The 144,179-nt window shown below is 39.6% G+C and overlaps 2 protein-coding genes across 3 annotated transcripts in view; both read right to left on the bottom strand.

Annotated features, from left to right (window-relative positions):
- Window positions 1-60,214: 60,214 nt before the first annotated feature.
- Window positions 60,215-115,716, bottom strand: ICOS (inducible T cell costimulator). Its single transcript, XM_044241393.1, has 6 exons — window positions 115,641-115,716; window positions 81,959-82,094; window positions 66,328-66,666; window positions 65,315-65,421; window positions 64,182-64,266; window positions 60,215-62,258 (listed from the first exon to the last, which is right to left on the bottom strand). The coding sequence occupies exons 2-6, from the start codon at window positions 82,014-82,016 to the stop codon at window positions 62,218-62,220; spliced, it is 630 nt and encodes a 209-aa protein (XP_044097328.1). The 5' UTR covers window positions 82,017-82,094; window positions 115,641-115,716; the 3' UTR covers window positions 60,215-62,217.
- Window positions 115,717-139,296: 23,580 nt separating this feature from the next.
- Window positions 139,297-144,179, bottom strand: part of CTLA4 (cytotoxic T-lymphocyte associated protein 4) — a 6,228-nt gene continuing 1,345 nt past the window's right edge. Inside the window, exons 2-4 of one of the 2 annotated variants that reach the window (XM_044240822.1) lie at window positions 142,343-142,690; window positions 141,764-141,873; window positions 139,297-140,485 (exon numbers count right to left, since the gene is read on the bottom strand). In XM_044240822.1, the coding sequence (XP_044096757.1) occupies window positions 140,381-140,485; window positions 141,764-141,873; window positions 142,343-142,690 (563 nt within the window). In that variant the 3' untranslated portion in view covers window positions 139,297-140,380. The remainder of the gene's footprint in view (window positions 140,486-141,763; window positions 141,874-142,342; window positions 142,691-144,179) is intronic. The other variant, XM_044240823.1, reaches the window with a different exon arrangement.

Here is a 144,179-nt window from a genome sequence, read left to right as displayed (position 1 = left end):
TTATTTACAGTGCATTTTCCAAAGTAACACCATTTGGATAAGGCCATGCCTCTCTTGCTTTTCTGTAGCTCACAGTCAAAAATGCTTTTTAATTATTAAACCCACACTGTCACTTTGACCAAACAGCTGCCATCCGATCCCTTCTAGCTCTGCTTGAGGGTCACGAATCTCAACATGCTAGCTAGTATCCCTCCTTCTCCATTGTAGAGTCTGGCCTAATGAATCTATGCCCCTTCGGTCCTCCTTCCCTTTCCTTGTTCTTCAGTTCTGCCAAGCTCCTCATCATTTTTCTCGAAATTCTTTGAACTCAGCCCAACTTTCTGCCTAATTCTGCTTCCAGCAATGTGCGCTTTAGGAATCTTTTTATATACAGGACAAGTTAATATGTTTAGCTAGCATCTCTCTACCCATAACCCCTCTAATATAAAATCCTTTTAAGAGTTGCCTTGAAAGAAAATGGACTCACGAAATCTCAGAAAATGGAACTGACTTTCAGAGCATTTTACCTGATCCATTCCAATAAAGTAGACACAACTCATTCTCCGCATTTCTGGTCTAATGTTTGCAGGATGAAGTTTGCCTCCACCTGGACCCTTAGGACAAATGCAGACTGAGAGCCACTGGTCTGTACTTCTCATCCTGCATTTATTACCTCGGGACTGGTCAAGATAAAGATGAGTTGGCTTCCAAGGGCCCATATACTATGGTAGATCAGAGAACTAGTTTTAAAAACTATGCTAAGGGTTCTAACTCCTTCCTCTGCCATTGTCTATGTAAATCTCAGTCAAGTTACTTAAGCGTTCTGGACCTCTTCCTCTCATCTGTACAACAGTGTGGTACAAATGTCTTCTTGTGCTAGGAGAACCTGGATCAGTCTTGTGGACAACAGGCCACGGCTACTTTTTGGCTATTTGCTATGTGACCATTATTCCTACATCCTTGAAAATATTGAATTTTTCGAAACTGTCTTAAGAAAAACTATATTGAGCTTAAACCACTCCATTTTCACAAAATAATACATTAAGTAAAATAGAGGGTACTTGACTGACTTATTGGAAGAGCAGGCAACTTTTGATCTCAAAGTTGTGAGTTCAAGACCCAAGTTGAATGTAGAGATTACTTAAAATCCTTTGGCGAGGAAGGGGAATATACTATTTTTATTGAGGAAAAAACAAAATCTTTTAAAAAGTAAAATAGCATAGGATGACCCAGGATGTCCTTCAGCTTTGTTTCGAATTGTCACAAGACAGCTTTGGCATCCTGGCTCCCAAGTAACTGCCTCTCCCTTGGTGCCTGGAGTTAGACGCTGCAGCTTCCTCCATCAGTGTGTCGTCTTCCGTGTCAGAGGGAAGCAGGTCAACTCCAGGAAGAGAAACAGACTGTTAAAGCCTGGGTGCTTCTTCACAGACAAACATTTTTTCCTGATGTATGTGAAAGAGAATGCGTGTTTGATCTGATGGGGAGGAGGCAGGGACAGACTTATACCCCATTCAGAGCTTTGTAATTCATCAATTACAGGGTGAGATCTCAGCCTAAGAAAGCCGAAAAACCAGGTCCTGTAGTATCTGATTATTATGCAATATGATCATAATTCAAAAGTAGAGGGAGTTTACTTGGGGGGAGAAAAAGTTTCTGACCCTGTTATCTGTCTCAAAATTCTGAACCTCCTGTTCCCTGTCATATGAAAAGAACTTCCTTATCAGCTTGGGACAGGAAAGGCATGTGTCCCTTTTTCTGACCCCAAATTCCCTCTGAAACATCCCTCACAGAGTGGTTCTGGGGATTAAACAAGATAGTAGTTGTGAAGGGCTCAGCCGTGGGCATGGGATTGAGATAGAGCTCAATCACTATTCCTGGTGATCATTTGGTCTTTTGCTCCTTTGCAAAAGTCTCAGTGAGGGAAACAAAGGACTGAGCTTAGCCTGAGCAGACTTCCTGGGCCCCATGCTCATGCATGGGGAGAAGTCTGTCCCAGGAAGGGCCCTGCAGATGCAGCAGGGACAGGATGTTTGTCCCTTTAAGCCTGGACAAGGTTAGATGAGGACAAAAATATTTCCCCCCACCCTTCTCATCATGCCAAATCCACCTCTGTCCTGGTAGGACCTGTCTCATCACAGGAATTCTTTGAGGACTCCGCCATTTCCCACAGCCATGCTCTCTATGCCTGTCCATATTCTATGTCACACTGAACCCTTCTTCCCAATGCCAAAAGGAACAACTTTTTAAAGGTATCAGGATGTCCTTTCCCAGCATTCTGCAAATACCTGGAGAACCATGCCTGGTAGTTATGTACAAATTGATTGTTTTGTTAATGCAATTCAGAATTCTTAGAGAAGAGAGTTTCTGTGAATAAGATTTTTTTATTCCCTTTTGAATAAATAAAAAAAAAATTCCAAAAGTCAACATGGATCTGCCTTAAGTTTTACAGAGTTTGAGAATAGTTGGGCTTGAATACCACATAAAATTTATTTCTCTCATGTTGTGTTTTGTGAATCTATCTTTGTCCATTTGGCTTATCGCTTGAAACATTAGAAAAAACGAAATTAGCTGATAACAAGAAACATCCAATTTTACTCTGTCTGACCCTTCCCATCTCGGTATGTACTAGCCTAGTGCAGGTCTGACTCATCTTGTGGGTGAATACAATAACAATATTTCAAAACAGTAGAGACCATGAAAAGACTACTTGCGGAGAGTTTTGCTCTGTACCAGTGATACTGGAGGCATGTAGCCAGAAGGAGCAGGACAACCACCTTCCTGAATAATCCCCAGCGTCAACTGTTCCATGTGTTTCTCAAAAAGCCCACAAAAGCAATAGGGTCTTCTTTTGCTTCAAGGGGCTCATCACCTTACATGGGCATCCTTGAGATTTAAAATACAATCAAATGTAATTGAAAATTTAACTTATGCAATATGTTTGTGAATAAGGATGTCACAAGGGTGAGGCATGGTTTGGTTTGGTTCCGTTTTGTCTAGAGGACCTGGTATTTTTCTTTAATTGTCTCTCTGCTTCTAATTTGTTAAAGCCAAAGATCCAATGTCTCCATTCACCCTGGAGAGTTGTCCACACTGACGCGGTTACTTTATAGTTCCTGTAATGTAGTCTCTTCATCATTTAAAAAATGAGCAATTACATGTGTCCCATTCTGTGGAATTGTTTTTCAAGATAAGCCTTGTGTTTCTTAATGCTGGATAGCCAGAAAATAGAATTGGCTAACTAGAATCCTTTAGATACCACTAACAACAGAGATTAACCGAAGCTAGAGAATCCTATTTTAATAGTTTTTAAACTGAGTTCCAAATAGACTGTTCAGCCTGCAGCCCCAGACTCCAAAATATGAGCTGAATATGAAAACATTTTAACTTTCATGTTTTAATGATAAAATGTTGTTGGCATTAATATTTGAACATTTCAGCATACCTAGTTCTGAAGCTATGTCATGGCAGGCTCAGAATCCACTGGCAGACTATAAATAAAATCTTTCTATAAATACACTTTATGCCAAACTACCAGCAGAATACATTTTTCATCTTCTAAACAGATGGTATAAGAGAAAAATCATGCATGTATATGATTAATCAAATGTGCTTTTGCTGATAGAATTTTCATTACCATTACCAGCATGGGTTTTGGGAATTTCTGCATGTTATATTTTCTTTTGAGAATTAGTTTATTTAAGGAAATGATTAAAATAAATGAAGACACAAAGATGACAAGACTTTATGTGTTTGGTTTCTCTGAGGTCCAGCGGGCCCGAGATTTAAAGAGGGTTTTGGGGGCAAAGACTAAGGCAGCTCTTTGGACCTATGGTTGATCCACATGCTTACGTTCTCACTTTCTTGTTATCCCAGCTCCTACCCCAACTGCCCACTGGTCATCTGTCAAAACTTCTATTCTGCTGAGAAGTTGGCATTTATCAAAGGCCTTACCCTCCCCTTGCTCATGACCAGTCTGTGAGACACTGAAAACAAGGGAGAGATTTTACTGGGGAAAATCCCATGGCAAAGGCCTCTGGCTATATTATAAAATAGCACCTACAGGGTCTGTGTTATAGTCATTAAAGATGGGGGCTCCTCTAGACTTTGGCTGGGTTTGAACCCAGAAGGTCTATCACTAGAGCAAAGGATGGTGGCTGCCCACCCCTATTACTCATGCTTCTATTTTCCCTTGAGCAGGATACCACAGACTTTTATCTGGCCATATTACCATCTAGAATCAAAGGCCAATTCCTAAAGCCACCCTGGGGGCTAGGTGAGACCATGGGACTAGACCGTGGCCTGGGACTAAAGCTGAGCCAAGATATACATGGGGTGGATGGCTTAGTTTTTGCTTTTCTGCATTTTTGTCTGGCCTCTGGATTGTAGTATGTGTGTGTGATGTCTGGAACTCCAGAAAGTATTCGAGACCATAAGATGGCCAAGAGGCTAGAAGTGGTATAGTCAGATGGTGCATAGAAATTTAGAGCTGGTGTCCCCCAAATCACCGAGGAACTATCATGTCAGCTCTGGCCTGCCTCTTGCTAGACTTATTTTATGTTGTGGCGGGGAGGCGGGAATGAAGAACCATATTGCTGAACATACTGTCAACGGACCTTTAGCAAACTGCTTAACCTCTCAACACCTTAGTTTTCACACTTATAAGATGAGGATAATACTAGCACCTACTCATCAGGTTTCTGTGGGTGTTAAATTAGATACCTGCAAAGCACTGAGCCCAGGGACTTGTGCATAACAAACCCTCCACAAATACAGACTATTGATCTTATTAAGGATGCCTGACATGTGAGTACCTAACAGGCAGTTTTAACCATTGAAAAGGGACCTGGGAAGTTCCTTGGCATGTTGTTATTTTTTTGATGTTCTGAAGCATGAATGTGAATCGTGCCCTCTGAGAAGCAATGAGTCATTTAGCGAGTCAGAGACTAGCGTCTCCTCCGAGTACATCTTGGCTGTCCTCTGCTCACGTAGTAACCCACTCTTGGTGTGACTAGAACATTGTTTCCTCATGAAAACAACCAAACGCCCATGCTAGTCACAGTAAGAAAGAAAATATTGAGATGCCTAGTAAGGTAATAAAATGAAGTTTTATTGACATTTTGGCAATGGCTCTGAATTACGACATGAGTATACCCACCATATGTTGCATGCAGAGGAAGCTATAGATAAGAGAAGGCATTTTAAATATGAGCATTTTCAAATGTCTCTCAATGTCTTTCACAAATGTGTGGACCTCCTGTTGCATATGATTCACAAGCACAATCCACAGGTAATAGAAGAACGGAAGTTGAAGAATTAAGGGAGATATAGAATCATGACCGTGGGTAGATCCTTTGTCTCAGAAGAGCTCCAAGAGTGAAGAAACTATTTTAATTTTATTCATACCCACCCACTCCCCTCAAAGGACCTCTGACTTTTTTTTTTTTTTTTATAATAAAAGACACAGGATTAGCAAAATCCTACAACCACTGAGACAAGAATGAAAGGGAAGTCACTGAAAGGGAAGAATTATTACAGGCAAACCATCTGGTTCCTGGTCTAGGGATGCCACTTTCTGAGGTTTCTCCTGGATCAGAGGTCACGCTTGGAGAAAGTCCACTTAGAATAGAGGAAGGAGTGGATGCTGTGGTAGGTCTCCCTACCACATTTGCCCCCGCCTCCCAGTGCCCTCACCACCCCCTCCACTCTGCCCCATGCCCACAGAGGCTGACCTGGGGTCCTTGTCTACCAGCTCCCTGCCTTCTGGCTCTGGTTAAGCCAGCAATGACCCCTGGCAGAAGACCAGAGGAAGGGGAGAGATTGAAATCACAGTCTTTATCCTCCAGTTTCCTCCCTGTGAGGTTGCTTTGAATTGTCTGCCTCTCGACCCAAGCTTACTACTCCTCTCAGAAGAGCCTGTTCTGTATGCCTCCTTTCAGGTTCTTTAAACTTCTACCTTCCTTTAGAGTCTAAGGATGCCAAATTTTATCAAAGACAAATGTAGGAAAGGCAGACAAATCTGAATTTCAAAAAATCAACTTTTTAATAACTCTTGCCGTATTTTGGTGTCCATCTTCTACCAAGATTATTTTATCATTTATCTAAAATTCAAATTTAACAGGGCATCCTGTGCTTTATCTGGCAACCCTACCCTAAGGGTAGTTTCAGCTGCTAACCCTGGGTTCCTGCTGGCTTCCCTATACCCTACCCACGCCTTTGGAATGAGTCCCTTTGTCTATAAGCCATCCTTGAATTATTCTGATGTGACTGTGCCATCTGTTTTCCCTCAGGATCTTGATACAGTCCTCATACCCTTTAGTTTTTCCCTGTCAAGTTTATTTCTTCTCAGCTATCTCTCATATGTTAATTTCTTTGAGAAGATTTTTCACAAAGCTTCTACGACTGACCCAATGATATAGAAAGGAGATCCTTACTCTCCAGAAAATAGATGATGCAGAGGTGGGAATGATGTCCCGTTAAGGAACTCAATTTAGATCCTTGCATCATGCATCTCAGCTTGCTTTCCCCGAAAGTAGAACCTGAGACAAAGGCTTGCTTGTAGGTAGCGTATTTCTGAAATGTGGCCTCAGGAGCAGGAGTGCAAGGCAGGGTAAGCAAAATAGGGAAGAAGGGGTAGCCAATGTGAGGAAGATTAGTATTTGATCCCCCCAAAACCTTACAAAGATCTCATGAATGTGACTCAGACCATCTATCCAGGGACTCAAAGAAGGAAACATTTATCAGTGGAACCTGTTCCCTGTCAGGGAGCAAGAATTTCTTATTCCCTTCAAGGTCCTTCTAGCCAGATTAAGAATCAGGTTGACATGAGAGAGACTAACAGAGAAACTCAAATTTAATTTCGTGCATATGGGGAATCCACACAGACGTGGAAATTCCAAAGACAGATAAAATGAAGTATATACGTCATTCTGGACTAAGAAGAAGGGGTCTGGGACTTCAAAGGGAGGGAAGACAATTCATGGGTAGATGAAAAAATAAATAAGTGTTTGGTAAGCAAATGTGTTCTGGGCCACTCAAACAATGGGACATAAAGGGTTTTAATCAAACAGGCCTTGCTAGGTTCCTCCCTGTCTACCATACCTACTTCATATTATAATGTAGTTCTCTGTGGTTTTAATAACTGTTTTCTTGGGCAGTCTGTCTTCTTGGAGCAGATCTTCTATCTAAATTCTTTTAGGCAGTTTTTAGGGAAGGGTAAAGGGCTTTTCCTGGATCTGCTGTGTTTTTATTGATTTTAATCCATCATAATCTTCATGCCAGAGTGGTCCATCTTGAGGTAGACTTCCATGGTCCCCATCATACACGCCCTGCATTTCTAGGTTAAACATTAGGGAATGCAGAGCCAGTTCTTGAGATTTCCATGCTGCAACAATAGAGAAGACTCAAGGCAAACAATGGGAAGTGCTTTGCACAAACCTGAAGTACAGTGCTGTCTAGTACTGTCTAGTTGCAATTCCCTGAGAGGATCAAAACCTCTACAACATAGATGGAGGCAAAAGGATTTCGAGGGGGACCAACATGACTCTCACACCCAATGAAGACGAGTCTACTTCTTACAGGAAGGTGAGCAATAAGTTTACCCAGAGAAATGCCAAGACATTAATGGAGATATTCAGAAGCTAATACTATTGGGGAAGCATATCCTTCCTAAGATGAGATTGCTGGAGGAGTTGTCACAGTTGACAGCAACCAGAAGTCAGACACTCAGGCACACAATATGCTTGGGTAGAGCTTAATTCATGGAGAGGAGCCAAGCCAAATTCCTCTTTGAGACCACTACATGTCTATAGCAAATGGTTACAACCGGCCATGGGGGTGTCCACAGAAAGTCTCCAAGTAGGCATATGTGGGAAATTCGTGGCTTCTCCAGTGCAACTGCAGTTCAGGGACAATTACTTCAATTTGGGCACAATCAGAATTTCATGACTTAGAGTCTCTATTAGTCCTGAATAGCAACAGTATGGATTCATATGGAAACTTAAGTGGTTCTGCATGGAAATATGGCAGAGTTTATGCTTCTATGTCCTGGTATACATCTCACTCTACCCACACACCCAAGACAATCAGTATCAACTATGTTTCCATTAGAGACTTTGGTGGAATAGAGACACACAGCAAATCACCTCCATCCTTCCCTTGTTTGTGTAAGAACACTTCTGAGAAAGAAGCTTTGATTTCATCTAAGTCATCACTCTTGTTCATCCTTGAATCCAAACCACTCTCCATGGTCTAGTCAAATAGAAAGACAAAGCACAAAGTAGGTAGGCAAAAGAGTCCATGCTTAGGTGTGGGTATAATTAGCATTACGAAAATAATATAACTTCTTCATAAATAACATTATAACTCACAGGCCTGTCTGAAGGAGTGACAGTAGATGACCCTCTAATTCTAGTACAGAATATAATTCCTCCCCACATGCTAACCCAGAATTAGGCTTCTAATCATACATCAGGTAAGCTATATGTTAGTTCAGATTATTATCATCATGGGTATAATTCAACTTTTCACTTTGCGGCAAATAAAGAAACCTAAGCAGTATTTTCAGTATTTTTCTTCTCCGTGTGAAATGTAGTAGTGTGAAATACAACCATAATAATTTAAAACTGCTCCTCTGCTCCCAGTAGTGCAGCATTTTAAACTTCATTCTTACTTTTGTGTCTATAAAAAAAAAAAAATCCTTGAAAAATGATTAAAATGCACTTCTATTTAAAAAGAGAGGAGCATAGAGAACTGGGGCTTTAAAATATTTTATTTTTCAAACTCTTCCACCATTCAGAGAAGATAGAAAATGTGTTAGCCATCAACTCACATGACCTTAAAGATTTGAAAAAAACTAAGTCCTTGTTTTATCTTTGACCCTGCTCCAGAGCACATTGCCTTTTGGCCTGTAAGTAGGATTATGCTCAAATACAGTTTCACTTCAACTATTGTAGTTAAGTAACAAGACTACAACAATTAAGACTGCATTTCATCTGCAAAAAGAATTCAATTTGGTCTCCCCTTTCCTTTTCATCAATATGTCAACAATAAATTGCTCCTCCAAAAACTGCATATCCTGTAACGTATTTGAATGAATCATGAGTTGGGGGCACCTGCATATTCTAAGGGCTAAATATACCCTAGAGTGTGATTGGCAATGTATTTCATTATTTCAAGGCATCAAAGACCTCATACTTCCTCCAAATTCTCTCAGATCATAAAGACTTTGCTGAGCAATCATGTAAGTGAAATATTCAGATATTCTGGCCCCTCTATCATCTGTGCTGCTTATAAAGTCTTATTCTTTTATAAGCCTAGAGTTGTGTGTTATAAAAATGGCAGAGAGGTGCCTGGTTGGCTTAGTCGGTTAAGCGTCTGGCTCTTGATTTCAGCTCCAGTCAGGAACTCAGGATCGTGAGATCTAGCCCCACTTGTGCTCTGAACACAGAGCCTGCTTAAGGTTCTCTCTCCTTCTCCCTCTGTCCCTTCTCTCACCCTTTAAAAAAAGGAGGGGCAGGGAAATTTGCAAAACTAAAAACTGGTAAAAGGGGAGAAATAGGAGTGACTTGTGAGTCAATCACTATCGGACAGAATTGGCGCTTATAGTAAAAGGTGTTTTGACTCTTTAGTAAAAAGTGATGCAGCTTGATAGTTGCTGAAGGGTATTTAAGAGATTGATGATGACTTGGTTTATGCCCAGTGAGGACAGAATTTTGAGGTGAGAAGCAACACTTGACATCTTCCACAAAACTGTCTGACACCAGGGACCCAGTGAGTCATTAGCATAGGGTGTGAAAGCTGTGGCCATGTGCCTTAACTTTCTGCTGCCTAGTAATCAAGAAAGGGGCTTCGGGTTGGGAGACCAAGAAGACAGTCACAAACAGGAATTCACTTGTGACTTTCAGCCTCTGCTACAACATGTACAGACTTAGGAAGTCATCATTAACTGTTCTTATGACATGAAAATGCTGTAAATATTGAAAATTGACTTTTCTTAGACTTACCAGGGAACTTAGTTTACAAGGCAAACTGCCACTCTGAAATCTAGAAAAATGGGGGAATTCAGAGAGACATACCCAAGATTGGCTGAAATCAGCCAAGAACAGAAGTTGCTGGAGCCATAAACTGGTAGGTACACTTAAATGGTAATTTGGGTGGATTGCTAGATTCTGAGTGTGGAGTAATGTGAGATGGAGAAACTCCAGGGGGTCATAGTCTTAGATGGGGCTCCCACACGTTGATGGGCTTTCCTTCCAAGAACCCTACCAGACTCTCATGAAGTTCTGAGAAAGATGCTCTTTAGACTTTGGTGAGGAGAATATTCATCATTGTGAATACATCAGAACCTTCTCTGTAACAACTTTCTAAGGGGAAAAAAAAATTTGCCAGAGCCTTATCCTGGCTGGGGGAAGGGCATTCCTTTCATTCCAGCCCTCTCCAGCCTTTCTCTCTCATTTAAAGGAGGGAAAATACAAAGCCAACAGGGGTCAGAGCTTCAAGATCAAAACAGATTGGAAAGGAGTAAGATGCAAGGAAATAAGGACTATACTTCTGAGGAAACATTTGTGGAGGTCAACAACAAGGCCCACTAAAAGTTGGGATTTAATTAGATTTTTTAAAAACTTTTTTTAAAGTTCTTTTTAAAATTCCAGTTAACATACAGTTATGTATGTTAGAATTTAGACATAGAATTTAGTGACTGATCACTTAGAACATCTTGTGCTCATCACAAGTACCCTCCTTAATCCTCATCATCTATTACACCCACCTCCCTTCCAACAACCATCAGTTTGCTTTCTACAGTTGTCTTTCTGCCTTGCCTCTCTTTTTATTTCTCCCCTATGTTCGTATGCTTTGTTTCTTAAATTTCACATATGAGTGAAATCATCTGATATTTGTCTTTCTATGAATTATTTCCCTTAGCATAATACTCTGTCTCCACCCACACCATTGCAAATGTCAAGATATCATTGTTTTACGGCTGAGTAATAGTCCATTGTATATATATATATATATGGACATATATATGTGTGGTTAATCATCAGTTGGTTAACCACATTGACTGAATGGATAAAGAAGTTGTGTGTATGTGGGCGCCTGGGTGGCTCAGTGGGTTAAGCTGCTGCCTTCGGCTCAGGTCATGATCTCAGGGTCCTGGGATCGAGGCCCGCATCGGGCTCTCTGCTCAGCGGGGAGCCTGCTTCCTCCTCTCTCTCTGCCTGCCTCTCTGCCTGCTTGTGATCTCTCTCTGTCAAATAAATAAATAAAATCTTTAAAAAAAAAAAAAGAAGTTGTGTGTATGTATATATTCACACACATGTATATACATATATATACAGAACTTCTTTATCCATTCATCCATCGATAGACATTTCAGTTCTTTCCATGATTGGGCTATTGTTGATAATGCTGCTATAAACATCGGGGTGGATGCATCCCTTCAAATTGGTATTTTTGTATCCTTTGGGTAAATACCCAGTAGTATGATTGCTGGATCATAGAGTAGTTCTATTTTTAACTTTCTGAGGAAACCTCGTGCTGTTTTCCAGGTAGCTGCACCAGTTTGCATTCCCAGCAATAGTGTAAGAGGGTTCCCCTTTCTCTGCATCCTTGCCTACACTTCTTGTGTCCTGTGTTAATTTTAGCCATTTTGACTGGTGTGAGGTAATGTCTTAACGTAGTTTTGATTTGTATTTCTCTGATGATGAGTGATGTTGAGCATATTTTCATGTCTGTTAGCCACCTGTATGTCTTCTTCAGAAAAATATCTATTCATGTCTTCTCATTTTTTAAACTGGATTATTTGTTCTTGGGGTGTTAAGTTTTATAAGTTCTTTATACATTTTGGATACTAACCCTTTTTTGCTATGCCATTTGCCTTCCATTTGTCTTCTACTTTTGCCTTTTACTTTTGTTGATTGTTTCCTTTGCTGTGCAGAAGCTTTTTATTTGATGAAGTCCCAATAACTTATTTTTGCTTTTTCTCTTGCCTCAGGAGACATATCTAGTAAGAAGTTTGCCATTGTCAAAGAGGTACTGCTTGTATTCTCTAGGATTTTGATATTTTCCTGTCTCACACTTAGGTCTTTAGTCCATTTTTAAATTTCTTTTTGTGTATGGTAGAGAAAGTGGCCCAGTTTCATTCTTTTAGATGTTGCTGTCCAGTTTTTCCAACACCATTTGTCGGAGAGAGTGTCTCTTTTTCCACTGTATAGTCTTTCCTGCTTTGTCAAAGATTAATTGACCATATAGTGGTGGATTCATTTCTGGGTTTTCTATTCATTTCTACTGATCTGTCTGTTTTTGTGCCAGTACCATACCATCTTAAACACTACAGCTTTGTAATTAGAAGATTTTGGAACACTCTCCTTCTCCCACATCTTGACCCCACATGAGTATTTTAGCATGGATAACAGCTGAAGGAGTTGTAAGGCACAGATTCTTCCTGAGGAGGAATACTTATGGAATCTCAAAGTATTTACTTCTAGAGAAGCCTTATAGTCCCATAGAGCTTGATTTCTATTACAGAAGCAAATGCTATGTCATCTACCTTCATGTGGTTCTGTAGGAGGGCTTGACACCCAGAATACACCATTGCAGTAAGTCACAATAGAAAGGAAAAGCACAACCATGCCTGAAAATCTTGCCCATGTCTAGTCTCCTATAAGTAAGCCTGGGCTTCCCTGGTACAGAGTTTTAGGCACAAAGTTGCTGGCTGTTGTATATCATTGATAGAACTTTCCATGATGTTAGTGGGCTTACTAGATGAGTCATCAAAGAACCTTCTTCCCCTACTTGCCATAGCTCACCATTAGTCTCAGGAGATGTCTGTGAGGGTAACCAATCTTCTGTATATATGTGATTCAATTGATTTAGATTGCAGACCTCAGCAGTCCAAACTGATTCACAATGGAGGTTCTAAAGACCTCTTTCTAGATTTGCACAAGCAAGATGCTATAGATTTAGCACAAAATGCTGAATTTGCCAATGCTATCAATTTGCAACTATACAATACTTAGGTAGAGCAGCTGTCTGACTTGATGTACAAGTACAGCAATAAATGGTAACCTTGGTGTTCTCAGCATGAAGAAAATACTAAGATCCTTCATACAGTCTTCAGAAGGTGTATTTAGGCTACGTATGCACAATAGCCAACTCTACTAGTCAAGCTCCTCTCAATTTCAAGCGATAGAAACTGAACTCAAAATAGCCTAAAGGCAAAGGGGAATTTATTATTGGCTTATGTAGCTGACAAGTTAGGGATAAAAATTGTTTCCAGAATTACTAGGACTTAAATGCAGTCATCAAGTCTAGGCCTATTTATCTCTTATTTCTCTTTCTTCTTCTTTCTTGCTATTGCTTCTCTTTCTAAGTAACTCTTAATTCTCTTTTTGTAGATATTCTCCCTTAATTTGGTGATAAAAGTAGCCATTGTAACCCAATCCTAGAATGTTCTGGTATGAAAATCCCAACAGAAAGAGTAAGTTAATTTTTCCCAGAGTCCAAATGATCTCAGAAAAAGACTCTGACTGACTTGCTTCATCATGTGTCCACACCTTCTACTATTATTATAAGAAGTACTACTTCTAGAAGGAGTATAATGACTACCCATCTCTGTGGCCAGAGAGTACTATGAACAATAACTTCATTAGCACCCCCTGAGGAATGGGAAGGGCTACTTTCCCAAGAAAAGGAGGGAATATAGAAACTCTATTCTACCTCTTGATTTCCCTACATACACATTTAATCTTGATCTAATACACATAATTCCAAAGGTGTATCCACCTGAGAGTTTGATCACCTTCTCCCTAAAGTCAGGCAATCCAAACCACTCCCTAGTCTAGCATCTTAGAAGCATGTACATTACCCTAAGTTCAGATATAACTCCTCACAATAATGGAGCCTAGGGCTAAATGATAAAGTCAACCACCCTCAGCATACCCAGTATAAAATAGTAGAGACAGAATAACAATGGAAATTCCCACCAGGCTCACCCAACCCCCACCCCCACTCCCCTTCAAAACCCTCAGTTTGTTTCTCAAAGGGTATTTTGGAGGGCACATATTGCATGGAGCAGTGGGTGTGGTGCATAAAAAATGAATTTTGGAACACTGAAAATAAAATAAAATGGGGGGAAAATGGAAATTCCCATTTGATACATAGAGAAAAGGAAAGAAGAGAATGCTATGTACCATATCTTGCTGGATAGAAATCCTCAGAATGATCTCCCTAAGGCTGGAGGGCTTCTGTGGGAAGACAATCCCATCCTTAGTCTTGCTTACAATGAGGCTTTCCCCATAACATTGAATTCCAAGGATCACCGAGAGAGGGAAGTAGAGGAGTATGCTGGGGTCTCATTAGCAGATCAATTCCCAAAGCACAGTTATGGGGGGCCTGGAAATCATCTTAGGAATAGAGCCTCACGGTCCCATTTCAGATCTGGAATTTCTCAGAACACAACTCGTTTAAACTCTAGTAAGCTATTAATGGAATCAATTCTGGAGAGCTCCATTAGCTCAGAACCAATGCCAGAAATCTTGGCTAGTAACAGTTTGTAAATTGTAATCCTGACTTTCAGTTTCTGTCTCTTAGCAACAAGACTTGTCATCTGCCTATGCTCCCAGCTCTTTTTGTTATGTGTCCATCTTAGTCTCTGTCATAGGACTATATGAGACGATAAATTGGGGTGGTGAGGAAGAGCTAATATATCCTTAGTTACCAGGCCATATATCCCATTGAATGAAGCCTCAGTACAGGAGTAATTACCTTTATTTAACAGGAGTGACATAGAGCCACTAGTATTTAGGATAGGTTCCCATATTCTCTGGCCTTTCTCTGGTTTCAGTATAATCTCCTGTCTTTCCTTACACTAAACTGAGAATAAGACAGATATTTTAGAACTTTTAATTTCACAAAGACATGATTATGTAACCCTTAGTGGTCTTGGCATTCTGACTATCAAGAGATACACACTGTGTTCTCTCTACTTATAACCTATCCCCTTCTTTCAGGGCAATAGTGAAGACAACAGAAGTAACCAAAACCTTCCATCATTCTGATATTTCTCTAGCAAATCCCCTGAGGCTCCAGGCCTGATAAGTTCATAGTCTGAGTCCTAAAATCCAGAAGATGATAATGAGCCAGTAGTACATAACAAAGATTTGATCTTCCCATTGGGGGATGGGAGACTCACCATAGTCCCCCATTTCACTTCAATTCAGAGGGAAATATAAACCCTCCTAATGGCTGGTAGTAGGGTGAATGGATAGGAGTTTGTGACTGGAAGCCCCGTACCACTACATGGAGTGGGGTAGAACAGTCCTCCAAGGGAGAAAGTCCTCCAACAGTCCTGTCACTGGAGTAAGTAGGGAGAGGATACAAGGAAGACAAAAATGACACTGATTCGACTACACTGACTTACCTGCCTCCCGGGGCTGAGATTCCTAAATCTATTCATACACTGCCTTGATGGAGAACCTAAAGGATCCACAAAGTATACCAGTTAATTTAAAAATAAATAAATAAATAAAAAGAAAAAGAAAAAAACATCAAAATAAAAACTGTTATTTACAAAGATATCTAATGTAGATATTTACTCTTAAAGGCTGCAGGGAGAATGACACCTCAAGCCACCACAACAGGACGGAGGAGTGTCTGGACATACTTCTACCATGCCTCTTGTACTTTTCAGAGGTGGTCTTGACTCTTTATGCCATGTTGGCTAAACATGCCATGTTGAGCTTTACACCTCTAGCTTACTTCTGGAACTATGATGTCCAAGGCCTGATGTTCTGCTTACATTTGAGCGGCCAGAATTAAGGAGTGTTTACCAGGTTAATTTTTGTGGGAAGGACTGGAGTGGACAGAATATCACACTAGAAGCAATGTAGCCAGAGGGCTAGATTTTATTACAGCAAAGGGCACTCAGAAGTTGTAGTGGGCCCATGGCCCTGACTGCCAGATCCAGAAAGGAGCTGGAAGGTGACAAGAGGTAGATCAGAACAAGTGGTTCAGGACTAAGGACATAAATGACACTTCGTTCTAGATATGTGCTTTCATGAGGTTCTTGAAAACTCTGGGGAGGTCAGGCCTGAAGTTGAGAAGAACCTGAGGTAAAAGTAGGACAATGGATTACACATTGAAGTCATTTTCTAAGTGCCCAGTTGTTTTACACTGTAAGGGTTTTTTATGCATATTTTATAGATTGTGATTTTCAGATGAAGAAAATGTATCTTGTATAATGGTCTAGGATATTTTTGCCTCAAGGCTATTATATTGCTTTTTTTTATATAATTGACTTTCTAAATTCCATAGCGGTTATTGTTTTTAGAATATAGGGAGCTTTATAGAACATTTAATTCAGTAGTTTTCATACTAGTCTTTTTTTTTTTTAAATCACAAACACTTTTTGTCCACAAATAAAATCTCACAAGAAATTCTAATCTGTAACATGGTGTCATTCATTCTACAAATGTGTATGTTCCTGACACTGGGCTAAGTGTTGAAAAAAGGCAGGAATCAAACTCTGTCCCCCAATAGAGCCTGGAGAGTCTTGGGAGACCCTTTTAATTTCTCTTCTGAGGCCATACCCTTCTGTCATAGCATAGGGTTCCAGAGAGTCTGACCACAGTTCACAGACCCTTAATCAAGTCTCACTCCTTCAGAATGAGGACACTGAGGTCAACAGCACAAACCATTCATTTAACAGTTTACAACTTAACTATTTTACATCTTAAATACTAGCATTTAACAGTATCAGAAAGGTTAATTTCATCTTACTTTTTTCTTACTTTAGTTCAAAAAGAACATTACCAGTTGCCAACCTTCCTCTTTAAAAAAAAAAAAGAAGAAAGAAAAAAAGAAAGAAAAAAAAAAACTATTCCTCCTACATCTGCCTTCATAATTCTTTTGCTGTGAGTGGAGGAACACACAAACTTTTTTTTTTCTTTTTTTGGTACTCTCTTTACACTGTCATTTTTTGCTTCTTGAAGGAAATTTTATGTGGGAGGATGAGAGTAAAGTTGGCAGAATTAAAGCAAATAATTGTCCCTGTAGTGAAGCAGAAGCCTTGGTGTGGAAGAATAGCAGGTACAGAAATGTGATTATGATAAAATTATCAGGAAAGAAAGTCTAAAAGTTGAAGGTCAAAAGGAGAAAAAGTCACTCACTGACAATTCTACATGGATAACCGCAGTTTCAGGGATGGAAGAACACTGTAAATGAGGATAAGTTGCAGAGGCCATGGGATGGGATGATTGAAATTATGTAATAAAGACATTTCCATGGGAGCACATTTTCTTCATGGACAGTCTCTTGTCTTGCTGTCTTTGTGGTCAAAAAACCACAGTTACCAGTCAAACTTGAGATGAATCCAGGACATTGAAATGGAATATGATGTAATTCAAAATATATTAACTGAACACATATTGTGTGACAGGTACTATGACACACATGAGAGACTAAAGGGCTAAGAGTTACATCCCAGGAGTTCTCTGGTCTCCTAGGAGTGCTCTATCCAGAGAGGGAGAAAGATCCATAAGCAAACAAATATAACATTGCTTATTCATTGATCAGTATGTACTCAGTGCTTACTCTGAGCCAGGTACCAGGCTGGGCAATGGTCAACAACAACCAAAACATTTCTTCAACTCTGGGCATATGTGGTATACAGGGTAGGGAGCCAATCAAATAATCTCAGAAACAATTATAGAATTGTCTCTATCACAGGGCTATGAAGGTGAGGCCCATGGAGCTATGAGACCTGGAAAATAGCACATTTGATCTAGTATGAGAACTCAGGGAAGTCTCCTCCATTTGAGATCTACAAGAAGATTAGGATTGACTAGCAAAGAGAAGAGTCTTCTGGGCAGAAGAAATAGCTCCGTCAAGGTCAGGAAGCAATGGGAGGGAGCTGGGTGCAAAATTGGTGAGGTAGGTTGGGACCTATTTAGGAACTTGTAAGCTCAACAGAGGGGTCTTATCTTTATCCTAAGACTAAGAGGGAGCCATAAATCCTTTATAAAAGTTCTCTGTAAGAAGTGTTGTGGGTACAAAGGGGAAGTAACTCCGCCTGAGAGAAGAGGATATCTGAAGAAGAAAACATCTTTGCGTTGGGCCTTGACAGATGAGTAGATATTTTCCTAGGTGGTAAACTGCCTAAAGCTATCCTAGATGATGCCAATGGTATGAGAAAAGGAAAAGGGGGAGTGGCAAATTAGCTATGTTTGGGAAACATGGGGCAGGACGTGTGATCTTCTGGTTGAGTTGGAAAGTGGCTGGGGAAGCTTGGGGATTGTTGAAGGAAGAGTTATAAATGATGTCAATAAACCAAACTTGGGCAGTTAAGGCATATATCAAAAATGTAGAGAAGAGGAGAAACAGGTATGAAAGGAAAGACAAAGCCAGCTGGCCCATAGAGGCATTGAACTGGAGCCCTAATTTTTTTTATTCCTGCTAATAATTGTCTTCTCTCCCCTCTCTAGAAGCCAGGGAGGCACAATTCCCTGTCCTATCAGAATTAGGTGCTTGCACTCAGAATCCAGCCTGGGCCAAGGAGTCCTCAGGATACCAAGTTCCCAGCAAGTTACACTCTCATTTCTGTACCATACAGCCATTTTCTCAGACCCTTTGCCTTGATCCCAGTATTTGGCTGCCAGATCCTTTATCTAGGGTTTTCTTGATCACATGTTATATGAACTCTGCCTTTCTACTTTCATTTTTAATTTCCCTGTTCTATTTTTTTGTTTGTTTGTTTTTTTTTGTTTTGCTTTGTTTTGTTTTACTTCCTCCAGCTTGACTTGCCAAACCCCTTGCCTTTCATTTTCTCGCTTGCCAAATCTGGCCTCTTTAGACCCTTGGGGCCTGTCAGCACCCATGGATCCTTTCAATGCCCTCTCTACAACTGTCTCTGCCAATTTCCCAATTTGGTTCTTCCTAGTCAATTTTCCCTTTGCCACAAGGACCCTGACCTATGGTGCCATGGTAGAACCCACGTAAAATAAGAGCCACTTTTGATTCTTATGACTTTCTAGAAACTCCACTGCTCCCCCATTCGGTCCTATATTAACCCATCCAACTCTGCTCTTTAGACAATCCAAGGGAACGTAGCACCTGAAACATTTCAAACATGAAATGTCACCAGCACCCAGTCAATGACTAAATCAGAGAGCTGACACTGGCATATATTTCTCTGCACCAGCTTCATGATTCTGGGAAACTGAGTTAGTTGAATACTTTCTTTTTGAAAATAAAATGGGGCCCTGTTAGGATTTAATGAGATTAAGTAAAATGCTTAGCTCAATGATTAACACACAGCTAGTGCTCACTGAGGGATTGCTACTATTAAATATTTTGGCAGTAAAAATATATATTCACATAACTCTTATTTCATATTTTCCTGTAATTAGATTTCATGGCAACTGGCTAATAAGCCAAACAAGAAGTAGAAGATGGAGACAAGAAGTCAGCAAACTAAGAGGGTATCTTAGGCTGTGCAGGCAACATGCTTTCTGTCACAACTACTCAACACAGCTTTTGTAAAGTAAAATCAGCCATAGTAAAGAGTAAACAGTTGGGTGTGGCTGTGCGCTAATAAACTGTTATTTATGAAAGCAGATGACAGGCTAGTGGACCACAGTTTGCTGATTGCTGATGTACATGGTTGTCTGTGATACAATATTGACTATGGAATTAATGAATTTGTCAATGACTATTTATAATTAACAATCTACTATGCTGGGTTCTGGGCATACAATGGTAAGACAAAGAAATACAGTTTCTGCTCCACAGAGATAACAACTAAGTGGAAGAGATGGACATTTAATCAAATAAGCACATGTACAAATAAAAGAAATGTGATTAGAGCTATGAAGTAAAGATATGGCATTATTAGACTATTTCATAAAGAAAACTTTGTTGTTTGCTCATATGTTTGGTGATGATTGTTTAGAAAACTTTTTTTAAGGGAATGTTGCTTGAGCTGAGATCTGAAAAATAAAAATAACTTAAGCCCTTCCAAACTTCCTCAATCTAATTACTAGGCAGAGAATGCAATGTGTGCAAAGCCCTGTGATGGGAATAAACATGAAATATCCAAAGGATTGAGATAAGACTGGTCTGGCCAAAGCACATATAACAGAGGGATACATGACATAAGATGTGACTGGGGAGACTCCATGAGAATTGCAGGTTTTAGTCTGAAAGCCAGAGCAAGCCAATGACCAGCTCTAAACTGTGATTGAATTTCATGCTGAGAAGAAATAACCCCTTCAGCTAAGGTGTCAAGAATGGAGTCAGTGGGGGGTTGGGGGACATAGAAAATTGTAACACGAGAAATTTCCAGTTATGGCTAGATTACTTTCTTGAAAGAGGGAGCATGGGTGGTTTGATGATTTGCAAGTAAGATTTGCTTTTCTGCATCATGGAAAAGTCATTTGAACTCCTTCTGGTCTATGGAAAATGAAGAAGAAAAAAATGAGTATTTGTATTTGACCAAATTCTTTTTATCTTAATGTCTCTTTTAGCAGCAAAATGCAGACGGATTTGCATAAAAGTTTACTCACACACAGTTCTGGTGACCTACTGACTCAACCTGTTTTTCAGCTTGACTTATTTTCCACACATGAAACATTTTAGCTCAGATAACAGGTTGTAATAAAGCACCTTGTTGTTTGAACTACAAGATCATTAATCAAAATGATTTGGAAGTAAATTAAGTACTTTCAAAGACTAAAAACTGATAATAGATTTGTTGGTTTGGTTATACATAAAATGAAGTTAAAAATAATAACTAAAAATGGTAATTGCTTAGTTTCCTTAAATTATTCATCTTCCTTCTAAAGGCACCAAAAACATACAAGGTTTAAAACAGTAGTTCTCGGGGCGCCTGGGTGGCTCAGTGGTTTAAGCCTCTGCCTTCGGCTCCGGTCATGATCTCAGGGTCCTGGGATCGAACCCCATGTCGGGCTCTCTGCTCAGTGGGGAGTCTGTTTTCCCTTCTCCTTCTCTCTGCCTGCCGCTCAGCTTACTTGTGATCTCTCTCTCTGTGTCAAATAAATAAAACTGAATAACAAAAACAAAACAAAAAACCAAAAAAACAAAAACCAGTAGTTCTCAACCAGGAAGGTTTTACTCATTTGACAATGTCTGGAGGCATTTTTGGTTGCCAGAGATAGGAAGCAGGAGGTTGCTACTGGCATCTAGTGTGGACGGGCCAGGGATGCTGTTAAATATCCCACAATGTACACGCAACAGACTTCTGCCCAGCAAAGAGCTATCCAAACCAAAATGTTAAGAGTTAATGGGATAAAGAAATCCTTGTCTGGAATAATATTAATCCACAAAGTTCCTTCAACTCTGCTTTTTCTGGGGAATGCTATGTAGTCCTTCTTTATTTCTTTTCTTTCTCTTTGTTGTTGTTGTTGTTTCTTTCTTCCTTCTTACTTTATTTCTCCTCCCCTTCCTTCCTTTCCTCCTCCTCCTTTGTCTTTGCTGACTCACCCAGTTTCCATAATCTGAATTGAGATTCTTCAGTTTTTGCAAAAGCCATGAAATATCTCATGGACACAGACTGGTATATCTTGAAATCTACGTGACTGACTGATACAGTGACTTGTGCCCTTAGTATGTCCATCAACTCTCCCGAGCACTCCCTCATCTTCCGGCATCCTCTCCCTTCTCCTCTACTAACTAGCCTCTTAAAAACATGCAATTTAGGGGCTTTGGGGTGGCTTAGTGGGTTAAGTGTCTGACTCTTAATTTCAGCTCAGGTCATGATCTCAGGATCATGAGATCAGGCACATGGGCTGAGTGTGGAGCCTGCTTAAAGATTCTTTGTCCCTCTCCCTCTGCCCCTTTTCCCCACCCTCCCCCACTCTTGCATGCTCACATTCTCTCTCTCTCTCTCAAAAAAAAAAAAAAAAGGCAATTTAATCTTGTTAATCTTGTGTGCGTGTGTGTATGACTTCAATGACTTTCCAAGAAAAAGTTAAAAAGCTTTATTGGCCAGAGAGACCATGAAAAATTTCTCTCTGTTCTACCACCTCCCACCTTTTCAACTTCAGCCTGTGCCTCTCTTACTCTCCATTCTGGCCATGCCAGATTCTTAGTTTTGAGTATACACTGTTCTTGTCTGTCTCACAGGCTCTTCCCTCTGGAGTACTGTTCTCTTTATTTAGTTACCTACCACCTACTTGTTTTTCAAGTCCCAACTTAATCATAGTTTCTCAAGGAAACATTCCCTGACTCCAAGACAAGGTACACAACATCAGAACACTTGAGAATATTTGATAATTTATGCTTTCTCTTTTGCTTAATGTTATTTAATGTTACTGTTGGCCTCCACCAGAATATAAAGCAAATCATGAGTGGGTGTTCAAAAAGAACCTTATATTTCAGCCTGTTCCAAAGACTTTTGATCTCTCATTTGTAACCACTTATCATGGACGTAATGCTCTCTAAGAAAATAGTGGACTTGGGCAAAATTTGCAAATAATGCTGGCATCTTAACTGTAGCATCTCATAATCACATTTATACATTCCAATACAGAGTCCTTCTGCCTCTAATATTAGCCTGGCTAACTGTACTAGACAAATTTTATATCCCATCTTGTGTTCTTCTGGACTACTTATTCGAGCCATTGTGGCAACAGCCAGTTGGTATAACCTCACCTTAACTACTCTTATGACTCTAGCTTTTAGCCCTGGGACTTTTGTATCCTGGGACACCTAGGGACACCTGCCTGGACTTGTGCATGTGCAGCTTTGAGATACAAGGGGTTTAGCATTCTGTAGGGCAACTCCTGGTTCATGGTCGATGGAACTAGTGTTCTTCTACTGGTCCCACTGTCTTGGGCAGACTTCTGGAAATACATTCTAAGTTGTCTTCAGAAGGACCTGGCTGGATCAGGCCTTAGCTGCCTACAGTGATATCAAGCCAGTAATGCACCCCTGAATGAGTTTTACCTTTTACCCTCTTTCCTCAATCCAACACTAATGCTCTCTGGGATCACTTCCAAAATAAACTACCTGCATACAACCCCTTGTCTTGTGTTTTCATTTCATGGAGAACTCCATCTAGGATAATGACATTGTATTTTGTGGGAGTCATGTGGGGGAAGCTATTTAATCACACAGCAAATGAATTCCACTTTGCTCCAGAAATTCTGGATCCATCTGTGATCAGCTAAATAATGATTCCTCAAATTTATCCATGTTCTAATCTCCAGAACCTGTGAATATGTTACTTTAATATGACCAAAGGGACTTACAGAGGCAACTAAAATAAGGATCTTGAAGTAAGGAAGTTATCTTGGATTATCCCCATGATCACTAAATGTAATCACAAGTCCTTATAAAAAGAGACAGGTGAGCCAGTGTTGGAGAGAAGGTCATGGGATGTTGGAAACAGAGATTGGAGTAAGGCACTTTAAAGATGGAGAAATATACCACAAACCAAGGAATGTAAGCAGACTTCAAAAGCTGGAAAAGATAAGGGAATGGATTCTCCCCTAAAGCCTACAGAAAGATTGATTTTAGCCCAGTAAAACTGGCTTTAGACTTCTGACCCTCATAACTCAGAATTAACTTATATAATATGTCTTAAACCACTAAGTTTGTGACAGTTTCCTCTTGTTACTATAAGAGTTTACCTTTTTGACCATAATACAATTGAGTACCTCTGTTAATAAAAATAATAGTTGCTGCTAATATTTATTAAGCCAAGTGCTTACTGTGAGTCAGATTCTGTGATAACCACTTACTTTCTTTTCTTAACTCTCACAACAACCTTGTAGGGTTGATACCTTTACTATCTCTCTATTATTGTGGATACCATCCTATGATAATCCAGATTCATCTCTTTCCTTCTCTGCCCTGGAAGGTGAATCCGTATTGACTGCCTCAACAGGCTCCCTTGATCTCTTGCATCTAGGCAAGTTTGTCCAATTTGAGGCAGAAGCATGAGATATGGAGAGTGGGTTGGCGGGGAGGTTTCTGGCTCTCTTTGTCCCAGGTTATTACAGGTGGACTGCATCCCTCTCTAAAGATCACAAGATCATGTCAGGTAACTTCTACCTGCAGCTTACTTGCAAGGTCTTTGTTCCTGCAACCTCTGATAATATCCCATCACTTGTTGCTTTTCCTGAATTCTGCCCACACTTCTGTAAATAAACTTTGATTAAACATTCCTTAAATCACCCAGTTCATAGGTCTTGATTTCTGCCAGGACTCTGCCCAGTATTCTCCAATTTACAACTAGAGAAACTAAGGCTCAGAGTAGTAAAGTAGCTTATACATTTCATCCAAATATAAAATAACTAAGGAATACGATGATTAGCAGAGGTTCCATCTGCTTTTGCTGTGGTAGGAAGCATTGCTGACGTCCTCCCAAACTTAAAAATAAAACAAAATCATTGTTAGTGTTGGGTCTATTGATCACATGCACGTTTAATCTTGCCTGCATTTTTATCAGGCTATCTCCCTTAACTATTGTGGTCTCATTTTGTAGGTGTACCATTGGGTATTTTTTAATAATATATGCAAATTTTGTGAAAATGATTTTCTATCTTGTTTTGATCATCTTGACACCACATTTTCCTGTTACACAAACATTTTAGAGTGTGGTTTGTCCTCAAAGGCCATGCCAATTGAGAGGAAATGTGTCTGTGAGCTGTCTGTGAGTTATATGTGGCCATTTTTTTGATGAAGTCTGCAATTTTGACAGCTGTGTCCTAAATTAAGAAGATGGGCATTTCTCCAGAGATGAACTAATTCATCAAGAACCCATCTTGCACATAATATAAAATTTTAATAATTCAGCCTTACTGAGGGGCTGGCCAGGCTGAAACATGTTGTCTAAAGAAATACAGTTTGTTGACTTTGAAATACAAACAAGAACTTGAACTAGGTAAATAGAGTGTGGTCAAGCACAGTTATGAGGGAATCTCCTTGAATGAATAGTTCAGAAAGATCTATAATTGGTGCATCAATTATTTCTATGGGAGTGAATGTTTTTATGATACTTGAGGATACTTAAAAAGTTTGTTCTCATAAGTAATTTAAACATTCTTCTTGAAATACTGTTTGCACTATTAATTTATTTAGCAAATTAATCACAGAATCATAACATTTTAGAACTGGAAGAGGCCTCAGAGAAAATCCAGTGCAACTTCCTTTTTCAAGCAGTTTCTTGGATCATTCTTTGTTCACTCACAGTACAAGGGCCAGACCTCTACACCCCACCCCAATCTAGTTTTGACTCCTGTAGCACTGGCCCAAAGCTGAGGGTCTTGCATAACTGACTGCTTCTTACCTGCAAAAAGAGATAAAAACATGTCATAGTGAGGCTGTACAAATAGACTTTGTTCTGCTCTACTTTTTGCTATAGTTTTTGTCAATCACTTACCTTCCCAGTCACTTCAACTATGGAAGACTTAGAGGAGGACCAACTTCTTTTTCTTGCTTTGCTAATTTTCCTCCTTCTCTACCCCTCTGGAATCTCATCCTCCAAATGGCATTTGCCAAGCCCATTAATAACAGAGCTCAAGGCTCCCATGACTTGACCATTCCTTGGTAGCATTTGGAATGGCCGATGCCTCCTTTCTAGAAACTCTTTCTCCCTTAGCTTCGATTAGAGTGGCTCCCTCCTGATTCACCCACACCCCTCTGACCAGCCCTTCTCAGTCCTTCTTGTTGGAGTTTGTTGTCATCTTTTCTTCTCATTCTTCATAAGAAATCCCACCACTTTCTTGACTACCTGCAGGCTATTTACTCTCATATTGAAGTCTCTGGCCCAGATTTTTTTTTTTAACATTTTATTTTTTGAGAGAGAGACAGTGAGAGAGAGGGTGAACCAGGGGAAGGTCAGCGGGAGAAGCAGACTCCCCGTGGAGCAGGGAGCCTGATGTGGGACTCCATCCCACGACTCCAGGATCATGACCTGAGCTGAAGGCAGTTGCTTAACCAACTGAGCCACCTAGGTGCCCTCTGGCCCAGATTTTTGACCCAAGCTCCTAATTGTCTATTGGACACCTTCTGAAGTTCCACAAGTTATCCAAACTCTACACATCTAAAACAGAACTATTTTTCCTCCCAAATGTGTCCCATACTTATGTTTTCTTCTCTTTGAATAACAATATCATGCCCACAGGTGCGCAAGCTAGAAATATGGAAATTACTAGGTAAGTCCATCAATGTCCGAGATAAAAATCCTAACTTAGTGTAAAATATAAGAAGGTCTGTGAGATCTGGTCTTACTGCTTGCTACAACAAGCTTCATCTTTTATATATGACATATTTATATATGTCAGTCCCCACATCTGCTCCAGATAGACTGTCCTTCCCATAACCCTCCAATAAACACTGACTCATTGTCCAAGACTCCGTTCAAGCATTATTTCTTCTATAAAAGTTTTTCTCACCTATTTCCCCCTCTCTGGAAGACTCAGTCATTCCCTTCGTGCTTCATCTATGACACTTAGCTATGCATTGTCCTAAAAAAAGGTGCTGAACAAGGTTGTCATTAGGAATAGGAAGAAAGTTCGAAGCACAGAAAAGAAGCAATTGTGTTGAGGAGATTAAAGTTGTCTCCGTTAGGAAGAACTAAGTAACAGTTTTAAAAATAAGAGATAAAATCTTTAAAAAAAATAAAAAATAAAAATAAGAGATATTTCAGAACTTTGCCTTCCCTAATACTTCTTTGTGAAAGATGCGTTCCTGAAAGTGAAATAGTTCTTTGACTCTGTTTACGTCACTTCTGTGGGTTTTTTTTTTTTCCTTTTTGCTGGTGAATTCTGGAGATCAATATCATTGAGTACTGCTAATTACAACCCTATTAGTGGGGGTTGTGTAGGGGGAGGAATGTAGGTAGGGAAACCTGCCCTGAGTGTTTATTTTTCCACTGTCTGATGTCTTTAATCTTTTAAGACTAGACACAGAGGGTAAAACAAGCTAAATGACAGATGAGCCAAGACATTGCTGGTAAAAAAAAATCTGGGGGATTTCACAGAACCCAGTGAAGGATGAAGGCTGGTGTGGTAAGATGGGGAAAAGGATTTCTCTGTTCATTTTATCTACTTAGAGCTAGGATGGAGTTGTTTGTGACTCTTGTGCCCATGCTGTCCAGGCAAACACCCACAAATAAATAATATCTCCAAAGATTCTGCAAGTTACACCAGACTTTGCTTTCTTTCTCTCAAATTCCCTCTAAGACCTCACACAACCAGGGCTACTGAAATCAGATTTCTGGCAACAAGAACAAATAAACGTTCAGTCAGTCCCCACACCCTGCCATGTGTATGTTTATACTCTTTACTTGAGTGTTGAAATATGTCATGTATTTTTATCTAAATAGTCTGAACTCCCATGTAAAAATTTGTGAAAGCAAGTCTTTTTCATCTAAAGGTACTTAATACATGGTTTCTGAGTTGGAATATAAATGTAAGAAAACCCTGAAATCTAAACTTAAGAAACCTTAACTACTTAAAAAGTCTTAACTACCATCTTTCCCAATGAAGTCTTTCATAGCTTTCATCCACTAATGTCAGAATGAATTATCTATAATAATATCAACAAAAATTGGCTTTTTTCTGGGATTTTACTGAGGAAAAAAGAAACACTCTTGCACATAATTATCTTTGTCTGACTAAGTTGAAAGTTTCTGAATGATTAAAAAACTAGAACTTGACTAAGTCAGAAACCATGTGGTCTATAACAGAACACCTTCTAAAGAAAAACAACATAAATTTCCAGATGAAGCAAACAGATGATTTCTGTAACTTCATAACCAGGACAAACACTCCATTTGCCTTCAGTTCCAGGTAAAGTCCCTGAATTGAGGCAACACCAGGACAATGGGGTAAAATGTATTTTCAGTAACTTCTTGGAAAGAGAAAAAGTCTCTATTGAAATTGAGCCCTCTGATTTATTTGAATATTGTCTCCATTTCACATAGGAAAATGGAAGTGAGGGGAGTGAGTTTTGAATTGCCTGCTTTACGAGTATAAATGTTTTTTACGTACAATATTTTTCTAATGAAAAAAAAAAGCATAATTCTCACTAGTGGAAACCATGCTAATATTCTGTTGAGTCTACCATGGACTAGACACTGAGAGAGGTTCTTTTATATACATGTTCACTTTTAGAGATAGTAACAATGATAGAATTCTATTGGCTCAGCCACCTTGAGAACATCTGTGTGTCTGTGAATGCTAAGTATTTTACACAGATCACCTCACTTTCAGGTTTTCAAGATTCACCCATGGTGTAGCATATGTCACTATATTATTCCTTTTTGTGTTATCTTAAGATAAAACTAAATCAAACTTGTCAAAGATAACTTTAGTGTCCATTGACTCTCCTCTCTTATCGTAGTCTTATTAGCTCCTCTATAGATACCAATCTCCACACAATCTCAGCAGTCCCCATGAAGTGAAGGCAACCACTATTGTATTTTTTAAGAGGCACACAGCATTGTATGCATCCTTCATTACCTTCTTTTGGAGATCTCAGGCCAGTTGGCTTGGGAATATCCTGCTCATTTATAAATCAAAGGCAAAAGGACACAAAGATGCCAGACCTACGCAGCATAGGATGATTAGGAGAAACTAGATTTTTTTAAAGTCTGCTAGTTCTTGTGTGTTTATCACCAAGATAGTTATCTGTTTTACTGCTCCAGGATTTGGGCTTCCCATGAACTCCCTCTTTTGATTCTTTTCTGCCCGTTAACTGATCTCACTGGTACAAAAATGTAGATGGAGTGACCAGAGTGGGATTGGACACACTATTTCTACCTAGCATTTGAATTTTTTCCCATTCCTTCATTAGATGATATGAGAGAATCACAGTATTAGAAACAACCTTGGTTAACATCTTTGTAAGGGGTCTGACTCTAAGGTGACACAGTCAGTTAGTAGCAGAGCTAGGGTTAGAGGCCAAGGAGAAGTTTTTCATCTTGGTGAATAAAAGATAACACGATGGACTTCAAAAGATCTAGCTGAGAATCTTTATGCTTTCTCCTCTTAGCTGGGGATCTTGCAGAAGTTACCCAACATCCCAAACCATTTCATCACAGAGGTATGAACACTAAATTAGATAACAGGTAAAGTGCCAAACATTTTATGTAGTCTAAATTATGGATGAATGTCAATTGCTATCTTTTCCAGGTCAGGGCTCCTTGATTTTGGACTTTGAGAGGTCTCTAAACAAAACCCATAGTTTTCAATTGTTTCCTCCACTTCCAGGGCAAAGAGACTGGTCACCTGGCCACCTAGAGATGTGTCCTTTTGGTGAGTTGTAAACTGGGTATCAGTGAACACAATGCTAGAACAGAGTAGGGGACTATGCATTTGACAGGCACAGGGCTTCCTTCAAGTCCAGAAGAGCCTTCATTCTAGTCCTAAAGCCATTACTCACCTCAATCTCTCTTATGGTGATCCCATCCTAAGAGTATCTGGTAGATTCCTAGGAAGTGTTTTGGATGGAAAGTAACAGTTTAGTTTTCCCACTTTATAGTTCCTATGGGTGAGAATGAACCCAGAATGTATTCTGAGCTCCCTCTTAGGTCCTAAAAACATTATACTATCAAATACAAACCACTACTTATAATTGAATTTTATTACTTAGTCGTAGTCTTCCCAATACAAAATATTGTCTTAATTTTAAGTAGCATGCTTACTCCTCAAAATCTGAGAACTTCCCATGCTATCCAAATGTCCTATCTAAACAAACAGAAGCTCTGTCTTGCAGTAATGCTTGTCCCAAACTTCCTCCTTTTTCATAGATTACTGACCCAGAGTATTTTTACATTTTGTTACTTACCCAGATATGGATCTACCTGATTCTGAGACACATTTTCCTCAACTTTAAATTTTCAACATTTCACCGGCAAGCCTACTATTCTACTCCTAAATCTTTTTAAGGCTTTTCCCGAGCCCAACCCAAAGCAATCCACCTTCTCAATATTTTTGCTCCAGCCACTTGGAGAGAAAAATAAAGGACATATTCCCTGACAATTAGTCAAATTTAAGGGAGCCTACTATATGCAAAAACTGAACAGAATTCTGTCACTTTATAAATGACCTAATGCAAACTACTTAACGTTTCTTTTTTTTTTTTTTTAAGATTTTATTTGAAAGGGAGAGAGGGAGACAGCACATGCTGGGGGAGGGGGAGAAGGAGAAAGAGAAGTAGACTCCCCACTGAGCAGGGAGTCCAACATGGGCCTCTATCCCAGGACCCTGGGATCATGACCCACGCTGAAAGCAGATGCTTAACCAACTGAACAACCCAGGTTCCCTGCTACTTAACATTTCTAAGCTTCAGTCTCCCCATATGAAGAAGGGAGATAGTTATAGAACCCATTACATAAGGTAGTTTTGAGTAATAAGAGATAGTGAATATAAAGTACTTAGTATAATATCTGGCACATATAAGTAACTAAAGTTTGCTAGTGTTGTTGCTATCATTAGAAAACAGAGAGCACAAAGATACAGAAAACGTATTCCTCACCCTCAGGGAGCTTACAAGTTACTTGGGATAACAAGACAAAAATGTGTGATAAGACAACAGAACTGTGTGACAAGCCAACAGCATTAGAGATATCCTAATAAACTATGCGACGATCCAAATAAGGTTTCCCAGTGCAAAGTTCATGGGCGCAGACTTCACACCTGTGATTCAAGTACACGTCTTTCAGGGCACCTAGCTGGCTGGCTCGGTCCAGAGGATCCCCGAGGAAGGCGACTCTTGATCTGTGGGGGTCCTGAGTTCCAGGGCCACACTGGGTGGGTGTACAGAGCTGACAGGCCAAAGACATTTGAACCGCTATGTCGATTTCAAACACAACAAAGGAAACCAAAACAAAAATCAGAAATAAAGTCACCCCTGGTCGAAAAAAAAAAAAAAAAAAAAACTATGTGATGCTATTATTTGTCAGATGAGTGAAGAGCAGAATACTTTGGGCAGAATATAACCTGGAAAGACTTTAGGTTGATGAAGGAATCATGATCTTGACCTTGATGGATGAAATGGCCTTAGGTGGGTAGTGAAAAGAAAGAACATTGTTAGGAGAAACCCGAACAAGCAACAGGCAGAGATAGGAGCGTGTAAATGTTTAGAAAACCGTAAGTGACAAGTTCAGAGGAGGATCATGCCAGTGTAAGTTACAGCCAAATTAAATTGACTAAAACATTAAGTATAACTGTACATTGTGGGCATTTAAGGTTTGAAGACCCAAAGCTATGGAAGCCTAGTGGGGCGGTGGCACACAGGGTGAGTTTGGGAAGAAGGGACAACAGACGGTGAACACATTGTCAAAATCACCTCAACTTCCCGTGAAGTACAGAGATACAGGTGACCATCTAGAGGTGTAAAGGAAAGCTAGGTCTGAAAGACACTGAGCGGGAAGAACTGTGTTCTGACATAGTACCCAAGGGCAGAGTGAAGTGGGTGGTGTCAGGAGGAAGGAGACACAGAGCACTCTAAGGTTTTAATTCCAGGAGTCAGATTTAATCCCAGATGAAGGTCATTTATTAAAGTCATTTGTTCAACAATATGAATTTCCCACAGTCTACATCTGACTCTGTGCCAGGCCTTTGGGATCCCGAGATGAACACAGCAGTCCCTGCCTTCCAGGAAGTAACTGATTTGTCAGAAAGGGAAACTAGCCTGGGGAAGAAAGATGAATATTTATTCATAAGTTATAGATCTGAAAAAACTTAAATGTCATCTAGAGTACTCCTCACTTTGCCCCACCTGAAACAAAAAGGAAAGAAAACTGAAGTCCAAAGAGAGTATAATTCACACCTCCAGTTACTGTCAGAACTAACCCAGAATTCTTTTTTTTTTTTTTTTTTTTCTTTTTGAAGGGGAAGTTGTTGGTGAAAGGAGGTGGGAAGGTGGACTGGTAACCCAACAGGTTACCTTCATGCTCATGTGATTCTGAAGGAGAGCTAGGCTTCGATTTGGACTTGTCATCGACCTGTGGAAGGGCCAGACTTTGAATGAGGGAGTCTCACTGGAATATTTGGGGGTAGAAGGGGTGGCACATGGGATCCTTTTTGCCAGGTCCACTCTCCCAGAAACTTCCTCTGAACGATTTAGGCTCTGGAAAAGGTGGATGTGTGCAGGCATGTTGTGAGGCTTCCCTAGGGACATTCTCTTTGGCATTCTCACCCCAGACAGCTGTGGTTGCTGGGGGAGGGTTACAAGCCCTCTGAGGAATAAAGAGCCATTTTAGATGCACCACTTTTGCAAAGAAGAGTTTGTCTGGAAAAAAAATGCAAATAGATGGTTGAGCCCAGAGGAATGAGAGACTTTAGTAGATTATCTGCCCCTACAACTAGGAAGAACCAGGATTAGGAGTCTTTAGCCCTAAACCCAGAGTTAGAAACTTCCTAGGCAGCCAGCACTGAGGCTGCTGGAGTTTGGCCGCGGCCTTGTCACTCACCAGTGAGTGTGTGGGCACCACCAGCTTCATTAGCTAGACCTCAGCTTACCTTCTGTAAAATGGCAACTTCAGTGTTGGCCCCTTCTAGTAATTCCTTAAGAGAACTTCGAACCAGAGGGAGGTCTACAAGTGCTTTGATTTGATCCCTACAGTTAGTGTTCTAGGATGTAGGCCTACAGAAGCAGGAAGGAGAGGTAGGATTTCTTTCCTTTTTATGGATGGGTAATACGCCACTGTATGGATGTATCTGTCTATGTCCTTCATTAATGGACACTTAGGATGTTTCCATGTCCTGGCTATCGTAAAGAATGATGCAACTTTCTTTACAACACAGGGGTGCAGAAATTTTTTCAAGAAGATAATATTTCCTTCAGATAAATACCCAAAATGGAATTCCTGGATCATAAGTAGTTATGATAATAGGTAGTTATGCTAATAGTTAATTTAATTTTTGAGGAACTTTTGTACTGTTTTCCATAGTAGCTGTACCAATTTATATTTCTACCAGTGGTACCCAAGGGTTCCCTTTTCCCTACATCCTTGCCAACACTTGTTATTTCTTGTCTTTTTGAAAATAGCTATTTTAACAAGTATTTCCTTTTTCTTTTCTTTCTTTTTTCCCTTTTCTTCTTTCCTTTTTTTTTTCTTCATCCCTTTTTCTTCCCATCCTTCCTTTTGTCCTTCCACTATTGAATTGTGAGTCCTTTACTTATTTCAGGTATTAACCTCTTATTAACTATATGATTTGCAAATATTTTCTCCCATTCTGTAGGCTGTCTTTTCATTCTGTTGATGGTTTTCTTTGTTGTATAATGGGTTTTTAGTTTGAAGTGATCCCACTTGTTTACTTTTGCTTTTCATTGGCTTTTCTTTGGTGTTAATACAAAAACTCGTAGTTAAGACCAATGTGAAGGGCCTTATCCCTTATGTTGCCTTCAAGGAATTTTATGATTTCCAGTCTTAAATTTGAGTATTTTACTCTTTTTAAAAAGATTTTATTTATCTATATGACAGAGAGAGACACAGCGACAAAGGGAATACAAGCAGGGAGAGTGGGAGAGGAAGTAGCAGGCTCCCCATTGACCAGGGAGTCTGATGTGCAGCTTAATCCCAGGACCCTGGGATCATGACGTGAACAGAAGGCAGAGGCTTAACGACTGAGCCACCCAGGTGCCCGTTGAATCTTTAAGTCCTTTTGAGATGATTTTTGTATATGGTGTAAGATAGTGGTCCATTCTTTTTTATGTGACTGTCCAGTTTTTCCAGCATCAGTGATTGAAAAGAATTTTCCTCATTGTTTATTCCTGGCTACTTTATTATAAAATGACCATATACTGTGAGTTTATTTCTGGGCTATCTGTACTGTTAGAGTGCTCTATGTGGCTGTTTTTATGCCAATACCATACTGTTTTGATTATTAGAGCTTTATAATCTAGTTTGAAGAATGATCTTCTTGCTTTGTTGTTCTTTCTCAATATGGCTTTAGTTATGCAAGGTCTCTAGTGGTTTCACATAAATTTTAGGATTCTTTGTTCTGTTTATTCTTAAGTTTTTATTTAAATTCCTGTTAGTTGACCTATGTGTGATATTAGTTTCAGGTATACAGTTTCTTTTTTTTTTTTTTTTCCAATTTATTTATTTTCAGAAAAACAGTATTCATTATTTTTTCACCACACCCAGTGCTCCATGCAAGCCGTGCCCTCTATAATACCCACCACCTGGTACCCCAACCTCCCACCCCCCCGCCACTTCAAACCCCTCAGATTGTTTTTCAGAGTCCATAGTCTCTCATGGTTCATCTCCCCTTCCAATTTACCCAAAAGCACATACCCTCCCCAATGTCCATAACCCTACCCCCCTTCTCCTAACCCCCCTCCCCCCAGCAACCCACAGTTTGTTTCGTGAGATTAAGAGTCACTTATGGTTTGTCTCCCTCCCTATCCCATCTTGTTTCATGGATTCTTCTCCTACCCACTTAAGCCCCCATGTTGCAGCGTAATCATGCTTAGCGAAATAAGTCAAGCGGAGAAAGACAACTATCATATGATCTCCCTGATATGAGGGAGTGGTGATGCAACATGAGGTATACAGTTTCTGATTCAACACTTCCATTCTACACCCAGTGCTCATTACAACAAGTATACTTCTTAGTCCCCATCACCTATTTAACCCATCCCCTCTGGTAACCATCAATTTCTTCTCTACAGTTAAGAGTCTGTTTCTTAGATTTTCTCTCCCCTCCCATGATTGATTTTTTTTTCTCAAATTACACATATAAGTGAAATCATATGGTATTTATCTTTGATTTATTGTTCTATTTCTATGAAAAATGTCAAGGGAATTTTTAGAGACATTACATTGTAGATTGCTTTGAGTAGTGTGAACATTTTAACAGCATCAGTTCTTCCAGTCCATGAGCATAGAATATTTTTCTATCTATTGTGTCTTCTTCAATTTCTTTCATGAATGTCTTATAGTTTTTGGTGCACAAGTCTTTCATCTCCTTGGTTATATATATTCCTCAGCATTTTATTATTTTTGATATGATTATAAATAGGATTGTTTTCTAAATTGTTTTGATCATTTATATATTGAGGGGTTTGAAGTGGCGGGGGGGTGGGAGGTTGGGGTACCAGGTGGTGGGTATTATAGAGGGCACGGCTTGCATGGAGCACTGGGTGTGGTGAAAAAATAATGAATAATGTTTTTCTGAAAATAAATAAATTGAAAAAAAAAAAAAAAGAAATGCATCACACTTCCACATGCTGATTTTGGATCCTCCAACTTCACTGAATTCATTTATTCTAAGAGACTTTTGGTGGAGTCCTCAGGATTTTTTGTATATAATAGGTCATCTGCAAATAAAGATATTTTTTTTCCTTTCCATTTTGGATGCCTTTTATTTCTTGCTTAATTGCTCTAGCTAGGACTTCCAGTACTGTGTTGAAGAAAAGTGGTGAGAGTAGGCATCTTTATCATGGTCCTGATTTACAGGAAAGTTTTCAGCTTTTAACAATTGATAATTTCTGTGAGCTTGTCACATAGCCTTATTATGTAGAGATATGTTCCCTCTACACTCACTTTGTTAAGAGTTTTATCATGAATGGATGTTGAATCTTGTCAAATGCCTTTTCTGCATCTATTGAGATCATATGATTTCTATTTTTCATTAGTTAATGTAGTATATCACCTTGATTTATCAGTGGATATTGAATCATCCTTGTATCCCTGGAATAAATCCAGCTTGATCATGGTGTATGATGTTTTTAATGTGTTGTTAAATTTGGTTTGCTAATATTTTGTTGAGGATTTTTAAATATATATTCATCAGGGATATTGGCCTATAATTTTCTCATAGTGTCCTTATCTGGTTTTGGTATCAGAGTAACGCTGACCTCATAAAATGAGTTTGGAAGAGCTCTCTCCTCTTCTATTTTCTGGAAGAGTTTGAGACAGATTAGTATGAATTCTTTAATGTTTAATAGAATTACCAGTGAAGACATATGGTCCTAGGCTTTGTTGTTGTTGTGAGGTTTTTTATTACTGATTTAATCTGTTGTAATCAGTGTGTTCAGATTTTGTATTTCTTCATGAGTCACTCTTGGAAGATTGTATGTTTCTACAAATTTGTTCATTTCTTCTAGGTTGCCTAATTTTTGGTGTATATTTCTTTATCATAGTCCATAATCCTCTGTATTTCTGTGGAATTGGTTCTAACATGTCCTCTTTCATTTCTGATTTTCCTTATTGGATTGAGTCCTTTTTTTTTTTTTTCTTGGTGAATCTAGCTAAATTTTGTCTATTTTGTTTACTTTTTCACAATTTAGCTCTTAGTCTCATTGATCTTTCCTATTGTCTTTTTAGTTTCTATTTCATTAATTTCATGCTGATCTTTGTTATTTCGTTCCTTTCACTAACTTTAGGCTTAGTTTGTTGTTGTTGTTGTTGTTTTTTCCTAGTTTTTAGAGGTGCAAAGTTAGGTTGTTTGAGATCTTTCTTGTTTTGTTATGTCAGCGTCTATCACTATGAAGCTCCCTCTTAAACTGCTTTTGCTATATCCCATAAGTTTTGGCATGTTGTATTTCTGTTTTCATTTGCCTCAATATATTTAGTTCTCTTTTGATTTCTTCTTTGACCCATTGGTTATTCAATAGCATGTTGCTTAATCATATATTTGTGAATTTTCCCCAGTTTTCTTCTTATAATTGAATTTTAGTTTCATGCCATTGTGGGCAAGAAAGGTGCTTGATATTTCAATCTTGCTAAGATTATTAAGACTTGTTATGTAGTCTAACATATGATCCTACTTGAAGAATGTTTCATGTGCATGTGAGAAGAATGTGTACTCTCCTGCTTTTGGATGGAATGTTCTGTAAATGTCTAAGTCCATCTGGTCTAACATGTCCTTTAAGTCCAGTGTTTCCTTATTGATTTTCTATCTGGATATCTATCCACTGATGTAAGTGAAGTATTGAAGCTCCCTACTATTACCATATCCTATTGCTGTCTATTTCTACCTGTAGGCCTGCTAATATTTGCTTTATGCATTTTAGTACTCCTATGTTGGGTACATAAATATTTACAAATGTCATGTCCCCTTATTGGATAGCTCAGTATTCTTTGTCATATCGTGCTACCATCTCCCCACACATAGCCCTCACTGTTGAAACCATTTGTTTGACACTCAGTCATGCATTGACTTGAGATATCATTCACAGGTTATCAAACAAGGGAATGGAAGGCCATCACAAACTGCAAACTGGAAGGAAGGCAAACTATTGCTAACTCACTTTTCATGTACTGATGCCTTCTAATCTCAAAAAGATTCTAAGTTATTTTCAAGGACCCTGTAGTGAATATCTGTGAGAATAAGGACCTCATCCACCATCCTAGTGAAAGCCTGCCTCCCCTCTCCCCTACTGGCTATACCTGACCATTCCTGACATCCTACCACTCCGTTCCTTCAGTGTTGCTCAGCTTGGTCTTTTATTTATACCACCATTGCTATTGTTTTAGTCCAGGCCCAGTGCAGTTATCTCTTCATTTTTTCCCTCCCTCATTACAACCCACATTTTTCACTCTGCTATCACTGAAGAGAACATGTCCCTCCTCTCCTTAAAATCACTTGTATTTCCTCATCTTCTAGAGGATAAGAGCCAATCTCCTCAATATAACTAGTTCTTTTTCTCCCAGAAATTCCTTTCTATTTATTTCTAGGTATTCCATGATCCCACAAAAACCACCCACCATTGGGTTATCTGAACACCCCAAGATTTTCATCTCCCCATACTATAAATTCTGTTTCTTTCGCTCCTTCCTGCCACCTGAACTCCACCTTTCAATGCCCACCTCAAAAATCAATTTCCTTCAATATAGACCTCTACTAATTTTATTTATTTATAGCATACATTAAGACATAAAATAAAATGATGTTTCATTCAGAGAAACACATTATATAGCAATGTGAAATATATTCTAAAACTTGGCAAATGATACGAAATTAAGATGAAGACAGGAGTAATATTAGGCCATGAAGTGCTTCTCACATAATTCTACACATTTCCTAGCCCTTCATAGTATTCATATAAGTCTCTGGGGCCCCTCAGTTTTTGTGTTTTACTCCTAGACTATTAGTAGCTAAGAACAAGAAATTCATCTTCATCAATTCTGTGCCTCCAGTGTCTCAAATAATATCTAGTATTTGCTAAGCACTCAATAAATTATTGGATAAATGAGCAAATGAACATTTCAATGGATAGTATACTCACCTTTATACCCCTCTCCCAGTACTGAATAATTTACATGCAATGTATGAAGTGATATAAATTCAGAGAGAAATATCCAAATACTTGGAAATGTGATCATCTTCTTTGAGGAAAATAGATTAATCTTTGGAGATACGTTAAATATCAGAAAAGAAAACTTAGAAATTAAAAAAAATGGACAAAGAAACCAGTAAAAGAGAATAAAGAAAGTGTTAAATGGAAATGAATAATAAGGAGTTAGGGAAGACAGGGAGAATAATGGGTGAATACTGTGAATATTTAAGAGACACTAGTTGTTCTAGAGTCTGATGTGTATCTATTCCCTGTGTCCTTCATATAGTAGGTGCTGAATAAACAGTCGTGTCAGAAGTTGAGCAGAAAAGCTTAAAAGCTCCAAATAAGGAGCATAGCAGGATGAATAACTTTCTTGTCTTCAGATTTAGTTTGGGCCTCCTTGTGAACACATCTTCATAGTATTTTATATATTTGTATTTCTGTCAACTTTAATGCATTTCTGGCCACCTGTTCCTCCCAACACTGGAGCTCCCAGAAACAATTTTTAATCTGCATTTTTTATCTGCATTAACAACCCTGGTTGTTAACTCATAGGAGAATAGGCATTCCTCCAGATCCCATTTGACTTGTGCATCTGCCTAGGCATTCCTGACTTAACACCCTAGGATGTAACTAGTGAGTCTACCTGTGCAGCCTTGGGTAGACTCACCTCACTCTTCTAATGTTCATTTGCTCCCTGTACAGTTATACCACTCAGAAACTTTCTTCTCTTTCCCCATTCCCAGCCTTGACCTCTTTGGCCCTCACAGAGTCAGAGATTAAAATGTTTTTTGTCTCTTACACCAAGTTTTAAAATCTATTCAAAAGGAAAACTATGCTGCTTTGTTTTTTATTCCAATGAAGCTTAAAATCACTATAAATTCTCAAAAGACTGACAGTTGGTGACAAAAGACAGTGATTACATTGAAATATTCTTTATAAATCTCTACTATGTTTTGTGTGAAATCTCATCCAAATGTTTCTGATTTTGAAATTGCTCACTTGTAATTGCTATTTAAGTCCAGGAAGCATTTTGACTATCATCTGTAGCATTTTAAAAAGAGTTTTTCCTTTTGAAATCACTTTTTCAGGCTTGTATCACATATATTCTTATTCTATAAACCTATGAATTAGTTTGGTTGCTAATTCAAACATATTCCCACTGTAAGATTGCCACAAGTAAAACTGGTTATTTAATTTGCAAAGTCATTCCCTTCTATGCATTCTCATTGGAATAGCCCCCTTCTCGCCATCTAACTTTCAAGGGGGAAAAGCCCATATAACTCACAATATAAAAATACAAAAAATGGGAAAATGGGAACTTCCAAAATGAAGTTAAATCTAAACAGACTACCTTAAGCAGGTCAACAAAGGGTAGAAAATGGAAATCAACAAAGATGGTAGAAGATAGAAAATATCTTACAATCTGGGTGATTTTTCTCAGGGACTTTTAGGAGACTTAGGACTTTCCCAGAAATTAAATAATAATAATAATAAATTGTAAAAAGCATTACTGTGCAACTTTAAGAAATATGAAGTCTTATAAAAAATGTTTTTTAATGGGAATTCATCTTGCCAATGTAATTTAGGTAATTTTGCTTACAAAGATCACCTTGGGAGTACAAATACAAGTTTGTAGCCCTGAACTAAATCAACACAGACTCTGATACTCCCCAAAATTATCACCAGGATAGATTTTAAGAAATGTTGAAATTCAAGTGCTGAGGTTGTAGGTAAAGATTTCTAAATCCTCAAATAGTTATACAGATAGCAGAGACTTCAGAAACATTTTGTAAATGAGGAAAACGAACCCTCGAGTGTATTAAACGGGGAGAGAAATGGCTTAGTGTGTGAAGATAAGGGCACAGACAAAAGGCAACATGCTTTAGATAATAGGAAAAATTATGTGCCAAAGTTAGTCCTAAAAGGGATTGGGTGTAATCCCATTTCTATGGATTGCAATCATCCTCAAAGACGCCAAGCTTCAGTCTAGGCTTACCCATGGCACACTCTTGACTTCTCCCTAAGTACAGAGAAGTGGGTGACAATGAAGGTGATGATACAAAGAAACTTGAGGGGGGGACAAGATGGCGGGGTACTAGGAAGAGGCGTCTTTTCAGCTGGTACCCCAAAGTGAGCTGATTACCTACCAAAGAACTCTGATCGCCCATGAAATCAGCCTGAGAGCAGAATTATACACGTCTGGATCTCTACAGGGGCAGAAGACGCCAGTGAGCAGGTAAAGCGGAATGGGAACAGCGGACTGAGATCGGAAGATAAACAAAAGGGGGAGGGAGCCACCAGAGGCGACTGGTGGGAAAGTAATACCCCGATACGAGCGAGAGTGCCCTGCGTCTGGGGACCAGCATTAACTCGGAGACTGGTTGAAAGCACTCCAAAAGAGCAAAGGATCGCGGGGGCAAACTGTGGGAATCGGGGCGGCTAGGGACAGGGGCTTGAGTCCCCGGTCCCAGACGGCCTCCCCGGCGCGGAAGCAGAGAGAGTGCGGCGGAGAAACCGGCTCCTGGTCCCTAAGCCGCCAGCGTGCCCCAGAGCGCGGGGTTCCGGCTCCTGTGAGGGGATGGGAGCCGGTCTGCAGAACGCGCGCTAGCCCTACCACAAAGCTTGAGATGCGCGTGCACGTCGCTCCAGCTCTCCTGGGTTTCTAAGGCCCTGGGGCGCTTCTAGACCCGGGCCATTGTTTCAAAGTCTAAGCCTCGCGCCCGCGAAACTCTTCCCCGGACAGAGGCGCGCAAAAGCCCAGCCTGCGGCTTACGGACCAGCGCCCCGTTCTCAGTGCCCCAGACGCGCGCCCGACCCACAGCCGCCTCTGAAAAGAGGTGCGCGCAAGCCGGGCACTCCCAGCCCCGGCCAGCGGCAAAATCTCAGTGTGCGATCGCTGCTTGGAACCTCTCTGGCGGTCAGGAGCTCCCAGACAGCCGCCACTGCCTTGGCTTTGGGGACGAGCAAAAGATCCTGCGCCCCCAGGGTCTTTAACTTGGAACCTGCACTGCCAGCATCCAAGGGGGAATTTATTCAGCTTCTGCACCCAGACTGAGGCTTCTGAGACGGAGATCAGGAAGTGTTCCAGGGTGCACCTTGACTGCACCAGAGTTGATACATCCAGCTACATCTGTTCAGTCTTCTCCCACCAAAATGACTAGGAGGAGGAATGCCCAACAGAAGAAAAATACAGAGGATGGACCTTCCACAACAGAGCTAACGGCTATCAACATAGACAATATGTCGGAAAGAGAATTCAGGCTAACAATTATCCAGGCAATAGCTAGGTTGGAGAAAGCCATGGATGACCAAACAGAATTGATTAGAGCCGAACTGAAAGCGACCAGACAGGATGTTCACAATGTTAGGGCGGAGCTTAAAGCTACCAGGGAGGAGGTCCACAATGCTCTCAATGAGTTCCAATCCAATCTAAACTCTCTCAAAGCTAGGGTAACTGAGACAGAAGATAGAATTAGTGATCTGGAAGACAAACAGATAGAGAGAAAGGATCAGGAGGAAGCCTGGAACAAACAGCTTAGATCCCACGAAAGCAGAATTAGGGAAATAAGTGATGCCATGAAGCGTTCCAACGTCAGAATTATTGGAATTCCTGAAGGGGAGGAGAAAGAAAGAAGTCTAGAAGATGTCGTGGAACAAGTCCTTCATGAAAACTTTCCGAATCTCGCGAATGAAACCAGCGTTCATGTACTAGAGGCTGAACGGTCTCCACCCAAGATTATACACTCCAAAAAAACATCACGACACCTGATAGTCAAATTGAGAAATTATAATTGTAGGTATAATCTCTTGAAAGCTGCCAGGGCAAAGAGGCTCCTTACTTACAGAGGGAAGCCCATCAGAATAACGTCAGACCTGTCCACAGAGACCTGGCAAGCCAGAAGAGGCTGGCAAGATATATTCAGGGCACTAAATGAGAAGAACATGCAGCCAAGAATACTTTATCCAGCAAGACTGACATTCAAAATGGATGGAGAGATAAAGAGTTTCCAAGACCGGCAAGACTTAAAAGACTATGCAACCACCAAGCCGATACTGCAGGAAATATTAAGGGGGGTTCTATAAAAGAGGAAAAATCCCAAGAATAGCATTGAACAGAAATATAGAGACAGTCTACAGAAAGAAAGACTTCAAAGGTAACTCGATGTCAATAAAAACGTATCTATCAATAGTCACTCTCAATGTGAATGGCCTCAATGCACCCATAAAACGGCACAGGGTTGCAGATTGGATAAAACGACAGGACCCATCCATATGCTGTCTACAAGAGACCCATTTTGAACCTAAAGATACACGCAGACTGAAAGTGAAGGGGTGGAGAAGCATCTTTCATGCCAATGGGACTCAAAAGAAGGCTGGGGTAGCGATTCTCATATCAGATAAATTAGACTTCAAACTAAAGACTGTAGTCAGAGATACAGAAGGACACTACATAATCCTTAAAGGGACTATCCACCAAGATGATCTAACAATTGTAAATATCTATGCTCCCAATATGGGAGCAGCCAATTACTTAAGAAAACTGTTAATCAAGATAAAGAGTCATATTGATATGAATACACTAATCGTAGGTGATCTTAACACGCCTCTTTCAGAATTAGACAGATCATCGAAGCAGAAAATCAATAAAGAAACAAGAGCATTGAACGACACATTGGACCAGATGGACCTCATAGATATATACAGAACATTCCACCCTAAAACAGCAGAATACTCATTCTTCTCAAGTGCACACGGAACCTTCTCCAGAATAGACCACATACTGGGTCACAAATCAGGACTCAGCCGATACCAAAAGACTGAGATTATTCCCTGCATATTCTCAGATCACAATGCTTTGAAACTGGAGCTCAATCACAAGGAAAAGTTCCGAAGGAACTCAAACACCTGGAAGCTAAAGACCACCTTGCTTAAGAATGCTTGGATCAACCAGGAGATCAAAGAAGAACTGAAACAATTCATGGAAACCAATGAGAATGAAGACACTTCGGTCCAAAACCTATGGGATACAGCAAAGGCGGTCCTAAGGGGAAAATATATAGCCATCCAAGCCTTGCTCAAAAAAATTGAAAAATCCAGAACACACCAGCTGTCTCTACACCTTAAAGAACTGGAGGATCAACAACAAATCAAACCAACTCCACACATAAGAAGGGAAATCATCAAGATTAGAGCTGAGATCAATGAGGGAGAAACCAGAGATACAGTAGAACGTATCAATGAAACTAGAAGCTGGTTTTTTGAAAGAATCAATAAGATCGATAAGCCACTGGCTACACTAATCCAAAAGAAAAGAGAGAAATCCCAAATTCATAAAATTATGAATGAAAGGGGAGAGATCACAACTAACACCAAGGAAGTAGAAACAATCATCAGAAGTTACTACGAACAGTTATATGCCAATAAGCTTAGCAACCTTGATGAAATGGATGCATTCCTGGAAAAATATAAACTACCAAAATTGAACCAGGAAGAAATCAACAACCTGAATAGACCGATATCTAATAACGAGATTGAAGCAGTGATCAAAAATCTCCCAAAAAACAAGAGCCCAGGACCTGACGGATTCCCTGGGGAATTCTACCAAACCTTCCAAGAAGAAATAACACCTATTCTCCTGAAGCTGTTTCAAAAAATTGAAGCAGAAGGAAAACTTCCAGACTCTTTCTATGAAGCCAGCATTACCCTGATCCCCAAACCAGGCAAGGACCATACCAAAAAGGAGAATTTCAGACCAATATCACTGATGAATATGGATGCTAAGATTCTCAACAAGATCCTAGCCAACAGGATCCAACAACACATTAAAAAGATTATCCACCATGATCAGGTGGGATTCATCCCTGGGCTACAAGGATGGTTCAACATTCGTAAATCAATCAATGTGATACAACAAATTAATAGGAGAAGAGAGAAGAACCACATGGTCCTCTCAATTGATGCAGAAAAAGCATTTGACAAAATCCAACATCCGTTCCTGATTAAAACGCTTCAAAGTATAGGGATAGAGGGAACATTCCTGAACCTCATCAAATCTATCTATGAAAGACCCACAGCAAATATCATCCTCAATGGGAAAAAGCTTGCAGCCTTCCCGTTGAGATCAGGAACAAGACAAGGATGCCCACTTTCACCACTCTTGTTCAACATAGTATTAGAAGTCCTAGCAACAGCAATCAGACAACAGAGAGAAATAAAAGGTATCCAAATTGGTAATGAAGAAGTCAAACTCTCTCTCTTCGCAGATGACATGATTCTTTATATGGAAAACCCAAAAGACTCCACCCCCAAACTACTAGAACTCATACAGCAATTCAGCAGCGTGGCAGGATACAAAGTCAATGTGCAGAAATCAGTGGCTTTCTTATACACTAACAAGGAAAATACAGAAAGGGAAATTAGAGAATCGATTCCATTTACTATAGCACCAAGAACCATAAGATACCTGGGAATAAACCTAACTAAAGAGGTAAAGGATCTATACTTGAGGAACTATAGAACACTCATGAAAGAAATTGAAGAAGACACAAAAAGATGGAAGACCATTCCATGCTCTTGGATCGGAAGAATAAACATCGTTAAAATGTCTATACTGCCTAGAGCAATCTATACTTTTAATGCCATTCCGATCAAAATTCCACAGGCATTCTTCAAAGAGCTGGAGCAAATAATCCAAAAATTTGTATGGAATCAGAAGAGACCCCGAATCGCTAAGGAAACGTTGAAAAACAAAAATAAAGCTGGCGGCATCACCTTACCTGATTTCAAGCTTTATTACAAAGCTGTGATCACCAAGACAGCATGGTACTGGCATAAAAACAGACACATAGACCAGTGGAACAGAGTAGAGAGCCCTGATATGGACCCTCAACTCTATGGTCAATTAATCTTCGACAAAACAGGAAAAAATATACAGTGGAAAAAAGACAGTCTCTTCAATAAATGGTGCTGGGAAAACTGGACAGCTATATGTAGAAGAATGAAACTCGACCATTCTCTTACACCGTACACAAAGATCAACTCAAAATGGATAAAAGACCTCAACGTGAGACAGGAATCTATCAGAATCTTAGAGGAGAACATAGGCAGTAATCTCTTCGATATCAGCCACAGCAACTTCTTTCAAGATACGTCTCCAAAGGCAAAGGAAACAAAAGCGAAAATAGACTTCTGGGACTTCATCAAAATCAAAAGCTTCTGCACAGCAAAGGAAACAGTCAAAAAAACAAAGAGGCAACCCACAGAATGGGAGAAGATATTTGCAAATGACAGTACAGACAAAAGGTTGATATCCAGGATCTATAATGAACTCCTCAAACTCAACCCACACGAAACAGACAAACACATCAAAAAATGGGCAGAAGATATGAACAGACACTTCTCCAATCAAGAAATACAAATGGCTATCAGACACATGAAAAAATGCTCATCATCATTAGCCCTCAGGGAGATTCAAATTAAAACCACATTGAGATATCACCTTACACCAGTTAGAATGGCCAAAATTAACAAAACAGGAAACAACATGTGTTGGAGAGGATGTGGAGAAAGGGGAACCCTCTTCCACTGTTGGTGGGAATGCAAGTTGGTGCAGCCTCTTTGGAGAACAGTGTGGAGATTCCTCAAGAAATTAAAAATAGAGCTTCCCTACGACCCTGCAATTGCACTCCTGGGTATTTACCCCAAAGATACAGATGTCGTGAAAAGAAGGGCCATCTGTACCCCAATGTTTATAGCAGCAATGGCCACAGTCGCCAAACTATGGAAAGAACCAAGATGCCCTTCAACGGATGAATGGATAAGGAAGATGTGGTCCATATACACTATGGAGTATTATGCCTCCATCAGAAAGGACGAATATCCAACTTTTGTAGCAACATGGACGGGACTGGAAGAGATTATGCTGAGTGAAATCAGTCAAGCAGAGAGAGTCAATTATCATATGGTTTCACTCATTTGTGGAGCATAACCAATAGCATGGAGGACAAGGGGCGTTAGAGAGTAGTAGGGAATTTGGGTAAATTGGAAGGGGAGGTGAACCATGAGAGACTATGGACTCTGAAAAACAGTCTGAGGGGTTTGAAGTGGCGGGGGGGGTGGGAGGTTGGGGTACCAGGTGGTGGGTATTATAGAGGGCACAGCTTGCATGGAGCACTGGGTGTGGTGAAAAAATAATGAATACTGTTTTTCTGAAAATAAATAAATTGGGAAAAAAAAAAAAAAAAAAAAAAAAAACAAAGAAACTTGAAATTTGAAAGCCAGTGATAACTTGGAGAAAATGAAGAGATGTAAGGTATGAAAGCCAAAAAGCTCATGATAATTATGAGAACAGAAAATTGACTAATTTTAGACAAATTATTAGTGAAAATTGTATAAGTACATTATGAACTTTCTTTCAAGCATGTAATTAAAAATGTGTCTTAATCTATTTTTTAAGTGTCATTTTGAATTCAGGTTTGTCATTTTTAAAGATTCATACATTAATTTGATCTACAGCAACACTAGGTACTACTTCTTTAGAAAAGCAAATTATACTATGGAAAAGAATGCTTAACAAAAACTTCTGTTTTGTTCTTTGTGGGGGTGGCAGAGTTTCTAGATTATAGGCACCAGAACCTAGTCTCATTATGTCTCTGAATACTGTGTCCTAACTTTGCTACACCCCTGTGTAAAAATGGCTCCCAAGGTGGCCTCAGAGCCAGCTGGGGGTCCAGGTACTTTTCACAAACATAATAGGCTTGAGTTTGAGTTAGGTGGGGTGCTTAAAATGATAATATATAGTGCCTCTAGGCACCAGAGTTAGCTGTTGATAAAGAAGATAATAAAAGGAGGGGAAAACCCAAATGACTTCAAATAAGCCTAAACTTCAGAAGTTTCAAAACTCAGAGGCTGGTAATTTGAGTTAAGGATCTTTTGTGGGCTGAACTCGACTTAATTAATGCCCCACCCCTGCCTTTACCGTAATGCATTCAAAAAAGAGAAATAGAAACCATCTTTTGGAAATCAGGTAAAGGAAAAACTAGGTCCATTTGGCCAAAAGAGAATTGGAAAAGAGGTTAACAAACCATTCTCAAGGATATAACATGATATCATGAGAGAGTTGGTAGACTTCTAACAGTAATGTGAGCTATCATCACTAATGGCAAGAAGAAATTGGTTTAAATTTCAAAAACTAAGCACAGCCTAGTAGATAATTACTGAAAAATTCCTATATATGAAGATATTTTAAGAACAGAACAGAAGGCAAGAGAATAGATTGTACTTTCCTATATCATATCTTATTTGAACATATCAAAAGTAATATGATCACTCTTGTAATATCTCTGGGATTATTTGGAAGGAAAATTATTGTATTGTCTCTGTGTTCCCAAATTCCTAATATATTTTAAAGAAGGAATAGAGAAAACCTTGTGCTAGCTACAAGTGTCTCTTGCCAAGCCTACGAGCAGCAGAGGACCATGGAGGTGGGATAAGAAGATGAGGAGAATAGAGGAAAGGAAAAGTGAAAATCCTCAGAATCAGTGCCATCCCAACCCAAAGGAAAAAATATGACTATTGAGTCTAAGCTGATACCAAGGACTCCTCTTCCACCCGAACCCAAGCTGTTCCATTAGAGGCATAAGAACTTCTGGGAACACCAATTGTAAATGAAGGCAGTAACTATCGACTCTGACTGTCCTGTAACATGTTATCTGAGCCCAAGTTCATAGAACTCCCACCATCTCTCCAGCCCAGGAGATCATTCTTCTCTGCAAAATCCCAAATTGAGACAGAAAATTTAGTTGATTCCTTATATATTTGGCAAAACGTATTTTCCAAGCTTTTCCTCTTCCCTTGAAGCTACCAGGCTTTCTAAAATAGGAATAATAAGGACATCTGATGAAAATTCTCAGGTATCAATTCTCCAAAAGACCCCTCACCCCAGAAAAACCTGTTAATCAAGCAAAGCTTAGTTTGTTAAACTCACTGAAGTAAGGGAGGACACTTGGATAGTCTCAAAACAGAAAATTGAAACAAGTTATCTATAGAGTTTTAGGGCCCAGGCTGGATGATTCTAAGGCAGGGTTTCTAAGGCAGGAAAATGGTTGAGATTGGGCTGAATTTATGATGAAATAACTTGATTTGGTAAATACAATGGGTCATGGATGTTAAAGCAAGTCCTGAAGTAAACTGTTGAGCTGATATTATAGGTTGCATTTTTTGTGAAGCAGGCTTTGGGGTATAGTTTAATATTCAGGATAGTCACTAGGGAATACACTTGAGATCAACACCTGTGCAACAGAGGGAGAGGAAACCAGATTGGTCAGGGGGAGAAGTCAAGCTTGTGATCTCTAGTCTCTGCCAATCTCCATAGAGAGCTCTGTGTGTATAAAATGAGGCCTCAGAAATGTCCCACACTGGACATGGGCTACCTCTGGAAGGAAGCAATGGGCAAGGCAGCTTTCTGCAGCTGAAGCAATCTTTGAAGGGAATGGCAGATAAAGGCTTTCTGCCAACAGCATTTGCCAGCAGCTAGGGCAGAAGGAGCGAGACCGTGTGGTCCAGAGTCTCATCATCCAAGAACATGTATTCCTTAAACAAACAGCCTTGGTTATTGCTTGGTCTTAGCACTGTTTAGCATAAGAATAGGAAAATATGTCTGGTTCCATTAACTACCACACGAATACAGAATTAGGACAGTTCAGTTTTCAAAACAAGTTCAGCTTCTTTCCTCCTGATAAGCCATTTACCTGAATCTCAGAGAAAGAGACGCCCTTCCTTTACGTCAGTTTTGTTCTTAATCCTATCTATCCTTACCCACATTTTTCCATTTATGTATTCCATGTATTAGTCCCTTATTCTACGCATATTCCATTATCCCTCGCCACCCATAACTTCTCTACATAAAAACTTGAAGCTTTCCTGGTTTCAGTAATTCATTTGATTTATTTAGGCTTATAGATCTCTGTATAATCTCCATCTTCCTTTCATCAGCATCATCAAAAAAAAAAAAAAAGAAAGATTTTAGTGGCCTCATTTTTCCTACCAATTCTTCCTATTATAACTTTACTGTTCTATTGAAACTACCCTTGGGAAGTCACAGTAATCTCCCTTGATATATATAGGATTATCCCCTATTGGCAACCTTTCTCTTAAAACAGTCTTCTTGCCTTCTTGTATTCTGCAGGTTTTTCTTCTGCCTCTAAGGCAATTACTTATTTGTCCTGCTCATTGTCTTTCCTACCTTCATCATTTCTCTCAAAAACGAAGATGTTTCCCATTTATAGCTTTTCTGCTCTAGCTATACTTTCCTAGTTATTGATGTCCGCTCATAGAAATAACACCTTTATATGAATAATACATCCATGGCTTTTTTCAATATCCAATTCCCAGCTAGAAGTTTAGAAGTGATTTATTTGGCAGTACTTCAAACTCATCATTTCTAAAAGTAGACTCAACATCTCCTCCTTCAAGACTACATTTCTCATATTTGCTATCTACATCCCTATGTAAATTCCTATTCTACACAAAATGTTCCTTATTAGTCAGGATGCTGTCAAAGACACCATACCAGTTATTCCAATAGAATTCAATACGAGAAATAAGTTAAACAAGCATTGGTGAATTGCAAGAAGAAAGCAAAAGGGAATTCTGGAGTAACACAAAGACAGTAACTGCAGGAAGCTGTTACCACTGGTAGTGCGGGTAGGGCAGAGGGAAGAGGTTAGGGTTGTTAGGACCTAGACTCCCAGATCTGGGGAGAGAGCTCTGGGACTGATGCCTTAGGATCTCAGAGGAGATGCCTCGTGATGCCAGACTCCAACTCCTGTGTAGGGGCTGCCAGGCAGCTGCTGCTAGTATCTCTGAGGAAGGGAACAAACTGGAAATCCAAACCAACTGCAGTTGCCAAGGTAAAGAACCACTGTGGAGATGACCTGAAAGGAAATAGTGAGCAAAACAGGGAGGAGTATATCCCTTTTCCCCACTCCAGATCTCATAGGGAGCAGCTGGGAAAACAGAAACATGCTTAGGTCTACTTGGGTAATGAATGGGAGATAGTATAGTAGGAAGTGTCAGTACACCATTTTTATTGTGTAAATGACCACATACGCCACTCCAGCTTTCATAATAGTTAAGTCTAATATTTTGATCTCCATTTTCCTGAGTAACCAAGAGTCTATCCCCCAGCATCCTGGGGCAGGGAACATGGTGAGTTTGGAGCTCAAAGGGGATAGCTTAATAACCAGCAATGATGCTATAGCCTTGTAAAGCAGGGATTGATAAACCATGGCCTGTGGGCTGGATGTTTTAGAAATAAAGTTGTATTGGCATACAGCCTTGCTCATTCATTTACATATTAGCTATGCTTTCATGCTACAGTGGCAGAGTTGAATAGTTGCCATGAGACTGTATGGTTCGCAAAGCCTAGAATATGTATCTGGCCCTTTACGGAAAAAGTTTTGTAACCCCCCCTCCAAACTTTCAAAGTTTGTATTTTGACAACTGCACTCCCTTCACCCTCAATGGAGAATTATCTACCAAGTTGTACCTCTATAGCATTATCATCCCTTCTTCCTGTTCCTCAGCCATTACATTTCCCCTTGGTCATCTCCTTTCATCTGTCTTCAGTCTGTTTACCTGTTACCAAATTGCTTTTTAGAAAATCCATCTCTCTGGCAATGTTTCTGTTCTGCTCAAATACCTTCGATGCTTCTCACATTTGCTAAAAAAATTAAACAATTACCCATGTTTGGAGCCAGACACCTTTCCTAACTCATTCTCACTATTTTCATACAAACTCCAATCACGGACTTGTCTCTAACAAACCCAATTCTTTACTATCTTTGTGATTTTGTACTGATGCTTCTAGTTCAAGAGAATCCCCCCAAAATAAATAAATAAATAGTAAAAATAAAAATAAAATAATAGCACCTCTACTCCTCAACTGAGTTAAAAACCAATTGTGAAATAGACTCTCGGTTGTAGTCAGGAAAATGGAGATCCAAATATTAGACTTACTATTATGAAAGCTGGGGTGGGGTATGTGGTCATTTACACAATAAAAATGGTGTACGGACACTTCCTACTATGCAATCTCCCATTCATTACCCAGGTAGACCTTAGGAAAGCCCACTTGAGGGAAAAACTCAAGATCTGCAAAATAAAACACTATCTAGGATCTCAGCCTCCTACTGAGCCAGGATGGAGAGGATATAATAAAAATTAGCACCCCAGTTCTTGGGACATAGTAATAAATCAACTCTGTCAAATGAAGCAACATGGGCTAATAGAGGTCTCTTATTATCAGAAGGGGTGGAGTAAGAGATAAGATGGGTAAAAGACATGGGTGTTAGCTAAAGACCCTCTGATTAAAAAAGAAAAGATTGTGGAAGTTGAAGGGGGGCGGGTTCCTGCATCATTTCCTATATATATTTTTTTCATCTTATTCTTTGGGATTCACCATGAATTATAACAACCAAGGGAGTGACAATCTTCTGAAAGAGAGGAGATCAGCTGCTCAAGGCAATCTTGTTTCTACCTTCATGGGCGGCTTCCTCAATACCACCTACTGCTCCTTTGTTACCCTCCTGTGACTACTAGTAGGAAGAATAAAAATGCTCCCAATAGTACATTCATTATATTAACTCCAAATCCACACTATATCTAAGGCTGAGAATTTGCTCCCTCTGTTTCCCATCCCAAATTATGCCCAATAGAGCTCACCAGAGGTTAGGCAATATGATTAAATGGCAACACTAACATATTCCACTAATAAGTTTGCCGCAACATAAAGGTGCCTGAAATTTGCATATAAACTCTCTCCCATTCTGAAATTCCCAGAAGAAATTGAAGTCGAAAGATTAAATTCAATTGCAACTTAGAATTCAAGTAATTTAATGGGTGAAAGAATTAACATCCTTAATTCTTTCTCCCAAGTTCTTATTCTACTTAGGCTCAGAGAAAGAACTTAGGCTCAGATATCTGGTAGAGTCTGGGTTCTCTCAACCACTGCTGCCTGGGATTTTTATCACTAAAATGAATATAATTTCTTATGTTCTCTGATAGTTAAAGAACCCAAAGACATAACCAGATTATCACAGCAGTAGCACTACACTCATGAAATTTTAAATAAGACAAAACCCAGCCCCTAGAAAATTTATCTAAGATGAAACTGTTTCCCAAACTCAACCATAGTCTAGATCCACATTAATGGGGCCAAAGATCATGGCAGCAAATCAGTGGTACTGAAGGAAAGAGAGGAGTCGGAGAGCAGAAGATCTCAATTTTAGTCTTCTCAGGATGCTAGTCAGCTGATGTCAGTTATCTAAAATTCACAACTATGAAGTTAAACTCAACTGGGAGAAATTTCTCATAAGAGACTAATTTTTCCCAAGGGGTGAATGTCATATCTGAGGGAAAAATCTAAGAGCATCCAAGAGCTTTTCTCAGAGAGAGGTGTTGAAGACCTTGTAGCCTTCTTAGAAAGAGTAGAAACGTACAGTGGTTACTGTACCAGTCAGAAGATCTTATTGCCACTTCCCCTTCAAGTCTTTTGTTTCTGGTGCCTGGTGCCATGCCTAGCACAGTATCTATTCAGACCATCATTTCCACACCCATTTCCTAGCAAGCATTTTCAGCCTTATGATACAATGGCTCCTGCCCCTACCTCTTGAGGTAGAATTGTTTGGGCCTGAAATCCATTCCCTAGAAAAGATGTTACTACTTTCCACTTTATTGGTTTTTTTCTTTTTTTGTCTGCCAGAGTCTTAGCCTCAGTAGATCTCTAAGCTGAAGCTCCTATGACTGTTTCAAAGTATTTTCTTCCTACAAGTCTAATGAAAGTTTATTTCTCTGCCTGTATCCTTAAAGCATTACTGTCTTCCCTCAGCTTTTGGATGTTCTAGGCTTTGAGAAGAATTTCATTCTCCATTTTGTTCGTCAGTCATGGGTATATCTGTGTGGGCAGGGGTCATTTTTCTCTTCTGTTCTGTAATTCTTTCTGAAAGTCTCAGTTGAGATTCTAACAATTAAATCTAATGCTTAAATGGATCATTTCATAATTTATCACAATAGAGCTCATAATTTTTGGACCTGAATATCACCAGTTAATGGACATTTTGGTGGTTTTCAGTTATTATGAATAATGCTGCTATGAACATTTCAATACAGGCTTTTGTGAAGATGTGTATTTCCATTTCTTTGGGGAAGATTCCTATTAGTGGACTGTGGATCATATGGAAAGGGTATGCTTAACTTTATACAAAATTGCCAAACTGTTTCTTAAAGTGGCTTTACCATTTTGTGCTCTCACAAGCAATGAATAAAAGTTCCAGAGGCTCCATATCCATCTCCCTACTTCAATTTTAGCCATAACTGTAGGTGGGTAGAACTATTTTATCATAGTTTTAATTTGCATTAACCTGATAAATATGATGCTGAACATCTTTTAAATTGTGCTTTATATATATATACACACATATACACACACACATATATATAATATTGTATAGTGGGTGTGTCACATATACACACACACATATATATAATATTGTATAGTGTGTGTGTGTGTGTGTGTGTGTGTGTGTGTGTTCCATAAATCCAAACCAGTGGCAGGCCCAGAGCCTGAAGGTTAGTAGTTACACTGGTAGATTACACAGGCTGGAGTTGTAATGTCAGAGTAAACTCTAGATTCAGATAAGGTAGGGCTCTGGAGCTTTAGTGACTGAGAGTAACCATTTCTCTTACTCAGAATTCTTAGAGACCAAGGTTAGTCCTGGCAAGTTATTTATCACTTGGAGTGGTGATGAGGTAACTGTATAACTCTCAGGTTTCAGCAAAGACGGTGATCAGTAGAGATGCAACTAAACTGACAGGATTTAGTGGAGAATGAAAGATAGAGTCTGAGTCCCAGAATTCAGGTATATAGCCCTCATCTTCTCTGATCCTTTCATTCAAAAACAGTTTTTGGCCGGAGCTCCTCAAATGTGGCTAGAACTTGGAGGAAGAAGGCGGTTACACCAGTGTCTCTTGTGTGGGGGCAGAGTAGGGTTTTGGGAGAACACTGGCCCTGCAGGGCAGGCAGGGGGCTTGGAGATGGGGACCGGTCTTGGTGAAGAAGGAAGCTGGAACTAACACATCGTCTGTCATAGAGGCTGCTTGTCCACTTGTTGCCCTGTGATTCCTCTTCCTTAACCTCTTTAGTCTTGCCTTGGTGGGTGGTAGAAAGTGGGAGATAAGAGGGGAGAATGAGTGTTTAGGGAAAGGAAATTAGGTATGGGAAGTTGAGTTAGGTGAGATAAAGCAAGTGGAAAGAGATAAGCAATGTGTCAAAAGTAAAAGGCACAGTTTCTAGTCTGCTTCTGATACTCACTAAGAATGTAAGCATGAGAAATCATTTTACTTCTTCAGAGCATCTATCAGGTTTGACTTTGTCTGGATCCTTGGAAATTCTGTGGTTAGACAGCATGTGGGGGATTCTGTGGTTGTTCCATTGAGCTTTATAAATGCTTTTCCTTGTAATCAGATTTGAAACCTCAGACCTTGCCTTCACTCATATAAAGCTGATTGTTCTAAACATTTGAAAATCTGGACAGTTGGATTTCTGTAACATTTTGCTTGAAACCTAGAATTCAACATAAAGTAATTACTCCTTTAAGATGAGAGAGTAGGATTGGGCAGGAAAGAAAAGGATAAAGAAGCACTCTGATTACTTGAAATCACTCTTTGGGTCCTCACATACCAATAATATTTATTCTCAAAGCACTGTTTGGGAAAAGCTAGACTGAATCCAAGCTTCAACTGGAAAGCAGACAAGGGTTCTCATATTTCTCATGTTCATTCACTTGGGTTTCCTTATATTAAAAGAGGAGTGTTTCCCAGAAATATCCATTTTTCTTGACTGTTGCTAGGAAATAAATTCAGATCCCATAGCATTTAATATATACCATGGGATGGAGGCAAATAGAAAATCCCACCCTGATTTCCATTAGAGGGGAAACTCTGACCCAAAATAATTTCATTAAGTCCAGCCTCCTTCCCACATTAATAAAGTGAACAACCATTAAAAGCTAATGTCAACTTCTTTTAGAACTCTGAAAGGCCCTGTGAGATAAAGCAAGAAAAACATTTTTATTTCACAGTAATGGGGATCCAGTGACATAAAGGATAGGGTGGGGTCTTGGCTAAGTGAGGCAACCAAGTCCTTTCTTAACTTGGTTTCAGATTATACTTACTCCCAAGTATAGTCTGTTCTTCAGGGATCTGTTTACTATAATGGACCAACTAGAAAACAAACCAGTGGTCTTCAGCTCCTTTTGGTAGATGCAATGGAAAGGAAACCTAAGGGAAATGATATGGTGCTTTGTCAAGAAGGGTATGGAGTTTCTGAAAGAGAACTAGAAGAGAGAATGGGGAATCCTAAGTATAGAAACAAAGATTCATAGAGAATTCCTCACCCCCCAAATCCCTGGTGTTTAGGGAACTCTGGTTGGCTGAAAAATGGCCCATGAAAGATATCCTAGTCCTAATCCCTGGAACCTATGAATTACCTCATATGGCAAAAAGGACTCTGCAGATGAGACTGGTTAAGGATCTTGAGATGGGGAATTATCCCAGATTATCTAGGTGGGACCTAAATGCAACCATAAGTATCCTCATAAGAGGTAGGCAGAGGGAGATGCCACAGTAGAAATGGGGAAGGCAGTTAGAATACAGAAGAAGAGACTGGAGTGATGACAAGCCAAAGAATGTTGGCAGCCACCAGAAGATTTGGAAAAGCAAAAAAAAAGAAGGAAGAGAAGGAGAAAGAGAGATACTCTCCCCATGAGTCTCCAGAAGAACTAGCCCTGCCAACACATTGGCTTTAGGCTGGTGAAACCGATTTTAGACTTCTGGCCTTCAGAACCATGAAAGAACAACAATTTTTTTTTAAAGATTTTATTTATTTTTTTGACAGAGAGAGAGAGACAGTGAGAGCAGGAACACAAATGGGGAGTGAGAGAGGGAGAAGGAGAGGGAAAAGCAGGTTTCCCACAGAGCAGTGAGTCCAGTGTGGGGCTCTCAATCCCAGGACCCTGGTATCACGACCTGAGCTGAAGGTAGACACTTAATGAATGGGCCACCCAGGTACCCCACAAATGTGTGTTGTTTTAAGCCACCACAATCTGTGGTCATTGGTTATAGCAGAGATAGGAAACCTATACACGTACAACATGAATTAGGAAGAGAGCTATTTTATCAGGTGCTTTGAAAGGGACTGTGTAGGGAGGGAACGGAAGAGATGTACTGGTGTCTTGGAAAAGACTTGAGGAGGAAAGGAGGGAGGAGCTGCTTTGAGAGCTGCCTGCAGATATATAAGAGGCACTGAGGATGAGGAAAAGCTTGGTGGAAAGCTTTGAGGAAAAGTTTTGTGAATGAACTTTTGTTGTGCTTTGAGAATGAAACTCATTCCCATTTTGGTATATTTTCAAAAGACTGAGAAGAGCCATGTTTTCAGTTAAAATTTATTTCTGATGGAGTGTCACCTCTTTCAGTGTAACTCTGAGTTAGCCCAGAGGTATCTTGATTTTATTCTAGGGGTTTTAGGGTAATTTTTCTGATGTTTTGGATATGACAGGGTGTTCGGCTGCATTTTGAAATCAAGTCCTCAGGGCGCCTGGGTGGCTCAGTGGGTTAAAGCCTCTGCCTTCAGCTCAGGTGATGATCTCAGGGTCCTGGGATCGAGTCCCGCATCGGGCTCTCTGCTCAGCAGGGAGCCTGCTTCCTTCTCTCTCTCTCTCTCTCTCTCTGCCTGCCTCTCTGCCTACTTGTGATCTCTCTCTTTGTCAAATAAATAAAATCTTAAAAAAAAAAAAGTGAAATCAAGTCCTCTTCCTAGCCCAGCTCAAGAGAACATTTCATCATGACTTCCAAATTATTGGAATACTGTTGGAAGAATGCCATGTCCTCTAGACAAACTGTAGTCATTTTGAACTATAACCACTGAGTCAGAGAAGCGAGTAGAGAGAAATCATACAAAGGAGAAGTCACATGTAGAATTCAGTATTTTTCTCAAAGAGCCATGCTTTGCCATTATAGTCTTCATTACCATAAAGACTAAAAACCTCTCCCTGTGAAGCCAGAGAATTTTTTTTTTTTTTGAGAGAGTCAGTGGGAGAGGGAATCTTAAGATCTTAAGCAGACTCCATGGTCAGTGTGAGGCCTGACACAGGAATCAATCTCATGACCTGACATCATGACCTGACCTGAAATTAAGATTTAGACCCTTAATCAACAGAGCCACCCAGGCATCCTCTGAGATTCATTTTTAATCCTGTATCAATGAATGCCCTTTCTTATTGAGACGGGTCGGTGAAGGATGTTCATGGGTTAGTTGGAGGCTTCTCTCTGACTCTATCTGCAGAGATCAGATTCCTGTTGAATATGCCTAATCACCTCCATTATCTTCTTAAAAATGGAAAAAGACATAAGAAGCACTATGCTAAGGGGACAGAGGAAGAAGTTATGATTTTTAGTCATGGTCAGAGCATGTCCCTGAAATGACACAGAATATACTTGGAAGACCAAGAAAGTAAGAATTCACAAGAATCAGTATTAAGAGTTATTTCTAGACTTGATAACAGACTGTTTCACTGCCTTAGATGTTTACCCTAGACCTGGAGGGACAAGGAAGTGTCTGAGTTGGAGTTCCCCCAAAAGTAGAGGCTATGACAAAGGTTCCAGAGTAAGCAGTTTATGTGAGAAGTGAAGGAAACGCCAATGGGGATGTAAGGATGTGAGACAGAGCAGGAATAGATGCCAGTAAAGGGCATCAAACCAGTCATCACAGTAGGAGATTAGAACTTAACATGAAGGATAACTTCTGCCAGCCAGTGTAAAACATGGGCCATAAGGTGAACCACCCCAGTGCAAGGGAGTCACTGTGGCCCCAAGCTGAAGTTAGGGATAACCCACCCTGTGTTAGAGCCCGAGGAGGGTGAGAAGGGCATCTGTGAAGTGGGAACGCCCAGTGCCAGGAGTCAGGACTCAAACTGACTCATTCTAGGCTTGGGCAACCTGGAATGAGGAGTCAGAGCCCAGGCAAAGGAAGGAAGCTACCATGTCAGGGAGAGCCCGCAACCAAGATGGGAGATTCATACAGTGAGACTGAGCAAATACGGTAAGAGTCAGGGTTCTCACTGTCCCAAGAGGGCCAAGAACAGAAAGGAATAAATTTGATATGAACCCTGGAATGTTACACTAGAATTAAAGGTACAGGTATGATCCCATGTATTTCAACATGTATAGATAGATACAGAAATAAATACAGAAATAAAAGTGTATATATATGTGTGGGTGTGAATGTACACACACTTCCATGTCTCTAATAATATATACATAGATAGGTCTATACACAAATACACACACAGTGACATCTATATTTAAATATACAGAGGATAAAATACAGAGAACAAACTGAGGGTTGCCAGAGGGCAGGGGATGAAGGAGAGAGGGAGATACAGGCTTCCAGTCATGAAATGAAGAAATCATGGGCATGAAAGGTATAGCATAAGGAGTATAGTCCGTGATCTTACAATAGTGATGTATGGAAACAGATTGCAGCTACACTTGTCTTGAATAGGGCATAAAGTAGACTTACAGAATCACTGTGTTTACACCCAAAACTAATGTAATACTTGTCAACTATACTCAAATAATATATATAAATATTATATATAGATATATTGGCATATATACACCCATATATTCATGCACATTTACATCTGTGTGTGTGTGTGTGTGTGTGTGTGTGTGTGTGCATCCTGGTTCTGTCCACCAAAGGTCCTAGGAGCAGGGAAACCCTAATAATAATGAGCATTTACTAATGCCTAGATCTTGGATTCTAAAAACCACCCGCTACTCAAAGAAACCAGGGCTTTTTGGAGAAATGGCTGATGCCAGCACTGGGATGGGAAAACACTAACCGAGCGGGGAGTATCTTGTTCTGCCAGAAAGCAAGGAAGTGCCAAAAGAATGTTAGGGGGTGTGGCAGAAGGACTCCTAAACAGAGTTCCTGCAGGCCAGGAAAGGGATAAGGTGAGCATCAGAATAAGATAATTACATAACAAATGTTTACCCATTGCATAGAACAGGAAACCATACAGATAGAAATGAACGAATGAATACCTTGAAAATTTGACAAGGAACGGACGATTTAGAAGGTTTCAAAGGACCTCCCCACAAACTGCTTGTTAACTGTAAAGAGGAAAAGAGTATTTTCCGGTGGAGAAGCTTCACAGACACCAACTTAGTCAAGGTGATCAAAATGAACATTATCAGTAATGGATCAAGATCGTGAGCCACCTGACAGGATGCTGCTAGAAAAACACGGCATCGCTCTTGTACTATTTTTGCCAAAGATCGATAACCTGATTTTAATTATCAAGAAACCTCAGACTAAACCAAATCAAGGGACATTTTACAAAATGACTGCTTGCAATATTCAAAAGTCAAGGCCATGCCAGTCTAGACTGAGGATCTTTCAGACTGAAGGACGCCACAAAGACATGATGACTAAATACAAAGGGAGATTCTGAACGTAATCTTCCGCTACAAAAGACATTAGGAGGACACCAGACAAACTTGCATAGAGCTTGAGGATGAGAAGGCAGCCATGTATCAGACTTACCTTTCTGATGTGAGTGGTCCTATCGTGGTTATGGAGACTAGGGTGTTCCTGTCTCTAGGAAATATACACTGTTCAGAGGTGAATAGGGCATTAGGCCAGAAAGTCACTGAGGAAAAGAAGAATCCTTCTGCTACACTTTCAGCTTTTTTACAAGTCTGTGGTTATTTCAACATTTAAAAAGGAAAAAGAAAAAACAAAGAGGGACTATTCCGAGCAGTATAATACCTTCAAGAAGGTCAAGTTTGCAAGCTCTAGTTTGCGAGGCAACCATTTTTGTCCCCCCAAAAAAACACTGTGAGGTAGTTTCAGTTGCTGAATATCAAACATTTATTCCTTAGTTTCGTACTACTGCTAAAATCTAGTTCATGAATAGCTCCTCTTAAAACAAGTCTTTATTTCACAGAAATTGTATCTTTTAATAATTCCCTTTGAAATGTCCAGTGCTGAGGAGGAGAATGCTTCAGATCCCCAATTTGGACCACCAGGCCAGGTGGACCCCACGTGAAGGCTCCACTCCCCACTCCAACCCCTCACCCAGCAAGCTGCAGGCCACTTTGGGAACACCTCTGCGGAGCCAACCCAGGTTGTCCAAGTCAGCTGGAAACAGAATCCCATACTTGATTCAAATTACGAATGCAGTACTGTACTGTACACATCCAGCATTATACACGCTTACAACAACCTAAGTGTGCATAATGACATACCTGGTCTCACTTTTAAGGTATGCTAGAAGCAGGCACCTACAAATTTTAACACTACTAAACAACGCCATTTGACCTAAAGTTAAAAATATCATTGTCCATACACTGGCTGCTTCAGAAACATTGGGCATGCAAACAGGAAGTGGAGAAAATAACCCAGCTAAGACCAATCACATATTATGAGTATTTAGGAATCTTTCCAACGAAATTGTATTCAAAGGAAGCCTATCCTGAGGGCCAGGGCCATATTCCAGGCTGAATGTTTCCTAGGAGAGGGAATCATACTGATGTTCCCTGAGACATCTGTGCTTCCTCCCAGAGCTCAGAAGTACAAACGCAGGCAGACTCGCCGTGATCCCCAGAGTGACTTCTGACATTGGGGGTGAGAGCAGATGGTTGTCCTTGGCTCATGGGAGTCTCTCAACCCTTCAAATTCCTTCCCATGTCTGGAGGGCTGCTCCAGGCTGATAGGATCATTTCAACCTGTATAGCCACGTTGACCCCTGGGCTTTAGTTGGGAAGTGACCTCCAGGAACTATAGCTTTCTGCTGAGTGAATCATTGGCTCTTTCTCCAGGACAATGCTTGAAAGGGAAAGATGATTTTGGTAGTTTTTGTTCTGCAATTTTAATATGCTCTGCAGAAACAGCCTGGCTTGTTATTAATAGCACCATGAAAACATAGCTAATGGTAGAAAATAGAATCATACAGTAACATCCCTTCTGCTTCTGGGCAATGTTTTGTTGTGTAGGGGTTTTGTTTGTTTGTTTGTTTGTTTTTACCACTACTGTGGTCAAAATAAGTCCACAAAGTAAATCATTTTTACTGAATTTGGGAAAATAAGATGTCTTTCTGGAGCAAAAATATTCTTATAGGAAGAATATAGGCAAATGATATTCATTAGGCTGCAACTAAGTATGTATTATATGTGTTTTATTGAGAAGTAGAGGGGGGAAATGTAGATCTAGATCCTTACTCAGAATGTCTGTCAAGTGGTTGCATAGAAATATTTTAAAAAGGAAAATTGAAGGCAGACGAGGGCATCTAAACCTTGGAGTGGGAGACTGGGGTTCAGAAGTTTGAAAAGAGTACCGTGTACTAATGGATTTTAAAGTACGGTTACATGTCCACACCTCAGAAATAAACTAACGAATTTTGAAGCATCTCCCTCCAGTATCTCATTAAAAAGGAATGCTCATTCCTACAGGAAGAAGAGGTAGTCTGTTAGTGAAATGCAAACAGATACTGGCCCTCAGCTGCCCATTTGCTTTGCAGATTTAGTACTCTCAGCCTCTCTTAAAAATATCGGTAGCCGTGTTTGTTTTACTCGCTGGTGCATTGCTAGAAGCAGGGATGAGGATAGGAATTCCGTCCCAGTGAAGTCTGTGTGCTGAGCACACATGAGCTGGCCTTGTGTTGCAAGAAGGTGTTTTGATAACCCAACAGTACTGAAGCAGCCCGTTAAAATCCCTTTGGACTGATAGAGTCACTGATCCAGGTTGAACAAAACACCAGCAGAAGATGTATGTACTCCAGTCAAGTGTTACTCTCCATGGTCCAGGGAATGTGGGAATCTTGCACTTCATGTCACGGGGGAGCTGACCAGCGTGGTTCATGCCTGGGTGCTACAGAGTTCCAAGTTATGAGTCGTACCTATAACAACATGCAGCATAACATTTTTAAAAGCACTCTGTTCCAATTCCCCTCAACATGTTTGTCCTTTTGATCTGCCTCCTGTACACACACACGTGCCATCCAAACTCTTCTGTGTGCTTCAAGACTCAGCATCAGTTCCACATTTTCCGTGAAGTTTCTCCCAGCCCACTCTTGACTCTTGTAATAGACATTATCTGAACTCTACACTTTGCTTAATTGAGTACTTTTGACATGTTCACATGATTCCACCCTCTCTGCAAACACATCAGCTTTCCCAATGACATTACAGACTGCACACGAGGACTGTCCTGAGTCTCCCCTCCCTCTACCCAACACGGATTACTCAGCATGATATTAAGTATATAATTATCATACAATAAATATTAGCAACTGAGTCATGCTCTTCTTGAAATTGTGACTGCTTGGTGGTTTCAGAATACAGAGAGATCCTACCTTCCTTCAAGAAGTTTGCACTCTGGTCATGTTCAGTTATTACACTTGGTAGGTGGGCTGTGAAACTTCCCACCTGTGGTTCAGCCACAGCCTGGGTAGACACTTCGGCACATGCTGTCCATTCTAGCACAAGAACCATGCCTTTCTCTGCTTTCTACCTCAGGGCTTCCTCTGAAGACTTGTGAGACACCGTTCCAAGCATAGAGCATTGCTCCAGGAGGCTCTGGCAGGCAACCCCAAGCCAGTAGATAGATACCTCACCTGCCATCCTTGAGAAGAACAATTCTGGGAGACATCTAAACACTTCTCAGAGGTTCTGTGGCCTCCAGCTGAGATCTCAGTAATACAATCTTGATTTGCTTTTCCTCTTTGCTTATCTCATATTCCCTGCGCCCTCACCCCTTTTTTCCTAGGGCCACCTTCCAAATAAACTACTTATAAACTCAAGTCTCTGTCTCAGGGTCTGCTTTCAGGGATCTGAGCTAAAATGGACACATTATCATCAGCAGGGAGATTAGAAGAAAAGTTGTTGTTTTCAACAGCAAAGCCATGAAACACACACTCTTTGCTAGTCACAAAGCTATGGTAGGAAATCTCTAGGGAGCAAAAGAAATCACTGAACACCCTGGACATAATTGATTCTCTCACCCAATGAATGAACAGTTAGACTGAAGGAGGATTAACTCTGCTCCCATGCTTTAAGTCCATGATTACAAATGCTGTTTGCATCCACGGACTTGTAGACAAGTCCTTCACCACTGAACGGTGGCAAAAATTTAGAAACTTCCTCATTACGTCCTTCAACTCATCCCAACCTCAAAGGCATAGGACTTATAATTTTCCACAAGGGATGCTTCAAACTTTCTAGGTGCTCTATGCTTAACAACCCTCAAATTGACAATGTTCACTCTGAATGGAAAAAAGCAAAGTCACACCTAACTGGCCTTATGCCGTCATCCAGACTCTCTGACCTTGTACTTTCTTTTCATCAGATAACACCAGGCTCCCCGACTCCTCTCCTTCCCCTGGGGAGCACCAGCCCAGATCTTTCTTCCAAATCTCTGCCCCCAACACTCCTCTACATGTTTGTGTATCTCCCATGCCTCAACTCAGTAATTTGCACTTCATCAAAACCTAATAAATGTTCCTCAGGTGACTTAAAGAACTTGTTCCCAAGGAAGACTTAGAATCATCTCAGTTTTTGAAATACTCGTTGGAAAACTGCCTTGATACAGCAGTGGCTTGTGAATCTTCTGCTTGTTTACTTTTAATAGTGATTTACAGACTTAACGTTTGTTTTCAATGTACTGCAGAAAGTAAAAACTTAAAGTGAAAATTCAGAATTTCACGGAAAATCTAAAATTGGGCCTTAGAGACATTGGCCCGTCCTCTAAAATAAAAAATGAAAATTCCAGAGTTAATGTGAAGAACACACGGCTCTGCCCAAAGCCCCGGATGGAGAGGTACCTGTGAATCCAGGTTTTTTGGCTGTGTTCACTGCTGCCATGAACATGTATTCACTGTTAGGGTCATGCACACTGGATTGATATTTCTGGAAGAAAATTCAGAAGCATGGTTTGTCATCTGCTCTTCCTTATCTCCATCCCTGGTCTCCCTGGTCTTTTTTTTTTTTTTTTTTTTTTTTCCCCCTTTACTGTTTGTATTCTTAGTTGAAGTGGTATGTGACAAAACTGTTAGGTTATGACTCAGGCTCCTGATCCGTGGCTAAGTGGGAAAACAATATGAAAAGGGCTTTAAATAAAGAGTTTTCTGCCCAATTTTCTTCCTCATTTTTGTTTTGATTGTTTCTTCCTCTGTAGATTTAGATCATGGGCCCTATCTCACTGTCTTCCTTCTTTCTCTTTCTTTCCACATTCCATTCTGGCACAGGTATACCCACGGTCTGGTCAATGATCACACGGTGGATATACTTGGGTGTTCGTATACTTGTGTCATATGAAAATGATGTTAAATTCTTCCATTGAGACTCTCTATTGTGAAAAGCTGAAAAGAATATCCCCAGCACAGAGAGATTGTTTTGTCCTTGTTGAGTTATCTCCCTAGCTTTTCTGTGCTGTTCTTTAAAAACAGAGTCCTAATAACTTACCATGGGAAGAAGCTGATCATTTCCTTCTCAGCTACTACTGGAACCTTATAAGACTTTCTCGCTGATTGTTCAATTGACAAGTTCAGGGAAACATTAAAACTGGCAGTTTCATCTTTGCCCTGGCTCTGAAAACTTAAACTCAAATGCAGCCTGCATGTAATAATTCTTAGAAATCAGAAGCATCTATTTTTATGTTTCAATCTTTGTCCTGCCTTTTTGTGTTTTCTTGGCCCCAATTCCCTTCTCTTTTTTGAATGATAACAATAACAGCTCCCTCTGTAAGCCATCAATCCTTTTTTAGACTGAAGCAGCTGTAAAATAAATAAGCTTCTCTGCCAAGTTAGTAGTTTAATTAGTAGGCATATCTTGTGAAAAAGAAATTGTCTGACTGTTAATCGAATTACTCTGGCTAGAGCAATATGTGCTTTGAGGAGTAAATAACTACTGATATTCTTCAGTAAAAACAAATGCAAGAAAAAATGACATCGCTCACCTTTTTTGTAAGCCAACAAAGAAATACGCATCCAAAAATATAGACTCCAACAAAAGCTGCACATCCTATGGGTAACCAGAACTTCAGTTGGCAGCAAGTCTGTGATTCTGGGTTGGAAAAGAGATGTGTTAAGGGAAAACTGAGAGAATCAGATCTCCTCTTTCAGTCCTGAATCACAGGTTCTTTTACCAAATTTTTAAAAGTGACTTAATCAAATGAAGCTTGGCTTCATTACAATCATGGAATCCAATAAATTGTAAATAACATCCTCTCAGTGCCATAGCAAGAATTTAAAAGCTAAAACATAAAAAAGACTCTATGCACATATATGTTTATAAATGGGTTAATAGAAAGGGCTTTTTTGGTCTATATTTTTGCAGAAAAGTAAGTAGGAACAGTAATGGTATAAAACCATTATTTTCAGGAATGCCTGGGTGGCTCAGTTGGTTAAGCATCTGCTTTCGGCTCAGGTCCTGATCCCACAGTCCTGGGATCGAGTACCCCATCGAGTTCCTTGCTCAGCAGAGAGCCTGCTTCTCCCTCTGCCTGCTGCTCTCTCTGATTGTACTCTTGTTCTCTCCCTCTCTCTCTCCCCCATGCACTCTCTCTGGCAAATAAATAAGTAAAATCTTCAATTAAAAAAAACTATTGTTTTCAATTATTTCACTCCACAAACCAAAGCCTAAACTTTATGTGAATAGAGGCAATGACCATGAAGCCATGGATTTAGGTAATTTGTCTTAATTTTTTTCCTGATTTCTAATGGCATATGCAATTTAAAGACAACATGATCTATTTCTAACATAGCAGTCTACATGACCAAATTGCATATTACTGATTAATACTAATTATTATTAATCAGTTATCCCTTGCATATTTTCATAATAAATGACTGTCATCAATTGCACCAAAATGAACTCACAGAAGATACTTATTTGCATGTTTACATTCTTGAGAAAAGTTGTTAAAAATGCAAACGTACTCCTGAGTCTGAAAGAAAAACATTGTCTTACCATAAACATTCAGATATTCTCTGCTAATGTTCTTTTCCTGAAAAGGAGGAGGATCAAAAATTGACAGTTGGCAGGTATAGTAACTGGCATGAGAACTGTCCAAGTTATTCAGGAAAAAGGAGACCCCATCATCCGATAACTCAGACTGACAAAATTTGGGATGCTTAGTGGGCACTGTGTTTCCACTTTCCTTTGTCTTAGTGAGATCACAGAGCACTTCCGTCCCTTTCCGCAACTCCATTTTAAATTGCCAGACAGTATCACTGAATTTGCATAAAATTTGTACACCTCCATCGCGAAACGTAAACATCTCAGACTTGGCAGAATCCTTGGTTTCTCCTGAATAAAAAAGAAGAAAACAAAGCAAAAACGACATTTAATGAAGATGTTACTCTAGTAATTATACTTGAACACAGAAGTAATGTCTTCTTTTCATAGAGTCCCCTCTATTGAATCAAAACAAAAGAATTTTAAAACCAAAAGAACATGGCAAAGAAAGAAATGTGCCCTTGGGGAGAAAAAAAAAAACCTAAACAGAACTTTTTTTGTTATATATGAATATATCATATGTAATGTATTAAATAATATATATACATAGTAAAATCAGACAGATATTGTGCCTGCCCTTTCATATTGGAGACAGATGGCAAACAAATAAATACATAGTAAACCATCTTAATTAATGCTAGCAGTGGAGTACTGTTCAAATAAATGTGGGAAAATTATTAGCAGGACAGTTTCTTGCTTACGTTTTGAATTCTCTGCCTTTATTCCTAAAAAGAATATATAACAAGTGTAATGAATGTTTAAGGAAAACAAGTTGCCCAGCCCGACAGTGAAATAGGAATGCTATTTATGTGTATTTGCTCTTTACCTTCCAGATATATACAACAAACATACTACTTTGCGTCCTGCTATTGTCATTTAATGGTATATCATAAATGTCCCATTTTTTATATAGTTGCCACAAGTATCCTTTTCAATGACTACATATTAGGACATAGTATTAATACATAATTTGTTAAAGCGTTCCACTAAGATTGAATATTATGGTTATTTTTAGCACTTTGCTTTTATGACACATCACCAAAATGCCTAAACATGCCACACTGCTTTCTGAAAGAACTCCCATTCGTGAGAGGACTAGCATTAGACAGGTGGATTCATTTGCCACAACTCTGCTTGCACTGGTTGCCTTGATTTTATTTAAGACCTAGCACAGTTAGAGGTGCCTGGATGGCTCAGTGGGTTAAACCCCTGCCTTCAGCCCAGGTCGTAATCTCACCACCCTGGGATTGAGCCGGGCATCGGGAATCTCTGCTCAGCAGGGAGCCTGCCTGCCTCTCTGCCTGCCTCTCTCCCTACTCGTGATCTCTTTCTCTCTGTCAAACAAATAAATAAAATCTTTAAAAAAAAAAAGATTTAGCACAGTTATTTTCCTTAATATCTATAGTCTTTAACTTATGGTTCTAATATTACAAGGGAAATAGAGTTTCCGCGTGGGGATTTGATTGTGAAAATATGTACAAATGTTCTAGTTTTTCAGTTACGGCAGTCCAGATCCAAATTCCTACACCAAAACAACCAAAAATGCTGAACAAAAAGGTCTAAAACTATTATCAAAAAGCGAGGGGTGATTGGGTGGCTCAGTCAGTTGGACATCTGCCTTCAGCTCAGGTCATGATCCCAGGGTCCTGGGATAGAGCCCCACATCAGGCTCCCTGCCCCTTTCTATCCCTCTGTTTGCCACTCTCCCTGCTTGTACTCTATCAAATAAATAAATTTTTTTTTTAAAAAAGCTTAACAAGTTTTCACAAAGAGGAGAACCAGACTCCAGAGAGAAGAGAAGAGCTCAGAAGTTGCTTTTATTCTGAAAGCATTTGCTGTTCTGCCAAGTTCAAGCTTTTGTTTGTATGTCTCAACTCCTAGAGTCTGCAAAGCAAGAAATCTAAAGAGCCTCTCCTCAATAAATTGGGGTCTCAAAGGGTTTCCGTCCTGGAATACAGTTAAGCCAGAAGAAACCCAGCTCTTATGTGGATTATAGCTCATCTTCAAATCGCTTCAATAGTCCAGAAAACCCAAATCCTTGAATTTTGTTTAGATGATTTGGATCATTATTACCCTTAGGCTTCTGAGAGTAAAAATGCAACTATTCCAGGAAGAAGAAATTTACATCCTAGACCTCAAATCCTATCTGCAAATAATATTTAAATATTAAAATAATTAATATCTGCAAATGATATGCAAGGAAACAAAACAATAGAAACAACAGACTACAGAAACAAACCCCCCAAAATCATATATTTGAATTATAAGATACCCAAAATAAACAATTGAGCTTACTACATTTAAGGCAATAAAAGAGAAACTTATAATAATATCTGCAAAGCACAGGAAACTAAAAAAAACAACAACTAATTTTAAAAAAGAATCGTAGAACTGGCAAAAAAAACCCATAGTAACTATGATTAGGATAGGAGCTAAAGAGAGAATTGGTGAACTAGAAAATTAGATTGGAAAATTATTTGAAATGCAGTCCTCATCCAGATTTAAGAATCCCAACAAATCACAAGCAAACTTTTAAAATATGCATGTCTGGACAAATCATAATGAAAGTCCATAGAAAAAAGACTTTAAAAAGCCATAGAAAGGAGACTGATTACCTCCAGAGAAGGAGCTATTAGACTAATAGGTGATGTCTCGACAGTAACAGTAAAAAGTAAAGTGAAAAAGAGTAAAGGTATACATAATAAAAACTTCAATAAGTGAAGCATGCACATTATCTCTTACATACTAACTCAAAGAATAGAAACAATATTTAACTTAAGCAGATATCACAAAATGCAGCCTAATGATCTGGTATGAAGGGAAGGAAGCATTGAAATCAGAAAGGAAAACAGCGATGGAAGCCTTCTGAGCGCTGACAATGTTTCATTTCTTGAGCTGTGGTGATTATGGGAGGAGGTAGTAATGTTTTACAATGATTCACGGGAGTAGGTAGTAATGTTTTACAATGATTCACTAAGTTGTACATTTACGTTTGCTTTTCTGTATAGATTTTTTTTCTGGAATACAAAATTAAAAATACAGAAGGAAAATAATGCTTGTTTCATTTTAAAAATAGAGGAAGCAATATAGGCACAAGGCAAAAAAGGAAAAAATGGATAGCATGAGCCTAAGTGCAGTCTACATCAGAGTCAAAGAAAGGCTTTCTTGCTTGGGGACTTATTTATCTGAAAGTAAATGATGTTGCATGACTATTGTTCTGATGTTTAAGTCTCTATAGCCTGTTGCCAATGATAAAATCAGCGGGCTCATTCTCAGTTTCTTTAGAAATGTTCAGAGCACATTTCCCAAGGACTTTAGAATGACAGCAAGAAAGCCACAAAGAGATCTTGGAGCAAAAGTGACTGTGACCACCACGTAAACACATAGACAGAGATGCACTGTCTTGTGTTTCTGAAGATGTTTTGTCAGCTGCTTTCCTTCTCCTCCCTGTGCCCACACTATGACCCGTAACCCAACACAAGATGAAATGTAATAGTCAGCAGTGCAGAGTAGTGGAAGTACAATGTCGTGATTCCTGAGGAAATGAGAGGAAAATTCTTGTCTTGCCTTTAGCAAGTCTGTGACTCTGGTACCCTTCTGGACTTCAGCCTCTTGATCTGAGAAATAAAGAAGTAAAACCAAAACATAAAATTCTTTCCAACACTTACTCTCTAGGGATCCAGGATCAACGTATATCCAGAGGAGACTGCAAACAGCTAAGAGAGCTATGACTTTGCTGTTGTTCCCATAGTTCTCTCTGTCTCAGCATCTTACTGAGGGATTCCAGAGAGTCAGGAAAAAGGAAAATGAATGAGACATTCACATTCCCTATGAAAGTATTTAGGTAGGGCTAAGAAGACTACCTAAATTTTTCTTGAGAGATAAGTGCCAAGGTCGTGTGCCATTGACATTAGAGGAGTAACTGGGGATTCCAAAGTGTCATTTCTGCTGGACGGTGTGACTTGTTCATTTTTTCATATTTAATCTAAAAGCTTCTCAGGTGAGGGGCGCCTGGGTGGCCCATATGATCAAGCGTCTGCCTTCAGCTCAGGTCATGATCTCTAGGTCCTGGGACTGAGCCCCATGTGGGGCTCCCACATCGGGCTCCATCTCAGCAGGGAGTCAGCTTCTTCCTTCCCTCTTCCTCTCCCCCTGCTCATGCTCTCTCTCTCTGTATCTTTCTGTCTCAAAGGAATAAATAAAATCTTACCAAAAATGTTTATAAAAACTTCCCAGGTGAGCTTTTTATTATGAAATGTAGTGATAAGACACCTGACTTGTATCTCTACATATCCACTGCTTAGGTTTTTCATCTGGAAAACCTTTTGACAACTCTAAGTCTGCAATTTGAATGTTTTCAATTAGAAGAGTCAGGTATGATATTGAATCAATTATTTCCTAATTACCTGGTAGACCCTGTAGAACAGATACGCTGAAATACCCAATTATAAATGCTCCTTAGCCTTTGATGACATGTGAAAAATTAGTATCAAAAGGAGATCATCCCTATAACTGTGGCTAAAGCATTTAGTGGATCAGCAGACAATATAAAGAAAACCTAAATGTATTAGTTTCTTAAACTGCAGAAACAGCTTCTTCTGCAGCTTCTTCACCCTCCCTGGATGTTCTCATCTCAACTCTAACATTCAACCATGAGTGCTGGTATCCCAGCACCAATTTTTATAGCCAGTGTTTATTTTGGTTGAGTATCAGGTCTTTTTGGTCAGTTCCTCTGCCGTATTGGAAGTTAAAAATTGTGAGTATTCCCCTTACCAATCTCTTTCTTTTTGTTCTTTCTTCTTTTCTCTCAGCTTAATTTTTTTTTTCAAATATCACCTCTTAATATAAAATCATCCTCCATGGGCACCTGGTGGCTCAGTCAGTTAAGCATGTACTTTCTACTCAGGTCATGATCCCAGGGTCCTGGGATCAAGCTCCATGTGGTGCTCCCTGCTCAGCGTGGAGTCTGCTTCTTACCCTCCCTCTACCACTCCCCCTGCTTGTGCATGCACACTCACTATCTCGCTCTCTCTCTCTCTGTCAAATACATAAATAAAATCTTTAAAAAAAATCATGCTCCAAATATCCCTTCTCACAGTCTTTGATACATTCCTCATCCTCCCTAATATCCCATCTCCATCTCCAGTACCCATAGGTGTTCATAGACAACTATCCACGTTTCAGAGCCCCATAAACACCTTCTCCTTCACATTTCCTATAACATGATTCAAACTCCACCCAGCGTCATAAACAACCAGACCTGGTAAACTTAGAAATTATACAGCAAGTCTAATTCTTTTGTTCAGACAACTAAAGACCCAGACAGATTAGATTATTTGTCTGAGGCTATACGACTCCTTCGGTGCATAAAAGATTCTAGGTTCAACCTAAGGTTGAAGTGCCGCTAGCAACAATCGAGGGAAGTATAATGGAAACAGGCAACCACATGAAGCTAGATACTTCATGATCACTACAGACTGACTCTTATAAGATCATATTAACATCTGTCTACAGGAAGAAGGGCTAATTTCCTGTACCTCTGTTTTATGTCTGGTAGAGTCCATCCACTACTCTTGCACCTAAACTTCAACTGAGCCAAACCAGCATCCTCTCTCCACAGGACTACAAGAGCCTCCTGATTTTCTGCTCTCACTCCAGCCCATTTACCGTTTATTCTCCTCAGGAAAGCCAGAATGATCTTCTAACATTCACAGATAATATCATTGCCTTGCTCATAAAACATATATCTCACTTAGAATAAAACCCTACTCCTTAGCCTGGTTTCTATGACCTGCATGATCCACCTACCTCTCTGACACCATTTTCTATCAGTCATTCACTGTACTGCAGCCACACTGCACTTCTTTCTGTTCCTCAAACATAAGCAACTGGTCCCCAGGGCTTTGAATATGTTGGCTTTTCACCTGGAATGTTCTCTCAGATCTTCACATGACCGCTTCTTACTTTTTCAGCGGCCACTGACTACTGACCACTCAATCCAACATAGACCCCATGTCATTTTCTATCATACGTACCTGAGGGAAAGTATTTATTATTATCTAAAATTATTTGGTTTGTTTGTTTGTTTGTTTGTTTATTGTCTGGCTACCCCACCATAACCTGATCTGCCTTAAAATCAGGCACCTTGTTGATCTTATTTATCAACCCCTCCCAAGTATCTACAATAGCACCTTGTATGTAGTAAGTCATCATAAATATTTATTGGAAGGATGGATAGATGAACAAACGAATATCTACGTAGATCTCAGTGATGTTATAAATCTGGGGAGATGAATAGAATAAACTATGTAAAAACCAAAAAGTCTCTTAGAAATGATCCAGTTAAGCCTTTCATTTTATCTTTACATTTATCAAGCTAGACCAGGAGCAGAAAAGTGAGTATCTTGCCCAGGATTACAGAGCTCGTAGCTGGAACATGATCCCGTGATTAGCTATGTCACATTGTCTTTCTTCTGGAAACAAGTACGTGCAAATATATAATCAAGCAAAATGTATAATCAATCAATCAATCCCCTGAAATGGAATGTCAGATTCTAATGAAAATTCTGTCTGAGCGTCAAAGAAACGGGTTCTTTATCTATAAATATACACTAGATTCATAAAGGCTTGTTTAGATAATTGATGATTCTCTTGACTGTTTTTTTGTCTACAGAGGAGAGGACAAGTTTAAGCCTGGTTGATTATTTAGATCCTCCAGAGTGCACACTTCTTCAATTTTCCCAATGTATAGCCACAATAAGGGCCCCTGGACCAATGATTTTTCCAATATACCCAGATGTTTCATAACCGCAGCATGTTATGTTAGTGACTTGTGATAAAATGCCACACTATATCTTTTAGCATTTACTCCACTATTAAAAACACAATAAAAATATGTTCTCTTGAATCCTGGTAATGGGTCTTAAAAATCTGAATATTAAGTATCGGGTTTTGTTTTGTTACCATATCTATGTACTTCTTGTTGATATTCCTAGATTATAAGTACTCTAGGAAACAGGTACTATGTCTTCTTAAACAAATCACATTGACTACCATATCTAAAGGGTACCACCTTCCCAATAGAGGTTCCAACCTGTTAACTGCTGCTATGATTTTTATAACATTACTCTTGACATCAGTAGACTAATGTTTTCAAGAGTAAATTCAGAGTCTTTATATTTAGGTGATTTCTTTAGGTTTTCAAATTGTTTAAGGGATAAGAACATTCATATCTCCAGAGTGAGGGCAGTATGGAGGCTGTTTAAAAAAACTTGGAAGAAAAGATCATTCACCTGAGAATTGTACTGTGGCTCAGAAAGTTTATTTGTAAATTTGTTCTTTTAATATCTAAACTCTTCCATTTCTTCGGTATCCGATGGTCTTGCTAGAACCCATCCTGCCAGGACTCTTTAAAAGCAGCTGTGTTATCCTCAACTGAAAATCTTTTGGCAAAAACATGTTAGAAAACCCACACAATTGCAGAGTGTGTGAGACTAATCAGCAATTTGACTTTTTCTCCTCAACTCAGACTAACCACAAAGCTTCACAAAGATCTGAGTGATAGAAAGATAAGATCTCCTGAGTTTGCAATTAATGATAGTGCTTATTAAACATTTTCTGTAATCAAACAATAAGCTTTATCATAGCTCAGCACATGAGTGTGACATAAGAAGTGAAGTTCTAAAAATTGCAGTGTTTAAGTTCTGTTACGTTTGATCTTTTACTAAGAAATTTTGGTTTTAAAAAAAAAATCTGCATTTACCACTTTTTTCCACCTTTCATAAAAGAATTGTCATTTCTTGTAAGTCTACTGGCTATGACTTGGATTTTTATACATGCATCATTTCTATACTTACATTGCTCTTCAAAGGCATCCATACTCTAAAGAAGTGATTGAAGTCAGTAGGTAGGATAGGCAAAATAAACCCAATCTGACCTAATTTTTTTAAGATTCTATTTATTTATTTATTTATAAATAAATAAAGCAAGAGTGAGAGAGAGAAAACATGAGAGGGGGGAATGGTCAGTGGGAGAAGCAGACTCCCCACTCAGTGGGGAGCCCAATGGGGCACTTGACCCCGGGACTCAGGGATCATGACCTGAGCCAAAGGCAGACACTTCACCAACTGAGCCATTCAGGTGCCCAATCTGATCTAAATTCTTAACATTTGTTGGAGAGAAAGATAAAAAATGTGAAGAAGAAAAGTGAGGAGAAAATCAAAAAAGCCAAAAGAGCATACAAACACACACACACACACACAAACACACTAAATGTGTGAATTGTTTTTACTCTCCAAGGAACTTTGTATGGAGGAATAAAAACAATCCTTGGTCCTCTCAAGTGTGCATCTTATTATATATATAATAAGAAATAACAGACTGACTTTCTTCTAGCAAAAACTTTCTTTGTGAAAATGGAAGAATGTCCAATAGGTTATAAAACTTTATAGCAATATTCATGAAGTAGTTAATTTTCAACAAGTTATTTTGTTAGTTAATTCATTGTCATTGATTTGAAATTGTCCTACCAGCAAAATCACAAGAGATTAAATGAACTGAGTCTCTTCCACAGAAAAGGTAGGAGAAAGAATTTCATTAGCAACCAAAAATATCCACATTATTTCCCATCCCTCAGCTGCTATCTAAAGCCCTTTGGGCACAGAAACAAGGAAAGTATTGGCTTGGTGAACTTGTTACATTTAAGGCTCCAGCTCTCATTTCTACTCCGATAACCCACGCCTTTATCTCAGCCACCCCTTCCCTTGTCTCCCATCCCTTATTTCCAATTTCCTTTAACATCTCCTTCTGGTTTCTTCTGATGACCAAGAGTAACATTTCCACCCTGAACTCAATATTCACTCTCCAACTCAAACCTCATCATTTAAGGGAGTCACTAATCTGACCCTTCCTGACTCTCCTGTCCCAGTTGACCACCGAGTCCAGCTGACTGTAGCTCCAACATTATCTCCTGAATTCAGGAGAATGTTTTTATCTTCCCTCATCTATGGAAGCTTCTTGATTAACCTTCTCCAGAGTGTTCTCTCCCTTTCCAAGTCCAGCCTCCATGCTATTCTCAAAATTGTGTTTCTAAAAAGTATTTCATTCCCCAGTTTAAAGTCTCTATTAGATGGTGGCTTATGAGGTAATAAATAAATAAATAAATAAATAAATCAGTTGTCTTAGCATTATACAAACTCCTTTCACAATCTGTGGACCACATACGTTCAAGCCACGCTAAACTTTTTGGCAATTCTTCTCACATCCTTAAACTATTCCCATAAATTAGAATATCCCAGTGTATCTTTATCTTTCTAGAGACCCCATTCATTTTTTCCCCATCACGCTTTAAAAACCATTTTTAAGGTCCCTGAGACCTCAAAAACTCCTCTTTATGCTCTCAATAACACTTAGTTTACACCAATGTATTTAGAATGCATTATGGGCTTAGATCACAATTATTTTGTCTGTGTTCCTCATTTAAACATGAGCTTCACAAAGATAAGTACTATAGTATGGTCACCTAAATCATCCCAGGACCTGGACCATATTAGAGGCTCAATGAAATAAATGGATGCATAGAAAAATGGAGACTGAGCCTGGTTGGCAAATGTCCCACAATGGACTGAGGAGAAGAATGAGAAAAGCAGAGCAAGAGACTTTGTTTACTGGATATTGTTCTCCAGTCCAAAGGCAAAGGTTCAAACTAGTAATGCTCAACCAGTTCTCTGAAGCCTAGAATACTGTGCTAAATGCATTAAATGAAATATATGAATATTTGATGTTCATAACAGCCTTTTATGTCAGCCGTTTATTTGAGGAAACTGAGGCTTGAATAACTGCCCCAAGGCTACTGAGCCAATATTATGGTGGAACCCTGATATGAACCTAGACAATCTGAGACCAGAATCCACATTCTTAAGGAGTTTTTTAGTCCAAAAATCTAGTCCAACCCCCTAACATTATAGAAGCTACAACGTAAAAGCTAAAGAGACTTGCTAAAGAACAAAAACAAAAAAGAAAAAAAGAAATTACAAAGAAGAAGCTTTTAACATTAAATTTGACTGGATAGTTTTGTTCAGGTATTTCTTTTCCTTCCAGAGGTATTAGGTATATTAATGTCCTAAGTACTTAAAGTACTATTTAGATTGATGCCTCATATGTATTCTGTGATTTAAAGTTATCATATGCCAAAAATATATAAAATAATTTCTTAGATATGAAATTATGTTGTGTTGAAGACACTCATTTCTTTACACATCCTCATTCATCAACCATTATGTGTTGAACTGTCCCATGTATTTGAATCTGTAGCAAAGTCTAGCTCCTTTTTCTGACAGGGTCTAAATTTTTAATGATTATTCTGAAACTTATCTGCCTGTAGACATGTAAAAATATGGATTCACATACAAGAACTTTCATCATCATTAAATAAGTACAAACAGGAACTACTATGAGATATTTGCTTTAGACCTAGGGAGTACAAAATAAACACAACTTTAATTATGAGCCCACTAGAAGCTTTGTTTGTTGTTTTCTATGAATGGATGTTTTTTGGTACCAAGTCCTAGAAAAATATAAATGTTGGCTGCAAAAAGTTTGATTTCTCAAATTTAAAACAGCAACATTTAAGTCATTTTCAGTTGCTTGTTGAAGGTGCCATGCCTGTGTCAACAGGACTTAAACAAACAAAAGGTTCTATCAGATCAAGTGGTTGACAGAATCAAAATTCTTAAGTCTGTCGTCCTCCCTAAAGACTACTTGATTTTTCTTAGCTTTTCCTCAAGCAAAGTAGAAACAGGCATCAAGGCATTATATGTGACCCAGAGAAAGCCCATTTCCCCAACATTTGACTCTCTTTGAATTTGTAGATCTTGGTCTGTTTTGATCAACCTTTCATTTTAAACCAATGAAAAAAAAATCATATTTTTACTAACAGTTTTCATTTGTGTTCTATATTTTCTACCTATTTAAGTTCCACTTTCTAAAATATAGTTTTGAGTTTTCATTTGAGTCTTATTTTACTTAGAATGACCAAAAAGTACCATTTGGTAGACTCAATTTATTAGAATAGTGGTAGCACAGAAATACCTTTTATGGAGTAAATGTAGCCCTTTCCTAGGGTATTGAATGCAACAGATGATTTTTAATTTTTTTTAATTTACAAAGTGTAATAAATCCTTTTACATATAAAATGTATATCCTTAAGATAGGACGGTAGCTTAAGCTGTGGGTTTTGCACAGTTTGCAACTGTGAATATAGAGGCCATTTTTTTAAAGTCAAACAAGTCTATGTACCTTACAGTGAGCAAAACTGAGAATTAGGTCCTCTCTACACACCTACATTCTGTTTCTACCAAGAAATGAGATTATGCTGCTAGCAATTTAAAAACTATAATATTCCATTTCACCTGAAGGAGTTGCTAATAACAATGGCAAGTTATAAAAGCCACTGTGTTCAAAATGATGAAAAAACAAGGCACTCAAAATCTTTTGTGAGAATAATTAGGTATTCCTAGAAAGAAGAGAAAAAGACAAAGAAAACGATATGATCAGACAGCTACAGGGAGAAAAATATCCCTGAAATTTAAAAAACAAAAAGCAAAACAAACAAACACAAAAAAACCCCACCAAGTCTACAGATGGAAAAGTCTCACCCAGTCCCAAGCAATGCTCATGAAAATCCTCACAAAGCTAGGCATATATTGGTGGAATTCCTGAATTCCAATATTGAAATAAATAGCATACGAGATTCTAGAGAATTTTTTTTTAAGTTACTTACAAATGAACGAGAATCGGACTATCAGGAAACTATTCACCTGCCATTCTAGAAGCCAGCAGGCCCCAGAGGGGATCTACAGATCATTAAGAGAGAAGATGTCAGTCCAGGAATCCTATTCCCAGAAAAGATATTAGTCACTCATCAGAGTAGAAGAAAGACTTCTTTACCCGGGCCGGAATTCTTAGAGTTCAGGGTATCTGGGGAAAGTAATGGAAGCTACCAATCACTGTATCAGAATAGAGATCACAGGATAGGAGCAGAAAGCAAGAATGATACTGTCACTGAAAATCCATGAAGGAAGCATAAAGAAGGGAGTCCTAAAACAGAAGAGAAATACTGTAAGAGGAAACTAGCAATGACCTGTAATTATTATTTCAACAGAGCCCAAGATTGGGGCTGGGGTGCATTAACAGGGCAGCATGAGAGTGCAACAGGAGGAACCTTCAGAAGTTCTCGGGTCAGTGGGGAGTGTGGGGTCAGCACATCAGGCAAGGCCATGGTTATTATTTATTTTAAGCCAATAATAAATAAATAGACATTCAAGATGCTCCGAACATAATGACTTACTCAGTTAAGAACTGTAGCCAACTCTCTAAATTACAGAGGCAAAGACGGAAAGTTAAAAGAATTTGATGAAGATAAAAAAAAAAAAAAGAAGAAGAAGAAGATAAAATGGCAAAAGAAGATAGATAGAAATAAGCATAACAATGAAGGGATACAATGAAGTACAGACTTATCACACTGAATGGAAATGACCTGAATTCTTCTCTGGGGCTGGGGGTTTGGTGGGGGGAGGGAGGAGGATTTGGATTTTTAAAAAGCCAATATGAATACTTGAAGGGAGTTGTGGGAGGAGTTGAAGGTCGGCTCAGATCAGCAGACTTCTCTCTGAGCTCTGGGGAGGAACCGATCTGCAGACACCAAAGGGCTGTTTTTCTTGGGGTGATGGAATTCCGGAATCATGGATTGGAAGGCTTAGAAACAAAAGCGAGGCTCAAAATGAACCTGAGGGTTATCTCCCAGCTTCCTCCCAGAACACACTCTGAGACATGCACGTTTATTAAGCACCATCTGACTTCCGTCTTTCCCACTCATGCGCAGCCTCCACGTTGATTTCAGAGCGGTCTTTCTAAAGTCAGAATTCATAAGGTCACCAGCATGCTTCTCACAGGGGTGTAGGAAGAGGGTCTTCCAAATGGAGGTAGAGGTTCACATTTTTCCCAGATCCTTTTACAGACAAGAGCTTCCTATTGCTCCAAAATCATTAAAAGAAGATGGCTTTGTTAAATTTCACACTAAGAACAATAGATAAGAAATCACCAAGATTTCCTGACTATTAACTCACTAACTAAATGTAACACTGATGAGAATTTCTCCCCTTTAAGATTATGTTTTATCTCTTGCTACTTCAGTGCAATGTGGAACATACGGGTATTGGAGTCAGATACATTTGTGTTCTAATCTTTATTCTGCCATGAATTACTACGTAACAAATCACTTAGCCTTTCCTGGTCTGAGATTCTTCAAACATCCACTGAAGGTAAGAATGCTTAACCTTTTGGGGGGTTGAGAAAACCTACTTAGTTTGGAAGACTATGCCAAAGGAAAAAACCCTGTAGGTGCTTGGTGTAGGCTTTGAAGAATGGGTAGGTGCTAGATAAATGCATCCTAATGGTATTTTGAACATGGAGAAGGTTAGCAATTTACGATCTCCATTTAGTCACTCATACCTCAAACCAACAAATGACTTGTCATGTAGCATAGTTTTCTAAGTGGTGAGAGTGAACATTGGTTTTCTTCCATTGGAGCCCATGATGAATATCATTCTAGAAGCACCATGTCTTCAGCAGCTTAGTCTAGTTACTTGAAATATTCTACCTAGGTTGGATCTCTCCTTCCATCTATCTTTCCACAGAAAAAACACAATTGTTAATTCAAATTTAAAGCTGATAATAAGCACACTATCGGCAACCATAGGTGCCTAAATGGGTTTAGCATATTGGGGTAACTTCTGGCAGTACAAATTCTTCAATGACTTATACCAATGTTCTTGGGAAAAAATCCAAAATCCTTTACATGACCCATATAGTCTAAGTGGTCCTTGGCTTCTGCTTTTCTTTCCAGCATCATCTTGTACAATCCCAAACCCATCTCCTTCTGTGCTGAGGAACACCCACCATCTTACAGTTCCCTGGCCTTATCTCATTTCCTCCTGCCACCGGTCCTTTGCACTTCCTCTTCTCCTCTTGTGTAATGTTCTTCCTCCCCCACAAACACTATCCTTCCCATTTATTCCACTTACCCTTCAAATCTTAATTTAAGTGTCATTGCCACAGAAAAGTGATGAACACCACTCCTCAACCCCACCCCAAAACCGGCCCAGGCTAGAGAGGCTTCTTTGTTACATTCTCTGAGTTCTGCCTGTAATTATCATTAAGTCATGAGATTATTCGATAAATGTCTCTCTCCCAGCCATTCAGTTAGCTTCCTGAGAGCAGGGACTGATGTGGTTTTGTTCATCATTGTACACACAGCAGCTAGCACCGTACCTCCCGCATGGCAAGTGCTTGGTGTTGTGTGAATGAACAGAGAAGTGAATGAATGAATAAATGAATATCAGCTAGCTCCAAAACTATTTATTTGTCATTCATGCTGCTAAAAGATTTCACTGGGTTGTAGACAAGGCATAAATAAGCAAGTAACGCCCCAAACTGACTTTGAACTTGTAAGTAGTCTCTAATTGTTCACTCTTCATTCCTCTTTACTTAAGAGCATTTGAATCACCTTGAGCTACCAGAAGATGAAACATTTGACCAATCTGCTTTTGTGTTTTAATTCTTTGGAGAGAAAAGTAAACCCTATTTCCTTGCACCACTACAAAGTTTATGTCTAGGCAAGATTATACCTACTAGATTTCTTCTTTCATTTTTAGTGTTAATAGAACTTTCCAGTTTAATACAATTTCACTTTGCTTTTGCCAACCTCAAGAACATGACTCAGAGTGAAAGATAAAAAGTAATACAAAAATGTACCAAGTAAAAAGCAAAACAAAAACACATTTTTCAGTTTAGTTGTAGGTCACATTATTTAAATTGTTCAAATAGTCTGATATAGACCATCTAAGAAAGAATTGAGGACTTCAGAATAGTGGCTTGCTTTTCTCTAATGTCTCCAGGGTCTAGGGAGCCTTTTTGCAGGGTCCGCTACTCCCTGGCCTTTTAGAGGGACCCTGACACTTTGTGTCAAAAACAAAAACAAAACAAAACTCAGTGGCAGCCTGGACATTTCTGACAACAGATCACCCAGATAAGATTAAAATCAAAATTCTTTTTTTCAAAGCCCTTCCATTTTATTTTCTCCTTCAAAAAGAGTTCCCAGCCCAGATGCCAGGACTATTTTACTTTCCTTCAGTTGACACAAGTCATTTTGCCTTTCATCTTTCTCTGAGAAGAGTAAGCCACTCTTCTACTTTCTCCACTAACAGGTAACTCCTGTTAGCAAGTAATTTAAAATTTTAATGGTCTGATGAAATATTTTTTCTTCATCTTAAAAAACACAGTATCAAAGGAAGTAACACAAACTCAATGCCATCAACTGTGACATGGCGACACAGATTCCCTGAGCCGAGGGCTTGGGGTTCTTCTGCAATTGTTTCTACTTTCAAAAAAAAAAAACAAAACACAGGAAAAAACCAACAAAAAAAAGCCCTCCGATGGGGTGCCTGATTTTTTTTTTTTCCTTTTGGGTTTTCTTAATGTTCACTTGAATAATAATTTAATAAGAAATAATCAATGGGCCACTTACCTGTTAGGACTTCAGCTTGGAAGCAGAAGAGAAGGAAATACCACAAGTCTGACTTCATGTTTGCCAGAAACAGATGCAGTCCTCACCAGTGTTCAAAGCTGACAGTGAATTCATGTTCTCAACTGTTTTCTATTTGCTGGAAAGGAAGTGGGTTTTATGAGGGTTGACACTTACCATCAAGGCAAGGAGGTGTCTCTCCATTGATGTCAGTGACTATGTGAGAGGCATTACTGTTTACAGGGGTTTAGTTTAATCCATTGGATTGCTGAAAATTTTGAAAACAGAGGGAAACGTTACCCTCATTCTGGTTCCAATATAATGAGGGAAAGAGGCAATGCCTATTTTCAAAGCCACCCTACTCCACTGAATCAGTAGTTACTGGGGATAACAGGATCTAAAAATAGCCACATGATAAATAACATGTTTTTTGATACCTTTCTATCTTCTACGATTTGCTCCAGAGATAGAAACCCTTTGAAACAGGACAAGAAAAAAAGGGAATTATTACAGAAATGGAAATGAAGATGTATCTGGAAGAAGAGAGACGTAGGAATCAGAGAAATATTTATATCACATTCACTGCAGATTGTAATTCTCCAAATGATAGGGTCTATTTTAATGTCCTGCATATTACAGCAGAGTTTGTAGAAACCATGAATTCTGTACCTATAGCCTCAGATGAAAACAAGAAAGTTGAAAAGCCTACCCATGATCTCTCCATCTCTGCAGGAAGATAGAACAGACAATAACAACAATAGTAATAATAATATAAATAAGTAGATTTGTATGTATGTATTTATACGGAATATTCATCTTAATGTAAAACATGCATAAAATTAAATGTAAAACCATATATACTTAATATGTATAAAACAATAGAAATAGCTAATATTACTATATTAATTTGGATTATTTGTGTATATGAATTTATATTATGTTTTATACATATATTATTTGATTTAATTCTCCTAACCATTTTATGAGATGGGGACTGCTAATCTCCCATTTTACAGATGAGAAAAACTGAGGCAGAGAGGTGTATAGTACTGGCACAAATCAAATAGTGAGTGGCAATGCTGGGATTTGGAGAGTCTAGTTCCAGAGTCCTCACTCATAACCAAAGGGGTAGAGGCTCTCAAGCCAACCACCTGAAGGTCTGAACCAGTTCCAAGATGCTGGATCCCGGTTGGGTTTCTGGGGAATAACAGGGCAAGACCAACTGTCAGTCTGCAGAAGGGACATCCAGGTGAGAAGCTGAGATCAGGAGGTCAGGGCAACCAAGGTTTCAGTTCAATGTATGACCTCTGAAGCAGAGTCCAGGTGTGAAGCTCTAGGAGAGCAATGGGGGCTCCTGGATCAGAGCCAAGGGGTTGCACAAATAAGGTAGGAGGCTGATCCTACAGTGATTCCACTAAGTCTCTGATGTTCCCCAACCTTTTTTTTTTAGGGCTCCTAGGCCTCAGTAGTGGGTGTGAAAGAAACTAGTTGAGGTGTTGAGCTAGCCTGACCAAGAAATACTGACCCACCAAGACCCCTGGGAAACTCTTACCCTGATTTCCTTCTTTTCCTTTCCGGTGTACTCCCTGATAGCATCAAGAGGAAATGCTTCCAGACCCATGGTCATGGTACTGGAGTCGTTTTCCAGCCAAAAGGACACAGTGGAGAATAATTGATTTTTTCTAACCTTGTTGTGGCCAAGCTCTGTAATTAAGTCTAGAAAGCTCTTAGTTTCATCTGATAAAAGCTACCACAAATTCTAGAGCTCAGCTGTGGTTCTGCAGAGGACACTAGGGCAGGAATCTAATAATGAACATTTATGGAGTACATACCACGGGCCAAAACTGTGTTTCATTTGAATGATCTCATTCCATGCTCTATGACAGAGATCTCACTATTATTCCCATTTCACAATGAGAAAACTGAGACTTAAAGAGATTAAGTAATTAGTCCAAGCTCACACAGCCAATAAGTAATGGAATCAGGTCAACCCCAGACAAAGAAACCAAGTTCCATGGGATGTCTGGGGGGCTCAGTCCATTAAGCAGCCAACTCTGGATTTCAGCTCAGGTCCCTGGGATGGAGCCCCGTACTAGCATCCCCATTCTCTCCCTCTCTCTGCCCCTCTCCCTGCTCACTCTCTCTAAGATAAAGAAACCTTTAAAAAAAAAAAAAAAAAAAAGGAAAGGAATGGAAGTGAATTCCACACTCTTAATTACCACTCTATACTCATGTGCTTGTCTTCATTTATCTGGTCAGAAATTACTGGTAACATGATTTGGGGCCTCATATTTTGGTGGAAGAAGGGTGCACCTAGGTCCCGGACGAAGTTTTAAAATATTCTAATGCAAAAAAGTTTTCCTAATAAATTCAGGAGCTGTGTTTCCATCTCAAGGAGAGGAAAAACACTTTATGTATGGTATGGCTCGCCTTAGTTCAACTGGGTATGCATATTCTTATTTGTTTTGAATCTCTTTGCTTTTTCCCAACCAACACGATTCTCTGTAAGCCACTTGGTGATAACTGATATTAAAGGGGAACAGGCCTTGCTCTGATGTAAATGTGCCTTATGTCCAAGACCCCTGGGAGTGATCCTGTCTGGGCTGCCTCTTCTCAAAAATCTCAGCTAAGAATGCAGTTACTTGTGGTTTTAAATATTCAGAACTACTTTTCATGTGCTTGGAAAATAAACTGAGCAACAATTTCCGTTCACGCCCCCAGGAAGCACTTTATATTTGCTTTTTTCTTTTTTTCATTCCATGACTTAAGAGGGTTTTGATTTGTGTGTGCAGAGGCCTGGGGTGAGGGTGGGGAATGGAAAGTCTGTTACATTAAAAATGGAATGTTTATTATTCCTTGCCTTGTGGGCACCAGCCTGGGTGGTGCTGTGTGCTTGCTTTTTTGAAGTTCCACAGGTGAATAGCTTTCTTTTGCTTTGCTTGAAACCTACTGAAAGCAACATGTGCATGTGTAGAGGAGTCCACACGCCAGAGACACTGAGCTCCAACAATGGGGTTTTTAAAAAGCTCCTGCAAATTTATTCATGCTTCACCTAAACTCGGTTTGCCATTCTCTGGTAGAAAAGCATCGAAAGAGAAGTGTTCTCCCTAATCAGGATGGTTTCTCCTCCTCACTTCTCTCCATTGTTGAGAGGTACCACCATTCAGTCGGTGAATCAGCCAGAAACCTGTGTGTCAGCTCCCTCTGCTCCTCAGAAATTCACCAGTACACCCTATTGTTCTACTTCCTGGCTGCAGCCATCTTGTTTCTTTTCTTTTCTTGCCAGTGTCATTGCTTTACAAGACCAGTGCTCTAAACACTGAGCTATGGAGCCTGCCCAGTGTCATTGCTTTAGATCAGGCCTCCAGCATCTCTCCCCTGATCTCTCTGTCCCCACGTTTGTCCCATTTCAATCTGTCTCCACAGTACACCAAGAGTAAGTAATCTTTACAAAATGTAAATCTAATTCATCTTGCTCCCCTACTTAGCACCCTCCGTTGGCTTCCTGTAAGTCTTAGGTAAGACCTAACCTCCTTACAAGATGCTTTACAATAGGCCCCCAGTTTAACTTCATCTCTTGCCACATCTGCTCTTTCTTCCTTCTGCAATGGATGCCTCAGCCATATTGAATGATATGGTGTTCTTCAGATTCCCCAAGCTACCCTTCCTCCAAATGCCAGGAGCCCTCTTCTTGTCCTTACTCTCCCTTCCCAATACCGCAGCCTCCCTTCTCTATCAAGAATCCTACCATTCTTCAGGCCTTTGCTTACACACCCATCAATACATCAAAGATGCCTTTCCTGATTCATTCACTACCAACAACTTCCATAACTAAAGTCCAAAGAAGATGCCTTCTTTGCATCCATATCGTCAATGTTTAACACAGCGTCAGGGGCACTAATAAGACACTACATGTTAACTAACTTGAATTTAAATTTAAAAAAAATTCCACCATCACTATTTGCTGAATGAATGAATGTTTGAAAAATCCTTGATTTTTTGAAGGAACCATATTACCTCTGGAATAACTACCAATTAAACACTTTGCTCTTTGAATCATAATTTGAGGGCAGAAAATTATCAAGATGTTTGCATTTCACACTGAAATTAATTCAATAATATAATAATCATCCTGACTTATCTCTTATCCAACCTTTTGTCCATCTCTAAACATCAAACAAAAGAACAGTCTGTTTTAACAACCAAATAGTTTCTAAATTAAAAGTAAGTAATTCATGAAGCCCAGAAAAATAATTGCACATTTCCATAAACAGTGAAAACATCCAGTGTAAGATGTAACTATAAAGTGAATTATTTATATTTTTAGCAAAAATACCCCAACATAGTCACTTTGGCAAAGAAGGCCTTCCTTCTGGTGATGGTGCCATTGCACAAAAACATCATAAAGCACCTCCCTGCATCTCATTCCCTTTAGCCTCTCCAGGGTTCTGGTCCCCTCAGTCCCATATTTAGCCCCTGGACCACCTACTATAGTTCCTTCCCTTTTATTGAGGGAGTTGGGAGCTCTCCAGTCATTAACACATTTCCTCAGACCCTGCAACCCTTGTCATCTCTTGCTCTCTCTCCTTTCTTAGGAAGGAGATGTCCATACTTAGTCTTCCTAGATATTCTTGAATGCACTGTAGATTAATTTTTGTCTCTATCATTCCATTGAAACTCTTTTCCCTAAGCCCACCCATGAGCTCTACAATGCCAACTCCAACCAACATCCTCTTTCCCTTCCTTGACCTCTCTGAATCATTTGATGCTATACTACTTTATGTTGATATTACACAGACTTTATCTTGAAACAGCAGCACCCATTTCTGACTGAGTAATCAGAACCAAGAACCATTATGCTTTTTTAGACTACTTTGCATGTGCTTAATCTGATCTATTCTGTGTTGAATTAAAGTCAAACTCTCTTTAGCTTCCTGATTTCAAACATTTCACTGCAGCCCCTTCATGGTCCCCATACATGGTCAGAATCATTTCTGTCTTCTTTTTAACATTCTCTCAAACCCCTTCCAGTGTGAGCCTCTTTGCTAGCTCTTCCCATGTTTCTGTCCTCCTAAATGTTGACTTGATATTCCCCAGAACTGAAGCTTCAATTCTCTGCTTTCCTCCTTCTATATACTTTACCTCAGTGTTCAGGCAGATAATGTCTTGTTAATTAAAAAATTACATGGGTTAAAATATCTGCCCCATGTCTCTTCTGTGATTCTGTGATTCGAACCATAATGGTATTGCTGAAATAAGTGCATAATCTTTCCCAAAAGACTGAAACTCAAAAGACTCACAAGCTTATACGCATACAGGGGCCAGGAAGATGGAAGACATAAATGAAGTGGACCTGGTATAAAGCAATAGGGAGGGGAGGAAACCAGGGCAAATTGGAGACCACAAAGGAGAAGTAGCCAATTAGATCCAGCTATACATTGCTAAAATAGAATAAAAGTCCAATGGAGCCATACTTGCTGAATTTTTCCAAAGAGATTGGAAAGTCTAGTTTTGATGGGAAATATTCCAATTCTTAAATTTTGCAACTCATTTAAATAATTTAAAATATAGTGTGAGCCAGCACAATAGGAGGCAGGTAAAACATTCAAGGATCCAGTTTGGCCCATGAACTATCAATTTTTAACCTCTGTTTTAAAAGATAACTCTTTTGGGGTGCCTGGGTGACTCCGTGGGTTAAGCCTCTGCCTTCAGCTCAGGTCATGATCTCAGGGTCTTGGGATTGAGCCCCACATCGGGCTCTCTGCTCAGCAGGGAGCCTGCTTCCTGTCTTTCTCTGTCTGCCTCTCTGCCTACTTGTGATCTGTCAAAGAAATAAATAAAAATCTTTTAAAAAAATAAAAAATAAAAGATAACTCTTTTGGCAATACATAAATATGCATATAAAGTCAGAAGACTCTTGTTCTAGACCTCGCTTCATCATTTACCAGCTGTGAGGCCTTGAGCAAGATACCTAACTTCTCTGAACAGAAATTTATTTTCTATAACCTTAGGGGTTATTGTGAGGACCAAAAGCTGATGGACATGAAAGCTCTTAAGAACTATTACATGCTACCAAGTGATCTAATTATTATAATGTTTAAATTTCATGACTTTTTCCATAAGTTTCTGATATTTTAAAAATACTTTATTATATTTTGACACATCTCAAATTTTGCACATAAGATCAAGATTTGTGGGGCGCCTGGGTGGCTCAGTGGGTTAATGCCTCTGCCTTCGGCTCAGGTCATGATCCCAGGGTCCTGGGATCGAGCCCCACACCGGGCTCTCTGCTCAGCCAAGAGCCTGCTTCCTCCTCTCTCTCTGCCTGCCTCTCTGCTTACTTGTGATCTCTCTGTCAAATAAATAAATAAAATCTTAACCAAAAAAAAAAAAGATCAAGATTTGTGACCCTCTTTTTCTGAAAACATGACAATATCATTGACCTTTCTTGAGTGGCTACTCAGAGTAAGATTTTAATAACTTCTTCCAGTAATTAGTGTATTTTTAGAATGTAAAATGACTTCAAGCTTATGAAATTTATTCCATTTTAAAACTGTTTCTTTTTTTTCTGGCTTGCTTTGCAAGCATCCTCAGGGCAAAGGTAGCTAAAACACAACATTGGAATTTGGTAGAAATTATGGAGGTTAAGTCAAATTACATTAGGTTTCTTGGGTTGTGCTTTGTGTGAACGGATGACACCTACTGGCATAAACTGAAAATCTGCTTTTTTCTTTTTAAGAAGAAAAATAAATGTTCATCTTTTAAGACAAAATAAGGGGGGTGGGAGAACATGTAACAGAGTCCCCCACTGTCAAAGTGTAATTGCTAGAGGTACAGGTCAAAAATTCCATAGAATCATGAGAAAATGTCCATGATACAATTAGTAGAAAAAATGAGTTACATGTATTATACATACATGAGGTTAATGTTTAAATTTTGTATGAAAATTTATAAATAAAAAATATAAAGTATATATAAAAAAATTCAAAGGATAGGCACCAGAAATTAATTTGCTTGTATAACAAATGTTTGTTTTCCCTTTGTGTTTTTCTGAACTTTTGAAATCTTTTCCTATGACCATGTATCATTCTCATAACAGGAACAACTAAGCAATGTGTGTGTGTGTGTGTGTGTGTGTGTCTGAGATACTTTTTTTTCCTTTAGCAAAAGTCTTATGAAATTATCTTATGTATGAGGAAGCAAAATACCTAAAGCACAAAGGACAAAAGTGATTAAATAGCTTAATAACAAGCTTTACATTTTGGCCAGGCGAAGCCTCTGATTTGTTCTTCTTTTTAAAAAATATCCATTGTTACCTAATTATTTTTCCAAATGAACCTAATAACCATTGTCAAATGTTCACAAGTTCTCTCTGTCCAACATCCTCACCCCTCAAATCCCACTGGGATTTTGAGTCCATTTGGTATTTCATGCCCAGATCTATGGTACTGCTTCTAATCTCAGGAGCATCCTACAGCCTGGTAATTCATAGCTTTCATTAACCATTTCATCTTAAAAGTCCAATGAAAGTTTAACGTGTACAAAATTAATCTCATATTTTTTAATCAATGTCCATCTTTATTTCCTAAGCACTATTTCAGGTCCTGAGGAGTCGTTAGTGGCTACAGGAAATTAGCATGTAACAAGAGTTTCCCTCAGTCTTGAGTCCAAACCACTTGAGAAGAGAAGGGCAAGGATCTTGCAAAGACTAGTGGTGTTCACCAGGAGATCAAATGGGTGATAATAACTAAGGCAAATGAGTAGCTGTTTTAGATTCATGATAGGTCAAGAATAATCAGAGATGGCTGCAAAGCTTGATAAAGAAAATAGAGCAGAATGTCTTGATGCTGAAGCTAGGTAAAAGAGGTGATAAAAGACAGAAAATGTGTCAATTCATATTTGTATGGCATGGTGGAGGTCATGTGACACCTGCACATACACTAAGTTAAAAACCAATGATTTTCACAGAATAGTTATTAGTTCCCTTCTTACAGGAATGGAAACCTGAGTCTCAGAGAAGTTGAATATTTTGCCCAAATTAGCTAGATCAGAGTGAAAATCAAAACTCCTCTGTACTTGCTTCAGATTAATATTCTTACAAGTATGTAGGAAGAAAGAGAGAAACATGCTGGGCTTATCGAAGATTATCTCGGAGGCTTTGTTCTATATCAGTCTCTGACAGTTTATAGTTTCCTATGCTTAAAGAATGCAATTAGGAATAATCTTGGACCTAGCCTCTTCTCAGGCGACCATTGCTCGTTCTCCAGATTATATATGTATTGAAATATCCAGACTTCTTTGATGTTAGCTTTTCATAAATCATTTGATATTAAAATAGAAAAAAGTTTTGGTGGATACAGTTATAAAGCAATAAAAATCAATGCCCCCCCCAAAAAGAAAATTAATGTCCCACTTTATTATCAAAACTTCAACCATAAGAGATTCTTAACTCTAGGGAACAAACTGAGGGTTCCTAGAGGAGAGGTGTGGGGGGATGGGATATTTGGGTGATGGGTATTAAGGAGGGCACTTGATATAATACCGCTGGGTGTTGTATATAAATGATGAATCACTAAATTCTACCACTGAAACTAATAAGACACTATATGTTAACTAACTTGAATTTAAATTTTAAAAAATTTCTACCTTAAATCTTAGAATTATTTGTAACCATTATAGTGAGCTTATTATCAAGAGCCCAACCTGGACCCCCAGCCCAGATGATGAGCAGTTTCCTCAAATGTTTGATAAAATCATTATACTACGTAGGGTTCTATTGCAGATAACAGAAACCATTCTCTCTAGATGAACCAGGAAGTGATTTGTTATCAGATATTACAAAATACTTGGAAAGGCTGAAGAAGTAAACTCTGGGCTTAGCTTCCAAAAATAATTCCCCAACCCTACAGCTAACAGAGTTCCTATGATGATCATAAAAGCTACCATGGACACTGTTGGAGGCTGCTCTGTCAGAAATCTGCTGACTATAAGACTATCCTGCCTCTGCCATAATTTGTGCTAGCAAAATAGATGTCTTTCCCTTTTCTTCCATTAATGTGATTCCAAAAGTTAGTGCTGTGTTGGCACATCTGATTGGCTGAACCAAAATTCATCTGAACCTTAGCCATAAGAGAGCCCAGAAAAGTAGTTTTCCTATTTCCCACATTGGCAGGAAAACTCATTCAGAGGCTGGAATGAAACTTGAGCAAGCCAATTTTTAGTATCTATCAAAAACAGCGTTTCACATCAGTTAGAAGGAGAGTTAATTAATAAATAATGACAAAATCTTTGGATACCTGGTTGGAAAAAAATTTATTTAGGTCTATAGTTTACCATATACCAAAATAAAATGCATATGAATTTAAAAGTTATCAAATTCACATTAAAAAATAAAAGAATATGAAAAAGTATATTCTAAGTGTAAAAGCAACAAAACAAATCTCCTAGAGAAACAGTAATAGGTTAGATCCAAAAAGAATTCTACAACATAAAAATTAAGGATTATAATTCAAACAGATTAAAAACAATATTTATAAGAAAGAGGCAAAGGATTGATATCTTTCATATGTAAAATGCTATGAAAACTGACAGGAAAACATTAAGACCCCACAGAGAGGTTAGGCTAAGCACTTGATATAAAATTGACAAAGGAAAGTATAAAAAGACATGTCTCTGTATGATAAACAGTAACAAAAATGGAGTCAAAACATTATCAAAGAAAAACTCAAAACAAAAAAGTTGTATTATCTTGATTAAAAAATCCAATCAGTTTCATATTGATTAAAAAATTCACAGTGAAGTTTAAGTAGTCATAAATCTTAGTACTTACATGATATATCACTGAAATATAGAAATAAAACTGCCAGAAATATATAGAAAATTGACAGAAACAGAACAGTAATGAGAGATTATTTTTAGTCTTTGAGAGTTCAAGTAAGCAAAAAGTATAAAGATAAAATTTGAAAAACAAAATATAAAGGTTGATTTTATTAGATACATATTAAACTTTTAGTCTATTAGAGAATATATCTGCTTTTCCAATACATCTGGAATATTTATAAAAAATGATTATGTATTGACTCAAAGAAACCCTCAATATAATTCAAGGACAGAAGATATACACTTTCTGTGATCACTATTAAATTAAGAACTAGTAAGAAAAGTTTAAATGTTAAAACTATGTCTGCTTGTGGGGCACCTGGGTGGCTCAGTTGGTTAGGCATCTGTGACCTTAGGGTCCTGGGATCAAGCCCCACATCAGGCTCCCTGCTCAGCCCAGAAACTGTTTCTCCCTCTCTCCTTCTCACCCTCCTCCCCGATTGTTCATTCTCTCTCTCTCTAAAAAGAAAAATAATAATAATAACAAATAGGGGCGCCTGGGTGGCTCAGTGGGTTAAAGCCTCTGCCTTCGGCTCAGGTCATGATCCCAGGGTCCTGGGATCAAGCTCTCTGCATCGGGTTCTCTGCTCAGCAGGGAGCCTGCTTCCTCCTCTCTCTCTGCCTGCCTCTCTGCCTACTTGTGATCTTTGTCTGTCAAATAAATAAATAAAAATATTTTTAAAAAAATAATCTAAAAATATGTCTTGGAACTTTCAAAAATCACTCTACAATAACTCTTTGGTCAAAAAGTAAATAGTAAATTGAAATTATAGACTATTTGGGAAAAAACACAACTTACCAAAACATGTTAGATATTGCCAAAGCTGTAATTGGCAAAAAAAAAAAAAAAAGGTATTCATATAACTTTAGTTTTTTATTATTAAATAAGAATAAAATAATACTAATGAGCTAATCACTTAGAATATGAGATACAAAAATAAAAACTAAGCCTTTAAAAGGCAGAGACACAGAATTAATATATATTTACAAATAGAAAAACTAAATTTGGAAACATACATACTAAAATTTATGTTTTTATTTTAAAAATCTCTAACTTGAGCAAGACTATCTCTGTATGAGGGAAAGAAAATATACATGCACAATGTTATAAAAAATACAGATACTGATTAGATTTTTTTTTAAGAAAATACAACATCTAGTAAGCTGTATCTTTTTTTAAATATGGTTGCAATGGCCAATTTTCTGGGACATAGAAAATTGAAACAAATAGAAAACTGATTAGACTAATAACCTAAGAAGAAAATAAAAATGAAACCAAGAAACCAGCCCAAACAAAAGAGCTGAACCCAGACTATTCTGTGAGTGCTTCAATTATTTTAAATTGAAAATAACCAAAACAATTAATGGACTGGAATGTGAGGTGTTGAAGTGGTTGAACCCCAAGAATGGTGTATGAATTTGCTAAACTAAATACAATGTCCAGAAGCAAATCCACACAACATAGGAATCTGACAAAATGATAGATACGTAAATTTCAAGGCAGTGGAAGAAATATATATTTCTCATTAAATAAAGTTAGAAATAATTAGCCAACAATTTTTAAAAATTAAGTTGGAGTAGGGTTCTAACCTCACATAAAATGGCAAAAATAAATTCCTGATTCAAAATTAAATTTTAAAAAATCATAAAAGAGTTCAGAGAAAATTTAAATGAGAAAAGTTCTTAACTTCTTGAAAGGATAGTGTTCCTCATGGTTATTTCTCAAACATTCTCTTCATCTCTACTATCATGGTTTTTAAATCAAAAATCATGTGTTAGAAAAAAAATAGTAAAGATTTCTTTGGAAAAATATATAGATGACTATGTGCCTCATCTCAGGGTGAAGAAATTATTTTAAATATAAAATCAAAGAGAAAATAAGACAAAGGAAAAACCTTAATAAGTCTAATTCACAAAAACTCACAAATGTTCATGCATCAAAATCTAAAGTTAGGGCGCCTGGGTGGCTCAGTGGGTTAAGCCTCTGCCTTCAGCTCCAGTCATGATCTCAGGGTCCTGGGATCGAGCCCCGCATCAGGCTCTGTACTCAGCAGGGAGTCTGCTTGAGGATTCTCTCTCCCTTTCCCTTTGCCCCTCCCCCTGTTCTCTCTCTCTCTCTCTTTCTGTCTCTCTCTCTCTCAAATAAATAAATAAGTCTTTTTAAAAATCTAAAGTTAAAGGTCAACCGGGAAGGCAGAAATGATATTTGTAACTCTGACAACAAAAGGCCAATATGATCAATATATAAAACTGCTTACAAGTCATCCATAGTAAGATGAACCTTCTAAAAAGTAGATAAAGGGCTCAAGTGGGCAATCTACACAAGGAGAGAAAGGCAAAAATTCAAAATCCACATTAAGGAAAATAAAGTTCAAATTCCCTAGTAAGCGAAATGATATGGAAAGCAAAACATACATTTCTGTCCTCCCAAGTTGGCAAAGATATTTAAATGAGATTTAAAAGATATTACCTTATATCTCGAAGATTTTATTTCTTATTTTTTTAAAAGATTTTACCTATTTATTTGAGAGTGAGATAGAGAGAATGAGCACAAGAGCAGGGCGAGGGAGAAGCAGACTCCTGCTGAGCAGGGAGCCCAGTGGGGGCTGGGACTTGATCCCAGGATCCTGGGATCATCACCTGAGCCAAAGGCAGACAACTGACTGAGCCACCCAGGAACCTGATATCTAAAAGTTTTTAAACAAAATCTAATGTTCAGTTTTAGATCAAGAAATAAGAAATGGGCACTTTTATATAAACAGGAGGTAGTAGTGAACAGTGGTACAACCTCCCTAAGAGCACATTGATAATAAATACCCCAAGTCTTCAAGCCCATCATGCAGCCTCCCGACCAAGGGACCTCTCCCAGAAAGTCTGCTCTACCACTTTATCAGAGAGTTCCAAACAGATCCGGGCCCTTGCTTACTGACACTCTGATGGACCCTCAAGCCCATAGGCAGATGGGTCTCTACATTACAAATCTATACAAACTCTGAACATTGAGATGTTTCCTCTTCTTTAGAGCCATCTAGAATCATCCAAGGATTGAATTCTATTCTTTTAATTGTTTAGTGTTGAGAAATGTGCTTGAGTATATACCTGTTCCAGCTTTGAAAATCTGCCCTGGAAATAGCCAAAACCTACGTATCATCACAAAGAGAATAATATCAAAAACAAATAGAAAAGGTAATAGGAACTTTTCTGCTTTTCCTTCCCAGACTGAGGAAAGGAGGCTTTGGAATATGGTTAATGTAACTTAAAGATCTTTAAGAAATAAGAGCAGCTTCTAAATGTGCTATATGTTTCGTTGCTCCAGTAACCTGGTTCTATAGTGTATACACATTAAAAAAAAAAAAAAAGAAGAAACCTAAAAGTTAATGCTCCATATTCCTTGGATAGCCTATGTCTTCTTTCTACATTATTCCATCAAAAAAGTGATATTCTTTACAATGGATAGGTGGCTTCTATTCCCACAAAAACATGCCAGTTGATAGCCTGTACAGAATTTTACCTTTCTGCTAAAAAATGAACTTTCAACATTGCTAATCCACCTATCTCTGTGATAAAACACAAAGCATAGGACTGAACCCAGACCATTTATACAGTGTATATAGAACCCAACGTAAAGCAATATTGATTTTTAAGACCACAGAGAATATATTAGTCAGAAATTTCCATTACAAGTGACAAAAACCCAAATTGGCTTAAGAAAAGAGAAGGAATTATTGTTCATGAAACTTACAGTAAATTGAAGAGAACTTCAGGTAGTTCCTGAAGTTAGATCTTCAGGATCTAACTAGATCCAGTTAGTTAGATCCAGAAATCTATCTTTATTTGTATCTCTTTTCTGCTGTTTTCTGTCATGGCTTCATTCTGAAGTTAATAAACTCTGGGCTTACACACTAACAGCTTTACAAATGCGGCAGCTTATAAAGCATGTAGTGTTCCTGGGTGGCTCAGTCAGTGAGGCCTTTGACTCTGGATTTCAGCTCAGGTTATGATCTCCGGCTGCTGAACTCCAACCCAGCCTTGGGCTCTGTGCTCAGTGGGGAGTCTGCTTCTCTCCCTCTCCCTCTGCCCCTCCCCCCACTTGCATGTACTTTCTCTCTCTCTCCCAAACAGATAAATCTTAAATAAATAAATAAATAAAAGAGTATATTGCACTAGCAGAAGTCATGGGTCTGATGCATCAACTGATAGAAGCCCATGACTTTGTAAAAAAATAATCCCATGGCAAAGAGGATGCTGAGCCCTCCTTAGCCCTGGACCCCAGGGCCAGCCTGTCCCAACCACAACTAAGAGTCTGAGGAAAGCGACCCCTAAAGGAAACCCAAGGTGCTGTTTCCAGAAAGGAAGAAAAGGAATGTTGAGCAGATAAAAGCAGCAGAAGTCTGCACAGATGGGAAAATGCCTCCTTCATCTTGACACTGCTGATAAAATAAAGGTTCAAGGCACAGTACGAGAACTCATTACAGTAGGTTGTATACAAGACTCTTAAACTAAATAATTGACAGTGATTAACAGAGGCCTTTTCTTAGTCATTTTATCATTAAAAACAGAGGAGGAGAAAATGGGATCCTGGAGTTCGCTCTCACTGTTGGACTGTTCCTCCTATGCCCAAAAGAGACGAAACACAAAGAGTGAGAAGGACCTGGTCCTCTCTGCTCTGCTTTGTCTGCTCTGCTGAACCTTATAGACCACACTGACTTCCTCAACCTCTGGCTTCCATTTGCTTTCAGCAGAGGGAGCACTGGCAGGAGATCGCAGGTCAGGAGGAAAGTAAGGTTGACTGTTCCCTAATCTAGCTCCTTGCAAAACCATAGCTTCCGTCCTGGGACCCTCTAACACTGGCAGCTACTCCTATGGCTCTGTCTGCATTCTGGTCAGCATTTCCTGCCCTTGATGTTCAGACTACAGTTGGTAATGGCTTCCTGCTATTGCTTGCCTTGGGATGTCCACCCATTCCTTACTGGCTTTCCTTAACCCTATACACACCCTTGCAAATAGTCTCTTTATTAAGCTTTCCTCAGCTACTCCTGCTTGCATTTACTGCTTATTTCCTTTATGGCGGGCAGTGGGCCAGGGTACCCCCATTGATCCCAAGGACAAATTTTGTAAAGAGATGAATTTAGTTAGTGTCTGGCTACATCTTGTTATTTCAGGGGTGGGGCAAGGAAAAGTCATTGATCTCACTTCCCCTCTCACCTACTGATCCACTCATTACTGGGTGGATTTCCTTGAAATGGAGACAGAGCCTTTCATTACACTGTTACGGGGAAGACATAGCGTGCAAATTGCCCTGAGTTAAAATATTCTCACTATACAAATGACTGATAACAGATTCTCTCAAGAGAGATAGCACTGCTGGTAGAGTGAGGCTGAGGACAGAACAGTGAGGCACAGACTCTGATAAGGATAAAGAAAATGTTGACAACACAGTGAAGACAGGATCCAGGGCAAAAAAAAAAAAAATACTGTGTGTACTAAAGATAGACTTTTTCAACTTATAATTTTGTAGGCTAGCTCTAAAGTTAAACACCTCTATCAGCATAGAACAAATGAGGTTACCCATGGTTAGGAGCTGAATTGTGTCTCCCCCAGATTTTATATTGTCAAAGTCCTACCCCCAATTCCTCAGAATGTGACTAGATTTGGAGATATGACTTTGAAAGAGAAAATCAAGGTGAAGTGAGGTCAGGGGAGGGAGCCATAATCCAGTATGACTAGGTTCCTTCTAAGAAGAGGAGATTAGGACAGATGGGCAGAAAGGAAAGACTGTGTGAAAACGTGAAGAAAAAAACAACCATCTCTCAGCCAAGGAGAGAAGCCTGGAACACATCATTCCCTCATGGACCTTTAGAAGAAACCAATCCTGCCAACACCTTAATTTTATACTTCCGCTTCCAAAATTGTGAGACGTTTCTGTTGTTTACCCAATCTGTAGCATTTCCTCACGGCAGCCCTAGCAGGGTAATTTATACCCAACCCCAAAGGGTCCTAAAATAAAGACTTCTTTTTGGGGGGAGGGAAAACAAAAAAACAAAAAAGCCTCCTCCACAAGACCAAGAAAAACACATTAATTCATTGTTTAGCATCATGAAGCAGCAAGCAGTATGTATAAACCCTGAGGCAAGCCATTTTGTTATCTATCTGTTCAGCAATATATGCCGTCAGATCCATCATGTGAGGCAGTAAAATTGTCAGTGCATTTATTTGCCAGCCGTTCGGGGGAAATTAACCTGGGGTTGGGCTATTGCCCATCCGTCGCACCAAATACCCAGACAAGCCTCATTTCTAAACAAGGACTTGGCATGTTAGGACTTAATGTGTTTTCTCTTCTCACACAATGATAAAGTGCAAGGATTACCAGGTGGCGAGATATGGCAAAGAGTAAGAAATAAAATAATAAAATAAGATACGGTAAGACTCCTCCTGGATTATAGAGGTCAGTTCCCTACCCAGCCTCTAGGTGTTGCTACTCCAACAAACGTTATTCATCGCCTTACCTGAGACAGCAAGGTCTGCAGGAGCCCTGACCTAAACCAAACCCCTTGATTTGCCAGATTTGCTTCCTAAGGATTAATGGTCTATTCCGTTTGTTGCTAGCCAGAGCCTTATACGAACAGGGAAGATCTAAACAGCAATGAGAACAAAGAAAGAGCCCCAGGAAATCACATTTATTTTTTTTTCTCTCTCTAGGAATAAATACTACCAAGATACCTCCTGCTTCTATTGCAATCATTAAAAAGTAATAAGTCATGGGGATATAACACACAGCATAGGGAATGTAGTCAATAATATTGTAATAACTTTGTATGCCCACAAAAGGTAACTAGACTTATCATGGGGATCATTTAAAAATGTATAAAAATATTGCATCACTATGATGTACACCTGAAACTAATAGGTTATCATATGTCTGCTATAGTGGAAATTTAAAAAAAAATAGATTTCTCTTTTGGAATTTGTGCTTGGGAACCCACTGCCTGAAAAATAAATGTAAAAGCATCAAGTAGGTTTGGGACTGATTAAAAAACAAACTCAAAGAAAATCAAAACCAAACTGCTAAGGTTTTAGAGATCTCGGCCTCAAAAAACGGACTGCCATCTGTGACAGAAACCCTCTTCGTGGAGTCATTTGTTTTATACTGTCTCATTTTCCTTTCAAGTTCCAGAGCTGTTCATTTCTATTTAATTTAGTGAGGCTTCATGTTCTTAATGATAGTTTCTGTGAGTTTTTCCTTCAAATGCATAAAATTAGAAGTTTTCTCTCATTCTCAAATGTGGTATTCATTACCCCCCAACGCCTAGTAATTTTTCCTGTGGAATACCACTTGATTCCCAAAAGGGAAAACTGGATTCCCTTCACAGACTCTGGTTAACTACAAGACTGTGGAGTCAGCCGTACCCCCGGCCCCCAGAGGCCCATTCACGGTGCAGGGGTGAAGCTGGGCTGAACAGGGCTGAGCGGGCCTCCTGCAGCCACGCCTTCTGTGCTGAAGCCCAGGGTTCCCCACCCCTGCTTTCTAGCTGCATGCAGACCCACAGGCAGGTGACGGAACCCGAGATCCCCATTCTCCAGGATAAAATGAAAACAGTGACAATCCCTACCTCACTGGCTTGTTGTAGGCATTGGGTAAGTTAGCACAGGTCAAGTACTTCCACTAGAATCTAACGTGTTTCGTTGGCTCGGTAAGTGTGGGCTGCGCTGCTTTTACAGACAAAGAGCACGTGACTCTAACCCCTTCTTCACACTTCTCGGCCATGACCTGCGTGGTTAAATGGTCAATACCATTTAACCGCAGGATGTCTTTTAGGGGCCCTGCACTGGGTCTGCGGTGGTGGTGAGGTTTATGTGATACCAGATTTCTCAGTAGGTTTTGTTTTGAAGATGCAGGGGTTGTTCAATGTCATCAAAACGAGAAAAAAAACCTCCAACTTTCTCTGGTCCAACCTGTAAGATTCAGCAAAAAGTTGAAGCTATCCCTTATTATGTGCTCAAAAGCTGAATGTAGAGACAAGAGGACTAATATGAGATGTGAAAAAAGATGGGGGCGCCTCGGTGGCTCAGTGGGTTAAGCATCTGACTCTTGGTTTGGCTCAGGTCATGATTTCAGGGTCATGGGATTCAGCCCCCAGTGGGGCTCCCTGCTCAGGACAGAGTCTGCTTGTCCCTCTCCTTTGCCTTCTGTTCCTTCCTCTGCTCATCCTCTCTCTCTCAAATAAATAAAATCTTGAAAAAGAAAGAAAAGAAGAGAAAGAAGAGAAAAAGATTGCCAGAAAAGAGAAGTCATGTCAAAGGACCTTAAATGCAGCATCGGACATTAGTTTCGGCTCTGGGGAAAAAGGTTTTCTCATATTGTCTCACAGTGGGGAACAATTCCCTTGAGTCTCTCTTTCCTACCAAACTCCACCCAGGACCATGGGGGCAGAGAGGGAAATTGTCATTGCTTTCCCCTAGGTCGTTTCCAAATGGATGGCCTTGTTGGACATATTTAGTTTCATGTTGGTAGTGCTTTTCCTAAGCACCCCCAGAACTTTATGTTACAATATCAGTCCTTCAAGAACACAAGTTATCCAATGCCACACTCCAGAAGTTTCGTTGTGCTGTCCCAGCAGTGCACAAAGTACATAAAATGGTGTGCACCACCACCCGGAAAACCCACCCCCGGGTCCAAGAGAAGTCAAGCGTGAAAGCATCATGGGCAGGTTTACTCTCTACAGATAAAAGTACCTTCCTGTTATCCAGAATTTGAAGCCGAAAGTTGTTAAAGTCACCTTAAATGGATTCAAAATATCCAAAGAGGGGTCTTTCTGTATGCGAGCCCTCTTCTGAAGACCCCAGAGGAAGCTGGAAAGCGCCAGGTGTCTGACCCAGCACCCTGATTGGTCAGATGGTGGAAGATATGGAGGCAGAGGCAACAAATGAGGGGGTGAGGAGAATGTGAGAGGGGTGGAGAAAGGGCTCAGGCACGAGAAATAAACTAAAAGAGGGAAGGAGAGACAACAGCCAGAGGACCAGGGGACTATGAGAAGGAAACTAATCTCTAGAGAAAGGTTTACTGATTTACTGAGAATACCTCATTCTGCCTTTCTAGGCTTACATATTTTCTTAGAGCTTCTATAAAAGGAGGGTACCTCTGAAACGAAGATCTGATCTATAAGTTCCCCAAATTTGAAACATTCTTGTACTCACGGGAGGTTTTGGCTGTTGTCATTCTTGGGTGTTTTTTTCTGTTTCTATTTTTTCCCAAAGCCCCTTGGGCTATAAGATCTTAATATTTGTGTTTTTACTAAATTTGTCCTTACATTTTTTTTTTTTTTACTTAAAACTTAAAGGGGCAGGCACTGCTGCCTCAGTTGATAGAGCGCGTGACTCTTGAACTTGGGGTCCTGAGTTCAAGCCTCAGGTTAGGCATAGAGATTATTTAAAAAATAAATAAATAAAATATTAAAAGAAAGTCTTTCATTTAGATAAAAAACTTCAAAATTTTTCATATCAGTAATTAAATGGAAAGCCAGTATTATCTGCCAAGAATAAAAGGCAATGACAAAAATAAACAAAATGGAAACAAATAAAGCATTGAACTCTAGCAAGAGAGAGTTGAGATTAGCATCTGTTAGCAATATGCTAAAGATACAAAGGAACTAAATGAGACTTGTTCTTTAATGTAATCAAAAAGAATAAAAATTGAAATGGGAAAAAATGTATTCTCACTTTGTGAGTCAATGTTATTCAGTGGCCAAATACCACTCAAAATCATTTTGTCTTACACCTCTTAAAATTAATTGTATCCATTCCACCCTTTGGAGAGTACAGGGGCTATGAACATTTCATTCCTTAGAAAGGACGATGGTCTTTACACATTATACATTTTCTCAGAGACCAGAAAACAATGGCAACCAGACTTAGTCTACCTGAGCCCCCTCCTAGGGGCTAATCATCTTTGTGGGCTCAGAGTTTCTAGGCGAAGGCCTAAGACCAGAGCTGGAAAAGGTGTCACTGCAGAGAAATGCTGCCAAGGAGACACTGGCCCCCAAAATGACATCCCATCGTTCCTGTGCTATCCAATATGGTAGCCTCCAGACACATGTGGCTACTGAACACTTAAAAATGGCTAGTTAAAACTGAGATGGGCCGGGGCGCCTGGGTGGCTCAGTGGGTTAAGCCACTGCCTTCGGCTCAGGTCATGAACTCAGGGTCATGGGATCAAGTCCCGCATCGGGCTCTCTGCTCAACAGGGAACCTGCTACCCTCTCTCTCCCTCTGCTTGCCTCTGTCTACTTGTGATTTCTCTCTGTCAAATAAATAAATAAAATCTTTAAAAAAAAAAAAAACTGAGATGGGCCGCCAGTCTAGAATACACAGCAGATTTTTTAAGACCATAAAAACCCATAAAATCTCATTAATAATTTCATAACAATTACATGTTGAAATAATATTTTGGATGTATTGAGTTGAATAAAACATTAAAGCTAAGTTCACTTGTTTCTTTTTTTATTTTTGATATTTATTTATTTATTTGAGATAGCGCATGCAAGTGCGGAGAGAGGAAATCTCAAACAGACTCCCCACTGAGCGGGGAGCCCAAGCCAAGTTTCACTTGCACAATCCCCCAACTCATGAAATCATGACCTGAGCTACACCAAGACTCAGACAGTTGGTTCAGACCAACTGAACCACCCAGGTGCCCCTACTTGTTTCTTTTTAAATTTTAAATTATTTAAACCAATTTAAGACTCACAGAAAAGTTGCACAGCTATATGGAGTTCCCATATAATAATCTCCACCTTGCTTCCTCTCAAATTAATATCTTACATAACCCTAGTACAATTCTCAAAACCAAAAAATTAACATTGATCTGCTACTATTAACCACAAATTATACTCACGTTCACCACTTGTTTCTACTGGTTTTGTTCTGTTTTGCTTTGTTTCCAGGACTGAATCCAAGATACCACATGGAATTTAGTTGCCATGTTTCTTTAGTCTCAATCTGTGACAGTTCCCCAGTCTTTCCTCATCCTTCATGAACCTAATGCTGTTGAAGAGCACTTTATCTTTCATTTTGCAGAACAGCCCTCAGTTCAGGCTTATCTGTGTTTTCTCTTGGTTGGAAAGAAGCTTTCTCTTTGGGGCAATAAAAATTACAGATGAGCGTTATCCTTTCCAGTGCATCCAACCAAGGGATTTGGGGTGTTACTATGCCTTCTCACTGCTGACTTTTACTTTTATTTAGTGTGGCTACTACAAAAGCTTTAATCCTGTAAGTGGTCACAGTATTGTTCTATTGGGCAGTGTTGGTTGACACCACACAAAATAATTAAGTATATGACTTAAAAGAGCACGTTCACAGTAGAAAATGTAGGGATTTAATTATCTTTGATTTTCTAGGCTCTTTTGATGTATTTCTCCTTTTAATACTGATAACAACCAAGGTTTGTTGAGAATCTACTATATGCCAGACTCTTTTGTAAACACTTACTTGTATTAAATCACTTAAGCCCAGGGCACCTGCGTGGCTTAGTTCGCTAAGCATCTGCCTTTGGCTCAGGTCATGATCTCAGGGTTCTGGAATCGAGAGCTCAGTGTGGAGCCTGCTTCTCCCGCTCCCTCTGACCCTTCTCCCCAGTTGCGCTCTCTCTCTCTGTGACTCAAATAAGTAAAAATAAAATCTATAAAATCATTTAATTCCTACAAAATCATTTAATCCCTACAAAATCTGATAAAATAGATGTTGCTATTATCCCTGCTTAGCAAGCAAAGAACCTGAGTGACAAATAGGTTGTAAGTTGTACAACATCCTTCTGCTTGTTAAGTGGCAGATCTAGAATCTGAAATATGGGGAGGGAATCCCAGAGTCCAGGCTTGTACTCACTACACTTTCTTGAAGCCACAGCGTCGTTAATTCAAATCCCACAACTCAAGCTTTACCAACTGTAAACTCTGTTTTAACTTCGCCCTCTTTCTATATGACATAGCGAGAGAACTGATGTTTACTCAAGCTTCTGCACACTGTGCTAAGACCTTAACACACCTTTCATTTGATGCTCAGTGTTTCCATTTTACCAGATATGAAAACTGAGGCTCAAGAAAATAACAACGGGTGGAGGCTGGGATTCACATATTTCACTCTTTCCATTATATATTCTCCAGCTGGCTCGGTTGCCTAAGTGTTTCATCTTATCAGCTTTTTCATATTTAATAATTTATTTAAAAGCCAGTACTAAGAGGGCACCTGGGTGGCTCAGTGGGTTAAAGCCTCTCCCTTTTGCTCCGGACAGGATCTCAGGGTCCTGGGATTGAGCCCCACATCGGGCTCTCTGCTCAGCAGGGAGCCTGCTTCCTCCTCTCTCTGCCTGCCTCTCTGCCTGCTTGTCATCTCTGTCTGTCGAATAATTTAAAAAAAAAAAATATTAGTACTAAACTATAGAGAGTCTATCCATCAGCAGGTTTCGTGATAATTACTAGATTTCCCTAGTCATCTATGTAAGATGTATATAAGGTAACTCTTAATTATCTGGAATGTCTGATGGAGAGGCTGAAGCATCGACCTATTTGTGGTTAGCTGGGATAATTCCTTTGACAAGCAGTACAAACAGTTTGCATCCACGGCTTAGAAAGTGATGTCAAAGTGCAACTGTTTGTGGTAGAATACAGAATCCATTGTGTTCGTCATGCCGTGGCGGCACGGCAGAATCTTCTTTAATCAAAGAATAGGACTGGGCACCCCATCCTGGGTTTGTGCTGCTTGTGGTGACAGGCAGAGGCGTGGCCCAGATGGAATATTCCAAAGGCCAAAACGGAGAAATACAGCTGTTTCTATTCAATTAGGCTCTCCAAAACAAAACAAAACAAAACAAAACCCACAAAACAAAACAAAGCAGTCAGGTGATTAAAAAGAGTTCTATGTAATTAAACATACTTGGGAGTGTCAGGGTAGCTCATATTACTAGGTACTAAAGAAAAAATAGTTTTTCTATACGTTTCCTGCTTTGAAGTCCCAAAATTCATTTGTATTGCACAACTTCCGACAGTTTCCAAATATAGCCACTAGGGGGTGCTGCTGAATCACACTTAACTCGCAAAATAAAAAAATAAAAATACCCACCAACTTGTTCCTTAGGCATGCGTGCTATGCAGTGTAAGAAAGGTTTTTGTTTTGTTTTTTTAACAGTTTGCTGTATAGGCCAATAAAGCTAACTCAGTAAATCCTTGTATTGCCAACAAAAGCAAGAAAATCTCTGCAAGAAGAGATGGATAAATCCATGTAGTGATACCTTCCCTTGGATTCTGTCGAAAGAATTTTGTGTTTGCTTTGAAAGATGACTACCTGAAAACCTATCCATTTTTTTATCTTGCTTTGCTTTGGGGAGGTTAGTGGGAGAGGTTCCACTCAGACATCTGAGAAGGAAACCAGGATGTCCTTGAAGAATTGCAATAGCCTAGTGCAGGCAGGAAAACCAGCTCATAGCCATGTGCACCTGCCCACCTCATCTCGGTCCCATTTCTCTGTTCTCTGACTGCAAATGCATTTCATAGTTTTCCTCCTGTGCTCGCCTGACCAGAAGAAAATCTTTTCTTCTTGAAAGTTCTTGAAACTTCAAACAAAATGTGTATTTCCACATACAGGAAGGAAACAAAACAAGGTAGCAAAGGCTCCTGAGAACAGAGAGTGCCCCAGCCCCTGCTGGGATAGGTGATGAACCACTTGAAGAGAATGGACAGTCGGGACCCAGACACGCTTCAACTCACTGAAAGCATGCACTTTGGTAGCTCATTGGCAGGTCCATGTCTGGAATTGTGAGAACGGTGAAGGGTGGTTAGAGCTGTTGGATGGCCAAAGCCACTTGTAGCCTGGACCATATGCAGCAAGGGTGGCGGAAGGCAGCCTGCACTGAGCGCACAGTGCCTATTCTGCCCCCATGGACCATTCCTTACCTTCGTTACTCTCAAGCAACACTTGAAGGTGGGTATTAGAATCCCCATTTTCCACATGAAGATGGGAATTAAACAGCTCATGGTAACCGCCAAAGTCACACAGTGGGAAAATGGCAAAGATAAGCTGAATGGCTTCAAGACCCATATACTTTCACATTACTTGCTTGTCCCCATTTCGGTGTGCCTGTCCCCCTTCCAAGTGTGTCACGTGCATCGTGCCGTTTACACCCATGACAAAAGTAACAGATGAGGACGGTTGTTTGCATTTTGAAGATGAGGCATGTGGAACACAGAGAAACTAAGCAGTCTGTCCACAGTAATGAACGTAACTGCAAAGAGATGGACATAGATTCAAAACCAGACCGTGGGGATCCCGACTGTTGCTCTGAACCCAAGTGCCACACAGGGTACCCTCATGGCCCCGCAGCAGGTGCTCAGGTAACTCGGGCATTTGCTGAGTTACAAATCCCTGGGCCAAAGGCCATGACTGCCAAAAGGGGGTGGCTCCCCCACTGCTGGACTTGAGATCAAGAAGCTCTGGTTTGGAACGTAGTATTTTCCAGGTTTCATGTTAGTGCTAGATGTGTGGTACCATTTGGTTCTCACAGTAGTCCTTAGAGAAAGGAATAGTTATCCTCATGTTTAGGTGGGAAAACCTGTGCCAGAAAAGTTACTTAACCTACCCAAGGACATGCAATTAATAAATACCAGAGGCAAGACTAAAATGTAACATCTGTTTAACTTGGAGGCATTTCCATGAAATATTGTTGAATAAGAGAAGTCAAAACCAAAAGAGTGCATGCAATGAACATGTGTAATGAATTATATCATTTTGGGGAAAAAATAGAAGGATCCAACTTAAACTGTTCATCTAGGTTATAGGAGAAAGGGTAGTAAGAATGTAAAAAGTACAGACATTACACATGTATGCATCTATGAAAATTACGCACATGTGCACATGTGTGTAAGCATGTGCATATGTATAAATAGTTAAGAAATTTATGCAAAAGTTATAATAAATAAAAATAAAATAGTTTAATATTTGACAAATTTCAAAAGCCATTTCTATAAAGTTCTTAGTATACTTTACTGTTACGTATTTTTCTAATCTTGGATTATTAACAGAAATCAAAAGCAAACATTATATTTATGATTAAAATCCTGGGTATATTCAAATTAAAGTCAGGAACAAGACCCAGGAATTCAGCTATCATACTCTGGTTACTCAACATTATTCCAGAAGTTCTGGTTAATGCAATAAGACTAGAAAAGGAATTAAGGAGTAAAACCCTTGAAAAGGAAAACACAAAATTACACATGCAAATAATTTTGTTTTGTTTTTTTAACAGTTTGCTGTATAGGCCAATAAAGCTAACTCAGTAACTCAGTAAATCCTTGTATTGCCAACAAAAGCAAGAAAATCTCTGCAAGAAGAGATGGATAAATCCAATAAACCTGTGTATATCAATGCAACAATGACTTCATATAACATAGAACCAAAACTAGCTAACATTTTAAGCTGAAAAAAATGGACACTGGTGCATTTTAATTCCTCTACTACCTACTGATTTCTACCCATTCGTGTTATTATGTTTCTCTAAGCCCTTACCATTTTCTTCCTTTCCCTACTCATAATCAAAGCTCACTTTTCCCCTTAGTAGAAGAAAAAAGATATCCCCCCTAACTAATGCACGCTAAACTATGAATAATCACTAAATTCTCATATTATCCCAAATATATTTCTTCATACATATTTTTATTATTAATATACCTTATGATTTAGAGCAGTTTTTAAGTTCACAACAGATATGACTGGAAAGTACAGAAAGTTTTCATAGACCCCATGTCCGCACAAACGTACAACCTCCCCTACCACCAAAATCTTTGGGTAATAATGATATATCAATGAACCTACATTGATATATTATTATTACCCAAAGTTCATATTTTATAATAGGATTCATTCTTGGTGTTTTACTTTCTATGCATTAAACATTTTGACAGATGTTTAATGACATTTATCCTTCATCATAGTATCATAGAATAGTTTCAACGCCCTATAAATCCTCTGTGCTATAACCATTCATAACTCCCTCTCTCTTAACTCTGGGAGGGGTTTTTATTGTCTCCACAGTTTTCCATTCTCATGCATTATGTAGCCCTTTCAGATGGGATTTTTTTACTTTGTAATATTCATTTAAGTTTCCTTCATGTCTTTTTTTTTTTTTTGAAGAAGTTATTTATTTATTTGACAGAGAGAGATCACAAGCAGGCAGAGAGGCAGGAAGAGAGAGAGAGGAGGAGGCAGGCTCCCTGCTGAGCAGAGATCCCGATGTGGGGCTCAGTCCCAGGACCTGAGATCATGACCTGAGCCGAAGGCAGAGGCTTTAACCCACTGAGCCACCCAGGCGCCCCATCCTTCATGTCTTTTCATGGCTTGATAATTCATTTCTTTTTAACGCTGAATAATACTCCATTATTTGGATGTACTAGTTTATCCATTCATCTACTGAATGACATCTTGGTTGCTTTCATGTTCTGGAAAGCATAAATAAAGCGCTATAAATATCTATGGGAAGGTTTTTGTGTGGACCTAAGTTTTCAGTTCATTTGGGTAAATACCAAGGAGCCCAGTTGCTGGTCTATATGGTAGGAGTATGTTTAGTTTTGTAAGAAAATGTCAAACTATCTTCCAAAGTAGCTGTACCATTCTGCATTCCCATGAGCAATGAGTGAGAGTTGCCTCACATCTTTGCCAGCATTTTGTGTTGTCAGTGTTCCAGTTTGGGCCATTCTAATAGGTGTGTAGTGGGATCTCATTGTTGTCTTAGTTTGCAATTCCCTGATGACCTACGGTGTGGCGTATCTTTTCATATGTCGCCATCTGTGTGTTTTCTTTGGTAAGGTTGCTATCCAGGTCTTTTCCCACTTTTTAAATCAGGTTGCTTTTCTTATTGTTGAGTTTTAAGAATTCTTTGCATATTTTGGATAACAGTTCTTTATATGATGTGTCTTTTGCAAATATTCTCTCCCAGTTTGTGACTTGTCTTCTCAATTCCTTGATGTTCTCTTTCACAGAGCAGACATTTTAAATTTTAATGAAGTCTATATTATCAGTTATTTCTTTCAGGGATCATGCCTTTGATATATATCTAAAAAGTTATTGTCACACCCAAGATCATGTAGGTTTTTCTCCTATGTTATCTTTTGGGAGTCTTACGGTTTTAGGTTTAACATTTAGGTCTGTTTTCCATTTTGAGTTAAGTTTTGTTAAGAGTTTAAGATCTGTGTCAAGATTTACTATTTTTCATATGGATGCCCAGTTGTTTCAACATAATTTGTAGAAGAAATTATCTCTGTTCCACTGTATTGCCTTTGCTCCTTTGCCCAAAACCATTTGACTATATTTATGTGGGCCTACTTCTGGGGTCTCTATTTTGTTTCCATGATCTGTTTCTTCATTCTTTTCCTTATTATTATTATTAACATATAATGTATTATTTGCTTCAGGGGTACAGGCATATGAATCATCAGTCTTACATAATTCACAGCACTCACCATAGCACATACCCTCCCCAATATCCATCACCCAGCAACCCTATCCTCCCCAACCCCCCAGCAACCCTCAGTTTGTTTCCTGAGATTAAGAGTCTCTTATAGTTTGTCCCCCACCGAAATCATCTTGCTTCATTTTTTCCCTCCCTATGATCCATTTCTTTATTCTTTCAGCAATCATTATTGTAGCTTTATAATAAGTCTTAAAACAGGTATTGTCAGTCCTCCAACTTTATTCTTCTCCTTCAATATTGAGTTGGCTATTTTACATCTTTTCTCTCCATATAAACTGTAGAACCAGTTTGTCCATATTCACAAAATAATTTTTTGAGCTATTTATTGGGATATCATTGAATCTATAGATCAAGTTAGGAGGAACTGGTATCTTGACAATATCGTGTCTTCCTAGCAATGAGTATGGAATTAACTCTTCATTTATTTAGTACTTCTTTGACTTTGTTCATCAGAACTCTAGTATTTTTTTCACATAGATCTTAACCGTATTTTATGAGATTTATACCTAACTATTTCATTTCAGGAGCTGTTAATGTAAATGGTAATGTGTTCCTTTGCACTACGAACTTCTCCAATGCTTTTCACTTCTTTTCTTCCTCCCTGTGCCAGGAATAGGAGAAGATTTTTCTTCAGGATTCACTGTGAGACCTGGTAGAAATCTTGGAGGTGAAACTCAAAAAAGTATACAGGACCCTCCGCACCCATGACTGGATCTCCCTGGAGTTTTTAACTCTCACAGTTGTCCACATTGAACTGCCAGCAATTCATCAACTGTAGTTCAGGTTTTCCTACCCCAGCACTGGTTCCCACAGAAGTTTCCGGTTGGGTGCTTCTGTTCTGGTTAGTCATGATTATCTGTATCTGCCTGCCTCTCCAATGTTAGGCACAGCAGTTGACCCTCTGACCTCAGCTCTTTGAAAGATATAAGAAGGGTTTTTGACTTTTTAGTTTGTTCAGCTTTTTGCTTGCTGTTATAATGGAATGGCAACTTCTATGTTCCTTATTTGCCAGACCAGAAACTGGTTTCTTTCTTTCTTTTTTAAAGAAAAGTGCTTGATAAACTACATGAGGCCCTAGTTGATAGAAATCTGGTCAATGAGACAAAATAAATGTTAAAACATACAGATAAGTATCAATTTGGACATCAGTGTGTTGGCCAGTGTTCTCCAAAAAAAAAAAAAAAAAACCCAGAACCAACAAGGGGTGTGTGTGTGTGTGTGTGTGTGTGTGTGTAATATATGTACATATATATTATATGAGATTAGCTCATTCAACTATAAAGGTTGACAAGCCCCCAAGATATAGAGGCAACAAGCTGGAGACCCAGGAGAGCTGAGGGTGCAGCTTTAGCCAAGTCCAAAGACTTGAGAACCCGGAGGGCCGAGGATGTAGGCCTGCTCCTCTGCAGGCCAGCAGGTCTTCTTCACTCAGGAAGAGCTGATGCTTCCGTTCAAAAGCACTCAGGCAGGAGGAATTCTCTCTTACCCAGGGAAAGGTCAGCCCTTTTGTTCTACTCAAGTCAACTGACTGAATAAGTCTCACGTCAGGGAGGGCAATCTGCTTTATCTAGTTTAACAATTGACATGTTAACTCACCCCAAACACCTTCACAGAATAATAATGTTTGTCCAAATGGCCACACCTGGTGCTCCAGTCGAGTTGGCACATAAAATTAATCATCATAACCACATGGGAATACAAAGAATTGTCCTTGCTAAGAATCTAGCTTCAGAATCAGCTCTATATAGTTCCTGTTTTCATAGCATCTGCTCTTCCTATACCTCTGGACATGTTGATTATTTAAAACTCCAGGTGGTTTTTGTTTTTTTTAAATTTCTTTTCATTGTAACAGATTTCATTGTTTATGCACCACACCCAGTGCTCCATGCAGTACTGCCCTCCATAATAGCCATCACCTGGCTCCCCCAACCTCCCACCCCACCGCCCCTTCAAAACCCTCAGGTTGTTTTTCAGAGTCCATAGTCTCTCATGGTTCACCTCCCCTTCCAATTTCCCTCAACTCCCTTCTCTCCATCTCCCCATGCCCTCCATGTTATTTCTTATGCTCCACAAATAAGTGAAACGATATGATAATTGACTCTCTCTGCTTGACTTCTATCCATGTGGTTTTTAAAGTGGGTTCTAGGACAGTAACAGCAGGGATCTCTCATCTCTAGATGTAAGGGAGGGATTAACAACACCGGCTGCTATGGAAGTGAATCATTTCTCTGCAGAAACATCTAGATGAACTAAGATCCAAGAAGTAAGGGCTACATGGAACATTAACATGTTAAGGGTGATAAAGAATGCATATATTCATGCACACAAATAATCATAAGTATAATGAAAGAAAATTTAAAAATTAAAATCAGATTCTAATTGTTTAGAGAGAGGGAACAAATATATTCCCCACATAAGAAATGACAAAATTAGAGGGCATCAGACTCCTGTGCCAGTGAAGATGTACCTTCAAAGCTCTGAAGCAAAATTATTTTCAACTCAGATATCCTTAATCAAATGTGAGGGCAAAATAAAAACATTTTCAGACTTGAAAGGGATCAAATTTTTACTTTTCATAACACTTTCTTTAGATTTTACTTGAGGAGGGGCACCTGGATAGCTCAGTTAGTTAAGCATCTATTTTCAGCACATGTCATGATCTCAGGGTCCTGGCATCCAGTTGGGCTTCCATATTCTCTGCTCAGCAGGGAGCCTCTTCTCCCTCTCCCTCTGCCTGCCCCCCTTCTGCTTGCACACACACACACTCTTTCTCCCTACTAAATAAAATCTTAAAAAAAAAAAAAAAAAAGGAATTTACTTGAGGATAAAGGCGCCTGAGTGGCTCAGTCAGTTGAGCATCCAACTCTTGATTTTGGCTCAGGTCATGATCTCAGGGTCATGAGATTGAGCTCTGTGTCAGGCCCCATGTTCAGCAGAGAGTATGCTTGGGCTTTTTGCCCCTTTCTCTCCTTCTGCCCCTCCCCCACCTCTCTCCTTCAAATAAATAAATAAATCTTTAAAAAAAAAAAAAGAAGAAGAATTTACTTGAGGATATAACTTAAGAGAGCAAAGGCATGTCTTCAAGTTCCTCAGAGGCAATACAACACAGGGCCCAAAATGGGACTTTGGTCTTAAAACTGCTTGCCACAGACCACATGCTGTAAGGGCTACCAGGAGACAGATTCCAACTCCTGCTCCTACCTCGGTGAGAGGAGATTCAGTTGGAACTGCTTCTTATGGTGTGTTTTTATGGATGGCCTTATTTGAAGAAAGAATTCTACAGCGTTGAATCATTTGGAAGTTCCTAGACTGAATAACCTCAGAAGTCCCCCAGGCTCCAACACTCCACAGATCTGTGAACACAGGCAAGTTTGATCAAATAACACCATTTGCTGAAATGTACAGTGCCAGAGCTCCCTTTCTGCAAACTAAATCATAGCATCCATCAAAAATGAAAAGCCTGTCAGAGGTGGGCCATAATTTCTCTCACCCTTCTCAAATCCTCCTCTTTACAGTCTACTTTTCAAAATAGAAGTCCTGAGGAAGACCATTTGATGTTGTAGAAAAAAACAATAAGCTGGAATCAGGAAATCTGGCTTCTAAACTTAATTTGCCTTACTTTAACAACATGGTTAACCTCTGTGGGCCTTCATTTCTTTCTTTGCATGAATAGGGAGTTGAAGAACAGGTTTTTAGTTACAAAAATGCAAAACAGAGAGGCATTCAGAGCAAGTGAAACAGTGTTATGATTCTACGTCCAATGTTGAACATACACATAGTTTTTCAGGCGCCTCTGGGTGCTCAAGCAGTTAAGGGTCCGCCGTCTTTGACTGAGGTCATGATCTACAGGTTCTGGGATCAAGCCTTACATCTTCCAGCTTCCTATTCAACAGGGAGTCTGCTTCTCTCCTTTCTCCCTCTGTTCTTGCTCTCTCTCTCAAATAAATAAATAAAATCTTAAAAAAAAAACTTTTTAGATAGCAATAATTACTTCACTACACTGAAGACAAGGAAAAAGAACACTCCAGGCTCTCTAAAAATTTGTTGGCTTGCCTGCCGGTTCATGAACAAGATAATCATGAAATAACGGAAGTCAGTAGAACATTAAAAATGAGGTAGTTCAAACTATGAGTGCTTCTTTGTTTTGGTTTGGTTTTTTTTGTCACTTTATTGGTCAAAGCATATTTCTTTTTCTTATGATGGTGTTCAATTAGCCAAATATAGTACATCATTAGTTTTTGATATTGTGTTTGATAATTGCCCATGGATCAGTCCTGATTTGTAGACCTTTCTTAAAGAACTTGAAAATTCTTTATGATGGAAAGTCATACATTTTATAATGTCAAAATCATACAGAAGTTCTATGTAGGTCATCATAATGTTTTGTAATCAAATAGCTGGAATGATTCTCTATGGGTTACCAGCCTGATTTCAGTGTCTGAAAGGTGGACAGATCTGAACTCACATGGTCAGTGGTCCAGAGGGACAAAGAAAACTCCAAGCTGAATCTTGGTAGGCTGTTCCAAGGTTAATAATGGCCCTATTTCATGAATTCCTTCATATTGCTCAACCATGTGATCAATAATTTTAACCCAATTCTTCCTATTTTGATGCCCATAAATATTTAAGGTTCATGCCCTCTGCATTACAACTTTTCTATCTCTGAGGAATGATATTGACTCCGAGTTAAGCAATCTCAGATCCTTCAAGCTATTATAGCAGCCAAATTAGTACCCTAACTTAATACAATCCTTGCCTAAAATTCCAAGTTAAAAAACAAACTTTGAGAATTGTTGGAGCCTAATATTTTTAATCTAACAGCTGACCACTTTCAATTACAGTAATGAGTTTGATATTGGAAAAAAAAAGAATAAAAAGACTAGATAAATAATATCCTTTCTAGAACATTGCTTTTATACAGCTTTCCCCCTACACCCTCACCCTGGCCATTTATTTCTCTTTTCAACTCTTTCCTAAACACACTTCTCCCCACCATTCCACCAAAATTGCTTTTACCAAGATCAACAATTACCTCCATGTAATGAAATTCTATGGTTAATTCTCAACCCTCCTTGTACTGAACCCGTCAGCATCCGATGCATCTGTGCCTTTTCTCTTCTTTGAAACATTCCACTTCGTTCACATAATAGCTCACTCTGGGATTTTCTAAATCCCACAAGCTTCTCTCTCTGGGATTTTCTCTGTCCCACAGACTGCTCTTTTTCAGTGCCTTCTTTATCCGACCCATCATGTGTTCTTAGTGGGCCTCCGTCACTGCAAATCTCTTTTCTGTCTATATTCACTCCTTAGTGATCTTATCCAGTCTTGTGTTTTAAATACCATATAGATACTGGGATTCCCAAATTTTACTAAAGTATAAACCCTAAAGTATAAACCCTATGAGGATAGGAATCCTTCCGTGTTTCTTTCCTGCTGCATCGACAGAGCCTAGAACTGGATCTGCCATGTATCAGTGCCATTGTGGAATGAATGAATAAATAACTGGAAGGTGCTTTGCTTTATAAATAATCCCTTTAAAGTGCTTTACTGTTTACTTTCCCCTTGAAAGTCTTAGTAGAGGGCAAGGAAAACCATGTCCTTGCTCAGCATACAGAGCATATGCAGAATGAATTTCAGCTATGAATTTCTGGTGGTACAGCCAGGCTGTGTTTCATTCTCACTATTCTTGGCCAGCTATGCAGAGGCTGTGATGACAGTGTCCTCAGTTGGTTTTAAGAATTTATAGAACTGCAGAATATGGAATAATATGCCAAAGTCAATAACAGGCTTAAAGAAAATGAATGCTTATTAGTATTCAGCTCTTCATGTCTGTGAATTCTAATCCCCAATACAAGCTCTGTTAGGATCATAAACAATGCTCAAAGACCAGCAATCTCAAAGGGTGTTTACAGGGTCTTCTTTGCTTCTGGGGATATTTAACAACCATTACATACTGATACTGGGGCACTCAGAAAAGAGCACATGGGTCTATTTAAAAATATTTATCAGTTAAAGGCACCTATGTGGCTCAATCAGTTGAGCTTCTGACTCTTGATTTTGGATGGGGTCATGAGCCCAGGGCATGAAATCGAGCCCAGTGTCAGTCTTTGATCTCACTGGAGACTCTGTTTGAGATTCTCTCTCTCTTCTCCTTCAGTTAGACAACCCTGCCTCTCTCTTTCTCTCTCTCATCCTCACTCCCTCAAATAAATAAATAAATCTCTTAGAAAAATAAAAGAGAAGAAATAGTATCACTTAATTGCAGGCGCAGTTAGTCCTAATACAATCCGCACTTACCCAAAACCGAGCCAGGAACTGTAGCTAACCTTCCCCTTTAAAAGCCCTGAGAATTCTGCCCAAGTTTAACTTCTTAAATGTCCATTGAATGTCCTCTGGGTAGCTCAGGGTGGGTATCTTTTTGTACGTCCATGTGTCAATGTGTTTATAGGCGTGAGCGAGCGCGTGCCTGAGAGGATGCGTCTGTGTCTATGTTCTGAAAATAGTCCGCTCCAGATCTCCACCAGGAAAAGCAAGAGCTGACCATTACATGAAAATCTGTTTAAAAACAGAGAAAGCAGAACATTCAGGAGAGAAAATACTTCCCATCTGGGAAGAAGGGTATCTTCAGACTTTCTGTTTGACAGAACATTGCCAGTGTTTCGGTTTGGCAACGTAGACCAAACTCCCACATCTGAGAGAAGTGGAGAGGCTGAGAAGAGGTAGTGTTTGCAGACCCAGTTGGCTGCCACACAACCAACATCCATTTCTCCCTTCTTCTAACAGGACTCCATTTTGTTCAGATATCCCACCTCCCTCTCATGGAACTCAGAGAACAGTTGACCCCATTCTCAGCTTTAGAGGTAGATCCTAATTCATCTAAGCTAGGGGTTAGCAAACTTTCACTTTAAAGGGATGGATAGTAAATATTTTAGGGTTTTTCAGCTATATAAGTCCCTGTCACATGTTCTTCTTTGTTTTTGTCTTTTTTTTTTTTTTGTAACCCTTTAAAAATGTACAAAACCTTTTTTAGATCTTGGGCTGTATAAAAATAGGTCACAGGCTGGATGTAACCCACAAGCTATAGTTTGCCAACCTCTTGTCTAGCCTAACATAACAACTTCATTCCCCATGTTAGTAGCTGATTCAGAAGAGGACATGGCCAATTCTAGCCAATGAGATACAGGGGAAAATCTGTTGAGGGTTCTTGAGAGAAGTTGCCTCATCTCTACGGCCCCCAAAAAACTACTGTAGCCATCTTGCCATAGAAATCAACACAGAGAAGGAAGAACTAGGACGCCACAAGGAAGTGAAACCAGAGCCTTCACTGCACTGTGTCTGGAGCCCATCCTGCCTCTGAACTTACTGCTGTGAAGGATAATAACTTTTGTAGGTGTTTAAGCCAATCTGTATCAGCATTTCCAGTTACCTGACACTCCAAGCCCAAATTCTAATTGATCCAGATGGTAATGAATTCAGAGTAGATGAGAGGAGCAATAAAGAGAATTGAAAAGATAAGAGAGCAGATGTCTCCCCAGATCCCTAGATATCCTGTCCTTCCCTTTATCCTCTTCAAACCCCTCTCAGTTTTCAATTTATAAAGACCATCTGAATGAGTATTAATTACCTTAGTTTCAAAAATCACAGAATTTTAGAGGTGAAAGAGACAGTAGGAATGATATTCTGTAATTCCTTCATACAGGGGTTGAGAAAATGGAACCCAGAGAGATGTCACTTGTCCCTAATCACACAACTGCTTGGTGGCAGAGATGAGACTAGAAACTGGTCTTGAATCCAAGTCTATACATGAAAACACACGATTTAAATTCTACACACTAAGAGACAAAGTCTCCTAACAATACTTACCATGAAAATCTAGAAATCAAGATTTTCCCTTTGAACATCAAGAAATTTTGTTATATCCAGGCATAAAATCACTACATCTGTGTACTGGTCAGTGCTCTTCAAACAAATGTAACCAACAGGATGAGAGAGAAATGGAGGGCAGGAGATTGGGAGAGAAAGAGATTATAAAGAATTGGTTTACCTTATTATGGAGGCTGAGAAGTAGTCAGGTAACTATACACTTGAATGTATAATTCCAGTTTGAATACTGGCAGGCTTGAAACCAAGGGAGCCAGTGTTACAGTTCAAACACAGGCAGAGAAAAACCAATGTCCCAGGTTGAAGGCAATCAGGTAGGAAAAGTTCCTTCTTACTGGAAAGAGGGTCAGCCTTTTTGCTCTATTTAGGTCTTCAACTGATTGAAAAGATCTCACATTAGGGAGGGCAATCATCTTGTCTCAGTTTACCAATTTAAACGTTAGTCTCATTTATAAACACCCTCACAGGCACACCTGAATAATATTTGACCAAATACCTGGGAACCCCATAGTCCAATCAAGGTGATACAAAATAAACCATCACAATCTTTCATCACTGGCTTTCTGAGATTTTTGGGTCTGGGTGAAAGGGAGTTAGAGGTACCCATATAGCCCCAACACATCTATATTTGACATTTGCCCCTGGCCTAGAAGCTATGGAGGACTGTGGTACCAGGGAAAGAAGAGGTACCAAGACCTACTTTCTGAGCCTATTCTTTTGGAGGTGGGTAAGAAGGTAAATAAACTAGAACTAAAATAATAACCTCATTTACAGTAGAATTTGAAATGTAAATCCTGACATTTAAGAATGGAATGGAAAAAAGAAAAAAAAGTAAGATATGGCTTGGAGAAATTTACTCTTAAATCATAAGGAGGATTTGGGAAAGGCAGAGAGTTTTATGAGAATAACACTACGTTTTTCTGGTCTCTCTTGAAAGCAAGAGCCCCAAGTTTTGAAGCAAAAGAGTCATCTTTCATTCCCCAAAGTCTTGTGTTCCCATCTGTAGTAGAGCAAGAAAGGGAAAAGCCATAATAGAAAATAGAGTGGAAAAGAACCTCTTAATTACTGACTGGAATTTTGACAAACCACAGAGCTCTCTGTTCATGGCTGTAAAGATCTTGGAGCCCCCCATGAGAAGACTAAAGGCCTATAGTTGGGATTAATTGGTGTCGACACCTAACACCTTGTAAATGCTCAAAAATCAAAATAACAGGAAGAAAAAATAAGGAGCTCTACAGAAGTCACGTAGAGTAGTAAGTTTGCAAAAGATTAGAAGTAATGTCAGCACTTTCTAATGGGAAGTGAAAGACCGCTGAGGAACTGACTATTTAAAGAAATCAAGAGAGGCCCCATGAAGATGAAGTTTCAAGGCACAGCCTTCAATACAGTTTCCTCTGAAACTTTTGTGTGATGAACAGGGATTATTTTTAGGAAAAGTACATTTTGCAATTCCATTGCCTGGACTGCATCTTTAGTGAATTTTTAGGCCATTGAATGGCTTACGTAGCCTACCGTCCAACCAGAGACAGGAAGGAGGCTTGACCATTATTTCTACGGCTTGTGCCAGTACTGATGTTAGGAAGAACACCCAATAAGACCACAAATGTAACACACCTGAGCAACAATATCCTGTTTTTAAAAAATTAAAGAGAAGTTGGTTAATTACCACACTTTGGAGATGAAATCTGGTTACACCCTTCTAGGCTGACAACCTTCTTCCTACCAAATAATGTACCTGGAAACCTCCACAAAGGGTTCATGTGACCGCCCTCTCCTACCTAAGAATTCATCTCTCTACCTTCTGACTAACCAAAAAAAAAAGAGAGAGAGAGAGACAGGGCCTTGGATTCTCAAGGCCCCAGAAATGACATCTTATCTGCCTGAACTCCTTCAGAATTACGGCAAGGAGTGAAAGACTGAAAGCAATATATTTGGAACTGGGCTATAAATTCAGTGAAAGAGACAGAGGTGGAAATGCCCAGTATCTGCTTACTGTCTAGGCTGTTGTCCAGGAACTGAATTCATCTCAGCTTAGCGAGTTAGCCTCTCTGGATGTATGCTCTGGAGCAGGTTCACTATCCCCATAACTGACACACAGCTTCAGGGACCAGTAGGAGCAAACTGCAAGGCCCCATATAAAGGGAAGAGAATAGTAAGGGGGTGGGCATGAGGTTAGGAATATTAGCTAATAGTGTTTCAGGCAATATTATTACATTAAAATAGATACACTACATATTTTAATCTCAGGGAATAAGGGTTTTGTGGGGTTTTTAAGTAAGAATTAAATGCTCTGTTATTTGGAGACATAATTGCATAAACTATATATGAGAAAAAAAAATCGCTTGTGTTGTGACAAGGCCAAAGACATTACTGCCTTGAAACCTCACAATAACATTAGGTGGTAGGTACAATTATCTTCTCTGTCCTTTATGTAAGGAAGGAAAGTGGGACTCAGAATTAAATCAGAATGTCATTAATTTATAAACCTGGCTGCAACGTAAGGCTGTCCTGATTTTAAAGAGTTTGTCCCTTCTAGTTACCATCATACATTTCTTCAAAATTGAGAAAGGGGAGAGGAAAGGAAGAAAAAACACAGGAAACTTAAAAAGACATTTGGTTCATTTTTTTTCCTGTACTTTTCTAAATCTACTGGACACTAGGAAAGTACCAGACACTAAGAAAGTATAAGTATTAACAGTCAAGGGGTGCCTGGGTGGATCAGTGGGTTAGAGCCACTGCCTTTGGATCAGGATCCCAGGGTCCTGGGATGGAGCCCTGCATCAGGCTCTCTGCTCAGCAGGGAGCCTGCTTCCCTTCCCCTCTCTCTGCCTGCTTCTCTGCCTACTCGACATCTCTGTCAAATAAATAAATAAAATCTTTTTTTTAAAAAACCAGTCAATATGCACATATTAGATTAGTAATCTAGTGCTAATGATGTTTTACGTTTTAAAATAACACTCAATATAGCTACCTGTCAATTTTTTTCTTTTTTCTATGTAAAAGGAACAGAACAAAATTAAGCTACAAATTACGCTATAGCTCTTTTTTTGCTTTATTAATAAATGTGCTCCATTGAAGATGACTTTAAAAGAAATGTTTCTCTCAAATCCCATTGGTTTAATGATAGCCAGGGACAGATTCTCCCACAAGAAAGTATCTGTGGGGAAGACTGAATTAATAACACTTAGCAGGAAGGGATGTTTGTGCTACTTCTGCTTTAGGTGGTCTAAGTCCAGTGTGTTTGGTGTCACGAGTCAGCACTAGTTGTAAAAGGGCCAAGACAAAGTATCTGATTCTTGACCAGCAAGGTTCAGATGATGGGTGAAGGGATGAAGTCCTCTGCCAGAAAGACAAAGTAATGATAATTGACAAAGGATGGCCAAGTAGATCTTGGGCTCAATGGGTATTAAGAGGGCTAGGCAATGACTGTTCGGGAAAAGGAAACTGAATGAAGTATACCTCCATCTATGTACACATGAGACAGGGCATGGCACGCCACATAGCCAATGTCACTATGTCTTGTGTTTCAGAAGACAAAGAAGTTTAGGTGGTAGAGAGCATCTAACCATTATACTCCAGTTCCTCCTCTTGGCATACCACCTCCATGTTAAGGAACTGGCTTATACTAAAACGATGGAGGCTTTCTGACCACAGTCCTTGGGAATCGTGTGAGAGAGGCCAATCACATCCTCAGCTAACCTAAGCTCTAGTCAGAAAAGAGGTGGTTCCTGGAGTTAAAATACCAGAACCCTGTATGTGTGTCTATGTCCTCAGTTCTACGACCCAGAGCAGAGACAAAAGGCCTCAGAAAGCTTGCCTGGCTCCAAAGTAATTTGGTGTAGCCATCCCAAACAACGCAGGGTAATCTTCAAGCGAGGCTTCTTTCCTGGTTTGTATTCCTCAGCCTTTTTCTGACCACATTTTCTTTTTTGCTGGGCTTCCTCTGGGCCGAGTGCCCATCCCTGAGTTCTCAGCCACGCTCCGTTGACTGATCTCACTGAGAAAGCCTGATAAACTGGAACTGTGACGCCCCCACTTGACCACATCACATCATAGCAGACAAGCCAAAGAACCTCTGAAGTTTAGCATTGCTGGTGCCCTAAAATGAGATCATTCGCTTCTTTCTCAGTTCGCTTAAGTTCACATTTTAAAATGAATTCCTTTAAGAGGGGTTCTGAAAACATGAGGAAGAAACACAGAACTTTTTTCCCCTGTCCTGGTTTTATTCCACAGTCGGCCATGACAAGACATGGTCAATTGCACAGAGCATCTTGTTCTAATGAGCACTTCATCTGTGGCTCTGAACCCTGGCTACACTTTAGAATCACCTGGAGAGCTTTTCAAATATAATGCCTGCATCCCAGCTCTGGTAGTTCTGACTCAGTTGTTCTGAGTTGGAACCCAAACAACAATAGTTTTTAAAGATCCCCCAGGGGGTTGTAATGAACAGCTTGAGCCCAAGAACCACTGCTAACTTCATACACAGTGCCCTAACTGTATCCATTTTTATGAGTCAGAATTCTATATTCATCTGAAGAACATGGCTCAGAGATGTTTCCTTGATTCATGGGTTGCTCTTGTTGGTCACGTATGTTTTCATCATAATTGACTTAAACGTGCTATGACTCATCCTTTTTTTTTTTTTTTTTTGATTTCCATCCAAATTTTGTTTATTGACTCATAGGCTATTAGAAGTAGACCTCAGTTTTCTCATCTGTGTAATGAAGGGTTTGAGATAAAATAATCTGTAAGACCGTTTGGTCTCAGCAGCTCAGACCAATTTAGCATCCTTTGGAGTGGGCAGCTGCACCGAAATGATGGCCTCATCCTAAAAGTCAAAAAAGTCCAAATTCCATTTTAGATATATATGAACACGTACAACTGTTTTCATCCTTTTGCATTTGAGAAGTACATTCTACTTTACAGTTCATTTTCTTGGTGCAGTATCTCGTTTCATCCTTTCCACAATCCTTAGGTAAATCAGTCTTCCATTTTAAAGAAGAGGAAATCAATGCCTAAGTAAAGAAAGTGATTTCCTCCGGGCCCGTCATAATTGAGTCTAGAAACAGATCTCATCTCTCAGTCTGGTTTTCCTTGCATCCCTCAGTGTATCCACAACAAAGTTTGCTACCCAATCCTATTGGCCCAGTACTACAATCTGACTTTGTTTGCCTCCAATATTTCTCAGTCCTAAGGTGCATGCTCATCTCCAGGAGATCCTGTTGAAAATGCAGAATCTGTATTACTGGTTTGGGGTGGAACATAACATTCTGCATTTCTCACACCAAGTGACACCAATGCTGCTAGTCCATGAACCATACTTTGAGTAGTAAAGTCAACAAACATCCCTTTGAATAATACTGAAGAGAAGAATTCAACTAAACTTCACTTGTCTTCTGGGTACTCATGACACAACACATTTATTGAAGCAAATCATCAGATTCTTGGCATTTCTCCTTCTGGCCAGAATATGTGTTATTCTTTTGGCAGCCAGATCATCATTGTGTTCATTTCTGGAATCGTATCAACAGCTGGAGTTGTAGCAGCCACTGGCTATAATTTCTCTCCTTCTCTTTCTCTCTTTCTCTCTCTCTCTCTCTCTCTCTTTGTTCTGCTTCTAGTTCTCAGGCCAACAGTATAGGCCCACTGGGACCAGTGAGCCATCTGGCCATACAGCTGGCCTGGACTTCTGAGCCTGAGAACATAATGGTGATTCACTGTGCGTAATCCAAGTCCTTAGATGACATCTTCAGTTCCTGGAAATAAACTGCCAGGAACAGTTAGTTATATTGGCAAAGGGTTTTGTCTTGAAACCCACAAAAATAGTGTTGTATTGGCATTGATGAAGATGTGCCTTTTCAGTTTGTTCTTCTCCTTAGAATAAGTTAATTTTTGCAAGAGTGTTCTGGAGAACACAAAAGACAAAGACCCCAAAGGCTTGGGTTTAGATCCATTCTCAACATGGAACTAAATATGAACTAGATAATTTGGGTCAAATGTCATAAGCTTTCCATCCTTTAGAAAATTAAATGATAAAACCATATGATCTCCAACCATCTTTCTTAGAACCACTGACTCAGAGTATTAGTGCTTTCTTCATGAAGTAGAGGGAGAAATGACTTCAGAAAAATGTTCTCTTCTTTCTAGTTATCTATTTCTCCTCAAAAAGTATCCTGCATTCCAGTTGTCCCACAAGTTATTTGATCACTGCCTACTATGCTATTGGAACCATCCGATCCTAAAAGATTGGAATGCGTCAGAGAAAAAGGCAGAAACTCTCCCATTAATTTTTCTGCCTTTTTCTAACAAAAGCCCTCAGGGAAAAAATGGCTTAAAAAGGAACCTGAACAGAGGATTTCCCTTACCCCTAAAGAGACTCCTCTAGGGGTCAGAGGGAGAAAGAGGAGGTCATGGGGCAGAGGGTACCTATACTTCTTTCTCTGGTGCCATCACCTAGAAAGCAGCAAGGCCTCAGAGAAGGAAGGGAATGGCTGTAGGGTGCACACAGGCCAAAGGGACAAGAGACAGCTTTACCAAAGATACACCTCCCAAGCTGAGCATGGGGATAGCTGAGAACCACTATTCCTAAAGGGTGAAGAAGACAGAAACAATGGAATTGAACAGGTGTGGGAAGGCCTGATGACAGCTTACCCCAGTATCTTAACATTATATGGTCCAAAAGTGTGACACAATCCTGGGGAGAGATGGGGAAACCCCAGGAAGGACTGAGGTTAATATTTCTTTCCACTAGCCTAGCAGAATGAAGCTTGCAGTCAGAAATCAAAATCTGAAATTGAGTTACTAAAATGAAGAAAATGAAATATACATTATCCCTCCCTAAGATTCATAGCGGCTCTACATCCATAGGTTGTTGTGTTGTATTCCTGTGTATAAGCACCTCCAGTAGGACTTTACCAAAATACTGGGGAATTCAACGATTATTCATGAAGTATTTCTTGCAAACTAGGCATCCTTGGAGCACCTAGAGCAATGCATGGTATACAGGAACCCCTATGAATATTTCTTGCTGGTTAGCTGGTTGTCTAAATGACCAGCATACTTAATGAAGCACGGACACAACTCCCTTCTTTTATTGTATTGTGCTAGTTTGAATAGAGAAAGAAAGAAATACAGAAAACAGAATACAGAAAGAAATCAGTAAAGTGTGACCTAAGAGGAGGCCCTTAACAATCGCTTTTTCCAAATCCATTTCCTCAGATTAACGCCAAAGATCTAGCCTGAGAGAATTCAATCATTTTCACCAGAGAGCTGACCTGGAAGGCAGACAAGGTTTTTACAAGAACTAAAGGCATTAACAGTTCTGAAGCTCTAGAACCACTGCGAAATCTGGGATGCTGTGTTTTGAAGTGAGAAGTTCACCCTTGGCAGCTGTGCTATAACCAGGCATGCCCAGGTGTTAACTGAAATTGAAAATAGTCTTTCAAGAGCCCTAGGTCTTCATTATTCTTAACATTGTAGTTCAAAGTGCTGAAAGTATTCCTAAACTTCTCCCTTCTGATAGTTTGTAAGGGGAGGTATGTGTTTTGAAGAGTAGTGAATAATAATCACCTCTCTACTGGAAGTTCAGGACAAACCCTAGAAAAGGCATCAGACGCCTTCTGAATAGCAGCCATATTGGATTCAGTCTATTGCTGCAGAGGACTTTCTCCTCCCCGCGAAGGCACACTTTCAAACAACAGCTTCTACATCTCTTCTTACCTAAAATTAACATGATTTCCCATTTCAAATCTTTAACAGTCACTGCTTTAAAGTACCACCTGACTACCCACGAATTCTTTCTTGTTGCTTTCTTTGTTTTAAATAACATTTTTTTAATGGGCCTTGGAATCTGAAGTATAAAGCAAGAGATATGATTTCAATAATCACAAATAGCAGGTTATGATGCTGAATCTTACTTCAATATCAATCCTGATGATGATGCCTTTCTAACTGAAGTTTTAAATCCTAGCTATACTTAGCTCCCTGCACAAATGATTTTACTGGTTTCTGTATGCATTAAACCCAAAGCAAAAAGAATGAAGGAGTGAGATTGATTTTGACTATCCACTCCACTCCTAGCAGAATGCAAAGAAAGGGCTGTGCAGAAACTAAATGATTAACAAGAACCTCCTGTCTCCAAGTCTCAAAGGCAGCAGCTAGAAAAGGGGAAGTCACGGACCCAGGGTTTTCTAACAAGTCAGAAATCCTTTCTGGCTATGGGGCAAAGATAGGAATGCTCTCAGAGTATAGATCCTCTTCCACAAGCTTAGGTCATTCTCAATTAGTTGCCCTGTCTCTGAAATATTCCCTTGTCCCTTAATGCCCACACAATCACACAGATCTTAGGAGTCTCTGCGATGCCACCTCTCCAATTCTGATCTTATAAGTGAAGGTAATAATAGTTCCTAGCTCATCATATGAAAAACAAGCTAAATAATTCAATATTAAGGATTTAAAACCATTTTGGTACATAGCCAGCACTAAATATTTGTAACTCTTATCCCTGAAAACTCTCATGGGTTTTTCGTAAACACACACAAACATAAAAAATACCACTTGCCGGGGCGCCTGGGTGGCTCAGTGGGTTAAGCCGCTGCCTTCGGCTCAGGTCATGATCTCAGGGTCCTGGGATGGAGTCCCGCATTGGGCTCTCTGCTCAGCAGGGAGCCTGCTTCCTCCTCTCTCTCTGCCTGCCTCTCTGCCTACTTGTGATCTCTCTCTGTCAAATAAATAAATAAAATCTTTAAAAAAAAAAAAAAACCCACTTGCCAATATCACAGAAATGCCATTTTCAATGGGTATCATCATGATATTCTAGAACCTATAGGTTAATTACATGTTCCTTGTCCAAGTTTTCTCTTAGTGTTGCAAGTTCACCATCATTTTCCCTGAAGTTTCTTGGACAGGGCAGTCTTTGTGATCATTTACCTCCCTCGGTGTCTCTTCATCAGTCAATGGGAAACTCATAGGCATAACAATGGAATATAAGCTTACCCCATTGACCCAGAAGCCATCCCTTCATTCTCAGTCTAAGAAAGTCCTATCTGCCAACCTACCAGCAACAGGAGAAAATGCTGACTCTCCAGCTGGACAGAAACAGTTTGGGACTCTTCAACTAGATGCATAATCAATGAGAAGGCGGCTGAAGATTTTTTTAGGTGTAGCTACAGTGGTAGAAGCTGTTCCAGGGCATCTCAAAACATGGCTAAATCTCAGCAAAACTGACCAGTGCTCATCTCCTGTCTTTTCTCTCTGCCCTCTTCTCTTACACTAGAACTTGAGGACAAACAGACTACCAAGGATTATGACAGCAATAGATTTCTACTGCAAAGAAGTGGTAATTCCCAGTTAGAAATGATTGTTAGAACAAACAGACTCCCATTCTCCTATGTTGTAAGAAAATGACTAGTAAATTCCATATGTAAAGAATGATATTAAGGCATAATATGGTGACAATAAGTGGTAAGAAAGAAATTCCTCATTTTCCCAACCCTAGCCTTGCAGAAGCCTTAAGTATCCTCAATTGTATATGGATCTTTGAATGAGAAAAGCCAACAAATAATACAATGGGAATCATCAAATGCACATGTATACACAAATGAATTCATGGCTTTTCTCTGAATCGTGAATCTGCAGTCCTTTTGATAATCCTTGACAAACGGGCCAAGTTAAGGGTATGTATCCCCTAAAAAAAAAAAAAAAAAAAACCAACACCAAAAGCTCACATCTGTTTCTTGTAATTCATTAAGTGGCAAAGGGCCACTCTACTGGTTCTATGCACCTATTGTTTAGCTTGGCTCTGTTTTCAGCAGTCTGAATGGAGTTCTCTTAGATGGACAATGTGTTTATTCATGTAGCTGTAGCTGTTCTATTATTAGAAATGTGTCTTTGAAATAGACTTATAATGTCTGGAAGGAAGGAAAACACACAGACAAAAAAACTTAAGCATATAACCTTTTTTTTTTTTTCCTCAATGCTCTTTACTCCCTACACAACTATTAAAAAATATACTCCTCAGAACATCTTTATGAAAGGTGTAGTTCCCAAAAGAGTAGAAGACTACCCCAAAACTGAGTCTAAGTGGATGAGCTCCTATTCTTCATTGCTCAAATATTGATAGAACTTTACACAATGCCTCACTTCTATGGGAGATAAAATGTTGCTTCTGTTCATCTCCATAATCCTAATAATGACAAGACAAATCCTCCTGATCAAAGGAAATGAGTATCTTTGTTATCATAGTTTCTACTACCTCTTCTCATTCAAGGCATCATTTTGTAGTAGAGGGAGCCTAAGATTTTGAACGGCCTTAAGAGAACGTCCTGATAGATTATTTCAACAGAAATGAAGAAGATTGGTGGGTTCACCTGATAAGGGTTCAACATGGGGAAACAATGAGAGAAGGGACTTTAGCTAAATGACTTGATCTCTTCAGGCACTGGTGTTGAATGATTCCATAATAGTAATGTGACTGTGTTTTCAAAAGTACTGCGGCGACCAGATTTGCTAAGGAGATAACATGAAGGAAAATCTGAGTATTGAGTAAAGCTGCCTGTCAATCATAAAGGAATTCAATAGGGTGAAACAGAAAGAGGTCTCTTGAGAAATGGTTGGCCACAGGGTGCAACACCTCATCAAATTTCTTGCTGGTGAAACCCTCTTGCTTTGCTGAGAAGGGCTCATTTGCTGAGCTTTCACAGATGAAGAAATATGGACTCAGCAGGTTGCAAAGCCAATTGGCAGTTTCAATCGTGTCACTTACAAGAAGAATTTGATAACCAATTCAGAAATGAATTGTGCTCCTTTCCTCTCTTGATGAGCACACCTCACCAAACCCAATCTTACTGTTCCAACTGTGCGGTCTAATTGGTTGAGAGTCTAATGTGTTGTGGAGCTTATGTATTGAGTTCTTTCCAGAAAGCAAAACTCTGAGGTTTAGGGGTGGGGAGAAGAAGAGAAAGAGGGCATTATTTAAAAAATCATGTGACTTTCCTTTCATTCAATAATAAAAATTAACATTCTAGCAAGAAGGTACTAGGTATACAGCCTGTGTTGAACACATTTTACATGTTTTAAATCTTATCAGACCATATATTAGCATTTATGCTCTTTTGCAAATATGTCACAGAAATAGTCCCGTCATAAAATAAAGCTGAAAATAGATTAAACAGTAAAAACATTCTGTAGGGTGGTCTGGGCCTAGTAGGACTCTATTACTAAACTAAGTTAATTAACATCCCTAAACCTTCTTGTCTAAGTAAGTTAAGACTGGCCTGACACTACCTACTTCTTAGGGCAGTTATGATGGTCAAAGAAACTACTACTTCTTTTCACTACTACACTTCAGCCAGGTACATAAAAATACTTTTAGAATCGAAATGTATTCCTCAAATGGATGATATTGAGAAAATTCACACCCAGATAAGTTAAATATCTTGCTTGAAACTGGCAGCTAATTAATGTTGGGTCTGGGACTCAGAAATAGTCGTCTTTATTATCTAGCAGTAGTTCCTCCCTAGACCTACCTTTGCAATTTCTCCTTGTGAACCAACTGTGAAACCAAGATAGCAATTTTAAAAGACATGTTATGGAAATAAGCACTGTACTCAGGCCTTTACCACCCAAAAGGAATTGAAAGTCTTTAACATCAAAATGTAGAGCAGACCTATTCGAAGGATCCTCTTCTTTAAAAAAAAAAAAAAAAAAAATTTATTTATTTATTTTTGAGAGAAAGAGAGAGAGAGCATGTGCACACAAGGGGGTGGGGAGGGGCAGAGGGAAAAGCAGGCTCCCCACTGAGCAAGGAGCCCTATGTGGGGACTTGATCCCAGGACCCTGAGATCATAATTGAAGCCCAAGGCAGACATATAACCCAACTGAGACACCCAGGCACCCTCAAAGGATCCTCTTCTAACTAAAACAACTGAATACTCTGCTTTGAAACCACCATTTGGAAAACACCTAAGCACCACCCCAGGTTGTCCCTCTATGAGCGACACATTCCTCCTCCCCAGGTCATCCATCAAGGAAGCATGTAGGTTTCTGCCCACTTCCTTCTCGGTGAAACCCTTCCTCTGGCATGTGCCACAAGACAGGTCTGCTTGCAGTCACTTGAGGAACATGTTATGTAATTTTGTGCTTGAGGTTTGTTCTTAAAAGATATAGAATTCCAGAATACAGTTTATTCTTATATCGTTTCCTGGGGAGCAGGTTGCAGGTTCTTAGCTAGTATGTAAATGATGTCCAGCATTTTGAAGGTTTCTCTTTGTATTGATCATAGGTTCATTCAGTGGCTTAGCCCCTTTTTTTATATTCGGTCAGGTACTCATTCCATTAGAGATATTCACTGAAAACCTACTCTTTGCCAGTGACTATTAGTGTGTCGAGGCTGTTACAGATGAAAAAAGGGGAACAATGAAAAGAAAATGTTTCAAGACCCTAACACCACCACGGACAAATACATTAATGGCATATGAATCCCTGACTATTATAACTGATCTTTGTATAAGCCATTTTCCATTTCCAGTCTAACTTTAGGTCTCTATTCTCTTAAGTTCCTGTCTTTTAAGTTACTGAGCCAAATCAAATCACAGCACCCAGGTCTAATTTGTGCAGTGGCAGGCTACTCTGGGGGATTGCCTTGTACTTCCTACAGACCATGCTCTGTGTATATACCCCAGATTTACTCAATTTGAGCAACATCATGTACTGTTTTCTCATGCCTGAGTCTTTTTTGCTGATATACTTGCACACAGCTAGACATTTATGACCTGGCATTTCTACCATTTCTTTTTCCTCCCAGGTGTCCTTCTCTACACTTGTTCTTAATTGAAATGTTTCTTGTTTGTATCTGAAAATGTCTGCAGTTTATCAAGGTTACCCTGAATTCTAGTGCGAGCTCTGTAGGCTCTCACACCAAAAGGACCTTGGAGATAGTAGTCCAACCAACTCCCATGATCTACACGTACAAGGACAATTTCAAGGATACGTGATGTATCGATTAGGATCTCAGTGTTAAACAGAATTTGTTTCTGATGTTTCACCAAAAGAAACTGGAATAAAGGGATTGCTTACAGAGTTGTGGACAGGGTTAAGGGAAAATAGCAGATGCTGAGATCCCCAACAACCAGCAATAACAAAAATTCTTTATTTTCCCTAGGGCTTAAGGAAAAAGGGGAAAAATAGTCACCAGAGCTCAGTGAGAGTAGGAAACAAGGAAGAGCTGCCCAACCAGAGCTGTAGTCCAGGAAGGACACAACAATTATTCTAGATGTTCTGTCAAAGCGGGGATCACTAAGAAAAATACCCCAGTCACTCCCATCACCAGCTGATGCCTTCCCTCATTCAAAAACCAGAGAGCAAGGAAGGCAGGTGATGTGGTCCATTCAGGTCAGCTTCTCTCCACATAGATCTGGATAATAACCAGTGGATATAGTGAATTCAATCACCCAACATCTCCATTAAAGATGAGCATCTCCATTTGAACTGTATATGCCTTATTATGAAGTTCCATTGGCTGAACAAATATTTGTTGAAGGAGAAATGAAGGAAAGGTGTAAGAAGACAAACAGGAAAAATGTAGAACTTTCCAGTGCCAGGTACTGTACCAAGTATTATGAGGTCATGAAGAGATCATAAAAGCACTCTGTAGAAATATACCATGTATATCACTACGTAATATAGTGGGAATTCATTCTATATTTGGAGAGATAAGAATATTAATGTATGAAAACTTAATTACGGGAGTTAAGCAACAATTACATCAAAAATTACATCAGTACAAATAGCACAAGAATGAGCACCAGGAATGGGACTGGAACAACCTGGTGACTATCAAACACCATCTAACCCAGAAATGGCTTTAGGTGACCTCAAACCTGCTGAGCAGAGCCAAGAGCAGAACCCATGCCTCCCAACCCTCTAAATAAGGACAACTCGTCCCCTTGCCCTTAACAGTTCATTTTTCAGGGCTCCATAGACATTTCCTTGGGAACAGGGTTCCAAAGTACAGATGTGGTTCTTCACCCTACAGGACCCCAGGGGCTCACCTTACCCAGCCTCCCTGCTTTAGGCCAGGAAATACTGATATTCTCTTTTCTTGAACAAAGTGATTTTTCTGCACTCATCTTCATGATTCTGTGGAAAAGCCAGTGACCAGTATTTTTAAGGACACAGATGTATAAATCTAGGCACAGAAATACCTTCAAACAATAGAATATAAGCAAAGTAAGGCTAACCTTATACCTTACACTTTCGTCTCATCACTTTTGAATATAAGTTAAGACTCACTGTGGGTGATTATATTTACATTCTTAACTATCTGCCTCTTAGAAACATGTAGTATTTAATAGAAGTATTAACAGAGAGGTCTCTTTGTTCAAGGACAAAGCAAATGATTTTCTTAACGTTGCGCATGTTTTTGACCTTGAAGGGAATAGGCATCAAGTTTGGTTTTACTTTGCTGTGTGGTTTTCAATAAGGTTTCTGTTCTTATTCTGTTCTGTTGTTCTGCAAACAGAAAAACTGCGTGTATCTCATTTAATAACTATAAATTTCCACAGATGTTCACAAAATACTGTATAGTCTAGTGAATAAAGATTTTGCCACATGTTTTCCAACTCATGACTTAAAATTGTGTTTCTATCATATTCTTTTTTATTAAAAATTTCCATTGACTTTTTTTTCCAGAGAGTATGATTATAAAATAATTCTCTCAGTTTCACTAGGCATAAATACATCTAATTTGCAGATATTTGTAGGTTAGGCAGCCAAGTCAGAGATAGTTCAGCTGTGACTGAATAAAGGTGTTAGGATGGTTGTCAAAAGTCAAATTCATGCAGACTGCTTCGATCCCAGTGTATATAATGCACCAAAGAAGACACATTTCTGAGGGTAGAGCTGGGGACTCCACTTCCAAAGCAGCCATGAAATTCTTCATATGTCTGTCTATGCCCACAAATGCAGGCTTGTTCTCCTCCTACCCAAGTCAGTGCCAAGATGCTAAAGGCACACCCTGAACTAACTGGAACTCAAATCCATCTCTGCCACTTATTGTGATGAAACCTTGAGCAAGTTATTTAACAAAAGTAGAAATCCTATCTTTCTATCTAAAGTTGAGGTAGACAGATATAAGAAGGACTCTCTCCCATTGCCCACAGCAAGCTCCATCTAGAAAAGACACAAGTGTTGATACTATAGAGAAGTGAGAGCTAAAAGGGGAAGGACTAGTATGGTGAGGGTAACCAGTGTGAGGAAGGCTTTACAGAGGAAGGAACATCAGATCTGGGTTTTGGAAAAGGGAGAAGAGGCTACAAACCCTGTAGTTACCTGTGACATCTTGAATGCCATGTGTCATGACCGCGATTCCTTGGGGGAAATGTGCTGAAAAGGATTCTGAGGTTGTATGTGGGATCAGCAGTGTAGGGTTAATCCCAGACCTAGGTTATGGCCAGGCCTCTAGGCAAGATATCCATAAGAATGTGGTTCTCCTTGACTTATGAAGTTCAACTGCATTCTGGCCTCAGTTTACTTGCTCAGCATGCCAGTTCTCCCTGACACCCTTCCTAGCCCTCCACCCCCAAGCATGGGATCTTGATTTCTGTGCCCTCAAACGTCTTTAGGAGTCTTAATGTAGATCAACTGACCCTCCAGAACAATGCCCATCTGGCTTTGAGTATTTCCGACCATATCACTTTGTGCATTGGCCCTCATCTGCCAAGTTAGCTTTCATGGCAGTGACACCTACCTGAATGGAGCCTGAACCCATCAGAAGTTTCAGATGTAGTCCATGTGTGAGTTGCCTGCCCAGCCAAGAGCTATTTCCTCAACCAGGTCTATTTCCCCAACCCCATGCCCCATCCAATCCTCCCAGCCTTTCCCTTCCCCAATAGCTGATGTTGATGAGGACCCAGCTGGCCTGACTGGTCCCAATCTGCAATATGACCCAATAAAATGTACTTCTCCTGGCTCTGAACCCAAGTCTACATATAGGAAGAGAAATTATGCTAATCCCCCTTCCTATCATGTGCCCCTGTAGAACACCAGTACGGAGTGCTCTGGGAAGCCCATAAAGCAAATCTAATTCCTTTTTTCATATGATAGCCTTTCACATCTTGAACACATTTCTCATGCCTTTTTGAACCATCTCCTCAAGCACAGATTACAAATGCTATAAACACTCAAATTGGCACAAGTATGGTCCTTGCTACTTAGCTTTGTATAGGCTTAAAGCGTTCAGTAGTTCCTTTGCAAAGTTCCCTGACGCTGCTCTTCCATAAGGAATTTTCACCCCTGTGCAATGTCTCCTCCCACACTACACACATCTGCCTGCATGACCATCCATTCAGAGTAGAACCATTGCTTTTAATACCCATTCCTGTCAGAGAAAATCTCTTTCTGTTTCTGGATCCAGGTGTTCCCACACATTGACTTCTGGTAGAAATTATGTAGCTACCTCCATCACAACCTTGGCTGGATAGTGCCCTTGTTTTAACATGGGCTTCTCTTAGTCTTCCACGTGGCTGGTGGCTTTGGGCCCTGCCCTATAATTTTGATCCCACAATATTGTTCCACTTTATTTGCTATCTGGGGTGATGGGGAGTAGATCCTTAGGTCTCTGTCTTCTGTTTCTTTTTTTTTTTTAATTAACATATAATGTATTATTTGTTTCAAGGGTATAGATATTCTGCTTTTGTTCTCTATTTTCCTCAAGGGATTTGTTGCTATTTTCCAGCATCCTTCAACCTCAATTCAGAGATACTCCCTTTTCTTTTCTTCTACTGTGCAACCTCCCCTTCTGCTCCAGACTGCTGATTATTCTTTCAGAAACTAGCCCCATTCCAAGAGTCCTAGAGATACACACAAAGTAGGTCCTGCTGACTTACACTGGTCATTACTTTCTATGACCAGCCTGTTTTGAAGGCAGAATGACCTCATTTTGGGGGAGCATACTACAGGTTACATGAGGATCATCTCTTCCCAAGGGATGTATGAATAGTTTTCACTTTCCCCCATCTCCAAGTGAGAAGCTATAACCCCTGAGACCAGCCAGCAATATGGCTGCACTTAACTTCAGCACGAGTGAATGGGATATCAGCTACTGCTACAACTGTGGATTGAAACCAGAGGTCCACTGTGAAACGTCTTCAACTTCCTGTTTTCCTCTTGTTTTGGTTACAATCCAACTGCCACAGCTAATCTCATACTGAGCTCCTTCAAAAAACCTTTAAAAACATTTGTCCAAGAGTATTTACTTATTCTGACACACATTTGTAGCCCCCATGATACATACTTTACTTGTGAAGCACTCCAATCCCCCATTGACTTGTCATTTTGCCTTCCTCCTTTTGCAGGTAACCCCCAGAATTAAGGTATGGTCATTTGAAAAGAAAGTGCACTTTGGAATCCAACATCATTTCTAATCCTGACTCTTACTAGATGTGTGGCTTTAGGCAAATAATACAACCTTTTTGAACCTCAGTTTTTCTCATCTGTTAAGTGAGGATGATGGCAATCCCTCTTCTGCAGGGATATTGTAAGAATTACTTTAGCTAACGTATTTCCATGCAGTGTGAAAGTCTTCACAGGTTGGTTTCTCTTCCCTCTTCACTCAGAATAAGGATCTCATGAACCATATCCACTATGGCAGCTTTCTCCACAGGAGAGCAATACTAGAGAATGCTGTTCTTCATTCACAAATCCAAACTTCCTGTCTTCGAAGTCCAGTCATAGTGAGTGGTAACTTTGATGTGTCAGGGGAAAAAAAAATATTTAGAGGAAACTAGAGATCTTGTCTGTGTTGCAAGTTAACTACAAAGAAGGAAAGCAAGATTCATTTTCAACAAGTTGAAAAAATATATAAGCTAACAGCTGGATGACTGCAGCACAGACAAAGATGTGGTCAAGGTAAAGCAAGGAGAAAAAGGAAACGTCCTTGGAAAAACGCTGTTCATGAGAAGTCATTTGTGATGCTTTCTAAAATCGGAAATGTCTTCCTGAAACACTTCCTACAATCCCTCCCCGAGAGAGGCTCCTCTGTTTGTTTGAATTGATAATATTCTTTTGTGGAACTAGTATCATGTTTTTAAAACACTGTTGGTTGCTATGGTGACTGATTGTGTGTGATAAAAAGAGCACATATCATTTCAGAGTAGTTACATGACTTCCCGCAGAATTTGGAAGCTTTCTCAGCATATTGCTGGCATTGCTGCCTGACTCTTGGCAGTTTGTTTTCTGTTTTCCTCTGCAACATTCTTCTATAGTTTTGCTGAGGACAGGCTGCATCACCTGAGACTTTCTTATTAGTGCCTCAGAAAGTTAAGGGAGAATTAGAGAAGATACAGTTGACAATTGGCCAGGAACAATGGTAATGATCACCTAGAGCCTCTGGGGTGAAAGTGGGAAGAAAAGCAGGTCTTCTAGCGTAGCCTGGAATGGTGACAGTGACATTCCAGAAGTAGCCTGAAAAGGAACCCATAGGCAGAAAGCTTCATAGGGTCACCCACTGCACACAGTCCTGATGTAAAAATGTAAGGACCTGATTCTCAGCCTAGTTCAAACCCTGTCTTCCTCTGAGAACTTGGACAAGTTTCCTAAAGTCTCTGAGACTCATTTTCTTATAAAATGTAAAAATAATTTCCAAGTCCCTTCTTCAGTCTTAATCGTCTGTGATGGTAGGATTGTGAGTTAGATCAGAGCTTCTGTAAGTATGATCCAAAGACTTACCGGACAATTTAAATCCCCAGGTCTTGCCTCCAATCTTATAAATGAGAAGCTGTGGGTCTGAGGCTCCTCAATCTGCATTTTTTCCAAATGCTCCAAATAATGACTGGACATAATAAATCCAAGAATAGCTATAATGGAGTACACCCGGGAAAGCAAAGATATCCCAGAAGGGTCTGAATGTCAGACTTCTGACCATATAGACCAGAGGCAGTTGGATTCTTCAGACAAATTGTTTAGAAAATTAATGGCTGCCCCCTTTGTGAGACTCATTAGCTCCAGCAACACTGAGTATCAGCCCCACACACACCCCAAATGCAAACAGGAGAATGAGAGCGTGTGCTAGAATGGGAACAGCCAGAGAATGCCCAGACACTTCTAGGGAGGGTCTCCAGAACATGTTTTATTCACACCACATTAGATATATTAACTTTCTTGCTGATAGGGTTGTCAGGTCAAATATAAGCCATCCTGTTTTTTGGGTTTTGTGGTTTTTTTGTTTAGGGGGTTGGCAGGCTGAATCTGGCAAACCTACCTACAGATTGCTATCCCAGCCTGCAGGCAACATCACGTAAAGGAGAAAGGGAAAAAACCTTGCCTCTCTTTACCAATAGGGTGTGTCATCTTTCTGGTATGATCAGAAAAATTAACCTAAAATAAGAAAAAAATAAACAAAACAAGGCCCCCTCGCAAGGTGCCCCAGTCACATATCTAACCAGGTGCAAAAGAGAAGTGAGGCAATCGGAATTAACTTTCAAAAAAAAAAAAAAACCCATTTTCTCTTTTGCTTTGAGATCTCCCAAAACAATAACTTAAGTTTATAAACTCTTAAACTTCTTAGCTGGCTTTGCTCCAATTAACAACCCAGTGACATCAACGTTTTGCAAGTAAATTCGGTATCCACTGTGAAGGTGGAAGAAACCTCAGCCTCGGTATAAAAATACAGTCAGTTCTAGCAACAACCTACAGCTTAAAAAGAGAGAGAAATGGAGTAACAATGAGAATTCATCTCCTTTCCCCTCTCAAAAAAAATTTAAAAAGGAAAAAAGATTGGAAGACTGGATTGAGATAAAAGTAAAATGTGTGAAGCAGGGTAGTCAGCTGGATCTCACATTCCAGAGTCTTGAAGTTAGTTTAAGCCAAGTGATACGCTGCCCCACACATAGTTCTGCTGGTCACATGGGAAAGACATTTGACTGAGACCAAGAAAACACAGCCAGGTTCTACAGAGAAGACCGTCCCAGATGTCCTAGCTCCCCAACTTTTCAATACGTTGATTTGAACTCCTTTCGTGTGCCTAAAGCTGTGATGATTCCTATTTTGGAGAAGTTCCCACTGAATCTAGGAAGAAAAGACATGCACATTTGAAATTATTAGGGATGAAACCAAGTATAACTGTGAAACAGAAGGGGCGAGATCAACGTGGGCTTGAAGTGTCAGTGGATCTGATGCTGGATACAGAATTTGAGATGAGTCTTGTTGGATGTGAAAATGAGGGCTAAAGATATTTGGGGCTGAGAAATAGGGAAACACAAGTAGCAGAAATGAGAGTGCCATGTTGGAAGAAGGGAGGTGAGCAAAAGTATGTGTGGGGAACTGTTAGGAGTAGGTGCTGACCAAGACACCACTGGTAGTTCTACCATGTTCCCTTTGTCATCCACATTCCTACCTGGGACGGTGGTGCCAGGGAGAAGGGTTATGGTGCCCAGCTTTCCTCTCCATGGTGAACTAAGCCCTATTGAGATGAGTGGAGTCTTTAGGCTTCACCAGAACCCTGATGCCAGAGTTGGAGATAGTGATGAAGGTTGACATGCCAAGAAAAAGTCACTCCTCTGATCTGGGGACAGTGAATCTCTCTGATTATTCCAAGTAACAGATCTACCCTCATAAAGAAAATGGGGATCAGAAAAGGCTTTCATTTGGTACCCAGAAACCTCCCCGATTTGCTTTCTTCCCTCTGAGCAGAAGACCCAGGTCACAGTCTTTCTTGCCCTTTTCCTCTGCCACAGTAGAAACTTTTTTAAGAAGGATTACATTTTTTCAAAATTGATAATGAGTAGAGAAGTCAGTGCTTAACCCCATAGTTAATGGTAGAGTTTCAGGTAATGGTAAAGGAGATATTAAGCTTATTTAAAGTAGTCCCTTGTCTAATGATGTCTGAAAGATATGTGAAAGGTCCTTTATCTAAGGCCCTCCCTGTCATTGAAATTTCCCATCAACTGTGGAAAAGAATTATCTCTCTAAATACATAAAAAATAGAAATAGTAACACACCACCCATTTGGGACTCCTAAATTGTGTGTTTCTCCATGGCTTCCTATCAAAGGCCAAGAGAACAAGAGGTACAGTCTTCAACATAGTAGGAGCTCATTCTAAGCCTTTGTGATTACTGTATTTTCAAAGACATACTCATTTTTATTTTAAAAATCTTTATGGAATGCTCACTTTGTGCTGTCTCATTTGTCTGTTAGCACCTGCAGGAAAAAAGGGAGAGAGAGAGAGAGTACTATAGTGAGCAGGAGAGAGGGGAGGCTGCCTACACAGTGACTGTCAAAATTTGATGGGCATAAGAAGTACTGGGGCACTTGTTGGGAGAGGAAACTCCTGGCCCCATCACCCAAAGCTTCTGATTCAGTCCATCTGAGGTTAAGCACCTGAATCAACATTTTTGGTAGATGACTCAGTTGATTCAGTTATAGGTGGTGCCTGGCCATGCTGAGAAGCATTACACAAGACAATGGCAGGATGTAGAAGTCAAGAATAAGAAAACTTAAAAGGAAATCAAGTAGACTGAGGCCACACATTGGTTAACCAAGAATCACAGAGAGCTCAGTGGGCCAGGCCCAGGTCTGCCAACTGATAGCATCACAGGGACCACAGGTATGTTTTCCCCTCATGCGTGAAATAGTCCATTCAGAAGCCACAAAGGAAAGCTCCATTTACTATGGAAGCAGATCAAAATGTCCGCAAGGAACATGACTGACAATACAGGAGTTGCCATAGCAACTGTGTGAGTGGAGTTGAGAAATTTATAGGCAAGAAAGAGGAGATGAAGAACTTGTACTAGAGCTAATCTGTGACTTGTAAAGGCCTTATGCTGTTATTTGTAGTAATCTGCTTTATATTTAAAATAGTTGGGAAGAAACCAAAAGGACAGAGGAGGAGTTCCTTCCAACAATGGCTTCCAGGTTATAGCTGGTGGACAACTGACTCATGAAGCGTTATTTGTCTTTTCATCAATCTGTACCAGAATTCCTAATAATGAAGACTTCACCAACTGATGAATGAATAAATTAAAAACAAACTCAAACACAATATTTAAATGCAAGGATGATAAAGACAACTCTGGAAAATGACCACCACAGATTTTTATTTAATTAAAAATATTATACATGTTGTTGCATTTTCATGGAAAATAGTGAATTAAAAAACACCAACAGTGTTAGTTTTCAGAAACCCTCATCACCCTGTTCTACCACCTGCTGCTGTTTTCTGTCCATGGCATTAACCATGTGTAAGGAATTGAGGCTCTCATGAAACTAGAGCTTCCTTGAAGTTCATACCTACAAGACTCCCAGAATGAGCCATTTACTTGACGATGGTGTTCTATGGAGTTAAATCAGACACACCAGTCTTGACTCCCTTGCAAAGCTTTGAATGGAGCTAACATAAAAGCCCAAAGCACATGTCAATACCAATTCAGCCTAGTGTGGCCACAGGAATCATCTATGACCTCATCCAGTTCCCAAGCCAGCTACCAAGTGACCTTATATTCTACCTGGTGTATTAGTGTCCTGAGCCCCTCCATAAAACTTCCCCTGAACCTCTGGTAGGAAGACACTGCCATATAGTGTTCATATTAAAACCGTCAGCAAATACACAAAAGCACATGTGGCCCCCATGCACAATACTATCAAATAAAAAATATATATTGGTACAATACAACCTTTGGAATCACTGGCTAAAATATAGCCATGTGAGTTTTTTTAAAGTCTTCATGTAATTCTACATTTAAGAAAAATAACACAAAAAGTTACCTTGAAAACATCACTTCAGCTATAAAGTCTCACATGTAAATACAAAGTGTGTACAATATCTCCTCTCCCCAACTCCCCTTCCTTGTTTTCTTTGGGCTGAACCACTCCCGAACCTATATCCCTGACCCCACATCATAATGCTGCATCCCCATGTTGCTCCCAAGTGATACTTTTACTAAAATTGGATCTGATGTGACAGAAACATCCTGGCTCTGTTTTCTTGCACCTTTGCTTTGAATCGTAGCACACTTCATTTGGGTTCTGCATCCAGCTTTATATTAAAGAGAGATGAATCACCCCCAAAATATACAAACAAGCAAACATAGCTGGATAGTACAAAGTTTGAATTGCCTCAGCTCTGAGAAATTGGAAAATGTTCTTTCTTCTTCATAATGGTCTCTCAATTGATAGGAATAAAATAAGGCTGAAATTGCTTTTCACATTCTGGCTCTGTTGGGGGCATTTTCACATAGACCCCTGTAGTAAGAGGACTTCTTTTCTTTAGCTGCCAAACACAAAAAGGAACAATAATTATTATTAAGAAATACAGAAGCCATTTCTAGCCATAATAGGGCTCAACAAACAATGGGTCCCTACTCCGTTGAAAAAGTGAATGTACACATACAGAATTATAAGCCCCAGGAGATTTTCTTGATTCAGTCATTACAATTCACTTTAAATAAATCACTCAGTGCTACTGATGTAAAATAGCAATCATTTTCCCTGACTGCAAGAGAGGAGGAAGACACTTTGAGAAAGCGTTAGAAAGGACACCCAAAATACCTATGGTAATTGACTGCAACTTATCCGTGAGGACAAGACTTTCATAAGATACTACACTTCAGTTATTCTGTTCTAGAGCTGTATTTCTCATCTCTACTCCTCATAAACTTTTTACTGCTTTTGTCTGTCTGCCTTAATTCCCAATTTTTATCACCTCCATAATTTGAGATTCTAGTCTACTGGTCTGTGTGGCAGTTTCTAGCAAATGAGGTAGGAAGAATCTACAGCAATACAACAAGTTGATTAGAGGATCTTGGGATCGAGTTGAGGGGAATGAGGCTGTAGGGGAAGAGAGTAAGAGAGCCCTGGAAGGAGAAGGTTGTCGTGATAAAGCCATCCATAGGCAGAGGAGGGCTGAATGAGACCATCAGAACGAAATCCTGACAGGAAGCCTGATTTTACACTTCCATCTCTCCCAACAACTGCACTAAATAAAACTGGCATTCTTATTTACTGGGCTTGAGGGGAAGGCAAAACTTCCCATTTGAGCAGACTGGGTAATGGGGAACCCAGGACAGGACAGTTGCGTGGACAGCTATAGTTGGACAAGGAAGGCACAAGCAGGGTGATACCAAGAGATAGCTTCTGGGTGAAATAGAGGGATGTTAAGGGGGAGAGTAAAACCCATCCAGGTGGTCTTCTGTAGCAGTATTTGGCCCAACCTCATCTTATGTTTTAGGGTTATTAAGTACAACTTTCTTGAAGACGAAGAGCAAAACAGCTGCCCGTGTTGTTCAAATGGTTACTCAAACTGAAACCCTGTTCAGAAGCACACAAACATTCAATGTCAAACACACTCATCTAAAGTGTTAGTCATCTCGAAACCTCAAAGGCCAGTGCCAAGGGTTCTAGTGCATTCTTTACCACTGTCCTTCCTTTACCACTTTTCTTCATTTATTGCTTCATCTCCAGAAAACTGAACTCAACAGCGTCATTTGGTCAGTTGCTATCACTGAAGACATCCTCACCAAAAGTGGTGTGTTGTCAGCACTGCACTCACCATTTTGCTCAAAGAAATAGCTGTGATAAGGAAACTATAAAAAAACAGCCCCGAACTGACTGCTGCAAGGATCCAGAGGAGGAAATCAGAATCTGGGCAAGGTTCAGGATCTACAACAGAAAACAAAGCAGAGTTTCCATGAGACATTCTTTAAACTGTAAGGCCCTACTCCCTTCACTAGTGAGAAAAGGAAGAGGTTCTGGAAGAGCTTCCAACCTTGGTGTCTACCCCTAAATAGTATTGCTAGGCCATAGGTAAGTCTGGCTGCTGGAGGGCACTTCCCGTAGAATGTCCTATCAGAGGCCCAGGGCCAAACTTCATGAGAGTTATCACTCCAGAATGAGTGCCTCAACCTCCAGTAGAAAAAAAAAAAAACACTAACCCCAACCCATTTTATTTTTAGTCAGAATGCTGAGTGGCCACCCCTATTAACCAGACTACCCAGCCTTATGCCAAAGAACTCTTAAAGAATATCCATAATCCTAAAATGAACCACCTAAAGCTAAGGAACAAAACTGTTTTCATGCTAAGAAGACAGCAATCCAAAAGATGGCAGCTTAGTGATATGGATTTGCTCACCAATGACATAAATCTGGGTTCCATTGCCCATGCCTACATAGTAGGGTGGCGGGTACATGAGCTCCACCTTGCAGATGTAGAGCCCTGTGTCCATGGCCCTCAACCCTTGGATGGTGAGGTTCACTTTGTTTCCACTGGAGGTGCCAGTGCAGGTAGAATCATCTAGGAAGGCCAAGTCATCCTCCACTGTGTATGTCGTGGCACAGACTTCAGTCATCTGGCTGCCGGCCTGCCGTAGCACTGTCACACGGACCTCGGCGGCATTGCCTGAAGACCCATACTCACACACAAAGCTGGCAACACCTCGGCTGCTGGCCAGAACCACTGCAGGCTGGGCCACGTGCATCCCTAATAAGAGAAAATTAGAGGGAACTCAGTGAACCAATGCTCACCTACCACCAGGCTCAAGCAAAATCTCCAGCTAACTGAAGCTGATCTTTGATGGGTACTTCACCTTTCCACTTTTTCCAGCTTCACCTTTCAGCCCTTCTCTTCCTTCAACAAACACTCCCCATCCATTCCCTTCTCCCCCATCCCATCCCCTCCATTTCTTAGCTGTCTTCCAGCTAATCTCCATCAGGTGTTTACCTTTTGGACAAGAGTTTCCTGTAGCAGGAAAAACATTGATGTGACAAACTGCAGTCAAATGCTCTTGAACCAGGGATGATGTGACAAACTGAAGGGCTTGGTCCTACCATGTAATATGTGACTTGGGGCAAGTCATGCCTTCCCTATAGCCTTCATTTTCCCTCACAAGCAGTTAAGAGGGTATTAGGTCAGATGATAACAGAGTGCCTTCCACCTCTGGTATTCTAAGGTTAAAATAGAACTGTAGGAACTATAATGAGCAGTAGGAGAAATTTTGGAGGTTGAGGTACAGAATCTTGCCTTATTTCTCAGTACATAACTTATAAACTTCTGCTTATATTTACTCGGTCATGTACCTCTATCTGTCACAGTGGCTGAACCCTGGATCACTCTGCCAGCCAACACATTCCCTAGCATTATTATCAGAGAGAGGGATGCTGCTAGATGAAGGAAGCCACAGAGTAGAGGGCACTAGGTCGTTTCCTCTGTAGGCTGAGGCAACCCTGCTGTTAACTTCTTGGGCTTCCCCTGCCACCGCCACCACCTCTTCCGCCAGTCTCTCTCCTTCACTCAAACATGCTCATGCTCCTTTGTTCTTTCTCCTTCTGGCTTTTGCAGGATAAGGGAGGCTAGCTCTCCATTGAAAAAGACTTGTGTCATCTACAAAATGGTAGCTTCATGTCAAATTACCTTCCTATAACTAACTTGTCCCCTTTCTAGTCAACCACACACCTGACACTCAAAACTTGGAAGAAACAAGTCACTCATTCTGATAAAATCCTTTGATATCTTACATACCATTGATTGCAAAAACAAATAAACTAAGTGGCATTTACATCCTCCATGATCCAATCCCAACCTATCACTCCAGTCTGAGTTTCTAGGACACCTCCTCCTGTGTATAAATCACTCTACAGAAATAACTCTATCACTAGTCCTTTTTCCCAAGTACATGGACTGAGCAACATCTGTCCTCAGAAGAAAGAATAGAATGATAGCAGCCATTGCTATAGTTAATCCAGCAGCCCTGGCTGACTAGGTAATAGTCTTCTTCTACAACCCTCATCCCTGTCTATCAGAGCAACTTTGCACTGTTATAACTCCATTGTGGTATTTAATCAAGTTTTACCCAGTATTAAAGTTTTTGTGTACTAATCATACCTCTTGCAGCTTCTGTCTTTGGCTTATAAACTCCTGGGAGCCACCATTAGAACCTACCCACATGAGCACTCAATAATCTTTATTGTAC

The sequence above is a fragment of the Neovison vison genome, chromosome 3 (assembly GCF_020171115.1).
Source record: "Neovison vison isolate M4711 chromosome 3, ASM_NN_V1, whole genome shotgun sequence".
In the NCBI taxonomy this organism is placed as follows: Eukaryota; Metazoa; Chordata; class Mammalia; order Carnivora; family Mustelidae; genus Neogale; species Neogale vison.
The sequence above is the reverse complement of the archived record's forward strand: the minus strand, read 5'-3'. Positions and strand labels throughout refer to the sequence as shown.

Excerpts from the sequence above, each read along its gene's own strand:
- ICOS (XM_044241393.1), bottom strand. The coding sequence starts at position 82,016 with ATGAAGTCAGACTTGTGGTATTTCCTTCTCTTCTGCTTCCAAGCTGAA. Across the intron at positions 65,422-66,327 it reads AGAATATCTGAATGTTTATG|AATCACAGACTTGCTGCCAA; the intron begins GTAAGACAATGT and ends TTTCCAACCCAG. Across the intron at positions 64,267-65,314 it reads TTTGTTGGCTTACAAAAAAG|AAATATCAATCCAGTGTGCA; the intron begins GTGAGCGATGTC and ends ATTTTCTTCCAG.